Below are 144,179 nucleotides of genomic sequence, written 5' to 3'. Positions count from 1 at the left end.
AATTTAGTTGAATAACAATTTTTAACTATTTAAATTTAAAATCCATTTTTGAATACATAAATAAACTTAAAACTTAAACATTAAAATTATGCAAAAACCACCATTTAAATTTACAATTTGAATAAATTTTAAAATCTTAAAATAAAACTAATAAAAAACAATACTGAAAAGAAAAAACACACCCTAATCAAACAACACACTCTAATCAAACTACCTTCTTTCCTCTTGTGACGGATTGGTTGACAGGGCTCTACCTTGCAGCTGCTATATGCAGGATGATGATCAAGTAGATTTCCATGTAGAAACCCACACCAAAGGGGCACAACCCCATTTCATAACCAGTCGATGATCACCCACCATTTCTACTTCATAACATCCCTTGCCCACACTCTGCAGCGTATATTTTGCATACAACATATTCTCCTTGCTTATACTACCTGCGCCGTAACCACACTCGAGAGGTAGGTCAAGAACGTTGGATTGTCTGTTATCAGGTGGGCCACACGCACTGCTACTCACAATTCTCTTTGCCATGGCGGGTCCAAAGAAGAAGCGTTCCACCATCGCTCTTGCAAGTCCATGCTGTGGGAGTCCAGCTTCAAGCGAGTCGAAAATGGCGCACAGATCCTCTAGACAACGACAAAAGCTCTCCAAGAAGTTGGCCCTCTTTCTCTCCGCGCCGTGTGGGCCTGTAGCGAGCGTAACGGCCTTGGGATTCAAGTGGCGTGCACCGACGAGGAATTCCAATAACTGCGATTTATTTCGCAGATTGAACATGTGAGGCAATTGCCATATGCAATTCACTATTACAATCTCTCCCTCATGCGATGGCAGGACCTGTTTCAGACCTTTCAAATCCGTTTCCTGGAACGAAAATGGGATCCCCGCAGAGCTTGCGTACTCCGACAACCTTCTTCCGGTGTGCCCAGAATAAAGCGGGCATTCTTCATCCTCCTCTTCCCATTTGATTGCTGTGATTCTCAAGTGACCAACACCATTATTTCCATTATTCCTCAGGGTCTCCATTAATGGCGGCCATTGCATACCCTCCATTATATCAAAGTCAATAATATGGATTCCCACATTATTAGCACCGCCGGCGGCCGCTACTGCTTCCAGAATACATTGGTTAGCAGTGAAGTGAGGTATTTGTATGTAAGGATAAGCTACATGCAGCAGCTTTAAAGCTCCCAGAAAATGGTCCTTACTGTTCTTATAATTGCGGTCCAAATGAGCTAGGGAATTGACATTAGAGTGAAGTAGAGCATGGTAGAGATAGTAAGCCACTCTCTCCATGGTGGAGCCTGTGGGAGAAACCAGGCCTCGCAACCTGCAGAGTATGACCTCCACTACATCTTGTGCTCCCTGCGACATTGCCTCTGCGCATGCTGTCAAGAGATGTAGGAGCCTCAAACCATTGTATTCCATATCCTGAAGGGAGCCATGATCGATATCGAGAGAGGACGTGTCTCCCTTGTTTGTGACCACATGAGCAGAGCCAGAAAACAGTTGATCCTCAGCCGGATGCTCATTGTCTATTGGGATTTGCAAGACAATGGCATCACTGCGTGGACTCGATATTGGATCTTCCTCGATATTAATATTGTCATCTTGGAGATCAGTATACATTAAATACTTTTCAATTGCCTGCAAGTCTGTTGGCAACGATAGGTTATTAACGGAGCAGCCATTGTTGTCGGGGATGATTAAATCATCCCATGACGACCATTGGGCTCCATCCAAATCCATGTGCGACTGTCCTAATGCTGCGGAGTTGCTATCCGAATATGGCAACGATAGTTTATTAACGGAGCAGCCATTGTTGTCGGGGATAATTAAATCATCCCATGACGACCATTGGGCTCCATCCAAATCCATGTGCAACTGTCCTAATGCTGCGGAGTTGCTATCCCAATCTTCATGTGGCAGACTAGTGAATAGATGATCCAACTCTAGTTCAGAAAACCATGCTGTTCCAGTTCCAGCTTCCATGCTACTTACACTGGACATTCTGTAAAAATTGAACCTACTGAACTTGGTCAAATGCCAGAAGAAACACACACAAGAAAAAGCCTGCTGGCCTCAAGTTCTATGACGACCAACGATCAAGACGGAACTAGGGACTTTGTTTAGGATTATTAAATCACATAGACATGAAGTTTTGAAGTAGGTGTGTAGCTGGATTTTCGAGTGAAGAATTAGTTTGGGGACCATTGTTAGATATAGATATGAGTTTTTGTCGTTGGTGGGCAGCTGAACCATGATGTGATGGAGGCAGGTTGACTTTCAGATAGTAAGACATTGCAGCCGCATCCGAAGACATGGAAGATTTCGATACCATTATTTGTCGGTATTTTGGGCAAAAGTAGTAGACCGTGGCTCGGGTTGGAACTTGGATTTCTCAGTACAGGTAACATGAATTGACGTTTTGGTTTTTACAGTTTTATCAAGTTTAAAATTTTAATGTCTATTAAAAATTATCTTTCAATAATAAATTGATATTAATTTTCTTTACATATTTTGGGTAATAACAAAATTATCATAACATATTTCCGGCAATCAAGTCTACGTTCATTGCTCTTATTCTCAAGTCCGATGAGCCCTCATCCTTTAATGATTTCCGCCCTATCTCCTTGTGCAACTGCCTTTATAAAATTATGGCCAAAATCATTGCTAACAGACTCAAGCCCATCCTCTCGGCCCATATCTCCCCTGAGCAATTTGCTTTCCTCCAACATCGTCAAATTCATGAAGCCATTGGAACTGCACAAGAACTTCTTCACTCTGTGCACTTAAGGAACCTAAAAGGTATGATCCTTAAAGTTGACTTATCTAAGGCTTTTGATAGGGAAAATTGGCTATACATCTGTCTGCTGCTTACTCATCTAGGTTTTCCTTTTATGTATATCAAATGGATCATGAGCTGTATTACCAATGTCTCATATAGCGTTCTTCTAAATGGTGCCCCTACTTCATTTTTCTCACCTGAGGGGGGACTAAGGCAGGGATGCCCTTTCTCTCCACTGCTCTTCCTCCTCATTATGGAAGGCCTAAGCAGAATTATAAGCGCTGAGCACAGAAGGGGAAAAATAGTGGGAATCAAGATCATGGACACCTGCTTTTTAACCCACTCACTGTTTGTGGACAATGTCCTCATTTTCTTGAATGGAAGTATTGGAGACACAACTGCCCTACATAATGTTTTTGGTCTCTTTCATAAGGCAACAAGTATGGTCATCAATGTTCACAAATCCACTCTGACAGTAGCTAGCTGCTCTCAGACTGAAGTGCAATTTGCTCTGCGCTGGTTCCCATTTACCCTCCACTCTCTTGAGGATGGGCTGAAATATCTAGGCTTCAGGCTGAAACCCCAGGGATACAGAATAGCTGATTGGACCTGGCTCATCTCAAAGGTTGAGAAACGTTTGAACATATGGTACCATAGATACCTTTCTCGAGCGGGCAGGCTTGTCCTCATTAAAGCAGTCCTGGAAGTGACCCCTGTGTACTGGATGACTTTGGCATGGATCCCTAGAGGTATTCTTGCTAGATTACAAAATATTTGCAGTAGATTTTTGTGGAAAGGCAACAAACAGGGGAGCCTTTTTGCATGGGTAAAATGGGATACTATTGCAAGGCCCAAGAAATGGGGGGGTTGGGGCATAAAAAAATTGGACATCTTCGCCAAAGCACTGGCCGCAAAACTGGGTTGGCAGCTAATTACGTCTCAAAGTCTCTGGACAAAGGTCGCTCATGCAAGTATATCTCCCCTTTAAATATGATGGATTGGATCCGGCAGGACCATAGGAACAGCAACAACATCTCCATCATATGGAAGGCGGTGTTAAACTCTATCTCCCTCATTCGAGATGGTCTAACGTGGAGAATTCATGATGGTAATGCAGTTCGTATCAGTGTTGATCCCTGGATAGGTTGCGGTAATGCCCATAGGCTACCAGTTGAAGTGATTGGTCTTTTATCTGATCAAGGCTATACTCATCTCAGTCATATAGCTGATCCAATAAACACTTCTCTTTTTCAACAGGCCTGGAAATCGGCCCTAGACATTCATCTTCCGGCACAATGGCATCAGGCCTGGCATGATTTTACAGAGGCTCTTACTCAAGCACATGTTCGGATATCAGAGGGAGAGGATGAAATAGTGTGGGCTTTTGCAAAAAATGGGAGATATTCGCCTAAGGATGGGTATCTGAAGCTTATGGACTTTGCAAAACCAGATCATATTGAGCCTTGGTGGAAAGCTCTCTGGAAACTAAAAGCTGCTCCCAGATCGCGCTTGCTCATGTGGTCCATTCTTTTCAACAAAATCCTGACAGGTCTAAACTTGATGAAGCGATCCTTTCACGGACCTTTTTGGTGTCACCTTTGCAGAAGCAATGAGGAAAGTACTGAACACCTCTTCCTTGACTGCCCTATCATCACAGATCAATGGAACATCATCTCTGCTCATTACCCCTCACTTCAAGCCTGGCGAGGGAGAAACTTATCTGAGGCTTGGAACAACTGGCTCAGTGGACACAGGGGAAAGGACAGGAACATGCCGTTACTGATGTGCTGGGCTTTCTGGACAGCTAGGAACCGAGCCATTTTTTACCACAAGGAACCCCACTGGCTCTCTATTAGATCCAGGGTGATAGCAGATTTTGATCTATTACCTGATGAAGAATCTTACCCTCCCTCTAGGAACATTCAACCTGAGCATATTGATAAATCAATCCCTTGGGCTTATTTTGATGGATCAGCCCAAGAGGAGGGCTGTGGGGGGGGGGCATTCTATTCCTGAGCGAATCCCATTGCTACAAAATCCAAATGAATCTGGGAAGAGGCACAAACAACTATGTTGAGCTAGCCACTGCCAAACACCTCCTCCATTTTTCTCTTGAAAAACAATGCACTCATCTCCAACTGTTTGGGGATTCCAAACTAGTTTGCAATTGGTTAAATAGAACATCTCATTGCTCTGCATTCTCATTGAGGCACATTTTGGCTGAGGCTCACAGACTTATATCATCCTTTGATACTTTTGTCTGTCATCACATTTTCAGGGAGCGCAACACAGGGGCAGACTTCCTATCAAAGGAGGCAGCGCACCGGCAGGAAGAGGACTGGTTAATTCAAGAAGAAATTGATGGAACTTTCCATCAGTATTATCACAGACCTTTCATAGATCTTCATATGCCACAGGGGATATAAGCACACTGTTTATATTTTTTGTCTTTCTAGTATTATGTATGCTGTTTTAATTTGAACATATAGTCCTGCAAGTTCTCTCTCCATAGAGATAGTTTACTCTTTTGAAGGTTTACAGCTATAACTATTAAGTGACAATTCAATTTTGAGATTTTCAAATGTACTCCCTGCGTGGAGAATCTAGTTTTTTTGTTTTTGGTTAAATAGATGGTGAGGCTAACCAACCTCAATATGCATATGCTACGGCATCTACAGAATGTAATTTCTCATCATTAATAGAAATTATGACTTTTTCCAAGGAAAAAAAAAAAAAAAAACTTATTAAATTTTTAATCTTTGTTTGAAATTGTTTGGAGTACTCATAATAAAATCTCTTTAACGCGGAAATTAAATGTCATAGACTTGAACATGCCATAACATTTGTATATATGAGATATGACTAAAGAAATATGATGGGACATATAAAATCACTAATGAAAATAATTGATTTGTAAAGTGAAACACTAATAAGTTAATATAGAAGATTCCTGGTTTTCGATAGGGTTTTTATCATTTTTGTTTGGGGAGATATTCATTGTTGTTTGCATGTGTTTGTTAGTACAACAAGAATATTAGTATTACTCTCATCTATATCTTTATCTTTTTATTCACATTTTCTTTTTTCAATCATTGCTTACCCAGAATTTGACCAAAACAAAAATATGTCTTCCTCGAAAATAAAGAGAGAGGGGTTCATGTCAAGTAGTGGTCTATGTAGGACAGTCAAGCCCTAAGGAAAGGAGATTTAAAACTTAGTTAAGAGTGAGGGGAGGCAACCTAGGATTTGGTTAAGAATGATATATCTATCCAATGGAAAAGTCTTTCAAGGAGAAGATCACATAAAGTAAGGTCGATGGATTTTATTTTCTTTCTTCAATTAGGTTTCCATAATAAGTATGCTACCTTTTAATAGAACACAATACAACTTCTTTCACCACTTGAACTTGAGGACTCTAAATTAAGCCAAGTGTGAATCATAGGAAAAGTATCTTTCATGAGTGAATATTTTTTTTACCTTAATACAATCCAATGTCTTTAGAGAAACTATCACCTCCTCTCCTGTAGGATACCAAATATAAACAATAAAAAAACACCAATATCAAAGCCAAACAGAAAACTCAAATTCCACAAACACATACAAGCAAGAACAAGAATAGAGAAATAACCATTGACATAGCAAAAACATCAACAAAGAAAGAAGCATAGTAAGAAAAGGAAAGACAAATCAATTGTGTACAATGGAATTGAACTCAACTTAACAATCGACGACCCTTATGCCTTGCTCTGTAGCAACGTTTCTTTCTACTCTGGTAAGTTTGAATGGAGAAGGGATTAATGATATACAAAATGGAAGAAGAATAGAAAATGTAAATTTTCAAGAACGTATCTAAACATTACATATAATGAACAAAGGTAATCAATATATATACGTATGATGAACAAAGGGTATTTACATAAATGAAATCTAGTAGTCTCTTCTCAATAACTCAAATCATGTGTCCCCCATCACTTGAGGAACTGAGCCACTACATCCTCGTGCTCCGGCTACCACCACACTTATTCTATAAAATTTATTGAAAAACACTTGCCATTGTCTGCTCTAGATAAGAAGGTCGGTGACAATTCTTTGGCTTCTCTTCAAATGATTGTTCCTCTCTCTACGCTTCTCCCTTGAGCATATTCATTGTTTTTCATTCCCTTTTCACATTTGGTGGCACCCATAACGGTTAGAAGATTAAATGGTCAAATTATCCAACACCTTTTCAGTGTGAAGGGCTTGAATTTCCCTTGCACTGTGCATGCACCTTCAATTATTTGATGTGTCGAGGACTTATGTACATTGTCTATTCACCTGGTTTTGTAGAATATTGATGGCCTATTGTACTTCATGGTTAGGACCACCATGTTTGGTTCTACAAGGACAGTTGGGGAACTACCATCTCGTCCTCTATCTCCTAAAGGAAATGAAGTAGCATCGGCATGCTCCCATCTCCACACAACAAGTGAAGTGTCCCACAACATAGGGTTTATGAAAATTTCCATGGGCTTATAGTTCACATCTTGAAAAAAAAACTTCATCAACATTTTGTACCTTTGCATTCAGAAACTCCAGGATCTTCACTTTTGGCATCCATGGTGTGCATGGGTCTACACTCTCCTTCTAGGTTAAGCACCATTTCTTAGTCTGTTGTGCACCAATGAGCCCTTCTCTGGCTCAACCTGGTTTTGGTGGTTCGTAGGGGGACTACTTAGGTGGTAAATTCAAAATAAATAAAGAAATTTCAACCTTCATATATTAATCTCCTTGGCATATTTCTAATTTGCTCCTAATTGTATTTCAGTAATATGCATTTAGTTTTGGTGTGATGTTAATAACTTTGAATTAATGGTGTGGTAGATAGATCCATTTTAACTCAAGATCTACCAAGAGGCGAGAGGAATCAAATCTCTTTGAAGTGCAAATATTTCCTCAAGTTTTGCACTTGCATTTGAAAGACTTGAACGATCTAGGTGCTTATAAAAAATCCGGAGTTAAAATGGGTCTATGCTAGTTATAAACCAGTTTTGAACTATGAGTAAACTCTAAAAGAAAACATATATCTAGGATTGATTATTAGCAAAATTTGATAAAAATAAAAGATTAGATAATAAAATTAAATTATTTAAATAGTAAAGAAACTTTGAATTTTTATCTATAAAAGAAAATATATTTCACGAATTGATTATTAATAAAATTGAATAAAACACAAACTTTGAATTTTTTACTATAAATAAACTCTAAAATGTAAACTCCAAACAATATTATATGTTTCATCTTATTAGTAAAATTGATTAAATCCTAAGCATATGATATTCTAATTTTTTTCCAAAAATTAAGATAAACCTTATATTTAATAGTTCCATAGCTTAAGATAAGGTCTTAATAATGTTTTGGGAAAAAACAAATTGTCAAAATAACCTTTTATAAACTTTAACTCACATCACATGGTCATCTCATTTTTTAAACGTTAAATATGGGCAAAATGGTTTGACGCCCATCAAGTTCCACCCCTGCCAAGGCTACAAATTTCTTGGGGAAATAATGGAAATTCCAACATGATTTTTGTCAAAATCATGTAGAAATTTTAGAAAATTTGAGTTACAACTCTCAAGTTTCAAGATTTTGGGTGCTCGGGGTTTTTTATGGTATTGAATCCATTCCCACCATAAAAAATAAAATCAAACACTACTATTGTCAATTAAAAAAAAATCACGAAATTTTAAGAAAAAATAACTTTCCCAAAAAATTTGTAGCCTCGGGTCTTTTAGATTCAATAAATTCAATTGAATATGGTACAAAATAAAATAACACTATGTAAAGAAGATTTGGATTACATGGTAAAGTTTTAGGTTTAAATTTGGTTTATTGTATTATATTATTATGTTATTACAAGATTGTATGGTTAAAGTTTTAGGTTTAAATTTAGTTAGTTTTTATTATATTATTATAAGAGAGGGGTTAAGTTCAATTAGTACAAAAGTAATATAGATTATAAAAATAAAGTTTTAGATTTAAATTTGTTTGTTTATTATTATATGCATAATCTCAATCACTAAGAAATTATCGATGGTTATTATGGTTATTAAAAAGTTATGGTTTAGAGGGGACTTTTTTTTCTCATTATATTGCTAAGTATGTTTATTTCAAAATAGGAATTTTAATTCAATCGTCAATAATTATTAAGTTTATGGTATGGATTTAATCTCCAAGCAATATTTTTTGTAACATTTAGAGATACAAAGTTGAGATTTTGGTAATTATGTCCCAAATTATTTAAAAAATGTCATGTCCACATGTGTCAAAGTTGGTTTTCATTCAATTTCTAGTACATTCTTGAAATTATTTCAAGGACACAGCTAAGTGTTATAAAAATCATAAGTGATAGTTAATTAGTTAATGAATAGACATGTCTTATAAAAAATACACATTCATTAGTAGAAAAGCTCCCTGGCTAAGTATTTATAATAGGGGCCTCATTTTAATATTCATCAACTTATTAATCTTTTATTTATTCATATACATATAACTATATATTTTTGTGTATTCAATTTCTCGTGTATCATTTGGTACTAGAGCTAGATGTTGACATATATGAGTATACTAGAGCAAGATGTTGACATATAGGACTATTCCGCTACTGCCACCACAATATGTTGTCGGCTTTCCAATGTCAGTTGTTTAATGCCATTATATTAATGGTATGACACCCCCTCCCTATCCCACTCTGTTTTTTTAACTTCAAATCATGTACCTTATCAAATGATGTGGTCGCATCCAAATGTAGAGAAGGTGTGTTTTTTGTTAAGTTTTAGTTAGGATATATATATATATATATATATATATATATATATATATATATATATATATATATATATATAATAGAAATTTAATTAATTAACTAAATTATTAATTAGTTTCGAAGAAAAGAGCTTAGTCAAAATAGATCGAGAAACTCCACTATTCACTAGGACAATTACTATGAGTGAATTTAGTATGAGGTTAATCAAGTTAGATGAATGACATGATACAATTCAAAATGAGTTAAAAGAGAAGTATACATAGTTAGAAGCACATATCAATCGAAACCAAATTGTAATACAAAACGATCAAGTTGAGTTGAAGGCACTAGTTAGAAAAAATCATGTTGAGCTACAAAAAATTTGCCTGATTAGAATTTTTTTTTAATCAACTTTGGCCCATTAGAAAACACCATCAATCAAGAAAAAAATTCTTCATAAACATCGAATTCATCAAATCACCTACTATACCTTACCTCAGATTCTTCTTCATACTCCAAATCCATAGTTAAACATAACTACTCATAACATGATGATCCAGAATTGATACCCACCATATAGCCAACAAATCTTTGCATACTCTCCTAAAATGAAACTAAAATTATGAAAATTCGACATAAACATAAAACAAAGTGTGGCCTTGTTCAACAAAGCAAAAGAATATTTCAAGATCTACAATATGTATAATGACAATGAAAAGATCAGATATGCATCCATGCAACTAGAAGGAGATGTGCATAACTAGTATTTATTGTTGAAAAATTAGGGTATTTAATAAATTTGAATAAACTTAAAAATAAATTATTTAAAAAATTCTAAGGTATCATGGAAAAATATTTTTTCACAGAACTAACTTGGTTGCAGTAAAAAGGAAATGTGGATGAATTTACATGTGAATGGAAATAAATTGCTACAAGAGTACTTATATGATCGACAAGATATTTAGTGCAATCTTACATCATCATATTGGAACCACACATCTAGAATAAGCTAAATCTACATGACGTTGTAACTATGGAAGATGCAATACAAAAAGAAAAAGTTATAGAGAAGAATTTGAAAGAATGTCACAAACCAAATTCAAGAAAGTATATTCAAGATGAAGGATTCCCTAAACTACATAAATATAAAATCCAAAATACCTTCTACCACAATTAAGAGAAGGAAGTAAACCTAATTTGGAAGTCCTACACATAAGATAAGGCAAATGCAAAAATTGTGGCAAAAATTGGGACCCTAAACATAAATTCCTTATACGAAATAATGCTAAGAATTCATATATATCTGAAGCAAAATGGGATTCATATTGTGATGACTTGATAGAATAAGAAGTTGAATATCGTCAACATTTCTCTCAAGATTTAAATAATTAGAATGTACCATAATTATCATTATCAACCATGATAGGAACAACTCAACCTTAGACCTTAAACTTAAAAGGGCACATCAATAAGAGAAATATAACGGTCCTAATAGATACATGAAGCACTAAAAGTTTTATTGACACAAATATTGAATAAATATTGAACCTTTTTATATATCCAATGCCCAATATGAAATTTATGGTAGCAGATCGATAAGAACTTGAAGGCATAGAAAATTTCATAATGTCAAATTACAAATTCAGTGCTACAATTTAGAATCCCATTTTTACAATGTAGCTCTTGGAGGAGTGGATGTAGTCCTAGGTGTCCAATGGATACAAACATTAGGCATTTACTATGCCAATGATAAAAAACAATTTACTCTGATGGCAAGGAGAAAATATAAGTTGCATGGGTTTCAACCACATCAAAATCAAGTCATATCTTCCCATCATATGGTCAAGTTAATCCAAAATGGGCACCAACATACATATTATAATGTCATCAAATTGAAATATTGGCCTTGGGACTAGTTAATGTCAATCCTACAAAGATTCAAGAATTAATTTAAAACACAAAAAACTATTCAAAGATTTTCCCTTGGAGATGCCTCCTAAAAGAGATATTGAGCACATCATCAAAGTTAAAGAATGATACAACACTATCAACATTAAACCATATCAATATTCAAATCATCAAAAAACATAAATCGAGAGAATAGTGCAAGGTCTGCTCAGATGCAGTATTATCACAAAAGATAGAATCTCTTATACAGCTCATGTAGTCATTGTTCAAAAGAAGGATGTATCTTTCAAGCTATGTATATATTACAAATGTTTGAATAAGAGAACAATAAAAAATAGGATTCTTATTCCTTTCATAGATGAAATGTTGGATGAACTTCTTGGAGCTAAGCATGTTTCCAAAATATATTTGAGATTAGGTTACTACCAAAATAGAGTAATATTACAAGATTGTTCAAAAATCACTTTTTGAAATCCTGAAGGGCAGTATGAATTCAAACTTATTCCCTTTGGATTAGTCAACACTCCAACCACCTTCTAGGTAGCCATGAATGAAGTGGTTTGACCCGACATAAGGAAATTTGTGCAAGTCTTCTTTGACGACATTCTTATATATAGTAGAACATGAGATATGTATCTAAAGCACTTGAAGGAAGCTCTCGCTCTTCTTTTAACAGGAACAAATTTTATGCAAATATGTCAAAATGTACCTTCTAGAAAGAAGAAATCGATTATTTAAGATATGTGATATCGAAAGAAGGTGTGAAGGTAGATCCCAACAAAATTAAGGTGATCACACAATTTCCTAGGTCAACTAACACTTCCAAGTTAAGAGGATTTTTAGGTTTAGCAAGAAATTATGAAAGGTTTCTTCGACATTATGCTCACATAACTATCCCCCTAATAATTTTTTTGAAAAGGGACTAGTTTCAATGGAAAGATAAAGTAGAGTGATGTTTTGAAATATTAAAGGAGATGATCTCCACCACCCCTATACTAGCAACTCCATATTTTTCAAAACATTTTGTAATCAAGTGTGATGCTTTAGGTTTTGGAATAGGAGCAGTATGATGCAGGATGGCCACACAATAGAAGTTGAAAGCAAGAATATCAAAAGGAATATCTATAATCTACATATCACAAAGAAATTATAGTCATTATTCATGCTATAGCCAAATGGGGACAATATCTTTTGGGAAGCAAATTCCTCACATGAATAGATCATAATAATCTTCAACACATTCTCCAACAAAAAGATACTCCCTATAGAGCAACAAAAATGGGTCGAAATAATTTTCACTTTTGATAAGAAGATAGTACAAAAAAAGGAAAAAATGACATAGTAACATATGCTCTCTCACGAAAAGATGAAGAGTCACCCTCTCTTGTTATTTTAGTTGTAATTCCAGAATAGATCAATAAAATTCAAATCAAATATGCAAATAATTGAGAAAGATTCACCATAATCCATCATCCTATTCAATACTCCAAATTCAAATTGAAAAATTACATCCTTTGGTATAAAGAAAGAATTTACTTAACCCCAACTTCAAGATTTAAATATAAGGTTCTCAAGGAATCTTATGACTCACTAGCAACAAGACATCTCGGTTACTTTAAAATCCATTATAATGCATGCGAGTCATTTTTTTGGAAGGGGATGAGTAACAATATTTGAAATTTTGTAGTACAGTGTGACCAATGCCAAATAAATAAAAATGAAAATATTATGACTTTTGAATTGGTCCACCTCCTACATATTCCAAATCAAAGGTGGGAAGAAATATCAATGGAGTTTATTAAAGGGCTAATCGTGTTAGATGGGAAAGACAAAATCCACATAGTAGGACTCACAAAGTATGCACACTTCATTGGAGTAAAAAAATCTAACTTCACAAAACAAATCACTGCAATGTTTTGCAAAAAGTCTACAAATTGCATATATTTCTAAAAATCATTGTTAGTGATATAGATGCCAAATTTAAGGAGTACATTTGGAAGGAGTTTTTCGGATAAATTAGAGCGCACCTCAAAATGGGCTTGACTTATCATCCTCACACAAGTTGTTAATAAGAAATTTTCAATAAACATTTCGAAGCTTACATTTCTTGTTATGTAAGAAACAAACAAAATAGGTGGTTTCAATGGTTACACCTTATTGAATGGTGGTACGACTCTACTTATCATATTGTTGGAAGCTTTACAATACTGGTAGGAGGGGGTAAATAAATATTGTGCACTAAGGATCAATGTAATCACCTTTTTCCTTTCCTTTCACATTAACTGATTATAGAACGATAACATCATAATACAAAAATAGATCTAAGCACACATCATAATCATATAAACATGAGCAACATTATATATGAATTGATAAACCATGAATAAAAACACATCAAAGCATTAGCAAATAAACCATCATCACATGAGAACATAGTATTTAAGGTGGAAACCCATCCGAGAGAAAAACAACCATCTGCTTCTACTTTGCTCTTCTTCTTATTATTGAAAATATTATTTTACAACATTATCACTTGCCACCACCAGTGTGCAAGCCACAACTTTCGATCATTCGAGCAACTACTCACTCGAGGCCACTACGTGATGGAAGCCACCACTTCCTGAAATTTGTAGGGCTTCATCTGTTGGAAGCCACTACTCCCTCAACTATGCATGCCACTACTCGTTGCAACCACCACCTGCTAGATGCACGAACGTCGAATAGTTTTCCAACAACCACTACAGACAAGCCACTACTCCCAATTTCTCAGGTCACAATCGAAAGAATGCCACTACACATTGAATCAATAAGCCCTGACTTGTTAGCAAGCCACCACTCACCCACTAAAGGTCCCAACCTTCAAACTCTTATGGACCCCATTTCATAATGTCTAGTATTGGATCCACTTGCATCGACATAAACAACCACGAACCTCGTTTCATTACATTTTCACACTAGACACACTATGACTCTATGCTCAATATAACTGAATACAATCACCACTCTCACAATTAATGCGTTCTCAACACTTAGTCATATTCACATTCTCACTATACAATATACAACTGCAAACTCGCATAACCAATACACAACAACTCAATTTAATTATTTAATTATTACATATTATCAATTTTAAAATTTAAATATTATTTTATTTTTCAAATTATCAAAGTAATAAACATATTAAAAAATTATCAATATTCATTGAGCCTAGAGGCTCTTCTACAGGGCAGTATGATGTGCAGTATGATGTGTAACTCTGTATGTCCATCATCAAAGTTGAAATTGTGCTCATATCCTCAAAAAAAAAAAAAAATTAATAATGATACAAAACATTTAACAATATTGACTCATAAAAACATTTGCACGTGAATAAATTAGATCTTTCTAAACTCATATTAAATCGGTATTTAAAATAAATCTACATTAATTATATAAATTCTATTCTCATAAATAAATAAATCTATCTAATCATACTAATAATAAAAATAATAAAAATGATTAAACAATAGGAATTATAAAACTAATAAAAACCCATTCAATCACGATTCCCACCCGGCTACACATTGCATTCATATTAAAATAACAGGATTTTCACCCAATTTTTTTTATAAACTATTATATTGTATGAATTAAATATCTTTTTATATATTATTTTAATTTTAATTAAAGTTTTGATTTTTCCGTGTAAAGTACTAAAATGAAAATATATACTGTTGTAGAAACAATGAGGTATCACCTTTAGTGATGTTTCCTTTGCGTTAAGGAAAACAAAAATTACTTCTTTAAACTAACGTTGTTTTTATAATTATTCAGTTGCTACTCTCATGGCAACATTGAGTTTCTATATTCCCTTTGGATAATTTTATACGGGAAATTTGTGGGCAAATTGACAATCTTATATCATTTATTTTTTATTTTTATTTTATTTAAGGTAGAAGTATTTTTTTTTGAATCATTTTATATGCGCAAATTGAAAATTTTATATCATTTATATTTTAAAGATTATGTTAAAGTATTTGTATGAATTTATGAAACACAACTAATATGATTATTGGTTGGATTTGATATGATATTTTGTAATTGGTAAAGTAGATTAATTACACATAATTATCTATAACGAATCCAAGAGAACCACAATACATTATTTAATGTGATGAATTTTTTATTATAAATCTTATGTGAAAAAAAAGAACCTGCTCCATCTCTTATGCTTATTTTGCAATCCCACACAATAAATTTGAAGTATGAGATGGAAGAAAGAACTAGTGCCTAAGGGTTATAAATTGATATTCCCGTGCATAGACTATTGTTTCTAAAATGGGTCATTGGGCATGCGGGAAAAGCCCATAACATCTAAAATGCTATAGACTAGAAACAAAATAAAGAAATAAAATAAAAACTCAAAAATACTATCCAAATTCCACTTACAACCATCCAAATTTATTTTCCAAGTGAAAAAGTTGAGACTAATTACAATTGCATTAGTCTTCACATGCACATTCATCATGAATTCTAGATTTTACTAATCAATTCAATTGCACAATTATTAGATTTACAAATTGATTTGTTACTTGAAAATATACAAAAGAAAAACATTTTATTTTACCATTTATACAAATTTTAACAAATTAATAATGTTACATTAAATGAAATTTCATAATAATTTTATTTTATATTTCTATTCAAAACAAAATTTATTTTAATTGTTCTGATATACATAACAAAAATTAATAATAATATTTTAATAATTGACAAAATAAAAATTCAAAAAATAATTTAAAAACAAAAATTATAAGAATTTACTTAATAGGTGGAATGTGTAAATCAAACTTATACAATACATATCTATTCATTAATAAAAGAATCTACTTTTGCAGGTAGAACAATCACCATCAAACATATATATATATATATATATATAGATATATATATATATATATATATATATATATATAATTACTTACTTGATAGGTAAAAAGGTAAAATGAATACATCAAATTCATACAACAGACCTATCTATTCATGAATAAAAGAAAGTACTTGGACATCTAGAGCAATCACCAACATTCATATATATATAAAAGAAAGAAAGAAAGTAACTTTGCATTTAGAATAATAATAAACAAAAAAAAAGTACGTACTTTTGCAGCGATCACCAACATTCATATATATATATAAGAAAGAAAGAAAGTAACTTTGCATTTAGAATAATTATCAACAAAAAGAAAGTACGTACTTTATATATATTTACACCATATATATAAAAAATTACTTGATAGGTAAAATGAATACATCAAATTCATACAACACACCTATCTAATCATAAACAAAAGAAAGTATTTGGACATCTAGAACAATCACCAACATTCATATATATAAAAAAGAAAGAAAAAAAAGTAACTTTACATTTAGAATAAATTAGCCTTTTATAACTAGTAATACAGATAATTGAAGTTGTCTATAACTAATAGAACAAATAATTAAAATAGTCTCTCATCAGCATAACATAAATGGATTCTATCACTTAACAATATAACCACTAACCTATAGACACACCATGCTTTCACCTAATTTAGATACTAATCACATAACACAATATCTTATATAACAAATGGAGTTGTTTTTAGTGAGACTTTTTGGAAGCTTTTTCGGTGGGGTAGCAATTTATTGAAATCGCAAGTTTGATAGCTAATTTCTGCACAATCAAAGCGTCCTAGGGGTTTTTCTCTGCACAATTAAAGCATCCTAGGGGTTTTTCAGGGTGCTGAATCCAAATTTGCAGCTAAAAAATCATTTTAAATAATACAAATCAAGATTTAACCTCAATTTTTTCTGCCCGAATCAATCGCACTAAAAACAACATACTAACCAAATAAACTAAATCTAAAAAATTGAACAAATTAAAATTATCACCATGCCACCCCTGCATCAACATATCTACCTTATCTGCCTTACGTATCATTTTTATCTTCCGAGTTTTTAGAATGATATTTTTTAAAACTTAATCTGCGCAATTGGCTTTTTTCTTTTAATTGTTTTCTTCGTCAGTACTGTATTAGCCAGCGAAACATACAGAGAAAGAGCTTTAAGTATTTTAAAATGATATTTATTGAAATTTAATGTGTAATGGCTTTCATTTATTTTCTTCGTCAGCAACTCAGTACTGTGTAAGCAAGCAAAATGTAAGGAGAAGATAGAGCTTTAATATTTTTTTTAAAAATCAAACTTCAACGACTACAGAAAAAGACTTGTTTAGGGACACTTTGATTTCATTGGATTTTCTTATCTGAGCGGGTACCCAAGTTGGAAAACAAACGGGATGTACAGAAAATGACTTTTTTAAGGGACACTTTCATTGATTTTATTGGATTTTCTTATTTCAGCGGGTACCAAGTTAGAAAACAAAGGGGACGTGCAATAAAGTATATGACATGCCAAAAAGTCTGAAGTGTACCTGGAGAGGGCAGTTCGGATTCAATACCATTAAATTTGAAGAAAGAAGATGGTTCAGATTCCTTAGAATTCAACGTGAAAAACGATCAAGCCCCATTGCCCTTACAATGAACATGGCATCACTGAGAAATATATGTTCTTATGTCTCCACTGTGGCTGTGTCGGTTTTGAATCATTACTATATAGGAAAAGGAGTTTGTTATAGAATCAGCATAGATTTATTTTATGTACGGATTTAATATTGTTCAAAAGCAGAGAAGTTAAAATAAAAATTCACCCAAAACACAAAACATGATAATTACAATGAATTTGGTGAAGGGTATTTAACTTTTTCGACTAGCGATTCACCTAAACTATCTTGACATGCAACCACACACTAAAAGTTGTCTATCACTTAACTCGACTTGACTCAACACTCAGTGAACTGACTCTCTGACTTTAGCCAACTCCTCATGCGGGAGTAATTAGCTTATTTTAACACCCCCCCTTAATTACGACCGCTAAACTAAAACATGACTCATGACAACTCAAACATCTCTGTTGGTCTATGTCTCAGCTAGCCTTACAACAGCCAAGTTTCTTCTATGAAACTCAAACACATCTTGTGCTAATGACTTAGTAAATATCTCAACCAATTGATCACTAGATTTACAAGACTTCAAGTGAACTTTTCCATTGCTCACAAGTTCTCTAATAATGTGATATCTAGTATCAATATGCTTGCTCTTTTGATGAAATACACTATTCTTGGATAGTGCAATCACTGAGGTGTTGTCACAGTGTATTGTTGTTGATCTTTGTTGTTTCTGCTTGAGTCCATCAAATACTCTTCTTAACCAGACTGCTTGACATGCTGCTGATGTCGCTGCTACATATTCTGCTTCTGCTGAGGAAAGTGTCACAATGGGTTGCTTCTTACATGCCCATGAAATCACACCTAAACCAGGATGGAACGCAAAACTAGAAGTGTTCTTCCTATCATCCAAACATCCTGAAAAATCACTATCTGTGTATCCAATCAAATCCTTCTTTTCATTTCTTGCATACATTATGCCACAATCTCTAGTTCCTGCTATGTATCTCAAAATTCTTTTTCCCGCACTCTAATGTGTGTTTTTCAGAATCTCCATAAATATAGAAAAAATTCACTCCTTGCATGGTATCTGGTCTTATAGCTGTGAGATACATGAGGCTGCTAACCAATCTTTTGAATAGAGTTGGATTGATATTTGATCCTTCATCATCCTTGCTTAAATTTGTATCTGTTGCAACTGGTGTAGGGACAGGTTTGCAATTTTCCATCCTGAATCATTTCAACAAATCTTTGGAATATTTATTTTGACAAATAAAAATCCTTTTTTCAGATTGCTCAACTTCTATGCCAAGAAAATATTTTATGAGACCAAGATCTGTCATCTCAAATTCTTTCATCGTGGCAGCTTTAAATTCATCTAACTCAAAGTCATCTGTAAAAATCATGTCATTAACGTATAAGAAAACAATCAAACTCTGTTCATGTTCATTTACCGTTGTGTACAAAGTAGGCTCAATGTTGCTTCTGCAAAATCCATTCTTAATCATGTAGTTGTCGATTCTGTTATACCAAGATCTAGGCGCTTGCTTCAGTCCATAGAGTGCTTTCTTCAACATGTAAACTTTATCTTCATTAACTTCAACTTCATAACTTGGAGGCTGCTACACATAAATTTCTTCTTCTAAAATTCCATTCAAGAAGGTTGATTTCACATGCATCTCCTATACTTTCCACTTGTTCTGAGCTGTTGTGGCTAGAACTTCTCTTACAGTATCCAATTTGGCTACCGGAGAAAATGCTTCTCCAAAGTCTATTCCTGGTTGTTGCGAGAATCCTTTTGCTACATGTTTTGCTTTAAATCTACCAAGTTCACCTTTCTCATTCAACTTTGTCTTGTACACCCACTTCACACCAATGATATTTTTGTCCTTTGGTAAATCAATCAAATATCATGTATCATTCTTTTCAATAGCTTCAATTTTTTCATCCATGGCTTGCACCCAATTTTCATCTTTGATTGCTTCTTCAAATGAAGAAGGTTGGAATGACAACAATGCAAAATTTGAAATAACATCCAAATCATCATAAATATCTTTCAGACTTATCATCTTTCTCTTACCATTGCTTGATTCATCACGTGATTGATTGTTAGGAGAAGCTTGATCTGTTGATCTTCTTGAAGATCTGTGTTGCTCAGAAAATCTTGGAGTCCTTGTTGGTGTGTCTTTGTTTGGTGTCTTCACATGTGATTCTTGTTGCTCCTTTTTTGCTACATCATCTTCTTCTATTAGTGGCACTTGTGCATCAACTATTTTGTCTATAGTTCCATTTCACGACGCTTGTTCTTTAAACACAACATCTCTGCTACTTATGGTCTTCTTGGTGACAGGTTTATACAATTTGTAAACTTTTGATTGCTCACTATAACCAATGAATATGCATTTTTCACTTTTATCATCCAATTTGCCTCTTCGCTCTTTAAGCACATGTGCATAAGCTACACATCCAAATACTCTGAGATGAGATACACTGCAAGACATACCTGACCATGCTTGTTCGGGTACTCTGTTCATTACACTCTTTGTACGAGATCTGTTGATCACATAAATAACACATGCAACTGCTTCCGCATAATACTCATTAGACAAGTTTCTTCCTGTATGGATTCATTATTTAACAAGTTTCTTCCTTTCAACATGCTTCTTACCATGTTCATAATTTTCTTGTTCTTTTTCTCTGCTACACCATTCTATTGCGGTGTGTACCTAGTTGTAAACTATCTTCTAATTCCATGTTGTTTGCAGTAATCATGGAATGCCTCTGAATCATATTCTCCACCACGATCTGACCTCAATACCTTGATTTGTCGATCTATTTGGTTCTCTGCTAAGGCTTTGAATTCCTTGAACTTTGCAAAAGTTTCAGACTTCTGCTTCAAGAAGTAATCCCAAGTCTTTCTACTATAATCATCAATGAATGTGAGGAAGTAACAACTTCCACCAATCGATTGTGTCCTCATAGGTCCACACAAGCCTGTATGCACTAGCTCAAGAGGTTGCTTTGCTCTGTATGCAACACCCTTTGGAAAACTTTCACAGTGTTTCTTTCCAAAGTTGCAATACTCAAGTACTAGCAGTTTCTTTAATGGGAGGTAATCCTCTGACCATCTATTTATGCTGCAACAATCTTAAACCAGAAAAGTGAAAGTGTCCAAATCAAAAGTGCCATAACCAATAATCATTAGAACATGCAACTGTAAAAGAACTGACATGATCACTGTAATTCATAATTAGAGGAAAGAGTTTGTTCCTTGTCATCTGCACCTTTGCTATTAGTTTCTTTCTTGGGGGCTTGTCATATATAATACATTTGTCCTTGAAAGATAACTTTGTATCCTTTCTGTGTCAATGGACCAATACTTAATAATTATGTTTGAGACCATGAACATAATATACCTCTGAGATTGTCCTCGACTGCCCCTGCTTGGTCAGAATGTTGACCACTCCTTTGCCATCTACATCCACAGTCTTGTCAGTCCCCAACTTTACCTCTATTTTCACAGATTGATCCAAATTTGCAACCAAATTCTTGTTGCTTGTCATGTGGTTATTGCAACCACTGTCTAATAGCCACACACTATCAGAAGGTTCATGCATGGTATGGCAAGCTAGGAACATGGAGTTAGTACTCTCTGTAGTGACATTAGCTCTCTGGTTCCCTTGATCAACTATCTTCTTCCTACAATCACAAGCATAGTGACCAAATTTATTGCAATAATAACATCTCACCTTTGATTTGTCAAATCTTTGATTATTGCCAAAGTTTTTGTAGTTGCTTCCACTTTCATGTTCATGGTCTTCTCGGCCATCTCTCTGACCACCATATCTTTCGCCTCATCCTCTGCCTCTCAATCTACTTCTGCCTCGACCTCTATCTCTTGAAATAGAAACCTCACTTTTGAAGGCGGTCTCTATAGTGGAATCTTTATTTCTGTCTATCCCTGCCTCATGCGATAGAAGTGATCCCATCAACTCATCAACTGTCAATGATGTCAAATCCTTGGCTTCTTTTATGGCTGCTACCACAACATCAAATTTGGTAGACAACAATCGGAGGACTCGCCTAAAATATCTTGACATGCAACCACACACAAAAAGTCGTCTATCACTTAACTCAACTTGACTCAACACTCATTTAAATCACTTAACTCGACTTGACTCAACAACTCATCTTTAGCCAAATCCTCATGCCGGAGTAATTAGCTTAGTTTAGCAAATATGAGCTTAGAGGGATCAAATTTCTTCACATACAAATTTATTTAGAATGTAAAATACAACGTGTTATTTTTCATTATTTAAATTATATTTTTGAATGCTATATTGAATATATATGACCAAATACACATTTTAACAATACAAACATAATTTTTTCATATATACATAAATTTTTTTAAATGATATATAACATATACATAATTGGCATTAAAATATTTTACATAACATTCATATAAACATATTTGTATGTTAATATTAATTCATATTAAAATATTTTATTGATAACTCACATTTAATATTTTTTTATATACAACATTAAAATATTTTTTTTTAACAATATATATATATATATTATATATATATATATATATATATCGACATAAATTAGTTAACATAGATCTTAAAATAGTTTATCTAAATGCAATGTTGAAATGGTTTTGAAAAGTATAAAATTTAAGTATTTTATTAACATATTTTTTTATTCTAAGTTTATTTTTTATTATTATAGTCAATATTATTTTTCTATTTAAAATATAATTTTTATTTTTATTTTAAAAAATAAAAATGACAAACTTACACATCCCTCCTACTCGATTGTAAAATAAAACTCTGAGCTCAATAATATTTTTATTTAATATTTCGGTGAAAAAAACCTAGGTTAATTGTATAGCCCAATATTTGATCGCTAGCTTGTACACAAGAAATCACAGTATCTTTATGCTCTTTGTTCACAAACTCGAGCATGCAGCCCCACTAGTACTTTTTGAAACCCACAACGCTTCGCCCACCAACTTTTTAAAACTAGCAACGATTGGCAAGGGTCAAAGTAGGTATAAAAGGATTAAAATTTTATTGCAGTGTAGAGCTTATTGAAAATGTTTGATTTTTGTTTATTTAATAGGGATCAAATTTGCCTATGAGGTTTTGGATTGACCGTGAATAGGTGTATTGTTAAGGCACTCTTTGTGATAGGTCACTGGTTCAAATCTCTGTAAGTGCTTACCTACAAAAAAAAAATAAAAATCAAATTTAAGTGATATAAAATTCTACGTATTCTGGTCTCTGAAGTTTTTTATTAAATTGGGTTTATGGATGATAAGATTTATCGAGGACACCAAGTCATTGCTCGTTTCAACCTCTTTTTATTAAATTGGGTTTGTGGATGATAAGATTTATCGAGGACACCAAGTCATTGCTCGTTTCAACCTCTAGTCCAATGGATTTGCCTTGTTCGTTCAATCTTTAGATCTGTATGCTGATTTGGGAACAAATTCATGGCTACTATTGCACATCTAATTGATTTTGACCATTTTTATACCCAATGGTTTGTATTGCACTGTTCCTTGATCAAATGGGTAAGAATAATAGAGAATCATTTATTAATGTAATTTGCAGGTTTAGGATGGGGTAAAAGTTTTACACACAGTAGGTAAATTGAATTAATTTGCATGGTTAGCATCTGCTAAAAGTTAAATTAGACGAAATACTGATTCATACTGGGAATTTAGAATATTAGGAATTTAGAATATTACTTTATAATATTTGGTTTAAAACATTATAGTTTATAATATTTAGCTTATAATTTTGGTTTATAATATTTGTTTTGTTTTTTTTTGTTTTTCACATGTGGTTCATGGATACTCATGGTTACTGGGTAGCTGCTACATCCCTGGGACAACACTAGAGTGGATCACATGCCAAGGGGATCACACCTTTCGGTCTATTTACTAACCTGACCCCAAGAGCTTTTGGGAATTGACCCTGTGACCTCCCGATTGGCGAGGTACTGATTTGACCGATTGTTTATAATATTTGTTTATTTAGTTTATATTTGAATTTCTAATATTTTAGTTTAAAATACAATTTTTTAATATTGATGTATATAATATTTGATTTATAATATTAGTTTATAAATTTGGCTTATAACATTGTGGTTTACAATATTTAGTTTATAATATTGGTTTTTTATTATCTGGGTTTATATATTTGATTTATAACATTGTATTTATAATATTGGGTTTATAATATTTATTTTATAACATTGGGTTTATAAAATTGGTTTATAACTTTTGATTTATAGCATTCATTTATAATATTTGGTTTATAACATTTATAATATTTGTTTATAACATTAGAGTTTATAATATTTAAGTTTTATATTTTGATTTTTAATCTTTTGTGTTTAATATTGGTTTTTTTAATATTGAGATTTAAAATTTTGGATTTAATATTATGATTTATACAATTGAGTTTTTTATATACAAAATTTAATATATAGAGATTTTGATATAAAATTTATTACATTATTTTTTTTTTATATATATTTAATAATAATGGTGATTAAAATTTGTCTAAAAGGCCAAGTAATCTCAATAGGGATCAGTAGTTGTTGGATCCCTACCCTATCTTTCTAGTCATCTCTGCCCCTTTCTATTAATGACTTGAATTAATTTTTCCCCAATGAAACTTCTAACTAATCTATCTACTTTCTCCTTATTTCTTAAATAAAAAAAATTTGGTCCTCTTTGAAAATCTCCCTCTTTTCCTTTTCCTTTTCTTTATAAGATTGCCCTTGTCATAGGTAACTGAATATGTTAATATTACCCATTACAAGATTATTATTTAGATTTAGGTAGTAAGTTTAAGCTCTATGGCTTAACTAATAAATTTATATTAAGAAGTTTCCCAAAACCATTAATGATAAAAATATTACTATTATTATAATATTATAATAATAATTTGATAATAATATTTAGTTTATAATATTGGTTTATACTATTTGAGTTTATATATTTGATTTATAACATTGTATTTATAATATTGGGTTTATAATATTAACTTTATAACATTGGGTTTATAAAATTGGTTTATAACTTTTGATTTATAACATTTATTTATAATATTTGGTTTATAGCATTTATGATATTTGTTTATAACATTGGAGTTTATAATATTTAATTTTATATTTTGATTTTTAATCTTTTGTGTTTAATATTGGTTTTTTTAATATTGAGATTTAAAATTTTAGATTTAATATTATGATTTATAATATTGAGTTTTTTACATAAAAAAATTAATATATAGAGATTTTGATATTAAATTTATTACATTAATTTTATTTATATATATATATATATTTAATAATAATGGTAATTAATTCATGATATATATAAATATTAATATATTAATAATATATACTAATACAGATACATTAATATTAATTATTTATTAAGATAAATATTTATTTTAGTTTATAATTAGAATAATTATATTATATTTTAGTTATTTATATATATCTATATATATATATATATATATATTAATTAGAGTATGGATAATTATATTAATAAATATATACTGTTTAGATCTTCTGGAGAAATTACATAGATAACAAAGGGTTGACGCGTTTTGAACGTAGATCTAGGATTAGGTTCATCATCAGGACCAGGATCTTGCTTCTCATCCTGGTCCTCATGATGAACCTAGATCTAGGTTTGAAAAGCATCAACCCTTTGTTATCTATGTGAACCTAGATCTAGGTTCGAAACGCGTCGACTCTTCGTTATCTATGTGATTTCTTCGGAAGATCTCAACAGTTTATCATGAATCATAGAAGCATACAATCTGAGGTTAATAAATATATATTAATAGACTATAATATAAGTTAAATAACAATTATTAATAATAACTATATGCTATTATTATATTATATGTTAATTAGGTTATAGTTTGATGTATTAATATATTAATTTAATAATAACATAATATTATATTAAAATATAATATAATATTAATATAATAGGTATATAAATGTTAGATCTGAGACTTTTGTGATCCATAATGTAGAAAAATGTCTTTCGGATTAATCACATTTTCAGGATTGGGTCGACGTTTTGAACCAATTAATGTGGTTCATCCTCAAGACAAGGTTGACCACATTAGGATGAACCACATTAGGACAAGGTCGACCACCTTGTCCTGAGGATGAACCACATTAGTTGGTTCGAAACGTCGACCCAATCCTGAAAATGTGATTAATCTGAAAGACATTTTTCTAGGTATATAAATATATAATAATATGGTTTTTATTATTGTTTCATTATTAACAATGATAAATAAATGTGGTTTGATCATGTGTAAAGGTGACTTTGAGGTTAAATCTTTCCCATACACGTAATAATTATTAATATGGTTTCATTTACTAATGTGGTTGTACATGTGCATGATATAAGCATATCGAACTATATCAACTGCACTAAAAAAATTGGTTGTGCTACTATATATGTTGTATGAAAACAATTTTGATGTTTTTTTCTTTTTATTTAACTTGTAAAACATGTAATTGAGGTGGTCTCATATCAACATGACATAGATTGATTCCATAGACTACCACTATAACCATTATCCCAAATACACACCATGCTTACCTTTAAAATAGACACTAGTTACATAACACAATATCTTATATAACAAGTTCACATGCTTTACCAAATCAATTATATAGAAAAAAAATAAAAAAATTGAAATTATCACCATGTGACTCCTTGCATCAACATATCTACCTTATTTATCATTTTTTTCTTCTTCTTTTAGAATGATATTTTTTGAAATTTAATCTGGGTAAGTTTCTTTCTTTTATTTTCTTCGTCAGTGATTCAATACTGTCTTGACAGCAGGCCCCTTTGGTGGCTTGCTATGTAACCCAAGCCACATCTCCTATTCTGCAGCGACTGTGTTTCTCCCCTTTACCTCACGCCTTTGTAATCCTTTAATTTCCCTTCATATTCTCATGACCATATTCATAGGCCCCTAACTTATGCACATTAATTTCCAATCTCATTTGAAAGACCTTTGTTCTTTCCTCCATGTAGTTCCATGTGTTGATATATTTCCTTGCTCGCTGGAGGATAATTTATTAGGCCGCCTATTTTCTCGTGTTGATGACCTCTCTTCAGGCATTGAGAATTAATCAAAGTTATGCAACTGGTAGCCCAGACTTGGTTTTTAGTGTAATGCCATCTGCTGGTTGTTCCAATTCATCGCAGATTGAGTTGAGTCTAAATCTAGGTTGGAAGTCAGAGCTCTCAGCAAAATTCAAGTGAGGCTCGACATCTAAAGCTCGACTTCCAACTAGTCGACTAACTGTTTGGCCCACAACATGAGGTCGGGAGGTTGGGTCTCTTTTCACCTTGTATCTCTTCTTGCAACCCGACTTCACTTCAAGCCCAACTATGACATTTGTTCAACATTCCCTTCGCAAATATTTATGTATTCCCATGACTGTTCTCGCTCCCAACCAGCCAACTGGTCCCACTAAAAATATGGAGTCAAGATTTGTCTCGTTCCTCTACTCGTTTAAGACTAAATAGACTTACCTCCTTATGGACTAGCCCGATTCTCCTTGAATTCATTCAGTTCACTTGCATCAATTTATGGAAAAATCAACCTTTGTGCAGGCTCTCTTAAGCTTCCATCTATCCCAACAAAGAAATAATAGGTGGACACAGGCCTATGAAATTGAGTTAGACGTTACAATGATAATCACTCTACCATTCAGAGTGGAGTGCACTTCCCCAAACAATGAAAATGTAAGAACCGTAAGAAATGAGATAACACATACTAAAGTGAAACAAATTTTCTCCTCCACTGATCACAGAGTGTATCTCCACATGCACTAAAATGGGTTACTTGTTGAATTCATATTCCTCTTTAAGGTGTTGTCCTTTGTACGCCTTCAAGCCATCTTAGTCAATTTCCACGGTTGAGACAGAGTCATGCTCTATACTTGTCAGAAATTAAACAAGTCGTCACATAATCACATCAATTCCATTAAACATAAAGAGAATATTTACAGAGGAAAAATGCCTAGGCTCACTTCTCCATTTCTCCTTCTCTTTTCGAGCTTCTTCTTTCTGCCCTCTACTATTCTCTCCCTAAAAAACTCTACCCTAACACATACATTTTTTTGACCATAAAATATCTACACAAGTACAAAAATTGGACATTTGTCCCAAAAGATACCCAACAATTAAGCTAGACACTTGTCCATATTTACAAAGGCATCTCAAAATATCCTAAGAGACCAAATTCCTCTAGAATTAGGATAGTTGGCTCTACCATAAATTCCCTTTAATTCTAATTTGTACAAGTAAATTGGAGAAAATAGGGCCTACACTTAAAGTTTGCATGTCCCTTTTTTAGGGCCAAAAGAAAAAAAATGGTACAATTGGCATTGATGCTCTTGCATCAAACACCCCAAGTAGAAACATTTGACCTCCTGTTCAATATGCCAAGTCCTAAAGGGTCTTAAACAAAGTGTTTTTGTTGTTTATATGCACAACTTCCTTGTATTTTTGACCCTCGTTTATGTCTGTCAAGATCCCACACATAATTATGCAATTTGCTACTTACTTTGCTGGGAAAATATTGCACAATTAGCTGATTGTCGTTGCTAGCTATTTTCCTCCTTTGCTCGTACACTCCCATGTATTATTTTTGCATCAATATCTTCATTTTTCTGATTTCATTTGTCAATTTGGTCCTACTGCCATCCTCTTGCAGCTCAAGTTTTTCATGCTAGATTTCAATCGTTTGATTCATCAACTTCTTGTCCAAAACTTTTGGCTCTATCAGTAACTTTAAAATATACTCATCACTCTTCATGAACATCTCACTTAAATACTACTCTTCATCTTCATCAGCTTCCTCCTGAAGGTATTTCCTAGCCAATTCAGTCTTATTCAATTCAACAACGAGATATTCACTTATATACTTGTCCTCATTTATGTCCACCACAGTCTCTCCCTGTATTGTAGGAGAGAAATTTATCACTCCTAGTCTCTGCTTCCCAACTAGTTTTCCCTTGAGAAACTCAATACCTACATTCACACACCCATTGTCAATTTCAAAAAAATAAGACTTCTTGGACTCTTCAGTTACTTCCTTCAAAACTTCTCCTTCATGTGCAAGGGTCTTCTTCTGGTGCTCCTTATGAGTCAATAGTGCATCCTTCTTCATTTTGACAGAAATATAATTTTTTCCCCTTTGAGTGATTTAAAAAACAAAGCCTTCATCAACAATCCTTATGGAAGCTTCAAGTGGTTGTCCATTTTCTACAAAAATTATTGTTGCTTCATCCACTCCTCCTTTAACCTGTTGGTCACAGTTTTCACCTACTTTTTTGTTATTTCCTCCTATGATCTTCTCATATTATATGACAACTTGTGATGGTTTTCTCTCCTTCTGACCTACACATAAAAATAAATGATAATTGCTAAAAGAGTGAGGCTCTTGGACCTCCATTGATGCTCCTGACATTTGCTGCAGATTTGGACTTGTCCTGTGGTCCATGAGATCTTTAGTTAGTTTCATCTCTTCAACCTCACTATTATCTCTACTCCATTCTATGAGATATTTTAAGGACTGTTCCTCCACTTCAATATCCTGGTTCCCACCTACTACTAGGGCTATCATTGGAAAATTCTTGTAGTAATCCTTCTCTTCCTGCTCTTGATTTTGAGAGGAAATCCATGTGCCTTCTCTTTTTTGTTGGACATTCTATCTCTGCTTTTGGTATGAATTTACATAAAGTTCACCCACCTTAAAGACAAATTTCCATCTAACCTCCTACTAGCTCTTCTTACTTACTTTTCATAAGACCTTATTCACATTCCTTGAGACATTTTACTAGTGTCTTATTAGGAAAGTGAATTCTTCCTTGAACCCTTCCACAATATCCTACAAATTCTTGGATGATATTCTTGTCATTGTTCAACAAAACCATGGCTTGCTCTGCATAAGCCTCTTCGTCCATGTCTAGACATGCTTCTCCTTGAGGCATTTCTTTGTATCTTGCTTCATAACTATCTTCACAACCTAGCCTTCTTCTCTCCTTGATCTCATGAGACAGTGGTGTCTCCTCCTATTTATCACTAAGCTTTGGGTTATCTTCCTGTCCTTGGATCCCTTTAACCTCCTTTGGATGAGCTGAATTGTATTATGTTGAGGGTTTCTCACTATCTCTCCCTCCATCTTCTGATGTTGCTAACATCCTTTCCTTGTGCTAGATTAAGCACATCATCATTTCATCCTCCACATCATCCTCTCCTAGGATATGTCCTTATTTTGGTTCACAAAAGTGAACTTACACTCCTCCATACTCAATAAATATGATTTTTTCCTCCACTAATGAAGCATTCATGTTGTGCTTCAACCTCAATTGCAATAGATACAACTTCATTTTCTTCTTCCTTTTTAGTATCCAGCCACCCCTTTGGGCTTCTTGGAGAAAGCTTACCTTCCTTCCCTCCTTTTTGACAATCTGTCCATGTCTTCAATCTGTAAGAGCCTTCAATGGTTTATCATCTTCCTTATTTACAAAACCTCTATCCACACATAATTTGTTAGATTTAAAAACATAAGGCTCTTTAGCCTCCTCTTCTATCAACAACACCTCCTTCTATTTTGGACCCTTTCCATAGCCCATGAGAATTTCCACCAGTCTCCTCTCCTTGTCTTTAAGAAGTGGTTTGTAGAAATAGATTATTCCTTCCACAGGCTCAACTGCTCTGACCTCTTCTTCTTCCATCTAGGATTTCATCAATGGCCTCATCCTCTGCTTCCCTATCTCTCTATATTTTGGGAATTTCTTCTTAAAAATATTATGTATGACACATAAATTGAACCTCCTAATCATGTTCCATCTCCGCCTTTATTCCCTAGATTGTAGGCATTGCATTAGTTCATCAACTTGTGCTTTCAACTCAACCATATCCCTTCAAAATTCCTCCTAGCTAAGCTTCTTATACCATTCTTCTTGGCATCCTTCTCCTCTTTGTTGTGGCGTTTACTTAACCCTTCTTCATGACCAACAATGGTCACTTTCTTCTTCTTCTTTCTCTGCATATGCTCCTCTATGTTCACTGTGAGTTACAACCTAGCCTTGTAACAAGTCTCACCTTACTTGTTACTTGGACACCTCAGCTCCTCTTGGCTATTGGTGTGCTTCTTAGTTCCCTCCTCTTGGAACCTCTTTGAGCACTCCTTGCTCCTCTCTGGTTGTTTCTCCTCTACTCACCTCCTAAGAAATTCTCTTTTTCTCTTCTCCTTGAGGAATTCCTCTGTCCCCCTCTTCCTTATAACCTCAGTTGGAATGCTTCTCTCTATATGCGGCGTCTCTGGTGCAAAGGTTTTCTTCTAGCATGGTCTCTGAGAAAACAACTAATTCTCTCCTTACCCTAGATCATCTCCCTTTTATGAGAAAATCTTCTCATGCTAACCTTTCTTTACATAACGCCTCTAGTTGTATATGCTACTACTCACACTCACAAATTCCTTATCCAAACATATAATATAAAACCAACTATACTTTTTTGGTTCTCATCCTATGAGATTTCAATATCTCTGTTCTCTCAGCTTTGCCTCTAGATGGAATTCTTCTCTCTATTTTTAGATCCGGTGGAAATTGTTCCTTTTATTTTTGCAATCCTCTATCAAATTTTCTTCTTAGTATCTCTTCCTTAACTAGATTCTCTTACACTCCTTCCAACTCTACTCACTGCTAGAACTCCCTTCCTCTATACCTCTTCTCTTCTAAATAATTTATCTTAATTTTTGCTCCCAGACTCATTTCTTTTAGAATCTGGTATTGTGTCTGTCCTTTTGGAAACTTCCTTTTCTTGTCTCCTGCCTCTCTATCTATCTTCTATATCATGTCTTCTTAATCTTGTCTTTACAAAATCATCAAACTGTTAGTCACCATTAAAATAAAGAGAGAAATTTTACCTGTTTGATCTCGTGCATTCTCCTAATGGTTGCAACATATGTTGGTTGTAATCTTCGCATAATAATACGCTCTGATACCACAATGACAGCAAGCCCCTCTGGTGGCCTGCTATGTAACCTAGGAATCTTCTTTTATTCTGCACCGATTGTGTTTCTTCCCTATACCTCGCGCCTTTGTAATCCTTTAATTTCCCTTCATAAAATCGTGAACATATTCATAGGACCCTGACTTATGCACATTAATTTCCAATTTAATTTGAAATATCTTTGTCCTTTCCTCCATGTAATTCCACACGTTGATATATTTCCCTTGTCGGCTAGCAGACAATTTATTGGGTTGCCTATTTTCTTGTGCTGACGACCTCTCTTCAAGCCTTGTGAATTAATCAAAGTTATGCAACTGGAAGCCCAAAATTGGTTCCGAGTGTAATTCCACCCGCCGACTGTTCCAATTTAATGCAAATTGAGTTGGGTTTGACTCTAAGTTGGAATTCGGGGCTCTCACCAAAACTTGAGTGAGGCTTGACTTCCAAAGCCTGACCTCCGACTAGTTGACCAACTACTAGGCCCATAGTTTGAGGTCGAGAAGTTGGGTCTTTGTTCACCTTGTATCTCTTCTTGCGACTTGACTTTGCTTCAAGCCTGACTATGAGGTTCGTTCAATGCTTCCTTCACAGATCTTTATGTACGCTCCTTATTGTTTTCATGCCCGAACAGCCAACTGGTTTCACTAAGAGGATGGATTCAAGAGTTGTCTTGTTCCTCTACTCGTTTAAGACAAAAAATACTCGCCTCCTTGTGGCCCAACCTAATTATCCTTGACTTCATTCAGTTCGATTGAATCAATGTATGGAAAAATCAACCTTTGTGCGGGATCTCTAAAGCTTCCCTCTATCCAAACATAGAAATAATAAGTGGAATTGATCCTATGAAATTGAGTTATATGTTACAGTGACAATCACTCTATCAGTCACAGTGGAGCACACTTTCCCAAACAATGAAAACTTAAGCACAGTAAAAAATGAGATAACACATATCAAAGCCAAACAATTTTCCCCTTCACCAATCACAAAGGGTATCTCCATAGGCACTAAAAAGGGTTACATGTTGAATCCAAATTCCTCTTTAAGGCATTGTCATTTGTACGCCTTCAAGCCATCTCAGTCAGTTTCCACGATCAAGACAGAGTCATGCTATATCCTTGTTAGAAATTAAACATGCAATAGGAAAGGATATTGTGGACACATAATCACATCAATTCCATTAAACATGAAGAGAACATTTAAAAAGGAGAATTCCCAGGCTCACATCTTGATCTCTCATTCTCTTTTCGAGCTTCTACTTTCCGCCCTTTACTATTTGTAAAAATTCTATGCAGATTTAAAACTACTCATGTAATTTACTAAAACATAAGAGTCAAATCTACTCTACTCATATGCGGAAAGCACTTCATGATCGAGAAAGAAAATCATAAACATGCATCAAGATTAAACTCACATACACCAAGATTTATATAGGGGAAAGAAACTTCTCAAAACTCCTTCCTATCTATATTTCATTAAGAAAATAATAGAGAAGAAATACAATGCTTACTCAAGCCTGAGCAACCTCTACAAGTGTATAAGCTATCTCTTTTTTTGACTGACCAACTTTGGACAACACTTAGCCAATTTTTTAGCCTTCCAAGCTCCTACTTCCTTGTGTTGTTCAATGATAAATTAGGCCCCTATTTTATAGCAATTTTCCTCCAACGAATTGCACAATTCATTAATGATCTTCCTCTGACTGCATGCACCACTTGTACACCTCAAAATAGTCTACAACTGATAGTACACTGCCCTTGAACTCCAATCTCAACTGGGTAACTCATATTATCTGCATGCATGAGATAATTTAGGTTGATTGATCAATTAACTGGTTGATCACTGAGTTGTGACTGATTACACACCCCAATACTAGACCCTCCACTAGTTCCTCCAACAGTTGGAACTAGTTTTACTGACCATAACTCAATTTAACTGATTTAAATTGTTATAACTAAAATTAACTCAACCTAGGCTCCTAAATTTTAGGAATCACTGCACACAACTAAATTTAATGCCCCTAACTTGAATTAAGTAAGCTAACTGAGTGATAACAACCATGTCACCTCAGTTAATTCATTCAAGCTGTCTGTTGATGTGGAATTTCAATTTTTCTCTCTAGTTTGACCAAGGCAAGTCAAACTGAGGATTTCTTGCTACATTTTCAACACACCCTCTCAGAAATAAAGGGATTCACATCTACCCTGATCCAACACCTTTGGAATGTATTGAATGAAACACATCTCTCTGTTGTTGCTGCTATTGCAACATCTGCAACGAAGAAGCATCCATAAAAAATAAAAATAAAAAATAATCATTGAATCAATCTACAACTATATTCTGGGAAAATTGTGGCACTGCTGACTCTACTACTAAGCCTCCTCTCTGCTATCAACATTGATCTTCACTCCTCAGTATCTGACTAACACTGATCCACCTACTACAAAATACTATGGGCCCTTGTAGCAAGGGTAATGATCCATGAGACAAAAACAACTCAATGGACCTTGCCCAAGTTTCTGAAACTATTGGACTAGGGCTTCACATCACCCCAACTCACACCTGGAGGTATGACTACATGTGCTCCCTTTGCTCACTTGGCTCGAAATACCCCCCTACTGGAGGTCTCTGCTTTAGTGGATGTCTCCACTCTACCTCCTTTCTGCTTCTCCATTTGTGGTTGCTCCATAACTTCTTGACACTCCTTTTGAGGCTCCATTTTGAGAGGTAAATCATCCTCCCTCTCACCCACCATGTCTCTAACCCTTTCCTTGCTCCTCAAGGATTTGCATGCATCTTCTACCTCAACTGCATACATGTTCTTGACTCGAGCACCGATCTTCTTCACTTGACCCATGGTTATGTGTCTCCGGAATAGTTTCCTTTTACTGAAGATCGCATCGTAACTACGGTCTTTCAAAACTGCAACAGAGATTAGATACTTCTTTAGACCTGGAACAATCAACACATCCTTGAGCTTGAGAAGGGATTCTAACTCCCTCCGAAAAGGTTACTATACCGATCCTAGTAGCACTATACCTTCTATCATCTCCAAACTCAATGTTCCTATGGAGATCTTTCTCCCCCAAGTCACTAACAAACTCTCTATTCGTCGTCATGTGGAACGAGGCACCAATGTCCAAGTACCACATGTTCCCCATCACTATTCTCACCATGCATGTGATAGTGGTGAAATCAAGCTCAAACTGTGAAGCCAAAGATTTACCGGCTATTGCTACTGCAGGCTCCTTCTTGCTCTCCTTCTTGTGTAAAAATTTCGTGGCATAGTGCCCAAATTCATGACAGTTGAAACACTTGATTTTGGACAAGTCTTTCTTCTTTCCCTCTTGGTTGGAATCAGCCTCACCTTGGGACTTCTTTCCCTTGGCCTTCATTCCTTTGCTGGCTAATGAAAATTCCTCTTCCTCTTCTTTGGATGAGGTCCCATCTCTAGTATTCTGCCTTATCTCCTCCTGTACCAAATTGGACCAAAGGAGTTCCCAATTTGGTAGCTTCTCCCTCCCATTTACCAAATCCTCGTAGTTGTTCCAGCTCTTGGGAAGGCCTAGAAGGACTAGGCATATGAGATCATCCTCTACAATGTAGGTTTTAACCCTATACGGAAATTAACTGCATATGAATTCTAGAAACAGAAAATAAATAATAGCGAGAGCATAACACATTGTTGGCTTATTGGGGCCTGACCCGAGTGCAGAAGTGATTTAGCCAAACAAATCACAAACTATCGGCCCTTTCAGCAACAGTTTGTGGAGCGCGGACTGAGGTCTCACTCGAGGTAGTATGGGAGGGTGCTGGAACCAGGTTTCCGCACCCTAGGGATGTCTTGATGAGGTCTAGGAAGTTCGTGACCCGATCCTGTGCGCTCGAGCTGCCCCATGCAGTTTCGCATTGTTTTGGTACAGAGAGCGAAGAGGGGTTGTCTAGATCCTTTACCCTTACTGTGTTATTATTATAGATTTGACTTAATTTTGTGGGTCCAGTAGTCTTAACAATCATTCACATTCATAACAAGTGTGCACAATCATAGAATGTAAAGAGATGCATAAAAATATAACAGAAGCATAAACATACAGATCTACGAACAGATGCACAATATTTTAGAATCAACTTAGCTTTTATTAAACTTCTGTTCTGTTACAATCCCAACTCCGCCCTGCGCACTCAGCTACAGGGGTTTGCACACACAGCTGTGGACTCTACCAGGCCTCTGTGCACTTAGCTGCAGAGCCTCTCTCTACTACTATGACCCAAGACTCGGACTTATAGACTCAGAGCGAATATCGCACTCAAAAACCCATATCACTTAAGATCAATACTAAAAATCCCTTCTACACTTAGAGCCTCGCTCTATTTATACATTCCCATGGTCCGCGGACCATGGGTAGGCCGACACATTCTATATTAAATTACAATATTTTAGGGCGGACAACCCTAGACTCTCACGCTCCACGCCCACATTTTGCGGGGTCTTTACATTACATTGACCCAAAACTGGGCTTTAAGCCCCAAAAATCCACTATGGGGGGATCCACTACCCAACAGGCCCCCAACACAATCATCGTGACTTGTCCCGAGTCACTCGGCTGGTGCGGTGATCTTCGTGCGAAGTTCATCCAGCAACCTCTACGCTTCGCTTACGTCCGCGACACATTCTTTCACTGTCCGTTGTACCCGTTGTGTGCATATCTTCGATGCTTCATTGTCAGGTGCAATTCCTTGCCTGAGTGCATATATGCCCTGCATCTGTGCCAACTTTCCCTCGATCTTAGCTGTGACTGTGAATGCTTCCTTGAGCCAAGGCTGGATGTGTTCTTTAAGCACTGCTTCTTTCTGACGCGTGACGTCCACCTGTTCCTTGAGAGCCTGGGCCTCCCTCATCTTGGCTAGTCGCTGAGTAAGGGCGACCATCTGCGTAGTCCCCCAGACATTGTCGTAGGCCTGTTGTAATTCCCGCGCTTTTGTCTCTAACTGTTGTAGTGTTGGGTCTTCCTGTAGTGAAGTGAGGGTGAAGAGTGACTGATCTAACAAGCCTGTGCAATCCTGTATGGCGCGCTCTATTGCTTCCAACCCTGATTGAATGTCACGGTTCTGCTGCTCTCTGACTTCCAGCGGTGTAGAGGGTTGCGCTTTCAGCCTCAGCTCCGCGATCTGCAGGTTGAGGTCCATCTGGATCCTTGTTGCTTCCTCCTTTTCCTGACGGAATCCACTGGCCAGTTTGTGGATCTGGATACCTACTGGTAAGTCTGCTGCAATCTCTAGCTCGGGGACGCAGTGACATGCTTCCTCAACGATTTGCTCCAACTGCTGAGTCTGTGCTACCGCTTCATCGCGTTGGAGGCTCAGCTGCTCGATGTTGATTCACTATTCACTAAGCATCTGTACTGCGCGTCCTTCCCTAGCACGGAGCTCTGTTGTCACTCCATCCTGCAACTAGTATAATATCTCTCGCGGAAGGGCAGCCAAGTTTAGGCCAAGTCCCTTGAGTCGGCCTACCGCGGCTCTATCCTCCGTGTTGTTCGCTGTCAATGCTCCTTCCAGCAGCGTGACGGTATTTTCCATTTTTGCCTGTAGCAATTGCTGAGTTGCTGAAGTACCCGTAGGTGGCTACCGTTCCCTGCTATGGGGGCCACACCTGAAGTTCTTGAAGTTGCACCCTGAGCACCCCCAACACATTCTACTGCTCTGTCATTGCTTCCTGGAGCGCCTCCCTGGTGACTTCACAAACTGTGTCGCCGATGTCGTATAGGTCACCCTCGGTCAATGTAATAGGCTCCCCATCCAACTTGGAAGCCTTGGTCTTCTTCCGTGGCCCTGTTCGTTCCATCCCGCGTGGCCATTTTAATTGTGTAGAGGTGGTGCTTGGGTCCGCACCTTCCATCGTATCATCTGTCCCATGCCCTGTGGTCAAGTTTGGGCCTCTTTCTTCCTATGTCGTAGTGGTCCCTCCTACTGCTACCTTTTCCGCAGTGGCCTTCACTGCCTCCCGGGACGCCCGTACTTCTTCAGCTAGCTATTCATTCCGCTTTTGTTGTGCTAGCAGCTTGGCGGCAACTTTTTGTCTTTGAATCTCCGTCTCATCGCGCACCACCAAATCTAGTGTGCACCATTCCAGTGGCCATGTGTTGAGCACCGTGAAAACAACGTCATCTATTGTGATGAAGGGGAGTGTGGTCCACTTCTGTTGTGGATCCTTCCACACCCTAATATATACATTGTGCATATCTACTTTAAAGTTTGCAAATTTCTTCAGATTGTCGTATACCAAGGTGGATAGGCGTGGCCATTTGTTGATTCATAGTCATATGCTCGCCTCCATCAGTACCCAGAAGATCTTGGTTTCTCGGATTTGCGTGGCATCCTTCGTCGCCCATAGCGACGTGTATTTTGCTGCCTTTGGCCAGTCCTGGTCAAGGGGAGGAAACTGACTATCCTCAGGTAATTCACCTGTAACCAATAGGATGGATAAGAGCAACCACGCGTAGTGGAAGGTCTTACCCTACTCTTGGGCCTCCCTGCAGTTCGTTAGGAACTCGTCGCAGAGGAACTGCGCCCAGTTGAACTGTACCCCTTCTGTGCATTGCTCGGCCAGCGCGATGACTGTTGCTGGTACCTCATTGCCCCGACATTTTCTCATCACTTTTCCTGCCAACAACTGGGTAGCAACGCGGACCCCTTTGTTCTAAATACTAGTAATAACATAACCCCTCTACTTTTTCTCCAACTTATATTTCTTTTTCATGGCCTCCGCAATCGCCAAGTCTCCACTTGTGCCAGCTATTTCCGCAGGGTCCCTTCCCGTACAAGGAAGCTGAGAAATCCTATGAATGAGCTCTGCCATGATGGGAATGGGCTCCTCCAGCCACAAGTACCCATCGTGCACCAGGAAAAGCAGTTGCCTGATGACAAATATCATGATTGGGGCCCGATGAAAGTGTGGAATTGATAGGAGGTGGAGTAGCCCGGCCTCCTCCACCCCACACAACCATGTCCGTGGCTGCAGTGTTGTAACTGCCCCCTCCGTGCTTTGTTCCATCAGCTGGCTAGTTTCCAAATGAGGGAACTTCTCACTATCCGCGAGGTCCCAGTCTTCAAACTTCATAGTGGGTATGCAACCCACAGTCAAACCTTCAAACAGAACTCCCGCGGGGAGGAACGAGGTGTTGAGTGTGCTCTTAATGACATCCAAATCTTTAGGTACCTTTACCCTCCCTTTCCGTGGAGGGACATACTTGGGCAGCTTTGCTGTGGCACGTACTGGCTGGATGTCTTCTTCCATCTCTTCCTCTAGTTCTATCTCTTCTACAAAGGTCTGAGGCTCCTCCTCCTCATCATCGCTCTCAATATTAATTGTTTTTCCCTTTTCTTCCATCGACAGTTTTCCAAACCGCGGATTTCGCAGAGACATACGGACTGGTCCTACTCCCTGTGGATCCTTTTTGGGCCTCGACGTCCAGGGCGATTTTGGAATTTTTGGCTCGTCCCCCACCGGTGACATAGGGCTCAGTGCGGCTTCCTTGGCAGTCGACATTGCTCTGGTCAGCAGGTCCTGCGTCTCTTTCGGTAATGCTTCAAATACTGAACTTGTTATCAAAGCCTCTAAAGCTGTAAAGTCCATGCACAATAACTGAATTCTCAAGATGCCAAGGGTTGTTTGGTGGATAATCATCTGGGATTTATAGGCCTACCAGAATTCAAATTCGACCGTTCCCCCCTTTTCTAGCTCATTAATGCTATATTGGCGGCAGATCATTCCAAATCTAGTTCTGACTCCGTGTCTTAATTGCCCACCATCCGCTCCTTGTTGCCTTAAATTGGACATCTTGTCATGAACAGTGACACCAACGGTCACTTTCCACCCTATTCGCGTGGCAACGCAGTCCCCTGTGCGCGAACGCGATCTGTGTGTCATACTGATCCCATGCGCAACTTTGGGGTCACGCAGCTCCCATACAGACTCTTTTATAGTCCTGTGCTCTCTTTCAACTGCTTGGAGCACTGAGACTGTGCTTCCTATGGATAGTCAGGTGGTCGCACTACTGGTGCGAGGCTTCAAGTCATCTTTCAGCCCAGTCCGCGGGCCTACCTTAGTTACCCTTGCGCTAATCATCGCTTCGCGTTCTTCCTTATGCAGTGCACCTCCTAGGTTGTTTTGCCTGATAAGGTGCAGTTGCAGCCATGGTAGTATGGCCAAAAACCCCTGGCGACAATCTTCGGTGGTAGGGTTGCCCATATGTGGCCCCGTCCTACGGTCGACGTGTAATGCTTGTGAGATTTTGGTTTCCAGTTCTCTGATCTCCTCGTCCATTAATATGCTTTTCTGCTTCAGTCGTACCCGATCTTCTTCGAGTTCGCGAAGCTCAATATTCCCTCGCTGAATGGCCTCTTGAATCTGCATATGTTTGTCCTTGCGCAGCTACATAATCTCTTCGCTTTGGTCCTCGCGTGCTATCGTAATTATGGGGGTGATTGCGGGAGGACTCTTTCCCACAACCCTGGCCTTGACTCTACTGATTGTCTTTAGAACCATTTCCGCACCCAGGTTCCTACACATGGCCCAATAGGGCCATTGGATCGCTGGCACGCACAGGTCCTAATTAGTTCGTCCCATCTGGTAAACTCTGTTCATGACTCCACATAGCTTTGTGAAGGCTTCGATGTGGAATTTTTGTAGCATGCGTCGCGTTCCCTGCATCGGGTTCTGATTTTCGATCCTTAGTCTGGGGTATGCTTGCAAACTGCTTCGTCGATACAGGTGAGCGCACAAACTGCTTCGTCCTTGCTGCCCATCTCATGTACGACGTTGGGGACTTCCACATCGTAAGCACATCCGTCTTCTACATTCGCGCCAGTTCCCCATAGTCTTCTGAGGTGTATGCCCCCATCGTGCAGGTGTTGCGTGCAACACCCATTCTAGTGCACCGTACTGCTACTGTTCCGGTACTGTACTTTCAAATTTGTCTAAGGATTCATCCACTCTTGTTACCCCATCATCTGTTGGCAGTTCCCTTGCTTCAGTCGTCACGCGCCGTAGTGATCTAATCATCATGTTGCAATTCAGCATTGTTACTTTGTGCAACCGGTTCTACCAGTGTTCTATTTCTTCATCTGAATCCGAAGTACAGGAACTGTCGCGCTCCCATGAGATTCTCCCATCTGCTGTTGGGTTTACCTGATCTTGGTCTTGTGCCGTTATCTGGTAAATGTAATCCAACTCATCGTCACTATCATCATCGCGCACCGGTTCAGTGTAGTGTGCTCCTTTGGCTGGATCTAGCGGAACTACTACACGTAGAGAATTTTTCTCGAATATCATCTTCCGCTTCTTCAGGTTGATGACTCCATTCATATTAGTGGCCCAGTCTATTCCTAGCAATGCAGGGTAAGGGTTGCTGTCATCCACAATCTCTATTACCTCAAAGTCCATTTGTGTGCTCGCGCCTTCAATATCCACTATTACCCCTTGAAACCTTCCCATGGGCAAGATCTTTTGTTGGTTCGCCATCCGTAATTGAATCGGGGACCACTATAATGCGGGCCTGCCCATGCGTTCCCATGTCTGCTTTGGTAACACATTCACATCCAAACCCAGGTCTAGGATTACCTGATCCATTTCATATTCGCCAATCTATGCTGTTAATCTCATTTCCCTCCCAGTGCGTAATGCATGCTTTCCCAGTTTCCGGACTACGCGCGGTTCACCCGACACTGCGCACTTAGTGATCTCCGCTTGTAGTCCTTTAACTGCCTTATTGTCATGTAGCAGCTTCATGCATGTCTCTAAAAATGTAGTAAGCACAGAAAGATCCATTCCCAGCTCTGGTTGATCGTTACTACTTAAAGTAGAGGCCTCCATGAAGCTCTTCTTAGCTTCCATAAACGTCTCTTTTGCGCGTTCCAAGTTAAACTCAGGTTCCTTTGGAGGAGCCTTGCGAACCCATGTATTTTCCTCGGGTTGCTTCCCCTTGTCTTCGCCTGTGGTCGCGCCACTTATGAGAACCATATTCACGTTTGGGTCTTCTTTGCATGGTTTAGACCTCATCATTTGGATATTCTGAGTCAGAGTAGGCTGTAGTATTCCTTTCTCGTGCATCTGTGTGATCAGCGTAGGAAAATCTACTGCTTCATGATCAAATTGAGCATAGTATGAACAAGATAGTCTTGTCAAATTGGTACAATCACGAGCGTAGTGCCTTGGTCGTTTGTAGTTGTAACAGATTAGCTGTTCGTAGCCCCTTCCTGGCCCCATTCCTCCTCGTCCTCGACCTCGCCCTTGAAATCCACCATGCGCCATCCCCATGGCTGGGTCAAGGCCTCACATTTCCGTCTCCATTCTATATGCTGTGGTCTTCTCCATCATTAACTCGTAGCTACGACAAGTATGCTTTTCGTGGCCCACTGATCTAAAAAAATTGCAAAACAGTTGTTGGGGAGTCTATGTATACTTCTGTAGCAAATGAAAGTTGTCCGTCATGTGCTTTCCTCCCACTTGATAGATCGCACACCAGAGCGCGGGTGCCGCACTTGGCCTTGCCTATGCCTCTGGTCTCAACAACATTGGTCCCCCTCCTGTCAACTAGTTCACGAATAATGGATAGTGATCCTTGTCGTGGCCCTGGCCTTTACATTTTATGCACCACACTTCTTCGCGCACCTCTGGCCGGGGTGCCCTATCCTGCTTCAAGCTCTGCATTTCCAAGCATAGATTCTGTAGTTTCATGTGGATCTGTTGGACTCCCAATCCTAGATCCTGTATCGGTGTTTCATGCAACCTCATCGCCATTTCCAGTGCTTCGGCCTGGGTTGAAAGCTTCTGCTGTGACAGCGCCGTCCTCAGGTGTGGTGTCAAAGACGCCACAAACCATGCGTAGTGTTGTGCATCCGTTAGTGTCATATTAGCCTCACGGATCGTACTCTTCAGTCTTTAATCTAGATCCCAAGGGGTCTTGCCTGGAAGCATCGTGATCTCTTTAAATCCGATGATTGACTGTGTTTCTGATTTCGGCCGGCTAAATTCTCTATTCAGTGCATTTTGGATCTCCGTTATTCCTACATTTGGGTGATCATTCGAGTGCTTGATATACCATGTCAGCGCACGATCCTGCAGCACACTCACCAATGTGGCCTTCTTAATGTTGTCATCCATGACTCCTTATGCTTCCCACACTGCTCTTACCACGAACCAGAACTGGTCCAAATCCTCATTCCCTACTCCTCTGAATACGGGTAGCTTGATCGCGCTCGCCATGCTGAACTGAGGGGGTGGTGGAGGTGGGGTGGGTGAAGATGGAGGTGAAATAGGTGAAACGGGTGAAGGCGTAAGTGGAGGTGATAACTGTGGAATGCGCTGCCTTATCAAACTGACTACACTTCTCGGGGAAACCTGAGCGCGCTCTTCCTCGCTCGCTCGCGGAGGTGAAATTAAAGGACTATTCCCTAATCCTTCAATCCCTTTGTATATCTTTCTGCTCCACGTTGTTCCAATCATTAATGTATTCGCATAACCCGCTTTTCACATAACAACATCTTAATCCAGGTATTCAAGGATTTGATGTACCTACCTCACGGTCCCTTGAGAAAATGTCGTTCTACTTTGCTATAGCTCACAGTCATGTCTATCTCAAAATCAGTGATAAACCCCTCTTTTATCCGATCGAGCCAATGGTCCACGGCCTGCATGATCTTATCTTCTGATGCCTCTAGTCTGCTCACTAATTCCGGAGTCCACACTATCGGTTGATCAAGCTTGCACCTTCCCTGGCTGTCGGCTAACCTCGCGATCCAATCATACAGCTCTGAAGAGAAGGATGCGAAGAAGATCTCGTGGATTTCCGTATATACATAGTGATCCAACCACCTCTTCTCGGATATCTGCAGAGTTCTGTTTTCCTGTGTCACGAACTCGTGAAGCTTCTGATCCAACCAATCTTCAATTTCCTTCTTCGTAGGGTTCCAGTGTTCCGACATTAGACATCCCTTAGGCAGATCTTGGTCCCGGCAACGAAACCATTTGTTGGATTATTGGGGCCTGACCTAGGTGTGGAAGCGATTTAGCCAAACAAATCTCGAACTATTGGCCCTTTCAACAACAGTCCGCAGAGTGCGGACTGAGGTCTCACTCGAGGTAGTATGGGAGGGTGCTGAAACCAGGTTTCCGCACCCTAGGGATGTCTTGATGAGGTCTGGGAAGTTTGTGACCCGATCCTATGCGCTCGTGCTGCCCCGCGCAGTTTCGCGTAGTTTTGGTACAATGCGCAAAGAGGGGATGTCTAGATCCTTTACCCTTACTATGTTATTATTATAGATCTGACTTAATTTTTTGGGTCCAGTAGTCTTAACAATCATTCACATTCATAACAAGTGCGCGTAATCATAGAATGTAAAGAGATGCATAAAATTATAACAGAAGCATAAAAATACAGATCTATGAACAGATGCACAATATTTCAGAATCAACTTAGCTTTTATTAAACTTCTGTTCTATTACAATCCCAACTCCACCCTACGCACTCAGCTGCAAGGGTCCGCGCACATAGCTGCGGACTCTACTAGGCCTCTGTGTACTCAACTACAGAGCCTCTCTCTACTACTATGACCCAAGACTCGGACTTACAGACTCAGAGTGAATATCATACTCAAAAACCCATATCACTTAAGATCAATACTAAAACTCCCTTCTACACTTAGAGCCTCGCTCTATTTATACATTCCCATGGTCCGCGGACCAAGGTGTTATAAACATATTTGGGCACTGCAACCCCAAACTCATATGTCCATAAACTAAGGATTCCTTAAGTCCCTAAAAGTGTTGCTTCATACCCTAAAGGATCATGGTCAGCTGATTACATCATTTCCCAGAAGTTCCACCTGAAAAACTACTCAGAACTGGTCAAAACTGGACCATACAGACTGCTCCATGGACAAGGTGCGATGCATACTGACTGCCTAACTGGCCAGGTGCGATGCATACTGAAATGGCCTTCTGTGGGGTGCAATGAGCGAGAATAGACAAATGGTAGAGATAGTTTTCAAGGTGGATGATCATGGAATCTTCCAGAAACTTCTCCTGTGACACTTGCTTCTCTGAATTCGCCCAGGGATGAGTAAGAGATCACGAAATCTCCAAGTGGAACCAAGAACTATCAGTGGAATGACACTAATCAAAAACCCAGAGTTGACTCACACCATTGCAAGACATCTATATATGGATCACTCATATGAGAGATCCAGAGGCTGGAATTTTGTATTTTGTAAGGAAGTGTTGTTGGTTTGGTGAGAAGAGACATTGCATTGTTGGGTGATTTGCTTGTTCATGAGGTGAAGAGGGCTTCTAAAACTGGGAGGATGATGCTGGATCAGACAGCTGGGTTGTAATCCTCTATTACATTACTATTAATAAATTTCTTTGAGTTTTCCTCCATATGATCTTGTATTTGTGAATCTTGTTGTTTATGAATGCAATTGTATGGTCAATGTGTTTCTGATTCTGCATTGTTTATGATGTTATAGATAGAGATGCTTTGATAGTTCGCTATTACTTTGACTCTATAGGTACTCTTTGAAGTAGGAAAAGTAGGAGAGGAGTGGCAAACACTATCAGGGAAAGGAGAAATCAAGCTAGGATCAAAGCGAAAGATCCAGGTTGGTCCTCTGTTCTTCTCTTCCATCTATCACACTTAAAGGAACTCTTGAAAAGCTTTCATTGTTTGTTTCTAAGATAGCTACTCGTCTTAGTGGGACTAGCAGTTCGAATCGACACTAGTTTTCTCTGTAAAAAAATGGAGACTCCTCTGGGGAGTGAATAGTTTGTTTTGTTTGTTTATTGTATGCTTTATAAACTACAGACGGAGCCTGAAGTTAGCCAACTAGCCTTCGAAACGCCTTTGCTATGCAATTGTGAAGTAGATAAACGCTGCTTCAGTCAATCTCTGGGTTGGTTTATGAACTAAACATCTGACTTACAAAGCATCCTAAGTGCCCTTGTGGTAGCTCAAAACCTCATCAGATCCTACCCTTATGCTTTTTGTTTACTGTACATCATTACTCAGCCTAAGTCACTGAACTTAGTTGCAAGTTTTGAGCAAAAACCTAGCTCAGTTTCACTCCCTGGCCCATCGCACTGTCTGAACTGTGAAACCTGGATGCATCACACCTCCCGTGTGTTGTAAGTGAGATGCATCCCTGTTTCCCTGTGTTGCAGGTGCGATGATGGAGTAAACTGTGTTTTCTTCTCTGAAATTTGGTTTTTTCTCTCTGTTTTCAGCTTTATTTAGTAGTTTTGTTGTTCATGATTAGTACCTTCTTGCTGTAACCATCTTCCTTCACATTATTTCAGCCTCCATCAATTAGGAATTGTAAATGTTTTTGTGTATTTGTCGATCATTTGCAATCCTCCTTTGTCGAAAGTAGCCTAATCGAATTGTCGTCTTTGATGCAAGTGTCGTAATTGTCATTCTGAATCAAAAGAAGAGTGTCATAAAGTCTTCATCTTCTAGATAGTTGATTGTACTTGATTTTGAAATATTTAGTATTTCAAGTGTCGAAAACAGTTTTAAATTTTAAATCGAAAAGTGTCATCTTAGTCTTCCTTTCGTTTCGAAAAGAGAAAATTGTTAGTACTATCACTTTGAAAGAAAATAGTTCAGATCTGTACTTAGCATTATTTTTTTCATTCACACATTAAGAAAGTGGAAAACAAATACATGCATGTGCATCTGCATTTTGACTGCTTGTTTTTATTTAGGAAAGTGCATTTAGTGTGTGCTCTATGCTCTCCGCTGAAAGAAAATCGTTATCTTCTTTCCTTTGTAGCTAGGATTTTCATTGCTAAAAGAACATAAACGACTGTTTATCATTTTAGATTTCATATTTAGGAATTTCACATCTATATCACGGAGTGAACCTTGAAAGACAAACTTCTAAGCAAGATCAACCATAAAATAAACCTCAATGAACATAAAAACGCTCTGGAATCTAACGCAACACATCTAGAAGTCTAGGCTAGAGACGTGTTCTAGCGTTGTAAAACTTGGTAACTATCATTTTCATCGAAGGTTGGGTGACTCCTCCTATTTGATACGACAAGTGCCAGTACGGACTTGTGCTCCCCATACCATCGTGTATATATTGGGAGACCACAATACACTATCATCCTTTATCCTTAGGACTGCCATACATAAGTCCTTGGTAATTTCTCTATCATTTATCACAAAGGTGTATTTTGTAGTTTTACGATCGATTTGGTAAACCCTCTAGCTAGACTTCCAAAGCAGTCACTTTCGTTCCTTTTCGACTCCTTAAAAGAAAAGGTCCATCTGAGCACTTGTCACTTCGGGCTCATTAAAAATCGAAGGCGACTAGAGTCACCTTTAGCTTTTTCTCGACTCTTAAAAATTGAAAAAGCAAGTTGCATCCAAGTGTCTTTAAAATTTATTTTAAATAGAATAACATCCTTGTTCCTACGTTGATCTGAGGTTGAGATAATGGAGTCTACCAATCAAGGAATCCCCCTTGGTGGGAATCCTAGTCCTTTCTCCTCTTGGGGAGATATTGGTTCTCCATATATGGCTACATTGTCCCTTCCAGGAATCACAATCGGCCTGTCGGTATGGATTTTCTCGACCTCTGTCATTCAAAACACAACAATTCCTCAACAATCTAATCAACGACCAGATGATACTGAAGTTACCCCTTCCCCTTCTACTTCGTTTGTTTCTCCTTCCTCATCTTCCTCTTCGCTTGGTGAAACTAGTGATTCTAAAAACCAAGTAGCTGAGAAGAAAAATAAAGGGAAGGAGAAGAAGAAGAAGCCAACTAAACAAGGGAACACCAAAGCATCGTTTGGCGAAAATCCGCACACTAAAGTTTCCAAACCAAAAACTCCATGTGCAATTTGCAAGGAGAACCATTACCATCGAGATTGCCCTTGCATCCCACGGATCTTGAGAGAATGGTCTCCCCGGTTGCACCATTCGGTGTCATCAACCCCTGACAGTTAGGTTGAAAACACACCATCAACTAGTGAAAACGAAGTCAATCAACAGAAAGGAAAATCTAGAGTTCCATGTAGGTTATGTGAGGGTGATCACACTCTTTACCGTTGTCCTTTTCTAGATGAAGCCAAAAGCATTTTGGATAACCATCTTGCTTCACCACAGCAGCTTCCACCTGGATACAAGAAACTCTTGCCAAGTCCTTCACTAGTTGAAAACCCGATTGACATAACTCAATTGTCGATCGAATCATCTATCATTGAAAGTGAACCTTCTGAGTCCATACCGGATCAAATTCAACTAGTCGAGATGGTAGTCGACCCAATCTTGCCTTCAGAAAATCCACCTTCAGATGATATAGTTTCCAAAGAGGATGAGAACGACACCGTTCAAATTCTTTTTGTAGATATAGAGTCTAATGAACTTGGGGGCAATCCACCCATTCCTTTACAACAGGAAGAGACCCCCCTAGTTCATGAAACTTATGAACTTGGGGGAAATCCACCCATTCCTTCAGAACAGGAAGAGACCCCCCCAGTTCATGAAACTTATCTGGACATTTATCCGGTACCTCCTCCGAGCAGTTTGGTTGTTTTCTTTGATTGGAATCAACTAGCGAAACCTCGCCTTCCATCTAATGTACCATTCTGAATCATAGTACAGGTGTAAAAAATGATCATGTCTGGCACAATCATAGATGAAGGGGCTTCGGTGAGTATCCTTTCCTCAACTGCTTGGAAAGTGCTTGGTTCGCCATTGCTTTTTCCTGAAAAACAAAATTTGTCGGGCTTCAACAAAGGAACCAGTTGACCATTAGGGATCCTTCCAAAGTTGCCTATAACTTTGAGAAAGAAAACCGTTCATTTGAATGTGATGGTAGTCCAAGGTCCACTAGATTACAATCTACTCCTTGGACGTGATTATATATATAGCATGGAAGCCATTGTCTCCACATTCTTTCGAGTGATGTGTTTTCCACATGAAGGCAGACTGGTACAGCTTGTCGACCAGCTTTCATTTCTCGGTTCAAACACAACTATAAATCAACCATCATCCCTAAATGGTCTCTTTGCATCAACAATGTCTCTTCCGTCTTCATCCCATCCACCTAATTACCGCGGGTATTTCGGTGAGTGTGATAAAGATTAGGGGGAATGCACCCTAGTCTACTTTGGTAGGCGAACCCAGAGGAAAAGAGAGATTTTCTTGAAAGGGCATAATACTTGGACCAAATAACATTCCCGTATAGGTTATGTAATCAGTCTGACGTGATTATTTCCTTTGTACGATTGTGAATGGAAGCTCACAACATTCACCTTCGTACGTTATGTGATTGGAAGCTCATAGCAATCACCTTTGTCTATTTCGATGGACATCGCAAAGGAAGAGTTTTTGTCTCCCAATAGAAATGATCCTGCCTAACCGCAGGACTTTCATTTGATAACCTGGAAAATTCTCCTTTTACTAAAAGACCTGGGGGCATGCAAACCTTTGCATGCAAGTGAAAAGTGACCCTTGATTTTCTTAGTTTGTAGGTTCTTAACCCTTTAACCTCGTAGCTCGGTCATTTCTAGCTTACATAAAAAGGTCATGAGCACATGTTATAGTAGTGATCAAGCTCATTAAAAAATAAATCTACCAAGAGACATTATCAAAAGACTGGTAAGAGCAATGTTCTCGTAAGGTTCAATCTCATTAAAAAATCAACCTACACTGAGCACATGTTGGCACAAGGTTCAAGCTCATTAAAAAATAAACCCGCCTTTGGTAAATAACCTTTGTGATCACTTTGCTATCTGCCCTTTGTGAACTTTGGTTGTGTTCCTTCTGTCACCTCCATTTCATTCGGCCGACCATATGCTTCCACTTGATTGTTTACCCTTTTGAGGAACATCTGCAACGAGTGATTCTGATTGCCACCCTCTTCACACTACCATGTTTTGAGAAGTTCCAAACTTACCTGGAACCAGCTGCTACCCAGAAATATCACTCATTCCTAAAAAACGAGCCTCTTTTAAACTCTTTTTAGACTCGTTAAATATAAAAATATTGTTGAGCTATTAGCCTTCCTAGCTCGTTAAAGTAAGGGAAACGCTATCTGTCTCATATATTTTAATATTTTTGGACTTGAGGGATTATTAAACAAAAATATCGAGTGCTTGTCTTTGTCGGCTCGTTAAAACTATCGAAAAGTCATCCCTTTCATATTATTTTACACTTTTTTGGAATTAAGGGATTATGCCACGAAAAAGGACTGTTGGAGTCTCCTTTTCATCCGTTTTCACTCTCTAAACAAGAAAAGGACCGAGTTATCTTTGTCTTTAAAATTGTTAAAACAATAACGAAAAACTTGTCCACGCAGACAAGAATGAGTCTCACTGACGCTAGGCTCGCTAAACACAAAGCGACAGGTTTGCCCGAAGGGCAAATTATAGACCAAGCATATGTTATCCTCCTCAAGCTTGTAAAAAATAAAGAGGTACTGGTCAGCAATGACTGGGGAAAAATGGGAAGAAAACTTGAAGAACTCTATTGGTAGCAAGTCGCTCTTGAACATGACACTTTCACTCCATCACCGTGATTGAGTTGGGTTGGGTTTCCGTTCACTATCACCATTGGTCTGCCATGCCATCCATGGGGTTAACGCTACCAGTCCATATCAGTGTCGCCAATATGTTCAAGAGAAGTCATTTAGAGAATTCACCATCCAACAAACACCTCATCCACTGCAATACATCCACTCTTCATTTTTCATGACTGCCATTCTTGAACCTCATATCATCAGATCATTTTCACCTCCACAAAAATCATTTGCTCTGTTTCGCATCATAGATGTGGGATACATCAAGGCCCTCCTACGACAGGTCACTTCTTGTTGACATCAACTCATTATCCAAGAAGTTGACTTAGAAACAACCCTTTCAGTACTTTGAAGCTTGCATGCCTCAATGGCAAGTTTCTCACTTCCGGCGACAGGTTTACATCAATGACCTTCGACCAAAAGACTTTGTGTGGTGTTCGACATCGGTTCATATATTCACACCACGTGAATTGTACTGTAGTACCTTGAGGGTCATCATCATTATCGGTGATTCCTCTCGCGTCTGTTAACAGCTTACATCATTGGCTGGTAATCAGGCGATGTCTTTCCATGTTTGACTTCAGAACATATTTTCACATGGATCGACTTGTACATCAGGCGAAGATTGTACGAGTTTTGAAGACCCCGGATCTAGTTTCATCCATCTGGGCTGCGATATATTCAGGAAAATAAAGACATCAATTGTACATAGAAGCTGCACAGATAGTCATCTAAGCCAGGGAAGATGACTCTTCATGCGAAGAATCACCAGTCTGCAACAACAGACGATTGTCTGTCCTATGTACATGAAAATGAATTTATAAAGCTGAGCATGGGAATGCCCGCCTCAGCTAGATCATGAAAATAATATGATGATGATGTATTGTATTGTATCTTATACAGGTCACCTTCCAGTTCGAATACCTCGGATCCTCATGAATAAAGCATTTCACCCGACATCAGAAGATTTACGACCTCATGCTTTAGGGGGCATCTGTTATAGACATATTTGGGCACTGCAACCCCAAACTCATATGTCCATAAACTAAGGACTCCTTAAGTCCCTAAAAGTGTTGCTTCATACCCTAAAGGATCATGGTCAGTTGATTACATCATTTCCCAAAAGTTCCACTTGAAAAACTACTCAGAACTGGTCAAAATTGGACCATACAGACTGCTCCATGGACAAGGTGCGATGCATACTGACTGCCTAACTGGCCAGGTGCAATGCATACTAAAATGGCCTTCTGTGGGGTGTGATGAGCGAGAATAGACAAATGGCAGAGATAGTTTGCAAGGTGGATGATCATGGAATCTTCCAGAAACTTCTCTTGTGACACTTGCTTCTTTGAATTCGCCTAGGGATGAGTAAGAGATCATGAAATCTCCAAGTGGAACCAAGAACTATCAGTGGAATGACACTAATCAAAAACCCAGAGCTGACTCACACCCTTGCAAGACATCTATATATGGATCACTCATTTGAGAGATCTAGAGGCTGGAATTTTGTATTTTGTAAGGAAGTGCTGTTGGTTTAGTGAGAAGAGACATTGTATTGTTGGGTGATTTGCTTGTTCATGAGGTGAAGAGGGCTTCTACAACTGGGAGGATGATGTTGGATTAGACAGCTGGGTTGTAATCCTCTCTTACATTACTATTAATAAAGCTCTTTGAGTTTTCCTCCATATGATCTTGTATTTGTGAATCTTGTTGTTTATGAATGCAATTATATGGTCAATGTGTTTATGATTCTGCATTGTTTATGATTTTGTAGATAGAGATGCTTTGATAGTTTGCTGTTACTTTGACTCTACAGGTACTCTTTGAAGCGGGACAAGTAGGAGAGGAGTGGCAAACACTATCAGGGAAAGGAGAAATCAAGCTAGGATCAAAGTGAGAGATCCAGGTTGGTCCTCTATTCTTCTCTTCCATCTATCACACTTAAAGGAACTCCTGAAAAGCTTTCATTGTTTGTTTCTAAGATAGCTACCTGCCTTAGTGGGACTAGCAGTTCGAATCGACACTAGTTTTCCCTGTAACACAAGGGTAGGATGACACATTCTATATTAAATTACAATATTTCAGCGTGGACAACCCTAGACTCTCGTGCTCCACGCCCGCATTTTGCAGGGTCTTTACATAACATTGACCGAAAACTGGGCTTTAAGCCCCAAAAATCCGCTATAGGGGGATCTGCTTCCCAACACACATAAACAAATACACACAGAGATTTTCCCCTGGATCCCAAAATCGGGACTACTAGATTGATTTTTCATTATGTTCCTTTCAATGTTACAATACATATATATACATGCCAAAGCATCCAATCACATGGATCGAAAACCATCATGCCCAAAACCATGTGCGAAAACCTTGCACAAAACCATGCAAAAAACCATGGGAAAAACCATGGGATAGTCGTGGAAAGAATATAACACAACCCAACATTCTCCCACTTGTTGTTTTCTTTCCACAGGGGGCATAGGGGAGCTTAGTCATTTATCCAGCCCTGCAATGCCCATTGTTTCTCTACACCAAGAGAACTTCTTAGATCTCACATATTTTGTCAATGCATCTACAATATTCTTCAAAGTGTCCACCTTGACCAGCAACACATTTTTGTCTTCTATCATATCGCTCACAAAGTGATACTGAACATCAATGTGCTTTGTCTTTGAATGATAAGCAGGGTTCTTTGCCAAGGAAATTGCACTTTGGCTATCACAATCTATCCTTATATCTCCCTGTACTAACCCCATACTTGAACACAATCTCTGCAACCAAACTTCTTCCTTGCTTGCATGAGTGGTTGCCATGTATTCTGCCTCTGTAGTTGATAGTGCCACTACAGATTGTTTCTTACTCATCCAACTGACTGCACCTCCAAATATGTTAAACACATACCCACTTGTAGATCTTCTCTGATCGAGATCTACAGCCCAGTTTGCATCAACAAAGCCATAGATATTAAAAACTCTGTCCAATCTTCATCTTTCTTGTTAGCACAAACCATAATCACTAGTGCCGCGCAAATACCTGAAAACCTGCTTCACTGCTATCCAATGCTCCTTCCCTGGTTTTGACATAAACCTTCTCAATACTCCCATTGCACGTGCTATGTCTGGTCTAGTACAAACCATCGCATACATCATGCTACTGACTTCAGTTGCATATGGAACACGTGAAATGTCCTCTTCCTCTTCTTGTGTCTTGGGACACTGTTCAACAGATAACTTTACATCTACAGGAATAGGAACCTTCACTGGTTTACTATCCTGCATATAAAACCTATGCAATATTGTCTCGACATACTTCCTTTGGTTTAACCAGAGATTCCTCTTTGACCAATCTCTTTTAATCTCCATGCACAAAATATAGTTTGCAGCACCAAGATCTTTCATGCTGAATTTGGAGGACAATTGGGTCTTCAAATCTTGGATAATTTCTTTGTCATTTCCAACCAGCAACATATCATACACATACAAGACCAGATAAATAACACAGTCACCAATTAATTTAAAATAGTCACAGTGATCTGCTTTGCTTCTGGTGAAGCCAAGTCCCCGTATAAATGTATCAAATTTCTGATACCACATCCTTGGTGATTGTTTTAACCCATACAAAGACTTTTTCAACTTGCATACTAGTTCTTTCTTACCCTTCACTGGAAAGCCTTCAGGTTGCTTCATGTAGATCTCTTCTTCCAGATCCCCGTGAAGAAATGTTGTCTTCACATCCATCTGTTCTACCTTAAAATCAAAAGAAGCAAAAACAGATAAAAGTAATCTAATAGAAGCTACCTTGGCAACAGGAGAAAAAATATCACCAAAAGCAATTCCCGACACTTGGGATTAACCTTTTTCTACCAATCAAGCTTTGTATTTCTCCACCTTTCCTTTTGCATTTTTCTTCTTCTTGAACACCCATTTGCTGCCAATGGGTTTCTTTCCATCCAGCAACTCCACCAGATTCCAAGCCTCATTTTTGTGCAAATATGCCATTTCATCAACCATGGCATCTTTACAGAGTTTGCCATCCTTTGAATCTACTACTTCCTTCACAGTTCTGGGATCATCATCACTAATAGATAAAGAAAAATTTGAATAGAAATCATATGGACTATACCTTTCTGGTTGCCTTCTTTCTCGAACTGATCTTCTCACAACCGGAGTTTGTGGCTCTTCATCTTTTGATTCCTCTTCTGTTGTAGAGTCTGATTCTTCCTCCTTAAGCTCAAACTATATCTTCTCAGGTTCCTTTGGTTGGAATTCATGTTTAATAACATATTTAACCTCTTTGAACACAACATCTCGGCTGTACACAACCTTCCTTGTTACTGGGTTCCAAAGCTTATAACCCTTTAAACCATCCTTATACCCAATAAAGATGCACTTTTCATATTTACTATCCAACTTTGTTCTTTTATCCTTTGGAACATGTACATATGCATCACATCCAAATACCCTCAGATGTGAAAGAGAGGGTTTCTTACCAATCCATACCACTTGTGGAGTCTTATCCTCCAACACTGATGAGGGTGATTAGTTGACTAGGTAACATGCAGTCTCCACCGCCTCTGCCCAAAATTCGTGTCCTGACTGGGCACCACTGAGCATGCTTCTTGCCCTTTCCATCAACGTCTTGTTCATTCTTTCTGCAACTCAATTTTGCTGAGGTGTGTATGGAGTAGTCTTAGGCCGTGCTATACCACACTTCTTACAGAATTCTTCAAATTCCTTCTTGCAAAACTCTCCACCGTTATCTGTTCTCAACATCTTTATCTTCTTCTCTGTTTAGTTTTCCACCAGAGCCTTAAATTCTTTAAACCTATTAAAGACTTGAGATTTCTTCTTGAGGAAATATATCCATGTATTCTTTGATAAGTCATCTATAAATGATACATAGTACACAGACTTACCCAGTGATTGAGCCTTCACGGGTCCAAACACATCACTGTGAACAAGCTCTAATACCTGTTTCGCTCTCTTACCACCAGAGGGGAAACCCACCCGATTCTGCTTCCCATATACACAATATTCACAGAAATCAAAATCTAGAGAGCTATTAGTCATACCTTCTACCATACCTTTACCATGAAGTATTCTAAGGCCCTTCTCTCCAATATGTCCAAGCCTTTGATGCCATAGCATGGTCTTTTCTCCAAAGACCACTATATTTTCTACTCCACTTTTAGGAACCACAAAACAGTTGCACCCATCAACAAGAGTGATACCTTGCAGCTTGTATAGAGTTCCAATCTGAACTCCTCGCATCAATACCAGTGCTCCCTGAACCACCTTGTAGATATCCTTCTCAAACACTATTTTTACACCTACATCATCCAGCTTGCTTATAGAAATTAGATTTCTGGCCAATGCAGGAATATGCAGAACACCTGAAAGTGTTCTAACCCTTCCACCTTGGAACTTCAACTTTTCTTTTCTGCGACCAATGATTCTAGCCTTCCTATCATCACCACCATCATATTCCTCATACTCGCAAAACCAATCTCTATGGGGAGTGAAGTGAAAGGATGTACCTGAGTCAATCAACCATGCCTCATGATCTACATGTGTACTTGAAGAAGAATCCAAGTAGATATCCCCACCTTCATCTGAGGTGGCTTTCACCTCTGTAGAAGGAGCATCATCAGATCCCTTTCCTTTCTCGAAAGCTTTAGATTTATAGTCCCTTTTGTAGTGCCCTTCCTTTCTGCATTTCCAGCACACCTTTACAAGTTTTCCTGGAGATTTAGATCTCCCTCTAGATTTAGATCTCCCACTCGATGACTTATTTTTGTTTCTGTTATGGGACCGTCCTCGTATAGACAAGGCATCACCATTCTGGCTCTCCAGATTTTTCCGTCTCGTTTCCTCTGTTAGCAAGGATGAGACTATTTCATCAAACTACAAGGGAGTTGCATTGCTACCTATTACAATAACCAGACTATCCCATGAATATGATAGAGAACTCAACAAACTAATGCACTTATCTTCATCTGAAATTTTAATATCGATAGATAATAATTGGCTTACCACAGTATTAAATGCGTTCATATGCTCTGTCACTGAGTCTCCATCTTTCATCCTCAGGTTATACAACTTTTTTTGTAGGAACAGTTTATTCACCAGAGACTTAGATTGGTACAAAGTCCCTAACCTGTCCCACAAAGCCTTCATTGTAGCTTCCCCTAATACATTTGACAACACTGAGTTTGAGACACACAATCGTATTATGCTTTTTGCCTTCTGATCCAACTTCTTCCATTCTTCATCAGACACTCCCGTTGGTTTAGTACCCGGATCTACTGCAATACATTGATCTTTGTCCACCAACAGATCCTCCATCTTGAGTTTCCACAACTCAAAAATCTGACCATTCAATTTCTCGATCTTTATATTTCCACTGCTTGCCATCTTCTTTCACCACCAGAATCGATCTCACAGATCTCCCACTGAATAGGGTCTACCATAAGCACGAGCGAAACCCCTCAGCAACAAAGGCATCCCCTTGAAGCCAAAACAACTCTGATACCAAATGTAGGTTTTAACCCCATACATAAATTAACTGCATATGAATTCTAGAAACAGAAAATAAACAATAGCGAGAGCATAACACATAAAACAAATATACATAAAGATTTTCCCCTGGATCCCAAAACCAGGACTACCAGATTGATTTTTCATTATGTTCCTTTCAATGTTACAATACATATATATACATGTCGAAGCATCCAATACCATGAACTGAAAACCATCGCGCCCAAAACCATGTGCGAAAACCATGGGAAACACCATGGGTCGAAAAAAAAAAAAATCCCCGGGGCACAGCCCTAGGCCCCACAGAGGGGGGCTAACGTCCCCCTCAAACCCCCCGTACAGGGGCTAGTCGTGGAAAGAATATAACACAACCCAACATACAACAATAACCCCAACTCCTCTAAGTTCATCACGAAATTGTGCGAACATGCTCAACTATTGCTGAATAGAATCAATCTTTTGCATCTTCATATTTCGAAGCTTATCTTTGAGTGCTAGCTTCCAGTGGTCATTGTTGTTCTGGAACAAATATGTCAGTGTCTTCCATATTAAATACGATGTTTCTTTCCTATGGATATTGGAGACAATGTGATTCTTCACGCCTTCCAATGTGATTATCCTCACCTTGACTACACACTTCCTCCATTCTGCTAGATCCTTGATGTCATATGATCATGATTTTGGAATGTCATGCTCAAAAAATTCTTTCAACCCATTGTCATCTAGTACCGCCTCCATGTGTTCCTTCCAAGAAACAAGGTTCAAGATATCCTCAAGGGCATACTCAAGCCTTATACCATAGAATGCCATCCTGCTAACTCTGAAAAATTGATCCTACAAATTCGATCCTCTTGCAATAACAACTTCGAATTCTCTTCTCTACTGTGAATCCTACTCTGATACCATGTAGAAATTCTATGTACATTCAAAATTTCTCATGTAATTTACTAAAACATAAGACTCAAATATACTCTACCCATCTATGGAAAGAAATTCATGATCGAGAAAGAAAATCATAAGCATGCATCAAGATTAAACTCACATACATAGATATTTATCTATGGGAAAGCAACTTTTCAAAACCCCTTCCATTTTGTATTGCATTAATCAAAGAATAGAGAAGAAATACAATGCTTTCTCAGGCATGAGAAACCTCTACAAGTGTATAAGCTATCTCTCTACGTGACTGACCAACTCTGGCCAACACTTAGCCAAACTTCTAGCCTTCCAAGGTCCTACTTCCTTGCATTGTTCAATGAGGAATTAGGCCCCTATTTCATAGGAATTTTCCTCCAAGGAATTGAATAGTTCATTAAGGCTCTTCCTTTGACTACATGCACCACCTATACACCTCAGACTAGTCTACAATTGATAGTACACTGCCCTTGAACTCCAATCTCAACTGGGTAACTCGTATTCTATTCATGCATGAGATAATTTAGGCTGATTGATCACTATTTTGTGACTGATTACACACCCCACTATTAGACCCTCCACTAGTTCCTCGAAGAGTTGGAACTAGTTTAATTGACCATAACTCAATTTAACTGATTTAAATTGTTACAACTGAAATTAACTCAACCTAGGATCCTAAAATTTAGGAATCCCTACACACAACTGAAGTTCATGCCCCTAACTCGAGTTAACTAAGCTAACTAAGTGATAACAACCATGTCACCTCAATTAACTCATCCAAGTTGTCTGTTGATGTGGAATTTCGAATTTTCTCTCTAGTTTGACCAAGGCAAGTCAAACTGATATTTTCTTGCTGCATTTTCAACACTATTCTCTCCCTATGGAAATCTACCCTAACACATACATTTCTCTGCACATAAAATATATACACAACTATAAAAATTGGACATCTATCCCAAAAACTACCCAACAACTAAGCTAGACACTTTTCCATATTTACAAATGCATCTCAAAATATCCTAATAGTCTAGATTCCTTTAGAATCAAGACACTTGGCTCTACCATAAAATCCCTTTAATTCCAATTTATACAAGTAAATTGGATAAAATAGGGCCTACACCTAAAGTTTACATGTCCCCTTTTTGGGGCAAAGAAAGAAACGAAAAAAATGGTGCAACTAACACTGGCGATCTTGGATAATGTCTCAACAAGTGAAACATACAAAGAAGATAGAGCTTTGATTTTTTTTAAAAAACAAACTTCAACATTACATAAAATGACTTGTTTAGGGACACTTTGGTTTGGTTGGATTTTCTTATTTCAGTGAGTACCCATGTGGGAAAACGAAGGGGGTGTGTAATAAAGTATATGATGTGCCAAAATGTCTAAGTGCACTTGCAAAGAAGAGTTCAGATTCATTACCATTAAATATGAAGAACGAAGAGAGTTTGGATTCCTTAGAATTAAACGTTAAAAATGATCAAGCCCTTGTGCCCTTACGTTGAACATGGAACTACTGAGAAATACTTGTTCATATGTTTGTACCATAGTTATGGCAACTTTGAGTCATTTGTATATAGTTCTAGGAAAAGGAATTTGTTATAGGATGATGTTTTTATTTGAATTTTCAGTTTGGACTCTGGAGGGCCCAGGTTAATTGTATGACCCAATATTTGATTGCTAACCACTAGTCATAAGCTCTTTCCTTTAGGTAAGCTACTAACATAGGTGATATTCTTATGTCAAGAAGAGTGCAGGGATTGGCTTTAACTGCATATTTGTGACTCTAGGGGAAAACTTAATGATTGAACCACAATCCCATTGCTTTCTGAAATTTCTTTTAGAGTTACATTTCATAGGCAACACCCTAATACAGAAGGGAAATGTGTGCAACACCATTGGATCTGGTTTCATTTATGTTTATCTTCCTTTTGAATTTACAAGGATATTATATTCCTCACATGGACGATTGTATTTTGGACGCAATAAGTGAGAAACAACCAATAATCAAGTGTTTAGGATAATATCAGAGGTAAGCTTTGATAATCCTATTTGTGTTTTGTTTCTTATTTTTCTGATGATTAGATTCATGGAAAAAATTAAAATAAACAACCAATTCCAACAAGGTGTTGGTCTCACAATCGTCTTTTATTTTATTTTTTTACTTTTATGGCTTTGTTCTTCCCAAATATGAGTATTCAATGACAAAACCCGGGTCATTTTTTGTAAGGGGTGATTCTACACATTTTCTTCCTCAATTTTATGATGGTATTACTATTTATTTTAACCTATAACTTGACTTTATTTGAGTAATCTAATATTGTCTACTTTTTTTTCATTCGAGGACTTAACTCCTTTCTTGGTGTTGGTGCCCAACCTTTTATGCTTTTTCGTCTTTTATGAACTTCTTCTTTACCTTCTATTAGTGTTAAATGCCAAAATCTTAGTAATTCTTGTAAGTGTAATTCTTGTTGCTACCTTTTTAATTTCAAGGCGGATATTGTTGTTTAACTTGCCAATCCTGCTTAGTTCACTATGTCCTTTTTAATGGGTTTCATTCAATTTTTTCCACAAGAATAATAGAGTTATACTGTACACATATGAAATATTTTCGTGGTAGCACATATTCATATAGAGCACCATGATAGGCTTATTCCATTCAAATTGGCTTTTCGCACACTCTCATGTTGGCTATGGTTCTGGACACTCCACTCCTATATTCACCAGGCTCTGATACCAGTTGTTAGGATCTCAAAAATGAGACAAGTGGTGGTGTCTAAAGACACCATTTCTTGGGATCTCAATGGCCACAGGTAAATATTTTCTTGAATTCTTTCTTCTTTTAAATAGGCTATATTCCACATAAATTTTTATGTAACCAGATCACAAAGAAGATAGATCAACGACTTCAAAATTAGCCTCTTCGAGAGAGCAACCTCCTTTACATCACATAAATGAACAATTCTTGAATGATACAAATGATAATACCTCCTTGGTATATATAGGAGTATAAGGGGTCACAATATAATCAAAGCTTACATAACAATAATAATGTAAGGGCACAACAATAAAAATAGTGGGCTTCTATGGGGCACAATAATAACAACGTGGGCACCACAATAACAATAGGGGGCTACAATAACAATAACCATAAGGGGGATACATTAGTATTATAGGGACCTAACATGCCCCTCTCCTTCAAAAAAGTGTTGTCCTCAATGCTTGGTTCCAGATACTTCTGTATAAAATTCTCATCCTCCCATGTGGAATCTTCAGTTGGTAAGTTCTTCCACTTAATGAGATACTCTGAAATTAAACGATTCCATAGTTTTCAGGTTCTTGTTTCCATGACTACTTCAGGCTCAACTATGATTTTTCCTTCTTCGACAAGTTTTGGAAACACTATTTGAACTACTAGCTTGTCACCGATAACATTCTGTAAGCATGAAACATGGTGTTGAAGGAAAGTGTAACTAGGTTTAGTCTTCATAAATGTACTTTTGATATTTGTACTTATTCAAGAAAAGAAACATTATTTTATAATATATGTCAATGAGTTTCTTGCTCATTGAAGTAGGTCTAGCACATGTCAAAGTGCTATAGGTGAGTCAAATAGTCAAAATAAAATGTTGAAGGTCTTAAGGGCATGTTACACCATGTACAAATATATATTAAAGTTAAAGGGAAAAACCTCCAAGAAAAGTCAAGTCCACTCCTATGTTATGGAACCATCAAGAAGCTCCTTCAAGCATGCTACACCAACATGGAAACTATCCGAAGTCTGCTCAACAAATCAGCCACCAAACTGCCCTCAAAGTCGACCTACAATTAAGAGGACAAGTCAGCCTACAAACAATTAATCAAGTCAGCCTACAAGTTGGCCTAAATGGAGGGACAATCCTCTATTTATAGAGGTTGTCCACTCCAAATTCAAAGTACTACTCAAGCTCTGAAATCCGCAAGAAAAGGAGAGGATAAGAAGAACAAAGGAAGCCGAGGAAAAAGGGTCTACTAGGGAAACAAATTAAGGATAAAGGACAACGAAGGTAAAGGATTGTTTTCTAGGGTATACATAGTCACACGTGCGAGGAAATGAAGGACAGTCTGTGGCTATGACAACAGTGAGATCACAGTTATATATTCTTCCTTGTTTGGGCTAGTAACTAGGCCTACAAGGCCTCCTACTCTAGCGTGGAAGAAAGACACTCAAACGAAGAAGAGAAGGGCAGATAACACCCAGTAATCCTCCCACATGTGCGAGAAACTAGGGCAACAGAACAATCATACACTCAAGAAGGATTTCGGTTGGTCAAAGTTTAAGTATACTTGAGTAAGGGATAGAAGAATAACATCTTATCTAGAAGACTCACCCAAAGAAGGTCTATCTCTATACAAGATTCATAGTAAGAGAAATAAGTGTCAGAAGAAGGAGGACGAAGTGCCGAAGAACAAAGTGCCAGAAGAATTGTTGGGGAATAAGGTACAGAAAGAAGGAAGGACTTGACTTGTGCTTGGAGGATCTCTTTGTCAAGGGTCTAGGGTTTTGCATTGATCAATTGAAGCTTCAATAAGAGAAATTCACTAAAGGGTTTTCCTCTCAAGAGAAGAGAGGTTTTGGCCCTCATAGAGAGCTAATATCTTGTGTTCTTGTTTTTGTGTTTTGGTAGCAGTTTGATGAAGTACACACATATGCACTAATAATAAGAAGAAGAATAATAATCTAACAAGAAAAATAAAAAGACTCCACAAATTGTTATGAAGTAATGAAGAATCACACTACACTACTTTGCCCTAGATTCTTCAACATGGTATTAGAGCGTAACACGACACATCAAGGAAAGGGAAACTCAAGAACACTCATCAAGGATAAGCATCTACAAAGTTGAAGCATCAAGCCTAGAATTCTCAATAAATTCAAGGTCAAGAAGGATATACAATCCATCATTCATCAAGAAGGTCTACAAAGCTAGAAGAAGAGCCTTACATAAAGGCACCTAAAAAGAAGATCAGATTGAAGTAGGACATACATCAAGCTACAAGTCTTCAAGCAAATCTCATCATCAAGAAAGTCCACTTGAAGAACATCAAAGGTCATAGGAAGGAAAGCCATCAAGTCTTCAAGGAGGAAGTAAATCCATCACATCTCAAAATCTATCAAGTAAGTACATGTCCCCTTCTGAATATACGCCAATGTCTTTTTGCAAGGAAAGCAATAAATTGGTAGGTACTAATAACTTTCTTTCGTGGAAGAAGAGGATTGATATACTACTCAAGGAGAATGAACTCCTAGAGCCTGTCAAAGGTAATATCACTATCCTTGCTAAGGAACAAAGTCAAGCCTTAGCCAAGTATAATAAGGATGAGACAAGAGCTCAAAGGATTATGATAGAATCAATCAAAGACTTTCTCATTCCTTATGTCTCCAAGTTTGGGACACCAAAAGAAATTTATGATAAGCTAGTAGAGATATTCTCGGTATCCACAACCGCAGAAGTAATATCTTTGGGGAATGAATTATACAAGATGAAGATAACAAAGGAAGGAATAGCTCCCTACTTCATTAAAATATATGAAATGAGAGATCAACTTCAATAGCTTGGGGAAGTCATGTCTGACAGAGAGATGACAACTCTAGTACTCAATGCTCTACCTGAGGAGTCGAGAAACTTCACATCAAGCATATATGCCAAGAAGGAAGCAACCACTCTCAGTGAAATGTGGTCTCTATGTAGAACAAAGGAAACCATACTTAAGGCAAAGGAAGATTTGCAATTAAAGGAGCAAGCATTTGCTACCATGGCCAAAAGAAAGGGTAAATTTGGAAAGTTTGGTCCATGAAGAACAAACAACAAAGACATGCCCAAAGTCCAATGTTTTGGATGACAATAATATGGAAATTACAAAAGGAATTTTCCTAAGCTTAAGAAGGACAACAACAACAAAATGAAGACATAAGAAGCTCATACAACTCAAGAAATTAAAGAAGAAGGAAAGAAGAAAAAGAAGGAAGATCCTCTGGATCTATACTATGACTAGGTCAAACTCTTTACTTCAAGTCTTTTTTCAAATTTTTGAGTAGTATAGGAGCATGTAGGAATAAAATTAATATTGCATGGCTAGAAACATCCTCTAGAATCTCACAACATGATGTACATAGAATTCTAGATACTCATGAAGATGTAGCATTTATGATAAGAACAAAAATTCATGAGTAGAAATATCTTATAGAATATAGGAGCATGGTAGATATAGCTCAAGATATTCATGAAGAAGAAGCATACCTAGTATAGGACCTCATCCACGATGAAAGAAAAATTGATCATGATTAAGAATCTTAGAAGACCTCCATCATCAAAGGAAAATAAACATTTGCAAGGCAAGGATTTTTAAGATCCTATGATGGAATATTCAAAATAAGTTTCATGAACCAAGGCAGATGTCTCATTGGGAATCCCATTCATGGGATTCAAGAAAAGGATGATATGCAGGAAAGCTAAGATGAAGCAAGGAAGGCCACACCAAAGGATAATCAAAGGAGAATCAAGATGAGGTATGTACGCATTAAAGTTTAGTCATGTTATCATTTGTATATTATTGAGTCATGTGATAGTTCTATAACATGATCAAGCATGAAAGAATCTCTTTCACCAAGAACATGCTTGAAGGCATGTACCACAATGCAATGAAGGTCAACAAAAGAATATGCTCACATAAGGAGTATAAGATTTCCGACTAAGAAGCAAGAAGAAATCATGACAAGTCCAGAAAGAAAGAAATGAAGGAATTCTCTCACAAGAAGCATTGGATGGTTGACCTATATATCTAATAAGAAGAAAATGAAGAAAGAGATCAAGCATGTGGAAGAACACCATGATCACCGAGAATCACTATCTGACAAGATACTTTGAAGATATCTCTTGAAAGGAGGAAAGACAACTCTGATAAAGGAAGACAGGACCCTTGACACCTATGAAGGACTTGGAGATATAAAAGATGCATATAATTGATTCTAATCTATGAAGATGTCATGACGAAGAAACCATCCAGCAAAAGGAAATGTTGAAGCAATATCAGGAAGAAGTCATGATGGGATACTAGGTTGAAGCATGTAAACAATCAAGTACAACGAAGCATCCATGAGAAGAATATTCCGAAGCATGGACAAGATGACAAAGGAGTAGAAAATATGACAAGAAAACCTAATGTATGAAATGAAATCCACTTTCCTTGAAGGAAGCAATGACATGACAAACTAGGGAGGAAAGTGATCGATGGATGGTGCCCTACCTAGAAGAAGTTCGAACAAAGACTTCATGACATCAAGAAAGGAAGCAGATCAAGCAACTGAAGGACCCACGAAGAAGAAGTTGCTGATGAAGGAAAGAGTCCCCAGTTAAGAGGGAGCTTTGACAGGTACATGATCAAGAGGGAGTTTTGGATCACCCCTGATTAAAAAGGAGTGACAATTGTGTTTTCCATTTCATGGGTCATGCACTAGACAAGGGCTAACAACTGTAAGTCTAGATGAAGGCCATGAATGGAAATGTAGACACAAGATAGACACAACATTCTTGTCTTCACTTGGGAAGAAATAATGGGAGGATTGGGTAATCATTTGGCATATGATACTCTTTGAGGATGTGTAAGGCATCCAAGACAAGAGTAGGTAAGAGGACCGATATTCCTTGAGGGTTTGGAACCCAAGATAAGAATAGTCCTAGAAGGTCATACTCGGAGAACACTTGGGTGGGTATGTACCTTGAGAGACAATAATGAAGGTGTCTATAAATCATTGGTCTCACCAACATTGTAACTCATGGTCTCGTAAAGAGGTGGAGCTGTTAGTCAAGGCCTTGCATTATGACAATGATGATGGATATGATGCTATAAAAGATGGATTACCAATCTGGTTTCTCTTATGTGGATTCTTCAAGATTGATAATAGCCAAACACCTTGTAATGTTGTATGAATACCTCCCTAGTTAATAGGAAGTGTTGAAGGAAAGTGTAACTAGGTTCGGTCTTCGTAAATGTACTTTTGATATTTGTACTTATTCAAGAAAAGAAATATTATTTTATAATATATGTCAATGAGTTTCTTTCTCATTGAAGTAGGTCTAGCACATGTCAAAGTGCTATAGGTGAGTCAAATAGTCAAAAGGAAATGTTGAAGGCCTTAAGGGAATGTTACACCATGTACAAATATAGATTAAAGTTAAAGGGGAAAACCTCCAAGCAAAGTCAAGTCCACTCCTATGTTATGGCACCCTCAATAAGCTCCTTCAAGCATGCTACACCACCATGGAAACTATTTGAAGTCTTCTCAACAAATCAGCCACCAAACTTCCCTCAAAGTCGGCCTACAAATAGTCAATCAAGTTGGCCTAAATGGAGGGACATTCCTCTATTTATAGAGGTTTTCCACTCCAAATTCAAAGTACTACTCAAGCTCTAAAATCCACAAGAAAAGGAGAGGATAAGAAGAACGAAGGAAGTTGAGGAGAAAGGGTCTACTAGGGCAGCGAAGTAAGGAGAAAGGACAACGAAGGTAAAGGATTGTTTTCTAGGGTATACACACTCACACGTGTGAGGAAATGAAGGAAATTTTGCGTCTATAATAGTAGTGAGATCACAGTTATATATTCTTCCTTGTTTGGGCTAGTAACTAGGGCTACAAGGCCTCCTACTCCACTATGGAAGAAAGACAATCAAGCAAAGAAGAGAAGGTCATATAACACCCAGTAATCCTCCCACACGTGTGAGAAACTAGGGCAGTAGAACATGAGAACAATCAGACACTCAAGAAGGATTTCGGTTGGTCAAAGTTGAAGTATACTTGAGCAAGGGATAGAAGAAGAACATCTTATCTAGAAGACTCACTCAAAGAAGGTCTATCTCTAGACAAGATTCATAGTAAGAGAAAGAAGTGTCGGAAGAAGGAGGACGAAGTGTCGAAGAACAAAGTGTCGGAAGAAGTGTCGGGGAATAAGGTGCAGAAAGAAGGAAGGACTTGACTTGTGCTTGGAGGATCTCTTTTTTAGGGGTCTAGGGTTTGGCATTTATCAATAGAATATCCAATAAGATAAATTCACTAAATGATTTTCCTCTCAAGAGAAGAGAGGTTTTGGCCCTCGTAGAGAGCCAACATCTTGTGTTCTTGTTTTTTTTGTTTTGCTAGTAGTTTGATGAAGTACACACATATGCACTAATAATAATAAGAAGAAGAATAAGATAACAAGAAAAATAAAAATACTCCACAAATTTTTATCAAGTAATGAAGAATCACACTACACTACTTTGCCCTAGATTCTTCAACACATGGAAAAGTCGGTGTACTTGGGAAGATGTAAGCAGCTCCAATTTGTATGCCATAGTACTAATCTTTTGCAACACCTTGTAAGGACCATAGTACTTGGGTGATAATTTATTATCTTTCTTGAGGGACATTTTTTTGTATGTTTGTAGCCGTAAAAATACTGAGTCACATACATCAAAAATTATTTCACTGTGATGTTGGTCTTCCTATTGTTTCATTCGATTCTGCACCAGAGTGAGGTTATCCTTTAAGATTTGGAGAACTTGTTGTTGATGCTCAATGTGATCTTCCACTACTTGAACCTTATAATTTTCTCTTAAATATGATGTGATGGATGGTGGATGATATCCATAAAGTGCCAAAAGTGGGGTCATTCTTGCTGCAGTATGGAAGGAAGTGTTATACCACCATTTAGCTAGAGGTACACACTTGACCCAGTGTGTTTTTTTATCAAATACAAAAAGAAATGAATATATCCTTGCAAACATTTGTTGACTATCTCAGTTTTCCCGTCAGATTAAGGATGATAAGATGGGCTATGAGCTAATTGAGTACCAAGGCAAAAAAATAATTCCGTCCAAAAATTTCTAGTAAAAATGGGATCTTTGTCACTTCTAATAATCATTGGGTTTCCATTTAGCTTTTGAATTGTTTCCATAAATGCAGTATCAATTGTACTAGCTTTAAAAGGATGAGATACTGCACAAAAGTGTGCATACTTAGTAAGTCTATCAACTACCACCATGATGACACTCTTTCCTTCATACTTGGGTAAACCTATGATAAAATCCATTGAGACCTCCTCCCAAGGCTGACTTGGAATGACTAAAGGTTGTAGAAGACTTGGGGTCTTAATTGTCTTAACTTTATTTTGTTGGCAAATCAAACATTCTACCACAAACTTATGAATATTAGATTTTAGGCCATCCCAAAAAAATTCCTTCTTCACCCTTTGGTAAGTTTTTAAAAATCTTGAGTGCCATCCTAAGGGGGAGGTGTGCAATTCCAAAATAATCTTTTTCTTGAGTTCGGAATTCTTACAATGACATAAGAAATCTTTTTACCATAATGAATCATTTTTCTAGCTAAATGCATCAGATGTTTTCAGGCCAGGAGTAACTCCGAATGAATTTGTTGTCATTACATTAAGATAGAACATAGATATAAACATGGAGACGATGACTATTGGGTTTCATATCCCAATGTCTCTTCGTATTCCAATTCTGTTTATTTATCTATTTACAATATTTACATAGGATTCCTAATCTCAAATATTAGGTGTTCAACATTTCCCCCCTTAATCTGAAGGGATGTTGGTGAGTCGAAGCAACATTCTAAATCTTTCAAACTTTTCCCTTCCAAGAAATTTGGTGGATATGTCTACAATAGGCTCATTTGTAGAACAATGTCGTATATGAATTGTTTTGGCCTCAACATGATGTCGAACCAAATGGTATTTTGTATTGATATGCTTCGTTTAATCATGGAACTTTGGGTTCTTGGCCAACTTTATTGCAAAAGTGTTGTCAATAAAAAGAGGAGTTGAATGTACTTGATTCTCCTCCAAATCTTCCAGAATTTTCCTGAGCCACACAATTTCCTTCGTTGCTTCAGATGCTACCACATATTTTTCCTCAGTTGTGGAATCTGTTGGAACTGATTAGTTGCATGACCTCTAGGAGACAACTCCTTATCCAAGACTCATAACATAACCTGAAGTAGATACTCCAGTTTATTTATCTCCATTGAAATCTAAATCAGAGTATCCAATCAAGATGAGGTCACCCACCTGTATATACTTGACTCCAAAGTCTTGAGTTCCCTTCAAGTAATTTAGAACTCTTTTTGTAGCATACCAATGACCCTCACAAGGCTTTTGCATAAACCTGGAGAGGATTCAAACAACAAACAAAATGTATGGTTTGGTAGTATTCAGGTAGTTGAGACTTCCTATGAGTTGTCTATACTTCGTTGCATCCTCAAATTATTTTCCTTCAGTGGTTGTGAGATTTAATTTATGTTCCATTGGAGTGGTCAAAGGATTGCACTCAACCATGCCAAACTTGTTCAACAGATCTCCAATGTACTTCTTCTGAGAGAGGAATATAAAATTCAGATGTTGGGTTACTTAAATACCAAGATAGTAGTGAACATAGCCCAAATATGACATTTCAAAACATTTCCCCAGTTCTTTCTTTATGGATGCAAGGTAGCTCTAATCGTTCCCTGTCATAAAAATATCATCTACATACACCACAAGATATACAACTATTTTGCAAAGTTTATTGACAAACAAATTTGCATCATTAAGATCATAATGTTTGAAATTGAGCTTCAGAAGATGCTCAATCAACTTCTCATACCAGGCTCGTGGTGCTTACTTGAGGCCATACAAGGATTTTACAAGCTTGCAAACTTTATGTTCCTGACCCTTGACAAAAAATCCTTTTGGTTGGGACATAAAAACATTCTCTTTCAGATTTCCATTGAAGAAAGCAATTTTTACATCCATTTGATGGACTTTCCAACTGTTCTGAGCTACCAAGGCAAAGATTGTCTGGATGGTAGCCCATTTTTTTGTCAGGGAAAAGTTATCTTCATAATCGACCCCTTCCTTTTGTGCAAAACATTTTTCCACAAGCCTGCCTTTGTGCTTGTGAAGTGAGCCATCTTCTTTATACTTGTTCTTGAAAACCCACTTGCAGCCAATTGGTTTGGTTCCCAATGGAGGATCAACCAACTTCCAGGTCTCATTTGTTATCAAGGAAACATATTCTTTCTACATTGGTTCTTTCCATTCATCATGGGAAGAAGATTGTTTGAAGGAATTGGGTTCAAAATCTGTAGATAAATTCAGTTCACAATCATAAGAAACATCCATATTAACCGATGAATCAGGATTGTCTACATCACATCCATTCTGTTTGGTTTAGATTCTTGTTCCTATCTTTCAAACCTCATCATGATGAACACTTTCAAGTGTCTTTGTTAGCCATTTTGGAGGACCTTTCTGAGATGGAATAGGCTTCTCAGTTGACTGAGTTAGGGTTGAATCAATATTTAGTCTCCCAATTCTGTCAATCACATCAGTCAAAGTATCATTAGTGGCTGGAGCTTCATGCGGGGGAGAGAGTGCTTCAAAAGAAAATTCCACATATTGATCCAGTATAGGAATCCCCCCTTCAAGATGTGGAATCTCATTATCAAACTCTTGAAAATACTTTGCATGTTTGAATCTATCCAAGTGATCAAGTTGTTTCTCAATAACATTATCAGTCTTGGAAGATTCAAGCAAGATCACATCTCTAGATATTATAAACTTCTTATTTGGAGGTGTTATAATACCCCAATAAGATACATTTGCGACTCCTTGCACTGAGTTTGTTTCTTTGCTCCTTAGGTATCGATGCATAGCAGGTGGAACCAAAAACCCTGAGATACCTCACTGAAGGAATGTGGCCATACCACATTTCATAGGGAGTCTTGTTTTTTATAGCATTATATGGACACATATTATTTATATACACAGTACATAGAACCACATCAGCCCAAAACATCAGCTTAACATTCTTGTAAAACATCATGGAACATACCATATTTAAGATTGTTATGTTCATTCTTTCAGCTACTCCATTATGTTGGGGATTATAAGCCACGATTGTTTGATGTTTGATCCCATGTCGGTGAAGATAATTTTCAAATTCGTTTGATGTATATTCTTTTCCATTATCAATACGAATAGATCCAATATGATATTGTGCATCATTTTCAATCCATGCATGAAAATTATTGAATGTTTCAAAAGCTTCAGATTTGTTCTTCAATAAATAAAACCAACACATTCTGGTGTAGTCATCAATAAATGTCATGATATATATATTACCATTTGCAAAAGGAATAAGCATTGGGAAACATAAATAAAAATGAATGAGTTCAAGTTTTGTATGTGCTTTGGAATGAGAATCATGAAAAGGCTGTTTGTTGTGCTTTCCTATTATACAAGCATCACATTGCTTAAGTTTCCTAGGAATAGTAGGTAAACTAGTAACACTATTTTTCTTTAACAAATGGAGGTTGTCATAGTTCAAGTTTCCAAATATAGCATGCCATAAATCACTTGATGGAAATGTACCTCCGTCATAATGAGAAATGTATGAAAATTTGTGTGCATGAATAGAGGTTCCTTGCAGCTTTAGAATTCTTTCTTCTTCTATCCTAGTCATGATAAGTGAGTGATCTAATGCTTTTCTGACCTCAACATTGCCATCAAATATGTGAATGGAGTGTCCTTGCTAGTGGATGTGGACCAAATAAAACAAGTTTATCCTCAGCTATGGGAGGTATAAAACATCATGTAGAAGAAAGTCTAGAAGACTAGGAAGTTTGAGCCTGATGGTTCCAAGCCTTGATGGCTTGAGTTTTGACTTGTCTGCAAAGTATATTACTCCATCAACATTACAAGTGAATTATTCAAAGACATCCCTTCTGAAAGTAATGTGGAAAATTTCTCTTGAATCAAGAAACCAAACATCATTCCATGAATCAAGTGAAGCATTGAATAAGTCTTCAATTACTCCAATGTTACAATGTGCCACAACATAATGAGAGAACTCGAGTGCTTTTCCTTTCCCTTTGTCAGGTGTTTTACCTTTTCCTTCATTTCTTTCCTGCTCAATTCTTTCCCAAGGTAGTTTACAAGTGGAATCATCATGTCCATCTCTGTTACAGGAATAAGTGCCCTAGGGCTTTGGGTTAGAACCCCAACAGAGAAAGAGTAATCTACAACAAGAAACACGGATAAAATTCAGGCAACATGCTTAAATAAACAAACTATGTAAGGATGAACATACCCGGATGTCCTTCGCTTGGGTAGTCCAAGCAGGGTTCAAACCCTCTGCAACTCTTGATGATCTTCAAATCTGCAAATCAACCAATCCGAACATACATAGCAGCATATAGATAAAGCATTTTAATGAAATCGAATTTATATCATATAAGAAAATGGTTAGTTATACATCAAAATAATCATTCATACATGAATTACAACAACATCTAATGCATAAATAAGGTCAATCTCAGGAACAAGACAACATTTCTTTTTATTGTAGAAAACTATAACAAACACTGAAAGAGTTCACCTAAGTCTCCTTCTTCCAGTTCCAAGCGGAACCATCCTCCAGGTCCATCCAATCCTAGTCTTCAACAACCTCCTTCCATAACCAATACCATGATATCTCAAGTAAGTGGGAGAATATCAACACTCAAGGAAATAAGGGTTTCCTGAACTTGGGGAAGTGATTAAAGCACAGGGATACTTCAGACTTGATCAGGGGATAATCTTAGTATGGTAATTCTATCTCTTCTCTCCTCCTTAAGGCCTTCCTGTTGATGTCTATTTATACTTCTCCCAATTAGTTTTTTAGTTGGGAAATAGTTGGGCCACGGGCACTAGGAGGTAATCAACAAGTAAAACCCATGAACTCTGCCCATAGTTAAGGAAATTTAATTTTTTTAAGTGTTTTAACACATATACGCAGGTTGGGTATTGATTAACCCATGTGTACATGCTTTTATCACAGGGAAAAGTAGCGTACAGGAAGTAAAACACTATTTTTAAAATATTTGGACCAAGTCTGGAAGGAGGGGTTGCCCTAGGCCATAAACCAAGCATCACAAATACCAAGGGTGATATTTGGAGCTATAATAGATGCCCCTCAATATATGAGGTCAGAAGGGGTACATGATGGTCAAAATGTATTAAGTATATGGAAAGAAAACCTGTTGAAAACTAAGAAGGACTTCACCAGATTTTAGCCTGCCAAGCCATCAAAAAGAGATCAGAAAGAAACAACTATCTGAGGCGGGCATACCCATGCTCAGAGAAAGTAAATCATGTCTGCATATCAAGTACAAGCGGATCCACTATGTATACAAGTATAAAGAACTGAAAGTACACAATGGATCATCTGATCGTGATTGAACAAGTACATGTCTGAATATCACATATAAGAAGATGATCAATGAAGCTAAAAGATGAAGCTGATCACTGATGTCAAAAACTGATCCCAATAGTACCAAATGAACATGATGGAATAAGATGATACTACATCGCAACTCGGATGCCAGCATATAAGATGTCGCTGTGAAGGAATGCAACATATAATGTGGAATGGTCTCGATTAGCAGCAACAAGAGCAACTGACAATGTTGATGCAACCCGAGGTCTTCATCGACCGCCGTGGTACATTTCTATGCAATGGGAATAAATGATCTGAAGTCGACCATGTGAGAAATTGTTTGATTACCGGTCACTGATGTATACCATTAAAAAACGCAAGACTACTCATCGATAATGATAATGAGAGTCGAGGTACCCAATACAATCTAACAAGTGCGAATAAATGAGCTGAAGTCGAACACCTAGAAGAATCTATCAATCAGGGGACAATGATATTTTCCTACTGTCGATAGTGAAGGAGTCTGCCACAGATGACTGCAAACCCCAAGGCACTGCCAAATGGACTGTAGATCTTTGCCCCAGAGCAATGAGTCGTAGTCGATAGGAAAAGATACGCTAGAAGGAAGGCATTAAGGCATCCTTCATCAATCTAGTGCAAGTGTAACCCATAGGCAAATAACGTGGAAGGAATCGGATGAAAAAATATGTAGTAACCCAACCGAAGCACGTTTCCAGCATAGACAATATGTAGCTAGCACATGATAGAAACCCTCTTAACCAACCAATAATGAAAGATGACACAGAGGCGAGGAATCCACCAATAGGGTCAAATGGAAACCAAGGCACTGCATGAATCCTAATGTGTGATAATGAAAGCTGATGTCGAGCACAAGGGAAACCACTCCGTCAAAGACCCATGCTATTGATCAATGCTGAGCACAAGGTGATATATCAATAATGAAAATAGGGCTAGGGTGCAGCTCTAGGCCTGCCCTCAGAGCAATATGTCGTCATCGATAAGGACAAAACCCGCCAGCAAGAAGTCAATCGAGACCTTCTCAAACCGACACGAGCAAAGGACCAATATAACTGATGTGATGACAAACAAGACACTGATAACCAGGGATGGACGACTGAAAAATAGGTTAAGGGACACCGCAGAGAGGCTGACTCAGGCTTACTTCCCTTGAACAAAAGCACAACTCAATGATGACTATGTGGCAACATATGATAACTCTGTATAAGTTCGTCATGTAGGAGGCACGAACGAACTCTCCATATGATTGGAAGAGATAACCAATCGGAGGAGAACTGACTCAATAACAAGTTTAAGGCGTACCTAAGTCAAATTAAATCCTGCCCAAAATGGAGGAGAGACTTTCTTTTGAGTGCTTTATTCAAGGGCGACACAACTGACTCTAGCTGCCAACAATATATGGAAATATTGTCCCGTTCCCACTCTTTTTGGAATATATATATATATATTTTTTGTCTTTTTCTTTAAGCTGGAAAAAGAATAAAAGAATGCTATAGTACAGTGGAAAGAATGAGTGTCAGTGAAACAGATGATCTAGTTCCTGGATGGGAAGAATCCTATGCTCAATGCAGGGAGGCAAAACTAGTCAAGGACTCTCAAAGGGATGTTCCTTCCATAGATCAAAGGATGTGTCAAGTTGCAGAAGCTAAGTGATTGAAGGTTTTGAGTTTGCAAAAGACATGGTCAAATAAGTGGCCTAAACACGAGTCCAAGTGAAGCCGGATCAAGGCCAAAAGGTGCAAATAGTCAAAATGTAATGCAGTAGTACAACTCAACAGAAAGGAGCCTCTAGGGTATAAGGCCAGAATGAAGTGAAGAAGCAAAGAGGAATGAGTTTTCAATGCACAAGTCATGGCGGGACTAAAGAGGATTCCTGAGCCTACTCAATATAACAGCATGGGCAACCAATGTCAGTGAGGTGCTAACTTACGATGCCCATGTAAAGGATGGCTCTACCATCATGTTGTGATTTAAAAATCGGCGAGTGAACATGGTTTACTAACCATAACTCGATGGGATCGACCGTATGGCAAGTGTATCAACAAGTGGAGGCTAGTATGCAAGATGCAATAGAAAAAATGGTTTCCCTAACCTATATGCCAGTGAGTAAATGATACCTGCCATGATGGGTCAACGGTCATGGAATTGATATGAAATCTTGAAGAAGCGTCCAAAATACCCTGAAAAAACAACCTATTCCTGATAATCCAAGTTCACAAGTTAAAAGATTCATGAGACAACAAAAATCAAGTTTTAAAAAAATTTGAAAATTTCAAAGCTATAAAATGACCTTTTGACTCACCATTTGTATCATTTGTGTTGAGAGCAAAAGCTGTGGAGAAACAAGAGAAAACTTGCGCCCCAAAGAATTGTACTGTTCAAATTGGATCAAAATCGTCAGGTAACCCTCAATTCAAGCTTGCATTACTTTGTGATTGTTTTTAGAAATTTTTATTAAGGTTTGACCGTAATAATTTATGTTAAAAATTTCAACTCAGTGTATACACTAGTTGGATGTTATCAACCAACGTATACGACTGCCCTACACGCGACTGTGTGTAAAGGAAACCCACATATACGCAGTTTGAAATTTAAATACAAAAATCTAATGGTTGAAACTTGATTTTTTTCAGGATGACAATCACATGGAGAGAGAGGGAACATACCACAATTGATAATGAAGTTATGAATGATCAAGAAGCGTTAGATGCATTTAGGGGATGTGGCTTGTTGAAATTTTTCAAAATGCCCAACATGAAAGGCAACACTCATCTGCTTGAAATGATAATCCACTATTGAAGTGTCAAGGACGATGCATTTATGATTGATCAGATGCCTTTGAGGATAGAGGTGGAGGATATTTACTTTATCACTGGTCTCTCTCGGAAAGGAGAAGTTGTGCATTTGATGGGCTGGACACGAGGTAGTCTTTCAGTGGAAGACTACGTACACATATACTGTCTTGGGCATCCGGAAAAAATTGGAAGTTAGATTCCAATAAAACATGTGGAGAGCTTATCCCTGAGGATTCTACTGTTCACCATAGCCAGGATAAACAGATCAGCCTCATTGCACCAAGCATCATGAGTATCCATGAGCTTGGTCGTGGAGTGCCTCACCACTATTTTTGATTGGTGTACACCTCTTCTTACCAATATGAAGAGCCAGTTGTCCTCTGTTTAGAAAGGGCAGACCAAAATTTTTAGATATGGGACTATTTTATGCTCCTTCTTCAAGAAGGTGCCTGGGCTACATTCCAAGGTATCAGTCTCTATCAGCAGCCCCCGAGATCCTCGGATGGGTAGGTGGGCCGATTTGATGAAATGCCTTGGAGGCGGGGACATGCTGATGACTACTTTTGATGATGAGTTCTTTGCCTGGTGGGAACTGTTATCACTGAAAATTCTGTTGCCAAAAATTGCTCAGACTAGCTTAAGGACAAAGTGTTTTCGCAGCGCATAAATCCTTTAGCAGTTTCGCAGCGCAACCTGTTTTAGTGATTTCGTAGCGTGCTACGAAATTGGGGATTTGTTCGAATCCATTGCAACTGTCATGCAAAATAGTTCTGGGGTGGATGCATTTTACAGGTGGCATGTTCTCAAGCTCCTACATGTATGCTTGTCATCAGTTCTGAATCTGAAGGGAAATATTACAGGTGAAGGAGTGTTTTGAGTGGGATGGTGACTTTTATGCTTTGCATCCACCACTGTTGCCAAGCAGAGACAAGGGAAAAGTCTGAAGTGTTGCAGCCGCAAAACAACCTAATCCCCAAAGGTGCAGATATAACAAGATACAGGGACTACTTTAAGGACCTTGGTAAGAATGAAAGGGTTGAAGTGATTGCACTGCCGAGTTCCTTAGTGCAGCGTTCTGTTTTTCAAGATGCACCAGATTTGTTGGTTTCTTTAGATGCTCTGAAGGCACCATCTCATCATAGGGGAAAGTATGAACCAACATTATATGGCAATTTGCTTGGGAGTCTTCCCCTTTCTTTGGAGGCATCAATGCTTGTCATTAAGTCTGGTCAGTGTGGGTTTCTTAGAGAGGGTGCAATAATTGGTTCATTGATGGATGCACGACCAATGCCTATCATACAGCCATTTGGGCAGCAATCTTTGTTCAATAAATATGTGGACAGCTATTACAATGATGCTAATGGATCTGTTGGTTCTTCATATCATACAAAGACACTTATGGCAAATTTTTGTACAATTCTGTTTTGGCAACGGATTTTGAAGGACAAGCATCGATTGCAACGACTCATTCAAGTGGCTGGCAATGAGATCTTCACAACTCAGACACATGATTTTGCTTCAATTGCTCCTAGGCTTGAGCAGGAGTGGTCTTCTTTCCACCATTTGGTGCCCTCATCACTTCATGCTATTGCTGAGACATGCCCAAGTTTCTCTGCATTTTGGAAGGTCCACCATTGTATTACAATGATTATGATTTCAAGCACACATGCTTTCTCTCTCCAGGACAACTTGAAGCAAACTTGAGTTTTGCCGTTGGCACTGAACTAGCAGATGATATTGTTACAGATGTTTGTATTCAGGCTTCATATGTTGACTCAGGGTCCTTGAATACTTCAAGTATAAGAAATGGGAGCACCCAAAAGAAGCTGATGAAGTTTTGGTTAAATATGAGGCTAGACTGGAGGACGGAACTGCTGTATCAAAATCAGAGGAGGGTGTGGAGTTTTATGTGAAGGATGGATATTTCTGTCTAGCTTTTGCCATAGCTGTCAAAACAATGAAGAAGGGAGAAAAAGTATTGTTGACAGTGAAGCCTCAGTATGGTTTTGGACATCAAGGACGTGAAGCAATTGGAAATGATGTAACCGCGCCACCAAATGCAACATTGTTTGTGGATCTTGAGCTTGTGTCTTGGAAGGTTGTCGATGAAATTACTGATGATAAGAAAGTGCTGAAGAAAATCCTAAAGCAAGGAGAAGGTTATGAACGACCTAATGATGGGGCAGTGGTCAAAGTGAAATACACGGGGAAGTTAGAGGATGGCACCATATTTGAGGAAAAGGGATCTGATGAAGAACCATTCGAGTTTATGGCTGGAGAAGAAGCAGTCGAAGCCCTTGAAGGTCACTTGTAATCTCAACAATGCAGCTTGTAAACTCAAATTGAAAGACTATATACAAGCAGAAAAATTATGTACAAAGGTTTTGGAGATTGAATCGCAAAACGTTAAGGCTTTATATAGAAGAGCACAAGCATATATTCAGACAGCAGATTTGGAGCTCGCAGAGCTGGACATAAAGAAAGCACTCGAGATTGACCCCAACAACAGGGATGTGAAGCTCGAGTACATGGCTCTTATAGAGAAACTCTGGAGTACAATAGCAAGTAAATAAAAAAAAAAACATTATTCCTGTGCTCGATTTTCTGATAACAAAAGGTATCAAGGACTGTGATTCAAATGCCTCCGGTGAAATTAGTGGTGCTTTCGAAACCTACTTTTCAGTAGCTAAGCGAATAGGTTTATACCTGGCATGCATATGTCACAAAGAATGAGCTTTCACAAAGAATGCTTGAGGATCACATGGAATGAGTGAAGAGGCCAAATGATGGTAAGGATCTGATTGCCACAAGGCCGCCGTTATTGGTGACACCGGGGACCCATTAAAATATACATCGGGGCCACCTCTAAACATTCTTTGGTGATTAAAGGTCTTATTGAAGATCTCAAGGCGATGATGTCAGCTCCACCGTTGTCTGAGGTTCTTCAGGCTCTTTATGATGATAAGAGCGTTTCTCAGGATTAAAATGCTTGTATGAGTGTGAATTCCTCTCATGAAGTAGAAGCTATGACAAACAGTGGTTTTGATCAGCCTAGTCTACCAGCAGTCCCTTCCAGTGGTAATGTAACGCATCTTAGTGTGGTTGGGAGAGGTGTGTAACGTACAACACCGGTTCCAGTTGATGTCTCAAAACCAGAACCACCCGCCTACGCCTAAAGGATTATTTCCTTTGTTTTCAAGGGAGAATACGCTTATTGTTTCAAATGCACAGCTTGTAAAAAGACCAACAAGACCTACTAATTTAGGATTAAACTCACTGCTTCATCCCTCTTTAATGGATTTTACAGTTTCTGAGCCAGAGTTTTTAAAAGATTCGTCAGAATATCAGAAGTTAGAGGTTTGTCAGTTACCAACTCTCTATTTCAATGAAACTGCAGTAGTTGAATGTTCTCAAAGTTTTTCTACGACTGATGATGGTTCCCCTTCAGAAAGCACAATAATAACAAATGAGTATCTTGTAAAAAGATGGAGTTTCCTATATCAAATGTTGGAGATGCATCAAAGCCTGAGATGTCCTCTATTTCTGACAATTTAAGGAGCACTCTAAAGGTTTGACATCCATGAGATTTTCTCAATCTTAATAGGTAAAGTGTTCTGAGATGATGCACAATAAGCTGCAAAACTTCTTGGAGAATTTGAAACAAGATTTTAGGTCTGAACTGAAGGAGAGGGAAATAAAAAATAATGGTGACTGCAAATTCCACTGGTAATATTCAGTTGATAAAGATTTTGGGTTGAAGCTATGTTTTTTAAATTACACAGCAGTTTCGTAGCGCGCTACGAAACTGCTGTAGGTGGTGATTTTAAACGCAGAGCAGCTATTGTGATACTGTGAGCGGGAGTTTTGAAAGAGAGACACCTGTCCATCAATACAACCTACAGCACATCAGAAACATGGCAGCGTTCCATACCTGGGGTTATTAAAGAGCTGGGAACATGCTGCTACATTTTCGAAGAGTGGTGGAAGACAAGGACCGGGAAAACAGGGGTTCTATCCTAATATTATTGAATCATCAACGCATCCAGCATCCAATGCTAACCTGGAACATTGAATCCTCATCTCATGCTATCACAGCCGCTTCCAGAAAGAGAGCAGATGTCAAAGAATGAAGTTCATTGTAATTAAAGCCATCAAAGCTACCGCTGTAGTAATCCACTTGGCAGAGAACGAGTCTTAATTGTAATAAATGCTATGTCCAGCATGATGTAGAATTAGGATCTTATTTGCTTTAGGATTCCAGCACTGTCAATTAGTGGTCAGCTGTAATTATTAGTTAGTTAAAAGTTAGTAGGTGTCATCATAGGTAATTATTGAGCTTCCCTCACGCTGGAGGAGGGAGCTCGAATCAGGTAGAGTAAGCATTCTATATAGAGCTGAAAGATGAATGTAAAGGGGGTTGGATGTTTTGATAAAGACAAGACTATTTTGGTTTATGTATAGCAGATTTCAGTAATGCAAATGACTGTTGTTTCTTCTCAGGATTCACAATAGATCTAATGGTTCAAATGTATGATGGTTTATTCTCTTTAGTGTTCTTTTACAGTTTTGTTACTGCATAATCACTCAGAACTCATGTGTCATGCTCTGACTTCCTGTATGCCTTGGCAAACTGTGTTTTATGTAAGTTATGTTTGAACATTAGATGTAAAGTGCCCTGATTTCTATGAAAGGATAGTGTTTTTTGTTTGCTGAGATGTGTGAGACTCCATAAGCCCAATGGGAATCACTTTGATATTTGTCCAGCCAGCTTATTTTTCATGTGTTTTTTAAGAGTTAGCCATCTTTCCTTGTCATTAGTCAATATTCATAGTCTGTGAGAGAGCCCTCTCTGACTAAGGAGGCTAAGCCTTAGTCTAAAGCCTGGTTTGAAATAGTTACACAGAATCTTGCTGATTGGCAGCCTTCAGTGCTTGATTTTGTGATAACAGGAACAACAAATCATCACTGTGGACGACTATCCTTATGCTGGTGTGGATTTCCGGGGAGATCCAGATTTGGTGCTACCACTAAATGAAGCATGGGGAGAGATAGGTAACAATTTTTTAAGTTTTTTTTTTTTTTTTTACGTTTTTTGTTTTTTGTTTTTTGTTTTTGTTTTTGTTTTTGTTTTTTGTTTTTTTATATTTAAAAAAAATGAAAATGAACTTAGAAATATTTTTGATGGGATTAAAATAATGACATAAAGATCATGTTCCATATGTGGGCCTGGTAAGACCCGATGGATTCCCGTGGCACAGGCGTTGTGGAAGAGGTGCCGAAGAGGTGGCTGCTGAGACAGAGAGGGTCTTATATGCAGTCCAAAGAAACCTAGTGAGATTGACTCACCAGGTACCGATGGTGGCCATAGAAGACCTACCTGAGGAGATGCAGTGCTACGTGGTAGGAGTACCACGAGACTGGGTTCGCATACTTCGGCGTGTGGCCAATGCAGTAGTCACCTTCTTAGCCGCTCATCCTGAGCCGGGTCAATAGATAGACTGGACATGATTATGGGCATTTAGTCCCGATTTTGTATATTATTTTTGAACACTTTATGTACACACAGGCAATTTTATGATATATATATATATATACATTTCCAAATTTTTGATGTTTGTTTTTATCTTGATGAATGATTGATATGCCAATCTAATGCTTGATTAGCGATAGAATCTACTAATGAATTTTCAGATCATGGAATGTGAAAATAAGTAATATAAACAAATGATCTTTGCAATACCTTCACTCTCAAAAATTGGCAATATAAATAAGGATTCCAAACCCGATAAATGTTATTTAATTGTGACACTACCAGCTGTGAGTCAAGATACACTACCAATGAATCAATTCCATAAGAAATAGCTTCGGATAGTAAATTAATAAGGACAATATATTCGACAATATTATTTGAAGAAGAACTAATACATGTTAGGTAAACTTGACTCGGGATAGAATCAAAGTTGACCAGGTTAAACAGTGATGGTTTTGGGGCACATGGTATTGTGCACCCATAGTATTCTGCCCATGGTATTATATGTAATGGAGCTTATAAAAGGCTGGAAGGACTTCATTGTAATGTAAGGCCTGGAGGTGAGCGGTGAAGGCTCACTTGGTCAGATTGGCCAGGGTTTTGGCCAATGCTAATGAAATATCATTAGGTTGGGTTTTTCCCCGGATTTGGGGTTTTCCTAGATAAACATGTGTGTTTATGTGTTTATGGTTGTTGCTGGTTATTTTTATATTTGTTCCTCTCAGTAATTCTCTGTAATTAATTTGTGTTCTTGGGTAAATGTCTTAACAATTGGTATCAGAGCCATGGTTAAGGGTTTGGAATTCGGATGTACGCCTATGCAGCGAAGGATTTATTTTTGGCTTCAAAACCTAATCTAAATGTAGCCAGAACAAGGTTCTAGAAACGCTCAGATGGGCCACTATGCCAACGCTGGAGAATGAATGAGCGAGCTAGAGTGAAGCTATGCGGCCGTTCTGCTTCCCGGTGCCCGGCCTGGAGATTGAGCGTGGAGAGCAGCAACCTTAAAGATTGGAATATCGTGCCATTAAAATGTGTGGTTTGCTTGTCTCCTTGACAAGTGAGGAGTAGAGTTATTCGAAACCAGATTCTTGAGCCGCATGTTGGTATTTTTCTACAGAAAAGACAAAGGAGAACTGTAGCAAATTGCTTGTACATATTTGCAGTAAAATCTCGCATGACAGCTCCATAGATTAACTATCTCTCGCAGTATGGTTCCAGAAGTGAAGGAAGGTGCTGACATGGCTTTGTCTGAGGGTTATAGTTCAGAAAGCCGGAGTGAGACGGTACAGAAACCGTACTTGTCTTCAGGAGCGAACGGCTGCACCGTGGCAAAGCAGATGGAAGAGATTCTGCACATCTCTGAAAGTCCATCGCCGGCTGACGCTGAGAGTATAAAGGAAAAAGAATCGTTATAAGCCGAGGAACAATCGGTGCAGCCCCAGAATGGCCAAGGTTCTACAGACAAGTGTCAACAGAAATCTCGCAACAATAGAAGTTTTTGAGCAAAGCAGAAATGAGAGAGGATGGGTTAGAAGAGCAACAATGAAAAAATAAAAATAAAAATTAATGAAGTCAAAATTATTGCATGTAAATGGGCATACTACTGTAAGACCTGGTAAGGCATGTGTACCCCTGGGTAATCACTAGTAAAGTCTGGTTAGACCTAGGTGATAGGGGGGATGTCGGGTTAACAATACCCTGGGTAAAAACTCTGAGGGGGGTAAGGGCTAGAGTGAGCAGGATTGTCTCTCTTAGCAGGTTTGGTTGGAGTTAGTCGAGGAACCCCAAGTCAAGTTTAAGGGGGGAATTGTTAGGTAAACTTGACTTGGGATAGAGTCAAAGTTGACCAGGTTAAACAGTTATGGTTTTGGGGCACATGGTATTGTGCACCCATGGTATTCTGCCTGTGGTATTATATGTAATGGAGCTTATAAAAGGTTGGAAGGACTTCATTGTAATGTAAGGTCTGGAGGTGAGCGGTGAAGGCTCACTTGGTCGGATTGGCCAGGGTTTTGGCCAATGCTAATGAAATATCATTAGGTTGGGTTTTTCCTCGGATTTGGGGTTTTCCCGATAAACATGTGCGTTTATGTGTTTATGGTTGCTGCTGGTTATTTTTATATTTGTTCCTCTCAGTAATTCTTCGTAATTATTTGTGTTCTCGGGTAAATGGCTTAACAATACATACTCCCCTTGACACCATCAACTGACCAGATGGATAATAAATCACCCAAGTTGTGGAAGCGAGATTTCGAGTGTACTGACTAGCACCATCAGCGAATCCGAAATAGATCGAATCATCCACCAATACCTGCCAAAGCAGATAAAAAAAGTGTCGATATCACAAAAATTCCCGATAAAATATGTACAAAAATACAAAATATACAAAGAAACCATCGCTCGATCGTAACCTAAGCAAAGTACTTCTTGAGGTAGAGCCCATTTTGGGGCTCTGCCAACTTGTTCCCTTCAAAATCGACTAATTCATAAGCCCCTTTTCCTAAAACTCATTTCACTATAAAGGGACCATACCACATAGACTTGAATTTGCCTACCCCCAAGGCATCTTTATCTTGGTCATAGACCAAGACAAGGTCGCCTTCAAAAAAGACTTGAGGATGGACAACATTATCATACTGAGTTTTAACCCTTTTCTTATGAGCCTCATTTATTATGGTGGCATATCGACGCTACTCATCGAGATGTTCTAAATGAACGAGATGCTCTTTGAGACTAGAGGTCTCTGGAAGAAGCTCAACAGCTAGCTTAAGGGATGGAATTTCGCATTCAATAGGAAAAATAGATTCCAGCCTGTAAACTAACTGAAAAGGTGTAAAACCAGTGGTAGTCTTTACCGAGGTTCGGTATGCCCAGAGAGCTGGATACAACATGATGTGCCAATTGGAGCGATTTTTGTCAATTGTCCTTTGCAAGATCATCTTGAGGGACTTATTCACGGCTTCAACTTGCCCATTGGCCTGAGGATAATACGGAGACGAATGCTCCTGCCGGAAGCCCAACTTAAGAGCCAATTCGGTCATCAGTTGGTTCTGGAAATGACTACCATGATCAGTGACAATCTCTCTCGGGATACCAAAATGTGAAATAATTTGATTGAAGAAGAACAATACTGCTGTATCGCTATCATTTTTATAAGTAAGCATGGCCTCAGCCCACTTCGTAAAGTAGTCTACGACCACTATAATGTACTTGTGATTCGTTGCTGAAGGTGGATCACAAGTGGTAAAGTTAATACCCCACTTTGTAAAAGGATCGACAGTGATAACAGGGAAAAGAAGAGTTGTATGCGCGTGAATCTTCTGAGTATAGACTTGACAAGGGTGGCAACGTTTGACCGCTTCAATACAATCTTTGAAAATCGAAGGCCAAAAGTAGCCGACACTCAAGATTTTCTGGGCTATTGCAAGCCCAGATAGATGACCACCACAAGCTCCACTGTGGCAATCATTGAGCACAGACTCTGCTTCCTCTAAAGTTAAACAATGCCTAAGGATTGAATCAACCCCTCAGCGATATAATGTATCACCAATGATGACATAGTTCTTAGCAAGGTGACGTAATTTTTGACGTTCATCCTTGGAGGAAGTAGGAGGGAACTTTGAAGTCTGGAGATAGATGATGATATCTCCATACCAGGGATCTTGTGAAGATATGAGGAATAGATGTTCGTCTGGGAAACATTCCTCATAAACAATATCTTCTTCACAAGGCAGCTCAGAAATTAATTCTGCAAAAACCAATGACTTTTTAGACTTGGCTGACAAGAACTTGAGATCGAATTCTTGTAGAATAACAATCCATTGATTGTATTTGCCCCCAATCACTCACCTACTTAGGACAAATTGGAAAGGATTGACCGCTGCTAAGACGAACGTTTTGTGTAGCAGAATATAATGATGAAGCCGCTAGACAACATGGACAACTTCCAAGGCCAATTTCTCAACCGGAAAATAGTGTAGTTCAGGGCTTACCAAGCCTCAACTCAAGTAGTAAATCATGTGCTCCATGAGAGCATCATCTTCCTAAACTAGAACCATACCTATGGTTGATTTTGTTGCTGAAAGATATAAAAGGAAATCTCTACCATAATCTGGTGGACTCAAAAGTGGGGCAGAGATTGACGACTGCTTCAAGGCATCAAAAGATCATTGTGCAAAGTCATCCCATAAAAATGGAACTCCTTTCTTCAGCAAACGCATAAATCCTTTAGTTATCTCAACATAATTTGCTATAAACCGTCTCAAGAAATTTTCCTTCCCTTGAAGACTTTGAAGTTGTCGGATAGAAGATGGTGGAGGGAACTGAATTATTGCCTCAACCTTGAAGGGATCAACTCGAATCCCTTCAGTTGATACAATGAACCCTAACAACCGACTAGATGTAACTACGAAAATGCACTTATTTGGATTCAATTGGATCTTGTAAAATTGACATCTCTCAAAAACTAACCGAAGGTGATTGGGATGATCGATTCTCTTTCAAGAACAAGCAGATAAATCATCCAAGTATGCTTCGATGACATGCTTGATGTCATGGAAAGTGTAAGACATGGCCCTTTGAAACATAGCTCCAGTATTTTTAAGACCAAAAGGCATCTTTTTGTATGCAAAGGTACCCCAGGAAAAAATGAAAGCTATCTTATGCTGGTCTCCTGGACGGATAGCTATTTGATTATAACCAGAGAATCCATCCATGAATGAGAAAATCTCATTACCCACACATTCATCAACTATCTGATCGATAAACGGTGTGGGGCAATTGTCTTTCGGACAAGCTTTGTTCAAATCCCTAAAGTCAATGCACACGTGGATCGTTCCTTGTTTTTTATCAACTGGGATTGGATTAGAAACCCAATCCGTTAGAGGAACGGGGCATATGAAACCCACCTTGAGCAGCTTTTCTACTTTAACTTTAATAGTTGCTGCTTTCCTAGGATTGACTAGCCGAAGCTTCTTACGAATCGACTTAATGTTTTCATATGTCTTGGTCTCACGCTGAACGATGGATGGATCAATACTAGGAATTTCTTCATAAGACCAAGCGAATACATCCTAAAACTCAAAGAGGTCGGTGTAAATTTGAATCTCTTTAGGGGAACACTCGGCTCCGATGAAGACATTTCCTATCACATTAGGGTTCCTAGAGATGTTTATTGGTACGGTTTTTGAAATAACTGGCATATTACCTTCGGCACATATGTGTGTTGGAGCCAAAGGGTTTGAAACCACACAAACATCGCTAGTAAGTAGATTGGAGAACTTGGATTCGACTTCCTACAATGCGGGAAGAAAATATGAACGATGGTGTAAATCTTCCCACGGTCGATCTACACCCGTCATTGCTTCTAAAATTGCTTCCTTAGATGGTAAAATTGTATCTAAGAAATCCACAGCAGAAGTGGAGTCAAGCGTCCAAGCTGGAGTCACATCACCATCTAACTCCTCCTCTAAAAAAGGAGTAGGATGGTCATTTGCAGAGTTAATGATAGATTGATATCTAATCTCTACTGCAGACATAGGGAATGCCATTCCACCAACTTTCCCTTCATCTAATGTGGTTGTAGGCGAAGGAAAGGCCCAAGGGTCTGAAAAATAACGAGTCCGCAAGAACTCTTCCTGTGAAGACTCTTTGGAGGACAAAATGGCATTGAATATAGGAGTGGGAAGATCAAATGTACCCATCAATGAAGAGTACATCCTAACTCCTAAATTCTCAATAGGTTGACGGGGGTTATCCACCAATGGAACGGTAGAATCCAAAGTTGCACGAGGGTCAACTGGAGAATAATCCAATTGATCAATTTTAACAATTCTCCCCTCATGAGGAAAACAAAGGACGCAAAATAGAGTTGAAACTATGGCATCCATTTCATAAATCCAATTCCTTCCTAAGAGGAGATTGTAATCTAGGTTGGCATCAATGATTTCTACTTCTATATTAACAACTTTTCCTCCAACACATATAGGAAAGGCTGGGATAATCCTGTGTGGCCTATGAGAATGTCCGTCAAATGCTGTCAAGAGAGTGGGTGAAGGAACAACCGAAGGTGATCCAATGGCCTTCCAACATGACATAGACATTACACATGTGGAGGCTCCCTCATCTATAACTATTCGAAAAATATTAGTTTTCTGGTAAGTTGACTTTACTTGAAAAGCCATATGATGAGGGAGCCTCTTTTTGACATTAAGCATATCAAAAGTAAGCACTAAATAGTTGTTTGGATCAACTGCCCCGATCGCTAAAAGCAAAGCACTTCATTGAGCAGGACACAACTGGAGTACCTCTAAAGCAGACATAGCGCAAGGACTTTGAGCCAGATCTTCTACAATGGAGTAGTTCTGGGCTACCCTAGCATTAGGGTTAATAGTTGCGTGCTTAGCGAAACCTTTCGGTATCCGAGGTATAGACTCGACAGAGGGTCGCTCAATATGAAGTGAATCCATAGTTCCAGTAACAAATTTATCGTTAGATGTTTCTGCTTCACCATAATCACGTGACTGCATAGCCACATTGACATTAAAACTCATCATGAAAACATTTGAGGAATTGTCCCCTTCTTGGTTTCCCCTTGTAGAGGTACTAGGGTTTGAGTTCATGCTAGCGAGTAACTACTGCCATTGGAGGAAAGGGTTAGTTAAGATAGCTTAGGAGCTAGAAGACCCTTGTTGCACTAACAAGTGCTGAGCATCTTGAATTTTCGGGCAGAGATGAGTCAAATGATCTCCACTGCATAACTTGCATGGAAATTTAACCTTTTTCTTAGACTCTTTTCCACCCTCACCAGCACCATTGCTGGGCTTGTTCGCATTACCCTTCCAATCCTGATTCTTCTTTTTACCTCATCCCTTCTTCTTCCCATCGTGTTATCACCCTAAAATTTTTGTTTCTAACCTTTGGAAAGTTTGCCTTGTTTCTAGTCATAGTCTTATAGGTTTTGAGTCATCTCATCTCAACAAGTGTCATTCTCTTTTCCAAAAAGTTTCATAGCCTCATTCCATGTCCTAAAAGCCTCACCATGTGTTTTGACATCAGTTTGATTCCAAAGGATTCATGTTAGTCTTGGTCTAGTCTTTCCATGGTTGTTTTTGTGTCTAAGATCTATAAAAGAGTCTTGTTGGTATGGTCAAATAGGGTCAACACTCCGTTCTTGCCCATCACTGGTCCCACATCACCTAAAATTCCATGTGTCAAACTTGTGTCAAGGTTTTCATAGTGAAAAACTCACTCTAGGTGTTTTTGTAGCGCAGACAGTGTAAAAAACCAGTTTTGCGCTATGAAATCACTGAACTAGGAGTTTTCGTAGCGCGCTACAAAACCCCTGAAGCAGCCTGTTTCAGCAGAAAAAACTGTTTTTACTAGTTAACTTCCAGAAGGTTTCCTGAGCAGTTGAGAACTCAATTTTGAAAACTGAAAGAGGCTTTTATTCCTAACATGCTGAAATAAAAAAATCTCTTTCAGTTTCTTCAAATTCATTCTGAAGTGGGAGTAATTTATGGTTAAACTTGCGCTACAAAACTGCTGAAAGTCAAGCTTGGTCTTTTGGTTTTAGCAGTCTTTTTAAAGATCAGTTTCTGGTCACATGAAAAGGTATTTTGGAATATGAAGGAGGTTTCTCTTCATCAACTCTCCAGATAAAATAACCTATCTCACTTTCTTCATAAGTGTTTTCAGTTGGGAGACAATAAGCTTTCTTTGAAACCCAAAATTCAGAGAACGGATTTTTCATGTTTGACACGTGTATTTCAAGGATAGATTCGGGACAGCTGGAGAAGTATTTTAAAAAACAAAGAGAGATTTTTGTTCTAGACATCATGGAATACAAAAACCTCCTTCAGTTTCAAAAAATGTGTCATGTATGAGGAGATAAATGCTCTGTCCCACGTGCCATTTTCAGGGATCCTAAACCTAAAAACAAGGAAACATGTTCCCTAATTTCTAGGGTTTGTCTTTAGCATTCAGATGGCCACGTGGGAGGCTTCATCAAATTCAACTTCTTGAGGTTTAAAGTTGTCAAATAATGCTTTAAATTCTTAGATAAGGTTTTTGTAATCATGATAAGGAGTTACACTCCTAGTTGTATTAGGTCACTAACACTCCTAGTTAACAACTAGTTCTAATTAATGGTTTGTTTTATGGTTAGAATAGGTGTCACTAATGGCAAATTCGAATTCTCTTGATGAGGGATGATGGAATCCTAATTGTAAATTCTTTATATAGAGCAAGAGGTCGAATTAGCAAAGGGTTGGAGACTTTTTGGCTCAGCTGCTGCTCTATGTGCAGACTGTGTATATTTTTAACCTAATGCAGATTTCTACTTAGACAACTCAAGATTCATGAAGAGTTCTTGTATGTTATTGTTATGATGGAATCTTCCAATACTTACATTGCAGTGGTGTTTAGTTATGATACTCAGAACTCATCAATGATGCTTTGACTTCCTTCATAGATAAACTAACTATGTTTCACTGTTTTGTATTTTCATTTCTGCACTTGAACTCTATAATGCCTTGACTTCCATGCTAGGTAGAATGCTTTGGCTTCACTATTCAGGATTCAAAGAGAGTTTTTAATGTCATATTGTCTCATGGATTTCCTCTTTCACTTACTTGCAGTGGTATGAATACATGTTACTTAGAACTCATCAATCATGCTCTAACTTCCTTCATGTATTTATAAACTGTGTTTCCTTGCATTGTATCTTTGTTTTGTTGATGCATAAAAACTCTCTATGCCCTGACTTCATGTTAAGTTGATATCGATGTGGTACTGAAACATACTTTGACTCCATAGACCAATGGTAGCTAGCCTTCATCTTTCAACCTATAAACATATACAATTACAAACCATAGAGTTAGCCATCTATTCATATCTTTAATCTAAATCATTAACCCTTTGAGAGAACCCTCTTAGGCCGAGGAGGCTAAGCCTTAGCTAAAAGATTGGTTTGAAATAGTTACACCGAGATAGTCTTATCAGCAGCCTATCAGGGTCCTATTTTGGTGATAACACATCGGATTGTTGATTTCCTTTGGGGTTAGAGGCCTAAAACATGTTTATGGAAGAAGGTTGGGAAGGCGAAGGAGTAGATGGTGCAGCCTAATTAGAAGAAGCAGTTTTTAGAGACAACTATTGCAATTGTTTCAAAAGGTTCACTGTGTTTGCATCAACTGATCCAACTATACCATCAATGTGAGGGCTTGGCTTCGGTTTGGCTACATCAACTGTGGATCTAGGAGAATCAGGCAAGATTTTCTAAGGAGTTCCAAACTGAGAATATATCAATTCTAACTGCTGGGCATGAAAGATAGCCTGCTCTTCCAAATAAATGCTAGACATAGAAACATCCTTGGAGATCTTGGGTTGTAATGATTTTAAAAACCATTCAAGAGAGAATTTTGGTGGAATTTCGGCTTTGATAAGCCTTTTTCTTCGTCTCCATTCCTGGATATGATCCAAAATGTGAGTAGCCGTGTCCTGATGAAAATTGGCCAAAAGCTCAGTTCCGGCTTTGTAACGGACAGGCAACTGAAAATGGTTTAAGAAAATGTTAGCCAAATCAGCGAAAGAAGTAAAGGTGCCCCCTGGAAACTCTATATACCACTTAGCCGCATTCCCGGTTAAGGTGCGCTGAAATAATCTCAACCTAATCGAATCATCGATCAAGGAGTTAGATGAGCACCATAAATGGAACGTGGTTACATGGTCGCCTGGGTCTTCACCACTCTTCCCTTCGAATTTTGGAATATCCGATGGAAGTTTGGTTGGGACCGGAGGCCAAGCCGGATTGTATCTAATTGGATCGTTTGTCAACTTAGTCAAGTCTGGCAGATTAAGTGTGGCCAGAAAAGGAAGTCATGGAGGACCTTGGGGATTCCACCTAGATGGGGTGGGGTTCCCAAAAGTCTGAAAAGAATGACCTGGATTTTGAAAGGCACCAGGTTGCCCGAAGTAACTGGTAGAACCTACTGAACCAAAAGGTGACCCTTGTGGTCCAACAAAATTCGGAGTTTGACCAACTCCAGCCGAAAATCCTCCGTAACCGGTAAAGTTCCCCCCTAACGAAGTATTGTAAGGGCTGGTAGCCCCTGGTAAGGGTTCCAAGTGTTAGCTAAGGGTGGAAAACTTTGAAATGAATTAACCGAAGAATACAAAACATTCCCTTGTTGGCCGAAAAACTGATTCCCAGTTCCTATCCCACTAACCGCAGGGTTTGTCCAACTCTGAAAGGGATTACTACCTTGACTTGTAAAAGGAAAAGGCATAGACCCTACTGTCAGATTGGAATGTGGTATATGACCACTTCCAAATGGGAAACCCTGAAAAGAAGCCAATCCACTCATCATGGACGTGGAGGCGGTTGATGGTATATTCAATGAAACTGAAGGAATACCTTGAGAGGGAATTTCAAAAGGGAAGAATCCAAAACTGGATGCATTGGCTTGAGAACTTCCACTCGTCAACGGAATGGAAGTAGACCCAAATAAGGATGTGTTGGGAGTGTTAGAAGGGATGGAAATAGTTCCTCCCCTTGCACAGATATGGGAGTCTGCATGCTTGCAACACTCGTGGTGGATGCCATGCTTCCAACAGTGGTCATCGAAGGGATAGATGTGTGTGGACCTAGGCTCAAAGGCCTGTGAGTTGGAGTTCCAACATATAACAATATGTCTGGATGATCAGGAGGGAGAGGAGAATTCGGAGCCGCAACTGATTCTGAAAGCTCTTCTACTTCAATAATATCTTCTAACTAGAAGAGTATTCGAGAAAGAATTGGTGTTCCTCTCTAACTCTGTAGTAGTACCAGGTCTATCTTGTAAACTAATGCCCCCAAGTGGAGGATCAATCTCTGATGCGCCTGCTGCCATTGGTTGAAAACCACTGGTAGAATCGCTCCTATGCCTTCTAGGAGAAGGCTCTAGACTCGCAGGTGAAAGCCCACGAAGTCTACGGGACCATCGAGGTGGTCGGTCAACCACTTTGAATTATTTTTATAAGATCTACTTAAATACTCAAGAAAATTGAAAGCTAGGCTGACTAGGAGCACAAAACACACACTAAAAATTTCCCTAAAGAGATCAACAATCAAAAAAATTCCAAGTATTTTCGCTCCGAGTGATTAGGACTAAACACAAAAATACAAGAAATTTAATAATAAGGGCCTTCCGAAAATAGACTAGGGTAATTACGCCCCAGGTCTACTAGCGAAGGTATCAGAGGTAGTTACGCTGACCTCCAGATAATAGTCTTTTCTAATGCAAGCCCCCAAGCTTCACAAGGGTGCCCTCCAGAAGTACTGCTAAACGTGATGCAACGTCAACATCAGGTGCCACGGGATTCCCCTCCACAGCCACTTGTGTAGATCCCTAGGATAGGCAACTAAAGACACCAACTCATATCAGAAGCCGAGTGGAACAGTTGTGAGGTAGGATCTGATAAGTAAGAGAGGGGGTATCTCTCGTCCTTATCTTCACGAACCCTCGTGCTTAACTCCCAGTCACAGAGCTTTCCCGGTCTCCCTAACACTATTGGATTTCACTCTTTAATCAGACTTCTATGTTTTACAATTTAGAGTGGCCTTGGAGAGTTTACTCTCCTCTTGCCTAATCCAAGGCCCTAAATAAACCTAAAACTTGTTGGTGTATTTTGATTGACAATAAAAAATGTTCTAGTTTATTTTATTAAGCGCTTGATTTTAAGTGGCTGTTATTTTAAGTCAAAGGGACAATATGGAAATGAAACCGATGGTGTTTGTATGACGCAAAAGAAATTAATGAAAAACTAACTTATATGAAATGCATTTGTTTGTTCTTCGATGAAAAGCAATTTCTACTTGGGTTCTAAGAAACTTCTATAAAGCAAAAAACTTTTTCCTTTTCTTTTCTTTTCTTATAGTAGACTTCACACTCACAAAAACTAAAAATACTATTGATGCTTTAATAATGCAAAACTACCCTAATGCAAGGTGTACATGATAATGAAAAATTCTAGATTACTCTAAAAAGAAATGAAAGCAATTGTTTAAAACTTTTTAATAAGCCAACTTAAGTGTTCGAAGAGAATGCAAGTTTCAAATACAATTTTTCCTCCAAATAAGTAAGGAAAATCTCGAAAAATCACAATTCACTTTCACAAAACCAAAGAAACCAAAAACAATGTTTTTTAAGAACTTTTGTTTTTAAAGAAGCAATGAAAACAACTTTTCAAAAGCACTCAAAATGCCACCAAAGACTCAAAGACCGAAAACAAAGCACAAGGAAACTTTGTAAGTTACCAATTCAACACGAATGAAAACTTGAACAAAAAGGGTTTCAACTTGCACTAAACGATCCAAAAGTAGCAAAAGAGATTTGAGAAACTAACCAAGAATGCAGGAAAGAAACACTTTCAAATTCATCAAAAAGAAACTTTCGAAAAGCAAGAAAAGGTGTATGGCCACAAAAATGATGGGAAGCAAAGCAAGTAGAATAATAATCAAGCTTGACACAAAGACTGAAAACAATCTTTTGTCCCGGAAGACCAGAACAATCAAGAACCTGTATAAGAAGTCTTGTGTGTTCAAACATAAATCATAAAACTCACTCAAAAGCAAACCTAGGCCAAAACTTTTCAAAGCAGAAGAGAATTCAAAACAATAAGCTCACTAAATAATTAAATTCTAAAGACAGAAACTGACCACTCAGAAACCACACAGACCAAGAAACAAACCTTTCTGGGCAAAAAGATTTGAAAACAGCATGCAAAAATTGGTATACGCGACTGTATTCCAGCACAGGTGCATGTACACGTGTTTCTGACAAAAGAAACTCGTGTATACGTGGTTTCACTTCACAGAAACAATCATGTGCACGCTTTTGTAAACAAACAAAGGCGCGTATACTTAGTTTTGCTAAAAAAAATTAAAAACAAGGCCTGATGAAAAAGATCAGACTTGAAGTCTGAGTTCCTACAAGAGCAGGCAATAATGTAACAACAAGCAAACCAAGAACTGACCCCTGATTGACACTGAACAACCCAAACTAGGAATAACAAGATTGTTATCCCCAGTGGAGTTTCCATTTCTGTTACAAGAATGAGTATGCTATGGCTTTGGGTCAGAACCCCAACAGAGCAAGAGTAATCTACAACAAGAAACACACACACAACTCAGGCAACATGCTTAAATAAACAAACTATGTAAGGATGAACATACCCGGATGTCCTTCATTTGGGTAGTCCCAGTAGGGTTCAAACCCTCTACAACTCCTGATGATCTTCGAATCTGCAAATCAACCAATCCGAACATACATAGCAGCATATAGATAAAGCATTTTAATGAAATCAACTTTATATCATATAAGCAAATGGTTAGTTATACATCAAAATAATCATTCATACATGAATTACAACAACATCTGATGCATAAACAAGGTCAATCTCAGGAACAAGACAATGTTTCTTTTTATTGTAGAAAACTATAATAAACACGGAAAGAGTTCACCTGAGTCTCCTTCTTTTGGCTCCAAGCGGAACTGTCCTCCAGGTCCATCTAGTCCCAGTCTTCAACAGCCTCCTTCCATAACCAATACCATGATATCTCAAGCAAGTGGGAGAATATCAACACTCAAGGAAACAAGGGTTTCCTGAACTTGGGGAAGTGCTTGAAGCACAGGGATACTTCAGACTTGATCAGGGGATAATCTCAGTATAGTAATTCTATCTCTTCTCTCCTCCTTAAGGCCTTCCCATTGAAGTCTATTTATACTTCTCCCAATTAGTTTTTTAGTTGGGAAACAGTTGGGCCATGGGCACTAGGAGGTAATCAATAGGTAAAACCCGTGAACTCCGCCCATAGTTAAGGAAATTTAATTTTTTTAAGTGTTTTAACACATATATGCGGGTTGGGTATTGACTAACCCACGTGTACATGCTTTTATCACAGGGAAAAGTAGCGTACAGGAAGTAAAACACTGTTTTTAAAATATTTGGACCAAGTCTGGAAGGAGGAGTTTCCCTAGGCCATAAACTAGGCATCACAAATACTAAGGGTGATATTTGGAGCTATAACAATCTCTATTGCATCGTATGCAATGAAAAATCTTGTGCATGATTCTTCTCTTTTTGTACAAGGCACACAATTTTTCAGTAGACTGACGAGTTTTCTTTTTCCCAAAATCTTTCTCTCTCTCAGCAAACTTCTTCTCAACAAAGTCAAAGGTAATATCCTTAAGGTTTCCAGTTGCTTGCAATGACTCAAGATAATGTGAATAGGTGGGATATAATGCCTTAACATAGGCTATGAGAGGAATATCTATTTAAACACCGGTGGCTTTTATGTCATGCATAATTGATCTTACTTCAGATGCTAAGGCAAGAGGGTCATCATTTTTCAACTCAATATTGAATAACTTAATCATCAATTTAACAACTTCAAGTTCAGAGTGTGAGTCATACAATTCCTTCAACTTCTTTAAGGCTTCAAAAGCATTTGAAAATGGAGAAATGTGGCGATTGACCTCTTCATTTATGGGTGATGCAATCAAGGCATAGGCCTTGCTATTATTGTTTTCCCAAATGGAAAGCTCCTTGTCTGAAGTGGGCTTTTAAGGTGCATTATCTATTTCTCCTTCACAAACCCCTTTCCACATCTCATTAAAGATCAAGGTGTGTTTTATCTTCCGAGACCAGTCATGATAGTTCTCTTTTCCAGAGAGAATTACTCCCACATTGGAAATGAGTGAATGCATCATATAATCTAATATATTCCCAAGATAGTTACAATAATTACAACAAAAACTTGATGTCTTTGCAATAAACCTCACTCATTAAGTCTTCAAAAATATCAATTAAAAATATAGGCTCTCAAATATACCTCCATATACTTTCATTACCATAAAATTTCATTACCATATAAAAAGGGAACGAATTCCACATCCCATACTACAAGCACTTCGTAAACATTATGGGTCCTTATTATAAATATTTATGAATAAAGGGTCATCATAATTAACTCAACTTACTTCCCATAACACCATACACACTTCATATTAACATGTCAATTTATGCCATATATACTTTATATGATCCAACGTTATAAAAACTTCAACGAAAGTATTCTAAAGGCATCAAAAAATTCGACCACCATAATATATGTCATCATGTAAACAAACTCCCATATATAAAACAACAACTCAACACAACATACTGCCTTCAAAGACTTGTCAACAACATTCATGGTGTTTTAAAAAACATTCAAGGCACAACACATATACCTGGACCTTCGCATATGAATAGTTGAAACCATTGTGTCATGGTAATATTGAGGCAGTGCTGAAATTGGCCACACCAACCACATTATCTCTCAGAAAATCCCACACTGTTTCATTCCTTTCAAACCAGAGGCAAATTACAAGTGTGCATTCTAAGATCACTGCATTCCAGGTCATGGACCTGCATGTGGATGGGTTACAAATGCTAATGACTACAAATGACTGCAAACCTTGGGAAGGGTATTATGAGTCGAAAACATCTCCAACTTCAATGTACAATGTTCAACTCTTATACTGCAGCAGTTTGTCATGCCTCGACCCAGTCTCCACACCGTTATTCACACACGACATCGCAGAAAACACATAACCGATGATCATATGCACCAAGGAGTGAGAATCACTCCAAGGCTAAGGATGACAGGAATTTGTCAGACTACAAAAATGGAAAGAGGGAGTTACTAGGGCAGAAAAGCTATTTTGGGAGCTGGCTCTGATACCATGTCAGGCCATGAGTAACTTCAAATGAATTTTCTTCCATTTCATTAAGATTGAACATAGATATATACATGGAGAGGGAGCCTATTGGTTTTATCTCCCAATGTCTCTTCTCCTTCCAATTCCGTTTAATTAGCTATTTACAATATTTACATAGGATTAATAATCCCAAATATTAGGTGTTCAACATATGTACTGGGATCTTGCTGCAACTTTTGAATGAGTGTCCATGCCTCCTTTTTATTCTTCCATTCATACCTTGCTTTGGTTATCCAATCAAGTTGGATTATATAAATGGCACAAAGCAATGCTTCCACATCCTCATCCTTTCTTGTGAGTGTATCTATAACAACATTTTTCTTCCCTTTTTTGTAGATGATTTCAAAGTCATAACCCAACATCTTTGTGACCCATTTTTGTTCCCCTTCTGAAGATAATATTTGTTCCAAAAAGTATTTAAGAATATCATGATATGTTTTGACCTTGAAGTTTCATCCCATTAGGTAATGTCGCCATTGCTTTAGTGCATGTAGTATTGCCAACATTTTCTTCTCATAAATAGGTTTGTGTAAATACTCTCCTTTGATTGGACGACTTTAAAAACAATGGGTCTTCTATCTTGCATTAAAAAGCACCAATTCGATTCCCCAAGGCATCACATTCCATAATAAAGGTTTTTGTGAAGTCTGGCGTAGCTAAGACTGGTGATTGACACATTGCCTCTTTAAGATGTTCAAAGGCCTTAGTTGCTTCTGGAGTCTAAGAAAAATTTTCTTTCTTTAGTAATGTTGTTATAGGTGTTGCCATTCTCCCATAATTCTTAACAAACTTGTGATAATACCCTGTCAACCAGAGAAATTTTTGAAGATACTTTATGGTTGTTGGGATTTTGCATTCCTTAATAGCTTTAATTTTGTTAGGGTCTACCTTAACACCCTCATGAGATACAATATGACCAAAATATTCCACCTCTTGTACTCCAAAGAAACATTTGGAGGTTTTTTCATATAATTATTTCTCCTCCAATAGTTTGAGCACCCTGTCAACATGTTGAACGTGATCCTTCCAAAACTTGTTGTAGATTAGTATATCATCAAAAAATACTAACACAATTTTTCTAAGGAAGGATTTGAAAATGGAATTCATTAAACCTTTAAATGTGGAAGGTGTTAGCACCTAAATCTACCTTAGGCTGAAGGAAGGCAAAAATTAGGGTAACCACAAACCACGCTCAGTCTGGTAGCTAGCCCTACCAGAGCAGGAGAGGGCTCTCTTCGAGTCACGCTCAGTGAATATATAATCGAAAACAGTCTGAGATGACTTACAATGAAATATTTACCTTAGGCTAGTAAGTGGAAAGGGATTTTGGAAAATATTTTATGAAGTGACCGAGCTTCTGGGATGTATATGGGACTGACGCTCAGTAAAGAACAGAGAATTGAAAATGAAGGCACAGATTATTCCATGAGGCAAGGTAGGCGGAAAGAGCAGCAATTTTGGTTTAAGGTAACGTGGAATGGAAAGATTGCTGAAGAAAGTGAAAAGGGCATAGTCGCATGAATCCTTTTCAACAGAAGAATGACACTGCACATGAAATTTTCCCACAGGCATAGCAATATAAATTGAATTCTACCTAATCTCACTTGGAAAATTTCACTGAAATGAAACGTGAATGAAATTATGAAACATAACAAGATACATATGGAACATAAGAACACATTTGCTACACTCACAACCACAAGAATCTCATGAAATAGAGCCACTGCCTTTCATTAATTCTCTGTAAAAAATACACAGTGAAGAAACAAAGTTTCTCTCCCACAGTCTCTCAGAAGTTACAAGCCAACCAACCCTCTGCAAATAACTTGCATACAATATATAGAATGTGTGAGGAAGAGATAGAGCGCCCAAGGGTTGGTAAGTTACTCAAATCATCACGAAAAGGAGATGGAGAGCCAACCATCAGCTACAGGTGCAGTGCTCTCAAGCATGAAATTTGGCTGGGGTGGCCCTTTGCATTCTTTTGCCACTTGGATAGATGCCCATCTGGAGAGAAAAATCTTTAAATGCCGCCTTTGGTGCCAAAAAACCGAAGTGTAGATGAACGGGCCCACTTGGAGAAGTCACGACCCGAAATTTCGTGAAATGAGAGCAAATTGGCAGTTTTTTCCCCTGTGCGCCGCGCCAAATTCTCTGTGCATCGCGCCACTTTGGAGCCTATTTTGGGGCACTTGCAGGTGTCCAAAATGTGCCCAAGTGGGCTTGTTGGAAAGCCTGTCCTGTCTACTTTCTAACCCCACTATAATTTCCCAATTTGGTGCTCATTTTCCCCTCCAAATATTCATTCTCCCAAGACTTCTTTCCATGTGTCAAAAAAGTGGTAGAGAGGCCATTTTTGGGTGTTTTTTGACCTTTAGGAGACCCAAAACTTGTCAAAATTTCTTTCCCGGACACCAGTAGACGTAATTTTCGATGCTGAATCCAAATATGAAAGCCGTTCCTCAATTAGAGCCCTAGAATTTTAGCGTCGCGCCAGTGGCACGGCGCACAGGGAGGAATTTCCTGTTTTGTGTCCAAAAAATTTTCCTGTGACCAAAATTTGCCCAAATTTTTTGAAATTTGGGCTGGAGGTTCCCTATGAAGTGCTATGCTGTGCCAAGGAAGCCTCAGCCAAGATTCGAAGCCGATCTTGCTCCTTTGCCTCCTTTGCCTCTTTTGTCGCTTTGCTCAATTTTGCCTTTAGGTTCCTGATTCTTGCTTTGGAGCTCATGTTTCAGGCCTGGTAGTGATGAGTCATGCACCTCAGCATGTATTTCTCCCTGTTTTCATTATCTAATTGCTGCTCCAAGTGAATGTTCACTTTCTCTAGAACATACTCCCGGTCCTCATCTCTTTGCTCCATAGGTCTGCCTTGTGCTGCCAGGATGTGTCGCCGGTTTTCCTTGATCATTTGCAACTCTATCTCAGCTAGCCGATCCTCAAGTTGCTTGTTCCTCTGCTCCAGATACTGCACGTTCCACTTGGCCCTTTCCAAGTCTAGGGATAAGTTCTCAATCACTGATTTCTGCTCCTGAATGATCTCTCCCAGCTCAGCATTCATAGGTTCTGCATCTGTCTCATCATCCTGGAGGAGAACAAACTCAGTCTCTTGCTCACTTGATGGCCCTTCCTCCTATACCAGCTCCTTGCCCTTACCCTGCTCCTATGGCGCTGATGTCGGAAGTGAGGCCCCTTCCACCCCGGGTGGAGATAACACTCGCTTTGCTGCTGCAAACAATGGTCTACTGCCCTTCTGGTATGTGATGTATACTGGCATGGTGGCAGTCTCATGGTGCTCAAACTGATGTGAAGGACTTCCCGTCTCATGCTCAAACTAATGTGAAGGACCTCCCACCTCATGTTCTGCCTCTGATATCACCGGTGGAGCGCTGAAGAAATCACAGGAGATGAAGTCCTCCCAAGCAATACCCTGTAATCCCAACTGATGGTCCACCAAAATCCGGATGAGAGCAAAATGATAGACACTGTTTAGCTGTTGTCGTGGGGTCTTGCGCTGCATGAAGTTTTTCATCTTCTCAATGTTGTTGCAGATGAAAAATGGGAGGCTCATCATCCGCACCCTGGTGAAGTGCATGAGCAAGCGGATGTGATAGGCATAAAGGCGAGAAAACCTCCCCTCGCAACTAAAATACTTCATGATCAATCTCATGAGTGGGGCATACTCATCCCTCAAAAATCTGAATGGAAAAACTCTGGTGAGCTGGCTCAAGCAGCTGTTCTTGATGTAAGGCTCATAGTGATGCCTCTCCACCTTCTTCTTCTTATGCCACTGTTCTCCAATGTTCGGTATTCCTGTTGCCACTGATATGGTTTCCGGTGTCAATGTGAAAGTGACCCCAGCCAGGACAGATTGGCCTCCCTGTAGATGAAGTGCAAAAAGGCGGGCCAACTCATGATGGACTCTGACATTTGCCACCCTTTGAAAAAATTCATAACATGCCAAGTGCTGAAAACAAGACATGGCAAGTGGGCATGCCTGCAGCTCAGTGAGGGTGCTTGGCTCATCTCTAAGATGTCTGCCACTCCGGTGATGTCTCCTATGGGTCCTCTCTCCCGAAGATGTGTCACTGTGGGTCCCTTCCTCATACTCTGATGAATTTTCTGATGCCATTACTGCTGCTTGTACCCTGAGTTTTATGCTGCCCTCTGAATCCAATGAAACTGATAGATGCTCTGAAAATCTGTCACCAAGGGGACAATAAAACAGGGGAGTGTTAGGAGGGGAATGATGAAAAGGGGAATAGGGGTTTAAAAGGATAAATTTATCAGGGATTTGGGAGCGTTTGGGGTATGGTTTTGATGGGGTAGGGTTTTGATATCTTGAGCTATAGAAATAAAGGGAACGAATGGATATGATTACAGTGTAGCTAGGGTAACTATTAGGGGAAACTGCTACAGGGGAATTAGCTGATAGAGGTAGGGTAGGAGCATATTTTAGCAATAATGTCACTGTAGCAAAACCCTAGCTTTCTTGACCTTCTTTATATCATCTTTGTTTTACCTTTAAAAAAAATTTGCATTTGATTTCATGGTCGTCATAATAACATTTCCCTTCAAGTTAAATGCCAATGGTGTAGGTAGTTGGGCTACCTCTCCACATTTGAGGGTCATTCACAAAAATTTTGGGCGATTTAATACATTTTTGGGCTTATAAGTCTGTGCACCGTGCGCTCTGCCCAATGCGCCGCGCCAGTGGCAATTTTGCACTGTGGTCGGGCTCCCAGTGTGCTGCGCACTGTAAACTCACGCAATTTTTGCTTGAAAAACAGGGGAGGGGGTTTTAATGGCGGTTTTAGGGTGATTTCCTTAGGAACATGACAGAATGGAGGCGGGAACGATGAGGAGTGAGGGGACAAGGGGAGGGGAGCAGAACCTTGGTGTTTATCATCACATTTTGCAACCCCATTTCTCGTTTTTCTTGATGATTTTTTCATGGTCGATCTTGTGCTTTTGGGGTACCATTTAAATATCTTATGCACACCAATCATTGAAAAATTTGAGAGAGGAGAGGTATCAACATGGCCTACCTCTTGACTTGCTAGCCTTCACCGAGATTTGGAATGATTTGCACTTGTTCTTATGCCCTAGCTGTATGCCACGCGCCAAGCCCAGTGCGCCTCGCGCTGGGTGTGCGTCACGCCCTTGCAAAAACTATATGGCAGGTAGGCTGCGTGTGCGCCGCGCTCCATAGTGTATGCATTGCGCCTTCCAACAGCACCTCTCACTCACTCAAACTCTTCACTATTTCGCTCTCTCACCTTTGGAATTTGTCTCCAAGCTTGCAAGAGCACAAATGGTTTTGCTTTGGGCCACAACATGTATATATAGGCTTGAGAGAAATTGGTTTGATTTTTTCTTCCTTGAAAACCCACTTTCTAATGTTTGTGTTTTGCACTTTTTTCATTGACTTTAAAACACCCTGATTTTCATTTTTTCTTTGAAATTTTGGCTCAAATAATGAATTTTTCGGCATTTCTTTGCGGGGACTGGGTGACTGGGCGTTTGGCCATGGAAACCATGACTACATCTGAAAAAGTCAACTGGCATTTTTTTGGAAAATTTTGTCATAGTTGACCTTGTTTGACTTTTCTTCAAAACAGAGTTTTGAAGAAGAGTCGATGTCTCTTCAGGTGATGATGAAGCTTTCGGAACCATAGCTGTATAAGGTCTCCCTCTGCCCTGCATGGCTTGTTCTGGACATGTTTGCAAAGATCAAATTGATGATTTCCTAGACCCAAACGATAAAAATGACTTTGTCCTGTAATATGATCAGACCTTGACCATCATGAATTTCAGTGATTATGGACGAAAACCGGAACCAGCAGGGGCCAAACATGAGGGAAAATGACTAGCATGACTTTCTCCGTCAGATCATGGCATGTACCTAGCGAAATGTAGCTGAGTGAATGGAGCGGGACACCTAAAATTGAAATGCACAAAGAGTGTTGATCTCTGACGGAGGGCTGACCAGACCGACTCTAACATTGGCTCCAATGGGGGATGGTAGCTCCTTGGAGGTGCCAAGAACAACAGATCTCTGGAGGAGCTAGACAGTGCCTTTTGTCCATTGGGCTATGGAGTCATCATTTTGATAAGCAACACAGGACTCTGACTTATTTATACAACTGGAATAACCAAGAAATTGACTCAAACTTGACAATTGGAATAACTCAAAAACTGACTTTACATACTGAAACCAAACTGAAATAAAAATGGTATTTACAATGACAGTGGAAGCAGCGTTAATAGATCAACAATGATACCGCTTGAGCAGCCGACCATTGATCGGCCCTCCAGGACAGTCTTCCCCGTTCATCTCCTTCAGAAGAAAGGCATTCTGCCCCCTATATGCTGCGATCTTGAAAGGACCTTTCCACAGATTTTCGAACTTTCCGTGCTTGCCTTTCTCTTCATTCCTTGCATCCCACTTCAGCACCACATCATCCAACTGAAATTTATCCGCTTTTGCTTTTCTGTCATAGATTTTATTTATCTTCTCCTGTAACTTGGATGTGTTTTTGAAAACTTCTTCTCTTGTTTGCTGCAAGTGGATCATTTGATTCAGCCTTCTATGCATGGGATCTTCCTCACTGCCGGCCTCCTGAAGAATTTTGACCACCGGGGCAGCAAGAGAAGCGGGAAATACTGTGTCTACTCCATAAACCAGCTCAAACGGGGACATACCAATAGACTTTTTCTGACTGATTCGATCTGCCCAAAGTGCATGGACCAACCTCTTGTTCCAGCTCTTCTTATTTATTTCCAGCAGCTTCTTGATGATGTTGACCAAAGATTTATTCGAAGATTCTGCCAATCCATTGCCTTGCGGATGATAGGCAGTTGAATGACCCAAAATTATTTGATATTTGTGACAAAACTCTACCATCCTTTTCGATTTGAAAGCTGTTGCGTTATCAGTGATTATTTTGTTTGGACAACCAAAGCGAGACAAGATGTTATTTTCGAGAAATGAGATGATTACCACGTCCGTCGCTTGTCTGGTAGGGTTGCCTCAATCCATTTTGTGAAATAGTCCGTCGCTGTAAGGATCCACCTATGCTGTCCGGAAGAGGCGTATGAATTTCCCCAATGAAATCCAACCCCCACTGCTGGAAGGGAGCACTCACTTCAACAGGCTTAAGTGGAAAAGGCTGTAATTTCTGTTTTCCTTCGAAAATCTGACATTTATGACAGCGCTTGACCATCTTATGCACATCAGCAAAAAAAGTAGGCCAGTAGTACCCTGCTCTCTAAATTTCGTTCGCTGTTGACTTCCAAAAAAGATGGCCTCCACACTCTCCTCTGTGGAAATCCTCCATGACCTTCTTTGCCTCCTCTTCCACCAGACAACTTAACAAAATGCCACCAGGGTCTTTCCAATACAGTGCGGAATTCAAAATACAAAACTTGGCAGCCTTCAATTTGAGTGTTCTCGCTTTGTTTCTTGTCATGCCAGGCGGTGATGATAGATTTTTCAGTACATATATTATATCAGAATACCATGGGGACAAAGCAAACATTTCGAATACCTGATTTGAAGTTCCTTCCTCATTCTCCTCGGACATGGCAGCGATCAAATTTATGTCCAATGCATGCAAGTTTGATTCAACCATTAGCTTCGCCAACCCCTGTCCTTTGACCAGCTTTGTAGGATTTATCTCCACATCATATTCTAGCAAGGCTGCGATCCATTTGCCTCTTCTCCCTTCCATATCGGTCTGCACTAATACATCTTTCACAGCAGTATTAGGAACATAGGCCAGAATGTGAGAATGTAGAATATATACCCGGAATTCCTTCAATGCCTTCACCAACACCAGGGCTTGCTTCTAAATGATGTTGTACTTCAAAGTTGCATCCCTTATAGCCCTGCTGAAGAATGCAATGGGTCTTTCATGATCATCCCTCTTTTGTAATAGTACCGCTGCCATAGTGTGTTCAGAAGCAAATGAAAACAATATGAAATCTTGAGTGTAGTCCAGGCTGACTAGAAGTGGACCTGAAGAAAGGGCCAATTTGACCAAGTTGAAAGATTTTACCGCCTCATCCGTCCATTTCACCTGGCTATCCTTCTTAAGCATGTTGGTCATTTCTTTCAAGTGTTCCGCAAGATTAGGCACAAAGCGATGCAGAAAATTCATCTTACCATTGAATGAATGTATCTCCTTTTTTTTCCTCGGCAGATCGATTTGCTGAATTTCTTGCACACGTGCTGGGTCTATGCGGATGCCATCCTTTGAAATGATATGCCCAAGTAATTTGCCTTCCTCCATGGTGAACAAGCTCTTCTTAGGATTCAGCGATAGACCATATTTCCTGCACTTTTGAAAGACGATTTTTAGGTGATGCATGTGCTCTTCATCAGATTTTGAAAACACCGTCAAGTCATCCAAGTACACCACCAAAAACACATCCTTCTCATTTGCAAACGCCAAGTCCATTGCCTGCTGAAATGTGGCACCTGCATTCTTCAAACTGAAGGGCATTTTGGCATAGTGAAAGGTTCCCCATGGAGTGGTGAATGCTGTCTTGTCTCTATCATCTTCATGGACTGAAATTTGGTTATATCCAGAATAACCATCAAGCAGCGACATATGAGATGCCCCCACTACTCTCTGAAGTATATGGTCCATCTTGGGCAGCGGATAGTTGTCCTTCAATGAGACCTTGTTTAGATTTCTGAAATCAATGCATAGGCGGATCTCCCCGGTCTTCTTGCATATAGGTACTAAGTTAGATATCCAATCTGAAAATCTGATAGGCACAATGATACCTGACTTGTACAACCTATTTACCTCCTTTTCGATAGATGGCAGCAACTTTGGATTGATCCTTCTCAGCTTTTGTCTAAATGGTTTCTGATTGGGCTTGATAGGTATTGTGTGCTAAATAATATTCGTATCATAGGTCTTTAAATTAGAATAATCCCAAGCAAATACATCTGCAAATGAAGCCATCAAACTGATATATTTGTCCTTGATCTTTGGTGGTAATGCTTTGGACAATTTTACCAACTTTGGATTTGCAGCTGTACCGATGTTGACCTCTTTTACACCCTTCTCTGTCGGCTACAATGTTGGCTTGCGGGCTACATCATCCTGATCAAAAAGTTCCTCTAGGGATATCAAGCCTTTAGGAATGATTTTATTCTTCAGCTGTAATACGTCCATTTGATTTATCTGCACTTCGTCTGTACCATTCCCTTTGTCCTCATCAATTTCCACATCGATTAAGGTTTCTTTGAACTTGCCTTTGTTGAGCAGGAAATCCTTAATTTCCTCATCATCTTGGAACACTTTCCAATGTCGCTGATTGTCTGGAATGGTTGGATGATGCTTGACATGGATTTCAAATTTATTGCTGGAGTTCATGGGAATCTTCAAGCTGCTCGCTGCCTTGGCAAGAGCATCAACAATACTATTTTGTATTCATGGCACACATGTCAAGGTATATTCAAAAAATATCTTCAAAATGTTCAAAACTGCATTATGATAGGCCCGCATCCTAGGATGTTTTGCTTGATACTCACCTCTGACCTGTTTTATCACCAACTCGGAGTCGCCATATACCGAAATCTTCTTTGCATTCAACTTTCTAAGAATCTTCAGGCCAGCAATTAGGGCTTCATATTCAGCTTCATTATTGGAACATTCAAAGGCCAGCTTGTAAGAGCAAACTCTCACGCTGCTAGGCACTTTGTTTGGGGTGGAGAAAGGACTGCGTACCCAAATACCAATACCAGCGCCATCATTCCCTACTGCTCCATCAAAATCCATGGTCCACAAGCCTTCTTCCTCCTCTTGTAAGTGCTGGAAATCTGTTTGCCATGCCTTGTCTGCTTGTTGTCCATCATTTTCAGCTGATTGCCCAATCTTTTGCTGCTTTTCTTGTCCTTCTTTCTTCAAGATTTCTCTGAAATTTTCTGTTATCTCCGAAATGTCATCTGCTTCTACTATCTGACTATCTATCTCATTTAAACTATCTGAAAACAAAACAAAAGACTCTAAATCTGTATGTACATAGTTAATAGGATGATTTATCGGTTTCTCCTTGCTTGTGATCATATATTTCATCTTTTGTTCCCGATATAATTTCCTCATTTGTCCAAACACCGGGATTGTTGCATAGGAGAAATCGAGCTGTAGTGTCCCTTTCAATTTTGCTACCCAAGACCTGGAAAGAAGCATGCCAAACCTTGGAGGAATATCTGCTACCACTACATCCATCAGAACATTTTTCATAGGGAGCTGATCCAAACTCACAACTAAGTCTTTGATGAGCCCTATGCACCTTACTCTGCTAGAATCGAATGAATAGAGATCATGATATTGCCGGGTGATGTCCAGACCAAGCTTATCCATGATAGCCTTGGGCATGAGATTGTGAGAAGCTTCGGAATCGAACATGGGGCATTGTGTAGCACAAATTCATGCAATCGTAAACTGATATAGAAGGGTGGTAACTCCAATTTGTATGCCATAGTACCAATTTTTTGCAACACTTTGTACGGACCATAATACTTTGGTGATAATTTATTATCCTTCTTAGCTTGCTTGAGGGACATTTTCTTATATGGTTGTAGCCATAGGAATACCCAATCACCTACATCAAAACTTCTTTCGCTGCGATGTTGATCTGCCTGTTGTTTCATTCTATTCTATGCCAACACGAGGTTATCCTTTAAGAGTTGGAGGACTTGTTTTTGATGTTCGATGTGATGTTCCACTGCCTGAACCTTAGAATTTTCTCTTAAATATGATGTGATGGATGGTGGTTGATACCCATAAAGTGCCATAAATGGGGTCATTTTTGTTGTTGTATGGAAGGAAGTGTTATACCACCATTCAGCCAAAGGCAACCATTTGACCCATTGTGTCTGTTTGTCAGATACAAAGCAACGAAGATATCCTTCCAAACATTTGTTTACTATCTCAGTTTGCCCATCAGATTGAGGATGATAAGATGAGCTATGAGCTAACTGAGTACCAAGACAAGAAAATAATTCTGTCCAAAAATTTCCAGTGAAAATGGGATCTCTGTCACTTACAATAATCTTTGGGTTTCCATGTAGCTTTTGAATTGTTTCCATAAATGCAGTAGAAACTGTACTGGCTTTAAATGGATGCGATAATGCACAAAAGTGTGCATACCTGGTAAGTCTGTCAACTACCACCATGATGACACTCTTTCCCTCAGACTTGGGTAAACCTGTGATAAAATCCATTGAAACCTCCTCCCAACGTTGGCTTGGAATGGATAAAGGTTGTAATAGACCCGATGTCTTAATTGTTTCAAGTTTATTTTGTTGGCAAACCAAACATTATGCCACAAAATTTTGAATATTTGATTTAAGGCCATCCCAAAAAAATTCCTTCTTAACCCTGTGGTAAGTTTTTAAAAATCCTGAGTGCCCTCCTAAGGGAGAAGTGTGCAATTCCATAAGAATCTTTTGTTTTAGCTGGGAATTATTACAGAGGTATAAGCGATCTTTGTACCATAACGAATCATTTTTCCAGCTAAATGTATCAGATGTACTGGAATCTTGTTGTAACTTTCGAATAAGTGCCCACACTTCTTCGCCATTCTTCATAACATTTGGTATCAGAGCTTTGGATTCTAGGGTTTCGCTGCTCCAAACAGGCCTTCATGGAATTTTCGCTATAAATTTTTTTCTGCGACATTTCAGAAGTTGCAAACAAAACCCATTTGAGAAGAAATCGCTCTAAACCTCGGCTCCGAATTTCAGAGCTTTTCGCACTATATTTACGGAGATATGATCTGAGGAAGTTGGTCTTTTTAAAGACTCCTGAATTACATTCCAAACAGGTGACCTGGGGAAACTTGTCATAACTTTCTCTCTGGGGATCGGATTGAAATTCCGTAAGAAAGTACAGAAAGAGGACAGACTGCAGTTTCTTTTATGCATTTTTCAGATCCAAAGGTCGAAACAGTGACTCGTGGCACGTCGTACAAGTTCGCTCTACTGAACTAGTATATAATCGAGTCACTGTGGGAGATTTCGCATAACTCTTCATTGGAGAATCCAATTTGGGTCAGACTTGTGGAATTGGAAAGAGGACACAAAGGGCTACTGCAAGTGAAAAATTCAGAACTAGATGATTGGAAAGTACAGAGATACATCAGAGGCAATATCGAGCTCCTACAAAGTGAAAAAAAGGTGTGTAGTTTTTAAAATTTTTTGCATAAGATTGGTTTGAAAAATTAGTTTGAAGGAATTCAAAGGGCATAGTAAAGCATTATTATTGGTAATTGATGCCTCGAGGAAAGAAAATTCAAACACCTAGTAGGCAACCTGAAAGCTCTAGCATGACCCATGAAGAAGAGGAAGAAATGCAACATGATATATCAAAATTACGAGACCAAGTGCAACAATTGTCACTTGCACAAAAAGGAACAGAATATAAGATGGATGGTTTAAAGAAAGATGTAGAAGCTAAGATGGATGGTTTAAAGAAAGGCGTAGAAGCTAAGATGGACGATTTGAAGATAAATATGAATAAGTTGCTACGAGAAATGGTCACTAAGGGTGAAAGGGTACTAAAGGAAACTCATGATGAGAACAAAAGAAATGTTAATCATGATTCCATAGACTCTAATGTTGGATCGAAGACTCACCATATTCCAAAAATCGATATGAGAAAGTTTGATGGCAAGGATCCCGCCACATGGATATTACAAATGGAGCAATTCTTCGATCTCAATAATGTGCAAAACACACAAAAGGTACGTATGACAACTTTATATTTGGAACCAAATCAGTTTGTATGGTATCAATGGCTTTGCTCTCGTAAACAATTTATCACTTGGGCAATTTTTACGGAAGAATTGATAGCACATTATGAGGATACAAAAAGCAACACTTTTTTTAGCCAATTGATAAGTCTCAAACAAAAGGGTTCAATAATGGAGCACATTGAGGAGTTCCAAAAATTGAACATAAGGGTAAAAGATATTCCAGAGGAGCATAGGATTGATGTGTTCATAGGGTCTTTAAAGGATAATATCCAACATGATGTTCGCCTTTGGGAACCTGATTCATTAGAGAAGGCATTCAGGTTAGCAAGAAAAATGGAAAGCAAAATTATGGCAACCAGGAAGCATACCACTCACAACTATAAAGACGGAAGTGTTGTTGCCCCTAGTCTTCCACAACCTATAAGGTTGACACCACAACAATTGGAAGAAAAAAGAGCAAAAGGGCTTTGTTACAGTTATGATAGAAAATACATTAAAGTTCATAAGTGTGCTGAGAAGAAATTATTCTACATAGATTGTGAAGAGGAAGAAGAAAAGGAGCAAGAAAGGTCAAAAGAAGAGGATATACTCCAGGAACAAAGCCTAGATGAAGAACAAATAAATCCGACCATATCTTGTAATGCATTGGCGGGAATTACCACTTCTAAAACCATCAAGATAGAAGGACAAATCAAGAAGAAAAAGGTAATAGTGTTGATTGATTCAGGAAGCACCCACAATTTTATTCATTGTAAGGTAGCAAAAGAATTGAATTGCTTCCTATATCCAACACCAAAGTGTCAAGTGATGATTGCAAATGGAGGAATAATAAATTGCTCTGGAAAGTGCCATAATATCAAGCTATCCATGGGAGAATATGTATTGACTAGCCCAATGCTTTCCATTCCAATGGGAGGTGCTGATGTTGTACTAGGAGTCCAATGGCTACAATCCTTGGGTACAATAGCTTTTAATTTTCAAGAACTTTTCATAAAATTTTCTACGGAAGGAAAGGAAGTTGAATTAAGGGGTATTGCAGGGAAACCAAGAAAGATAATTAGCTCTGATACCAAATTTTATGAAACGAGCTCAAGAAAAGATAGAAAAGATAGATCAACGCCTTAGAATTCAGCCTCTTCGAGGGGGCAACCTCCTTTACATTACATAAATGAACAATTCTTGGATGATTCAAATGACAAAACCTCCTTTCTATATATAGGAGTCTAAGGAGTCACAATATAATCCAACCGACCTAACAATAATAATATAAAGCCACAAAAATAACAATAGAGGGATTCTAAGGGGCACAATAATAGCAATATGGGGGAAATAGGGGCACAACAATATTAATAAGGGGTATAACTATAATAGTAATGGGGTAATCACTAGTATTATAGGGACCCAACACGCCTTCTTTCCCTTTCTTTGTGTAGCTTATGGATCATTCTTTGTTGTTTCACCCTCCTTCTTTTTCTGAATTGGTTTGGCCGGTACATCTCTGTTTCTAAGGGAATATTGCTGCTGTTGTGTGGAAAAAGCATTCATATACCCCCTTTGATGTTCTTCTAATTCTTCCTCCAACACGGTGTCGTTAGCTAGAATAAAATCAGTGTCTTGGTGTGTAGCTGAATGTACTGCACATTCTTCCTCTTCAGTGATGTAAGTAGGCAACTCATCTGGAGTAAAGAGATGCTTTTCCTCGCCTATTACATTCCTATCCTCATCTGACTCCGGTCCATGCACAAAATTCTGCTACAAAGGTGTTTGTACCGGCTGTTGTGCTGTCTGCTCTTGAGTTTGCTGATCTCTTTGTCTTATCCTATATTGTGGTTGCTGTTGGCCACGAAAGTTAGGATTCCTAACTTGTGGCTCTGGCTTGTCAAGTTTTACCCTCTCAAGCAATCTGTTCTACCGTTTTGAGCAGCTGATCCATTGAAGAAGATTCTTCTTTCACCGTGGTTTTCTTCTCTGCTTTCGCTCTTGCTCTTTTGGACAACATATTTGCCTCAACGCTGACCACAATTTTCTGCATGTCTTCCATTGTAGCCGGTTCTCTCTCTCTTAATTGGTATTCCATGTCAGCATCAAAACCATCCGGAAACTTCATCATCGCTAGTCCCACAGGTGGCTTTAGATGGTCTGGGATTTCGTTGTAGACTGCATTAAATCTAACACAATAATCTTGGACCGACTCACCGGCATTCTGCTTGATTTGTTCATACTCGGCCAGAATTTGAAGGGGATTCTTTTTCACTTCCCACCGGTTCAAGAACTGTCTTTGTAGTTCCGCCAAGGTAGTGATACTTGCAGCCGTCAAACCTCTGAACCATTTCCTCACATCACCTGCAAATGTTTGTACAAAGAGCCTCATTACCACGTTCTCCACATCGATCTCATGAAGTTCATAGAAATCTGCCATTTTATCCACATGTTGCTGAGCTGTAATACTGTTAGGAGTGCCATCAAAAAATGGGATTTTACTTTGATAGTCATTTGGCATGTCATCTAGGACTTGGGGCAGAACAAGGGGTGCGAAACGGGCAGCCATCATTCTCGGTGGATTTAGCCTTGGAGGTGTTGGAGGAGTGTGCACAGTTTGCAAGGGGCTTGCACTTGGAGTTTGGGGTTGTGTGGCAATGTAATTATCAATTAATCTATTAGCTCTTTCTGTCTCAAGGTCTACAAGAAATTGCGGATTGGGGATGGTGTAATCAACAGCCCTTTCGGATTTAGACTCAAACAAAGATATTTCAAATCGTTCGTCAAACTCAAGCTCTTCAAGATACTCAAAAATGTCGGGACATGAATGGGATTTGAACACGGGAGCTATGGTGCTTTCTTGACGGAGGAGTCTTGGGATCAAATTGGGATTTTCGTAAATGTGAGGAGGGTCCGGGTCTGGATTCGCTCTGGTATATCGTCTCGAAGCCAGCATGCTATTGAGAGAAATTACAGGACACAACCAACTTACTCAGCCTTTCCAATCCTAAGCTCATCATCCGGAAGCCTAGAATTCTCATGAAACAAGGGGATTTGATTTTAACTTGTTCCCCAGTGGAGTCGCCACTATGTTAGCACCTAAATCTGCCTTAGGCTGAAGGAAGGAAAAAATTAGGGTAACCAAAAACCATGCTCAGTTTGGTAGCTAGCCCTACTAGAGCAGGAGAGGGCTCTCTCCGAGTCACGCTCAGTGAATATATAATCGAAAATGGTCTGAGATGACTTACAATGAAATATTTACCTTAGGCTAGTAAGTGGAAAGGGATTTTGGAAAAGATTCTATGAAGTGACTGAGCTTCTGGGATGTATATGGGACTGGCGCTCAGTAAAGAATAGAGAATTGAAAATGAAGGCACAGATTATTCCGTGAGGCAAGGTAGGTGGAAAGAGAAAAAATTTTGGTTTAAGGTAACGCGGAATGGAAAGATTGATGAAGAAAGTGAAAAGGGAATAGTCGCATGAATCATTTTCAATAGAAGAATGACACTGCACATGAAATTTTCCCACAGGCAGAGCAATATAAATTGAATTCTACCTAATCTCACTTAGAAAATTTCACTGAAATGAAACGTGAATGAAATTTTGAAACATAACAAGGTACATATGGAACATAAGAACACATTTGCTACACTCACAACCACAAGAATCTCATGAAACAGAGCTGCTGCCTTTCATTAATTCTCTGTCAAAAATACACAGTGAAGAAACAAAGTTTCTCTCCCACAGTCTCCCAGAAGTTACAAGCCAGCCAAACCTTTGCAAATAACTTGCATATAATATATAGACTGTGTGAGGAAGAGATAGAATGCCCAAGGGTTGGTAAGTTACTCAAATCATCACGAAAAGGAGATGGAGAGCCAACCATCAGCTACAGGTGCAGTGCTCTCAAGCATGACATTTGGCTGGGGTGACCCTTTGCATTCTTTTGCCACTTGGATAGATGCCCATCTAGAGAGAAAAATCTTTAAATGCCGCCTTTGGTGCCAAAAAACCGAAGTGTAGATGACCAGGCCCACTTGGAGAAGTCTTGACCCGAAATTTTGCGAAACGGGAGCAAATTGGCAGTTTTTTCCCCTGTGCGTCGCGCCAAATTCTTTGTGCGCTGCGCCACTTTGGAGCCTATTTTAGGGCACTTGAAGGTGTCCAAAATGTGCCCAAGTAGGCTTGTTGGAAATCCCGTCCTGTCTAATTTCTAACCCCACTGGAATTTCCCAATTTGGTGCTCATTTGGCCCTCCAAATATTCATTCTCCCAAGACTGCTTTCTGTGTGTCAAAAAAGTGGCAGAGAGGCCATTTTTGGGTGTTTTTTGACCTTTAGGAGACCCAAAACTTGTCAAAAGTTCTTTCCCGGACACCAGTAGACGTAATTTTCGATGCTAAATCCAAATATGCAAGTCGTTCCTCGATTAGAGCCCTAGAATTTTAGCGTCACGCCAGTGGTGCGGCGCACAGGGAGGAATTTCCTGTTTTGTGTCCAAAACATTTGCCCAAATTTTTTGAAATTTGGGCTGGAGGTTCCCTATGAAGTGCTATGCTGTGCCAAGGAAGCCTCAGCCAAGATTCAAAGCCGATCTTGCTCCTTTGCCTCCTTTGCCTCCTTTGCTGCTTTGCTCAATTTTGCCTTTAGGTTCCTGATTCTTGCTTTGGAGCTCATGTTTCGGGCCTGGTAGTGATGAGTCATGCACCTCATCATGTCTTTCTCCCTGTTTTCTTTATCCAACCGCTGCTCCAAGTGAACGTTCAATTTCTCTAGCAAACACTCCGGTCCTCATCTCTTTGCTCCATAGGTCTACCTTGTGCTGCCAGGATGTGTCGCCAGTTTTCCTTGATCATTTGCAACTCTATCTCAGCTAGCCGATCCTCAAGTTGCTTGTTCCTCTGCTCCAGGTACTGCAAGTTTCACTTGGCCCTTTCCAAGTCCAGGGATAAGCTCTCAATCACTGATTGCTGCTCCTGAATGATCTCTCCCAGCTCAGCACTTGTAGGTTCTGCATCTGTCTCATCATCCCGGAGGAGAACAAACTCAGTCTCTTTCTCACCTGATGGCCCTTCCTCCTATACTGGCTCCTTGCCCTTACCATGCTCCTATGGCGCTGATGTCGGAAGCGAGGCCCCTTCCACCTCGGGTGGAGATAACACTCGCTTTGCTACTGCAAACAACGGTCTACTGCCCTTCTGGTATGTGATGTATACTGGCATGGTGGCAGTCTCATGGTGCTCAAACTGATGTGAAGGACTTCCCGTCTCATGCTCAAACTGATGTGAAGGACCTCCCACCTCATGTTCTGCCTCTGATATCACCGGTGGAGCGCTGAAGAAATCACGGGAGATGAAGTCCTCCCAAGCAATACCCTGTAATCCCAACTGATGGTCCACCAAAATCCGGATGAGAGCAAAATGATAGACACTGTTTAGCTGCTGTCGTGGGGTCTTGCGCTGCATGAAGTTTTTCATCTTCTCAATGTTGTTGCAGATGAAAAATGGGAGGCTCATCATCCGCACCCTGGTGAAGTGCATGAGCAAGCAGATGTGATAGGCATAAAGGCGAGAAAACCTCCCCTCGCAACTGAAATACTTCATGATCAATCTCATGAGTGGGGCATACTCATCCCTCAAAAATCTGAATGGAAAAACTCTAGTGAGCTGGCTCAAGCAGCTATTCTTGATGTAAGGCTCATAGTGATGCCTCTCCACCTTCTTCTTCTTATGCCACTGTTCTCCAATGTTCGGTATTCATGTTGCCACTGATATGGTTTCCAGTGTCAATGTGAAAGTGACCCCAGCCAGGACAGATTGGCCTCCCTGTAGATGAAGTGCAAAAAGGCAGGCCAACTCATGATGGACTCTGACATTTGCCACCCTTTGACAAAATTCATAACATGCCAAGTGCTGAAAACAAGACATGGCAAGTGGGCATGCCTGCAGCTCAGTGAGGGTGCTTGGCTCATCTCTAAGATGTCTGCCACTCCGGTGATGTCTCCTATGGGTCCTCTCTCCCAAAGATGTGTCACTGTGGGTCCCTTCCTCATACTCTGATGAATTTTCTGATGCCATTACTGCTGCTTGTACCCTGAGTTTTATGCTGCCCTCTGAATCCAATGAAACTGATAGATGCTCTGAAAATATGTCACCAAGGGGACAATAAAACAGGGGAGTGTTAGGAGGGGAATGATGAAAAGGGGAATAGGGGTTTAAAAGGATAAATTTATCAGGGATTTGGGAACGTTTGGGGTATGGTTTTGATGGGGTAGGGTGTTGATATCTTGAGCTAGAGAAATAAAGGGAACGAATGTAGATGATTACAGTGTAGCTAGGGTAACTATTAGGGGAAACCACTACAGGGAAATTAGCTGATAGAGGTAGGGTAGGAGCACATTTTAGCAATAATGTCACTGTAGCAAAACCCTAGCTTTTCTTGACCTTCTTTATATCATCTTTGTTTTACCTTTAAAAATATTTTGCATTTGATTTCATGGTTGTCATAATAACATTTCCCTTCAAGTTAAATGCCAATGGTGTAGGTAGTTGGGCTACCTCTCCACATTTGAGGGTCATTCATAAAAATTTTGGGTGATTAATACATTTTTGGGCTTATAAGTCTACGCGTCATGCGCTCTGCCCAGTGCGCCGCGCGCTGGGTATGCGCCGCGCCAGTGGCAATTTTGCACTGTGGTCGAGCTCCCAGTGCGCCGCGCCAGTGGCACTTTTGCACTGTGGTCGCGCTCCCAGTGCGCCGAGTGCCCTGAGTGCACCGCGCCATCTCGTGTGTGTGCCGCGCACTGTAAACTCACGTAATTTTTGCTTGAAAAACAGGGGAGGGGGTTTTAGTGGCGGTTTTAGGGTGATTTCCTTAGGAAACATGATGGAATGGAGGCGAGAACGATGAGGAGTGAGGGGACAAGGGGAGGGGAGCAGAACCTTGGTGTTTATCATCACATTTTGCAACCCCATTTCTCATTTTTCTTGATGATTTTTTCATGGTCGATCTTGTGCTTTTGGGGTACCATTTAAATATCTTATGCACACCAAATCATTGACAAATTTGAGAGAGGAGAGGTATCAACAGGGCCTACCTCTTGATTTGCTAGCCTTCACCGAGATTTGGAATGATTTGCACTTGTTTTTATGCCCTGGCTGTGTGCGTCACGCACCAAGCCCAGTGCACCACGCGCTGGGTGTGCGTCGCGCCCTTGCAAAAACTATATGGCGGGCAAGCTGCGTGCGCGCCGTGCCCTCTGTGTGCGCCGTGCTCCCTGGTGTATGCGCCGTGCCTTCCAACACCACCTCTCACTCACTCAAACTCTTCACTATTTCACTCTCTCACCTTCGGAATTTCTCTCCAAGCTTGCAAGAGCACAAATGGTTTTGCTTTGGGACACAACATGTATATATAGGCTTGAGAGAAATTGGTTTGATTTTTTCTTCCTGGAAAACCCACTTTCTAATGTTTGTGTTTTGCACTTTTTTCATTGACTTTAAAACACCCTGATTTTCATTTTTTCTTTGAAATTTTGGCTCAAATAATGAAATTTTCGGCATTTCTTTGCGGGGACTAGGTGACTGGGCGTTTGGCCATGGAAACCATGACTGCATCTGAAAAAGTCAACTGGCGATTTTTTGGAAAATTTTGTCAAAGTTGACCTTGTTTGACTTTTCTTCAAAATAGAGTTTTGAAGAAGAGTCGATGTCTCTTCAGGTGATGATGAAGCTTTCGTAACCATAGCTGTATAAGGTCTCCCTCTACCCTGCATGGCTTGTTCTGGACATGTTTTCAAAGATCAAATTGATGATTTCCTAGACCCAAACAATAAAAATGACTTTGTCCTGTAATATGATCAGACCTTGACCATCATGAATTTCAGTGATTATGGACCAAAACCTGAACCAGCAGGGGCCATACATGAGGGAAAATGACTAGCATGACTTTCTCCGTTAGATCATGGCATCTCCCAGCGAAATGCAGCTGAGTGAATGGAGCGGGACACCTAAAATTGAAATGCACAAAGAGTGTTGATCTCTGACGGAGGGCTGACCAGACCGACTCTAACAGAAGGTGCATTAGTATGTCCAAAATTCATGACAAAAATTCATAATGACCCTCATGAGTTTTGAATGATGTTTTTAAAATGTCTTCAATCTTCATTCTAATTTGATGATATGCTGAACGAAGATCCAACTTGTTGAAGTAAATTTCTCCATGTAATTCATCCAATAATTCATCAATGGTGGAAATGGGAAATTTATATTTAATAGTGAGATTGTTGAGCTCCCTATAATTCGGACGCATACACCATGATCCATCCTTCTTGTGCACCAATACTACTGGAGTAGAGAAACAACTTTGACTAGATTGAATTATACCAACCTCTAATGTTTCTACAACCATATGTTCAATTTCACTCTTTTGGGCATAGGGATATATGTAAGGTTTGATGTTTGGAGGAACACTTCCTCGAATCAAATGAATAACATGATCATGATCAAGAATAGGTGGGAGGCCATTGGGAGTCTCAAATACCTTGGAATGATTGTCCAACACTTTTTGGATATTTGGAGAAATAGATGATTTCGATGCTTGAAACTCTAGTGAGAATAATTGTGAAATTACGCCTTGTTGTTCTTTCTTCACAATATTTTTCATTCCATTAGAGCTAATTATCTTTCTTGGTTGCCATGTGATACCCCTTAATTCAACTTCCTTTCCTTCCCCAAAAAATTTCAAGAAAAGTTCTTGAAAATTAAAAGCTATTATCGCCAAATATTGTAACCATTGGACTCCTAGTACAACATTAGCACCACCCATTGGAATGGAAATAATTGGACTATTTAATACATATTCCCCCATGGTTATCTTGATATTATGAAACTTTCCAGAGAAATTTATAGTTCCTCCATTTACAACCATCACTTGACACTCTGGTGCTGGATATAGGAAGAAATTCAATTCCTTTACTATCTTACAATGAATAAAATTATGGGTATTTCCCAAATCAATCAAAATTATTATCTTTTTATTCTTGATATATCCTTCTATCTTGAGAGTTTTAGGAGTGGTATTTCCTTCCAATGCATTACAATATATGGTCAGATTCATTTCTTCTTTCTCTGGAGTTGGTTCCTGGCATATATCCTCCTCTTTTGATGCTTCTTTTTCCTTTTCTTCCCCCTCTTCACAATCTATGTAAAATAATTTCTTGTCAACGCACTTATGACCTTTAATGTAGTTGCTATCACAACTATAACAAAGCCATTTTTCTCCTTTTTCCTCCAATTGTTTTGGTGTCAACCTTGTAGGTTGTGGAAGGCTAGGAGAAGCAACACTTCCATCTTTATAGTTGTGAGTGGTAGACTTCCTTGTTGCCATAATTTTTCTTTCAACTTTTCTTGCCACCCTGAATGCCTTCTCCAAAGAATCAAGTTCCCAAAGGTGAACCTTGTTATCCTTTAAAGTCCCTATGAAGACACCAATCCTATGCTACTTTGGAATATAATTTACCCTGATATTCAATTTTTAGAAGTCCTCAATGTGCTTCACCATTGAACCCTTTTGTTTCGTATTTATCAATTAGCTAAAAAAGGTGTTTCTCTTCGTATCCTCATAATGTTCTATCATTTCCTCCATAAAAATTGACCAAGTGACAAGTGGTTTATGAGAACAAATCCATTAATACCATACAAATTGATTGGGTTCTAAATATAAAGATGTAATGCGTACCTTTTGCATGCGTTGCACATCATGGAAATCAAAATGTTTCTCCATCTGTAGTACCCATGTTACCAGATCCTTTCCATCAAATTTTTTCATATCGGTCTTTGGAATGTGGTGGGTCTTAAAACCATCATTGGAGTCTCTACAATCATAATTCATATTCCTTTTTTCCTCATCATGATTTTCATGGATTGTGTTGTCACCACTGGGAATCCTTTCTTGCAGTAACTTTGTCAACCCTTCCATCTTGACATTCATCATTACTTCCACGTCTGCTTTTAAACCATCCTTCAAACCTTCCATGTCCCTTTTTATTTTTACTTCTAAACCATCCATCTTAACATTCATCATTTCTTCCAATTCATTTTTGGTTACTCTTTGCGAGAGTGAAATTTGTTGCACATGGTCTCGTAATTTTGATATATCATGTTGCATTGCTTCCTTTTCTTCATGCGTCATAGTGGATCTTTCTATTTTTTTATTAGGTGTGTCCATTTTTTTTCTTTAAGGAATTTTGGAATAAAAAAATTATATCTATGCTTCACTATTCCCGTTAATTCACTTCAAACTCATTTTTCAACCAAAAGTTATGCAAAATTTAAAAACAATACACACTTTTTTCTTGCTTTTTAAGAGCTCAATATTGAAACTATTTTATCTTTGTAATTTTGGCTCTTCAAGGTATGAAATGTTGTCTTGTAGTAGCCCTCTGAGTCTTCTTTCCAAATCCACAAGTCAGATCAAAATTGGATTCTTAAAGATAAAGTTACGCCAAATCTCCTACGATGACCTAATTATGGACTGGTTCAATAGATCGAAGTTGTACAGAATTCCACGTGTCACTGTTTTAGCTTTCAACCCTGAAATTTATACATCAGAAACTAAAGTCTGTGAAATTTCTGTAACTTTTTATGAAATTCAAATCCAATGCTTGAAGATAATGTTATGAGGATTTTCACTTGTTTAAGATTGAATTCTGGAGCATGCCAGAACCCTACCTTCTTCGGCCCATATCTCATAACATATAGAAAACCAAGATCTTAAATTACTACAAGAAGTTCACCAACATTTCATCTCCACGTGGTTGTAATTTTAGCTTTGGAAGCTTCGTAGAAACAAAGTTATAGTTAAAATTCCAAGATGACCTGTTTGAAGCAACGAAATTGTAGAATCCAAAGCTCTGATACCAAATGTTATGTAACCAAATCACAAAGAAGATAGATCAACGACTTCAAAATTATCCTCTTTGAGGGGGAAACCTCCTTTACATCACATAAATGAACAATTATTGAATGATACAAATTATAAGACCTCATTGGTATATATAGGAGTCTAAGGGGTCACAATATAATTAGAGCCTACATAACAATAATAATGTAAGGGCACAAAAATAACAATAGTTGGCTTCTATGGGGCACAACAATAACAACAAGGGAACCACAATAACAATAAGAGGCTACACTAAAAATAACCATAAGGGGGATACACTAGTATTATAGGGATGTAGCATAAATATTGTGGATCTATACCATAGGTTCTCATAAATATGGAGTTAGAAAACCACTCATAATTTGACCAAGTTAAATTTACACAAACCACCCTAAAGTCAAATTTACCCAAACCACCCTAACACAAATTCAATTTTTTTTCAAAATTTTAAACAATTTTCCCTTAATATATGTAACTCAAAGACGTTGCAGTATTAACTATGTATTTTTCAATGAGGGGAAACCGGTCCTTTACATTCAAGAATTTTCCTTCAATATGCCTAACACAAGGAGAGATTGAGTAGTGACATTGTCTGCGTTCATGTGTGGAGCTGAGGAAACCTATCTGCAACTATTAAGACATAGGCAAAGGTCAGCATTATGTTTGAAATAAATTAGATGAAAACTAGCATATGAATTCAAAAGTGTCAAATTCAAATGCCATTGGCTAGAAGATTCTTTCACGAATCCAGTATGTTAAACTCTGCCACTTAAGGAAAAAATTTGGCCTAAGTTCGCTAGGCTACAAAATGGTGTAGTCGAGAAATTTTTAGAATGGGAGAGAAAACTCTATTTTTTAGGCTCTCAACAGCTCGATTGAGTGCTTAAAATGCTTGATCAAGTGTTTAAGGTAAAAATTCAAATATCTTGATTGAGGGTTTAAGAAACCCTTAATCGAGCCCTTAACTTGGTTAAACAATGGCTTGATCGTGCTTTAAAGCTTGATCAAGCCACCCTTTTTATTTTTGTTCCCATGATGTATTGGTAGGAAATTTCAAAAAAATGGCTCGATCAAGCCCCTAACCTCAAGTTACATAAGATCTCAATCAAACATTTATTTGCATGCTCGATTGAGAAATCTTTAAGCCCTCAAATAGCTCAATCGAGGGCTTAAAAAGGCTTGACCGGGTTGCATTTTTTCATCTACAACGAGCCCTCTCTTGCCAAAAAATGTAACCCAGCTCCATGCATAGACCCAAGCCATAAATTTTACTTTATAAAATTTTGTGCTCATAAGCACAACTCATATTCGGTGCCCCTTTTTTGAAAATAAATTTGAATATAATCTTTTAAAAATTATATTAGAAAAGGAACTTTTATAATATCATGGGGAAACAAGCTTGGAAGTAAAGAAATCTTCAACTTTCATGTGAAGGAAACGAATGATGAACGGAAATTAAACCTCAAGCATGCCTCAAGCCTTTGAATTTTAGTGTGTTGTGTGTGGTTTCTTGGATAACACTTCGTGGTGACTTTCATGTGGCACTTGCAGTGTTGGCTTGTGGTTTCTTGGATAATTCTGCGTGGCGACTTTCATGTGGTGTTTGCTGTGTTGACTTGTCGTCACACCTTTCAACACAAAGGCATGCGATTTCACCATGAAAATTTTAGTTTAGAAAGTTTGCATCTCTCATCGCATCTTATCTCTCTATAGGGGTGTGATTCATCTCATTGTCTTCTTCTTTGAGATTGTGATGGTATCCTATGCAATTTTGTTTTTAAATTATAGTTGGCTTCTTCTTGCAGTGTGACTGCTCTTTCTACTGGGCTACCACTTCGCTCTTGTCCTCAAGCTCCTCTTGACCTCTGCTATTTCTCTTGGGTATAGAAAAATTTCAAATGCTTCTCTCCTTAGATTCTTATGCAACATCGTGCCTTGATACCATGTTAAAGATTGCAGAGGAGGAAAGAAGAGAAGAGAATACTGTCAAAATAGGAAATGGAGTAGACTCCCTATTATCATTATTCAGTCAATAAGGTTAGATAGGAGACATCAACATTAAATCACTGAAGTCAAACTCAACTGAAACTCAACTAACCAAAACTAAACTAGAACTAATTATGACACATGGATTGATAGTTATGGCACCTAGTACATAGGAAAAGGTTGTTGGAATTATTTTCTCCAACACTCCCTATTTAACATAAAATAATTTTTCGTCTTTCAGTGGCATTATAGCCTTGGGAATTTTATGGATTTTCATCTAGGTTTTTTCATAATTTGGGTGGTCTCTTTACATGGGGTTGGAAGGCCTTTAGTTGTACAAACTCATGAATTGTTCTATGACAATTACCCCGAGTACATCAATAGGTTATCGGTGGATTTGGGAATAATTTCTTCCAAATTTTGTGGAGGTTCATATTGCTAACAGGTATGGTATCTTACTAGAATTAGTAGTCCAAGTTTGTGTAGACCTTGATTTGATCATGTCAAAAGCCTATATTTATTCAAATGACCAATGGTTTATTGATGCTAAGTTTTATATCTCATTTGTCATGGACACTAAGTCATCGCCCCTTTCAACCTTTAGTCTCATGAATTTTCCTTCTCCATTGAATCTATGGATCTACATTCCAATAGGGGAACAAATTGATGGATACAATTGCAGATATCATTAATTTTGATTATTTTCAAACTCAATGGTTTGTACTGTAGTGTCCCTTGATCAACTGGGTAATAATCGTCGATTACACATGACAGGTAAATTTAAGTAATATCCATGTTTAAATACGAGATAATCAAATGACTAAAGGTATTTCAGTAATTTAATAAGGGATTTTGTATTTTGTTTTCTAGGGGAAGTTCCAAAACCAAAGTGAAGACTTGCTTGGGGTGTACTATAGTGGTTCAATCTATAAGAGAGCACACATCCATCAAATTAATTGGCATAGATTTTCTATAAGAGAGCACATAACCATTGAATTGATTAGCACATATTGTCCCTGGTTGCTTTTAGAGATTTCATTAGTGCTTACCAACCTCATGTAATATACCAAGGCAAAATAATTATGATGCAACACCACAATATTAAAAAATTCTTTGACCATTTTCTTCAAACACTCTGTGTACAAATAATTCTCATTGAATATTTTAACAAATAGATAATGACCAACGCTTTCTTTAAACATTTTGTTGACAAAGTAGAAGAAACATCCAACATGAGTATAAATGGGCAAAACCATGAATGTCATTAATTTCAACCTGAAGGATTTACAAGGAAAACCAATTGAAAGCCCTAAGACTTAGTTCCAATAACTATTGAAATAAATTGGACCTAAATAGATAGAATTTTCTTCTAGAATTAACTTTGATAAACATATATCAATCATAGGACCTGAAGATTTGCTCATAAATTACCTGCAATGAAGTACAAATGAGAAATCTGAGTGATTTCTCCACAAGCCAATTAGGGTGACACTCGAATTCCATCAAAATCGACTGAGTACTATCTATGGTGGCAATGGATGTCCACCGAAACTAGTTTAAGAGCTTCACCTTAAACCCTCGAGGGAAACTTGCTTGACCTCTCGATCAATCAACAATAAATAATCATAAACCAAAATGAATAAGAGTTGGTATTTAATTATTTTAATGTTAGTATAAGAGTTGGTATTTCTATTTAATAATAATAATACCAAAATAGAGTTTTGAAAAACTTCTTTGTCCCCTTTGTAATTTTCCCCTATTACTAGCTTAAAGGAGACAATTAGGCAACATGAACAATATCTCCATGTTTAAATAATTGGGGATATTACATTCCTCCCTCCCCAAAATTGTTTTTCCTCAAGCAATGTCATTACACATTGCCACCTCATAAACTAATACCATGGTCCCAAATGTGCCATTGAACCACCGTCGACCATTGTTTTCTCCTGACATGAATCAATCCTATGATATTAAGTTTCCAAAGTGTCCTAATCAATGTGAAGCATCCCTGACTCCACTCCCTATCCAACCTGGCATAGACACCAAAAACCCTCTACATAATACCAATGAGTAGAGCATCTTGAAAACTAATCCCATGTACTCTAAAAGTGGAATTGCGAAGATTCAATACAATCCATGTGGAGAAGAATCCTCATTCACATGAACTAGCCATGATCACCTGCTGTTGATCACACTTCCATTCTAATGAGGTGCCCCATATCATCAGTGAAACACTAAGGGGTGAAACGTTCTCCGTAAAGCCCAATGGAATATCTAAGTGATCCCCCCTATAAAAACCATCTCATCCCTAATGGTAGTTGAACTACCAAGCCCTTTAATGTTAGGGTCCCATGCGAATCTAAAAAATAAAAATCCATGCTAACATGATGTCACTTTGGTCATAATTGATTACCCATCGTGCTCACAATGAATCCTCCTCACTTGGAGCCACATGCCAAAATATTTATAAGGTTTTAACTCATACCCATGAAGCACATCCTACCAAGCCATCTCAACAAGGTCAGAGTCTATCGACCTAGAATTGATCTTGAGCAAAAACAGGGGAAGCTTGCCTTCCCATACGGTGAAGGTCTCAATGATAAGCCATATGTCAACCCCAAAATCAACTAGATCACTCATAGTCATAAACCCGTTCATCAAAAGGTGAAGTGATCCATAGCCAAAAAAGAAGCTCACAACTCCCAATCCCTACTGATTGTTGTGGTCAAATACTCGAAACTGCTCGAACCCATATATGGTTCATCTTTGATCCTTGTATGCAACCAATATACTAACACCATGTATTGATACGTAGCGTAGTGCATATTAAACCACCCTGCTCTTGTCAGATTGCACAGATGAATCTGCTATAATGTCTCTTGATGATGCACCCCAATACTACCTGGAGTCTAAACACCTTCATGTAAGAAAGGTATACCATACACTTTATCTCATGTTCATATAGTTCCTCTAAATGTCCCATCGAAAGTTAAGTTGCATTAAAATGAATACGAGAGTAGATACAGATACATGGTTTGAATTGAATAAGACAAATTTTAAAAAATTCCAGATAGGGTATGGAAAATAAATGGCATATATATGTGTGTGTGTGTGTGTGTGTGTGTGTGTGAAAACATACAAATTTCATATTACCATTTATCTTTTAAAATCTAGATTCTATGTTTAAAAATACATAACCATCATCATGAATTCAACATAAATAAATCATCATCACCAATTTAGCATCAACATTGTCATCATCATCAATAATTATTAAAACATTCAACATATCATCAAGATTTTGTTTCAAATTTCAATCATCAACATCATAACCAAAAGTAATAATGCATACTATATAGTACAAATTACAAAATGAACTATGACTCACAATCTACTATCATATGGCATATTGTGATATTCAATGTTCATTGTTCAAAAATTCAAAACATCATCATAAATTACATTCACATATCAATAAATATGTCTTCATCCATGTAATTAAGGTCCACATCAACATTTGGATCCTCTTAAAGAGCGGGAACATTGTTTCCATGTCCACATGAAGATGCAATTATTGGTGCCTCCTCATAAAACAAAGTCATATTAGACATGACATTGAATGTCATATCCAATTCAGGAAACTCTGGTTCCACATCCCATATTTTGGTGGGATGAAATTTGTATTCGTCACTCCATTGTGATGGAAGGCAAAGGATTGAATGAGCATACACTAGTTCCTCAGCCTTCATGGAGCCCAATCAGTTTCGCTTCATCGAATGGATGAAGCCATATGTACTCCAGTTGCTCTTTATTGAAGAGGAACTAGCAACATGTGACAAGATCTCGACGACCAATTGGATATGTGAAAGTTCCCCATTAGAGGAAATTTCAGCCTAAAAGTGGCCTCCTAAAGAAAAATACTAAAATACTAGTTAAAATAATACAATAAGAGTTATGAATTTTGGAGGGAAAAGAAGAAAATTAGTTTTTAATTGTATTTTTGGCTTATCTCCTTATAGGTTTACACAAATTTCAAGTGTATACACTCGTTGGATGTAGAATTAAATTCCACATCCAACAAGTACCCATTATGCATACTTTTGAGAAGTCCTACATTGATAAAAATTGAAGATACATTAAAAAACTGTGTTGAGTTTTTAATGAATACGTTTTTTAATGTATCTTCATTTTTTTATCAATGTAGATCTTCTCAAAAGTATGCATAATGGGTACTCATTTGATGTGGAATTTAATTTTGCATCCAATGAGTGTCTACACTTGAAATTTGAGTAAACCTATAAGGATATATGCCAAAAATACAATTTTAAAAAGTGTTTTCTTCTTTTCCCTCTAAAATATTTACATGTACCTCCTTTTAAATTTAAATAACTTTGATTGGTTTACATATTATCACATGGAAATTTCATGGGAACTTTTAGGTTGAAATTTTCTCTAATGACTAGATCTCAACCGACTGAACTGATCTAAAACTGACTATAACAATGAGTAGATAAAGATGAGACGGGGAGATTAATGCTCTCAACATGAACTGCTCCTTTGACAATATAGCCTCTACTGATGACCATTTTGACCAAATCCTTCATAGGATTAACTGTGCTGACCAAAATATCAACAACATATCACTAAGATGGCTCTCTATTTCTATCATAGTTGTAGGGGGAAATGAGGTTTGCATGCAGTTCAATATAAGATTCTCCTCATAGTGGGGCTTCACCCAAGTTACCTCATGAAACTCAGTTAACCTAGACCTTAGACCTGGGAACTATTATACTAACAAAGGATACTCCAATCAATGGGAGGGGATATTCCAACAAACCACAAAGTGGGAATTGGATATTATTGTACTACCCATAGCTAGGTTAGCCTAGATATAAGTTCACAAAAACATACAATCCGTACATTCCATCGACCCTACTACCATAATACAAGTAAGAACTAGCAAGTTGTTGGAGTTGTAGCGGGTGCTATACATCTTGGGAGATCCCATTCAGCTATCTGGAGGGTGTGTGTGAAGTGTTTCCGGTGACACCATGGATTTGATCCAGGTTAAAACAATTTTCATTTCTATAGAGGAATTTAAGGATTGAACCAGTCATGATTGAAAGAAGCATAGCTCATGTCACCTCATATCGGTCATACCACTTGTAGTTCCAAATGCATACCTTCTCGTGTAAGCCAAATTTTAGTTTATTATTCTTTTGCCTAGTATGTTGGGACAAATTCACCAGTACATGTCGTATGTAGCAGCACAGAAAATCTTGGTTTGTCCTGCCCCACTACATGGATGCCTAACTGAAAGCAACCCGGTAGTTTGAGTTTATCACAACCTCAAACATACCAAAAAATGTGGATGGCAGAATATTTTGACATGAACCAAGTCAAACTATTGTGGTTAGATTTTCAAAATAGTTTGAAGTTTGCAATGAACAAACTAAATATGATTGTGTGTGTGTGTGTGTGTGTGTGTATATATATATATATATATATATATATATATATATATATATGTATGTATGCATATATGTATGTATATATATGTATATATTAAATTCTAATATATTCACCAAATATAGTAATAATAAGTAAAAATTATTTTAGATTTATAAATTAACATTTAAATATATTGTTATTTAATAATAAATATGTTGTTATAATGTTAAGGGAATGACTTTTCTGAATTAATCACAACAATATTTTTGGGTCAACGTTTCAAATCCTCCACTGAGGTTCATCACCAAGACATATATGGAGGACCTATCTAACAATGAATAGATAATATGGAGATACTTCAAAAAATTCAATGAAAAATAAAAAATAAATGCCGGAAAGTTAACCTCAATTAATCAAAAAACTAATAAAATAATTATATATTAAAACATATAAAAATAATCAAAATATGAAAACATATTTATAAAAATGAAATATACCATTAAAATAAAAAAATATTATATTAATAGAAACATTTTCTTAAAGGGAAAAATATAAGGTAAGGAATAGTCTTATAAATAAGGTTGAATTCTCAGGTAACTATAAAACAATAAACCAATTAATATTTTATTAAATCCAAGAATAGATATATAAAGCAATAAAATTTAAAATAAAAATAAAGAAAAAAAAATTATTATTATTATTTTTTAAATAAAAATAAATAATTGAATACATATGCAAAACAAACTCACCATCACTATTTAAATGAATAATAAATAAATAAAATTTAATCATAATATTGTTTTTTATTCTTTATATTTATCTTTTTAGATTTATTATTTATTTAAATAATAATGATGAATTATATATATATATATATATAGATATATATATATTATTTTTCCTTTCTTTATTTTTAATTTTGATTTTACTAACTTAAATATCTATTCCTCTATTTAATCAAATATTAATTGGTTGATTGTTTTACGATGACCTTCTATCATTTATCATTTTAACTATTTTTATTATTTTTTTAATTCATATTATTGGTTTATTTTTATTTTTTAATTTAATATTTTTTATTTCCATTTTAGTTATATAGTTTTTTTTGGAATTCCTTATCTTATTTTTATAAATATTTATTTATATTTTGATTATTTTTATATGTTTAAATATATTATTATTTTATTAGTTTTTTTTATTAATTGAGGTTGACTTTCTAAAATTTAAGTTTGATTTTTTTGTTATTCTCTGAAGCATTTCCACATTATTTATTCCTTGTTAAATCAGGTCTTCCATCTATGTCTTGATGATGTGCCACAGTGGAAGGTTCTAAATGTTCACCCCAAAAATATTTGTTGTCATTAATCCGGAAGAGTCATTCTCTTAACATTATGAATCACAGAATCCTAAGTTCACAAATGTTATAATTTAAAGCTTTGACTAAATTATCAAAAACTAAAATTCCAAACTAAAATGAGTATCATTGCATTAAATGTATGCCCAACATCGTCAATTTCTAGCAAATACATGGGTGATCACATCGTCAATTTCCCGTACTATTTCATGGACAATTTAACCAAAAAAAAACCAATACATACTATAAGCTTACAATTTAACCAAAAAAAACCCAATACATACTATAAGCTTATATCAGGTTGTTGACCTATTACAACTTTGGAACTGAAATATATACAGAAGAGCAGAAACTAACTCAAAAATATTACATAATTTTAAAGAGTCCAAAAAACACGAGAAGAAAGAATTATGCATGTTCGTTAGTCACCTTTGGATGTTAGCTTGTTGAGGCCGTTTTCATGCTTTCAAGGGACTTCCAAGAGGTGATCTTGTTCTGGAGGAGAAATTTTCTTGATTGACAGGTTTGTTACAATAACCCTGAGAGAATCCTCCTCATCTTCCAATCCTGAAATTCTCCTTGGACACTCAAAATTTGGTTAGCAGGTTCGATTGCATGTTCGCTTTGTGCATGGTACATTTGGCAAAATTTGACCTGCATATCATACTCATCTTTTTACAGAGCTTCATGTGTAGTGAGGTAATGGAAATAGGGCTAGCAACAGAAGAAGAGTTAGATTTTGAGTCTATGTTCATATTGGTACATTGACTAGGAGGATTCATGCACCAAGATTCACAACGGAGGAAGTCTAGCGACCCAGGAAAAACAAGAAGATTCCCAGACCACAAGGGATGAGACTGAATTTCATAAACCTAATGTAAAATGCCCCAATTATGCAGATAAACTTGCGAGTCAGAATAACCTTCTCTCGAGTCCTCAACTCGACAGGAATATGTTTGATAACCATAAGATTCTAAATTAACATGTTTATTACGAGCCCAAAATGTCCAAAAACTTCTTGCAAGGGGAAAGATATAACCAACTGCCCCCAGATATTCTTCTAAAGTGATAAAACTAGAATTATGATTCAGAATGTCAGGAGTAAAGCCAATTTTGTAGGGGTTTCCAATCATGCCCTTCCATCTATAGGTTACCAAATAAAACCGTGGAAGCCAAGTGTTATCTTCATGAGGTGAAGCCCTTAGTCGGTTGTAGCTGAGGATTCTGGGCATTTCCAATGTTTCTTAGGATCTAGTGAGACCTCTACACCAAACTTCCCATGAACTTGAGTGTAGATTCCACAAATTTGTTGACCTAAGAATGAGAGATTGATACCGGAACTAGAGCTCCTTGTAGAGCTTCCCACAGAAAGAATGTCTAGACACCATAATGAAACTCCAAGGTAGAGCTTTTGCTAAAGATGTGAGCCACAAAGGAGGTGGAGTGATACACATAACTTCTTTAGGAGAGAATGAGATTAGTTCCCGACTATAGGAAAATTTAACATCCATATGATTGTCCATCCACATGATTCTAATCATATTGCCATTAATTTCACCTATGCTGCTACCAGAGAGGTTCATCATGGTTCTAAGCAGAAGAGGGTTTCGAGGTCTTGGTAGAAGAGTTTCATAAATATAAGCATGTGAAGAGGGGCAGAGTTCTATTGGATGTTGGCGAGATGAATGATGTGACACGTGAGGGAGTTCGCTTACACCAGAAAATAGACATGTTGTATTAATGTCAGGATATTTATGGAGAACTATGACATATTGAAGGGGAGAAGCGAAGATAAGGGATATGGGGAACGAAGGGTGGGATTAGAACATGGGAACAAAAAATCCAACAAGGGGACCTATAGTGAATCCATAAAAATAAAATCATGTCGATTAGGGAATTGGGAAGAAACAATTTAAATTATTGATTTCAAGTTTTGATTCCTCTATGGAGCAAGCTTTGTTTGCTTGAGAGGCTTCTTTCATATTGTGATTTTTGAGTATATGGAATATCTCTTGAGAATGGAATATCATATTTCTTATTCTGTGAAGAATCTGGGTTAGGGAGTTATCTTTAGGGGTACCATCCTTGATGAGATATTGGATTGTGAATAGTGAGTTACCTAATACAATAATGTCTTGAATGTCATTGTCAATTGCAATGCCGAGTCCTTGAAGAAGACCATACATCTCAACCTGATTATTAGTTTTCCTTCCTAGGCCCCAAATGTATTTAGTTTCAATTGATCCATAGAAATTCAGTAAAATCCCTTCCCCTCCTACCACCACTAAAATTCCAAACTATTAACCATTTAATAATAATAATAATATAAATTATAATTTAAAAATTAAATATATTAAAAACATAAATTAAATATATTAAAAATTTTAAATTATTAACCTTTTAATACCATAAATTCTATTTATATAAATTAAAAATTAAATATATTATTCTAATTTATTTTTTTGACTTTTGTCAATTGTATATTTTTTTACCTCACTAAATGTTTTTTCTTTTGACTTTCAATTTTATCCAACTTCTTTTAATTATTTTTCCTTACCTTTTTCACTGTTAATAATATTATTCTTAATTTAATTAAAAAAATTATCATAGTGATCTAGTCTAATTTCTATACCTTTAACTTTTTAATAATAATATTATAAAGAATAATTGAAGAATTAAATATATTAAGAATTAAATATATTAAGAATTATAAATTTAAAATTCAAAATTATTATAAATTCTAAAATTTTTAACCTTTTAATAAGATTGATTTTTTTGTTTAATTCTATTTTACTTTTTCACTTCTTTCTCAATTGTTTTTTACCTTGTTAAATGTTTTCTTTTGACCATTTATTTTAACCACTTTCTTTTATTATTTTTCTCATTTTTTGACCGCTCATAATCTTAATCTTATTTTAATAATTCTTATCGTAGTGACTGTTATTTCAGTCTCTATCCTTTCAATAGTTAAGTTTGATCAGCTCTCACTCTTACCATTTATATGATTTTTGGTCCTTGATAATGAGTGGAGTGTTGAGGTGAAACGTCGAAAAAAAAAACTCTACATATTTGAAAAATTCAAACAAAATTAAAAAATTCAATTAATTTGAATGTTTTTGTGTCAACAATTCTTATGTATTATCAAAATATTTTGTAGGTTTATATTAAATTCTCGAAACATCTTAAGGTTCTTGTTATCTTGGCATTTTTTATAGAGTTCTCGCGATATATGCATCTCTCAATTAGTTATTTTTTATTTTGCACTCTTCTTAGTGGTTTTTTTCATAACAGAGTATAGAGATGATATTTGGAACCTTTTGAAATGTTGGATTTAAAACTTGACTATGAGAATACATGGTTATTATGTTTAATTTATGATTGGACCAAACTACATTCAATACGTTTAGAATGTTTGGACTACCTTATAACCTAACCTAGTACCCTTGTATGTTTATGTATATGTTATAATGTTTCAATGTTTTGGATACCCCACCACATAATGCCTCTCAGAAGTTTCTCGACATTGCAGTTGTTGTGCATCAGAGAGACCTTGTGGTTGATTTGACTGTTTCTAGGTGGCATAGCTATCCAATGTCGATCCTTAGGGTTACGATCAGATGGCTCCTACTATTCGTTGGGAGGTTAGGGTAACGAACTCCCTTGCCCTCGCCGCATTGTGGGATCATTTGCAACTTGCTATACTTCGATGAGGGTTTTGCTACTTTGTTACAAACCCTAATCAAAATAGTTCTGGAATTAACCCTGCGACTACTCAATCCCTATCTTGGTGAGTACTTTCTTCTTGTGCTAGGGTAATTCACTATTGGCTTCCAGATTTGGTCTAATTTATTGCAGGTTCTTACAATTTGCGTTTTATTACTTGGTTTCATTCTCGGCTCACAAATGTCTTACCATTTCTACTTTATTCCTTTGTTGTGTTCTCAGCTCACAGATGGGTTATAGTATACTAGAGGATCTCTTGCCCTCGTCGTCCAATATGCAAGGTATTTTCAGTCAGTCTCTCACTTTGTTTTCTTGAGGATTCCTTTCAGAGTTACTGTAAGTATTTTCTTGCTGCTAATGTTCATAATTTTGTCCAGGGTGGAGTCTACCAACAAATTAAGAAAACCCTAAGGTATTTGTTCTTTTTTGTAATTCTTACGCTTATTACAAATTTTGCGTATGAAAACTTTGTAATAACATTTAATTCGGTCTTGTTCTCATTGTTCATAGATGAGAAACTTGGTAACATTCTTATGAGGAAATGAGGTTAATTCTTTCGGTTGGATTTCACAACCCAATAGGTTTTCACCCCTTACTCTTCTTTTACAGGTTCTTTTGTCAGCTTTCCCCATGGCTAGGTTGTAGGGTTAGTTTGAAGGGTTTACATGATGTTAATTTGTATGGATTTCGTATTTTTTTTTTAGAAAATAAGGGAACAAGGGTTTCATTAAAATTGAATACAATACTGATATAATGTTATGCAATTTTTCCTTTTAAGGATATGAGAACTATTACTCTATTCTTAGGGTTTATATCTAGTTAGGGTTATCACATGTTTATATATATATATATATATATATATATATATATATATATATATATATATATATATATATATATATATATATATATATATATATATATATATATATATATATAAGTTTATGAAATTGTTTCTCTCATGGTTCTTAAATTAACTCTTTCCAGTTTTTTTTTTAAATTGTGTTCTGATGTTTCTTAAGTATATTAAAATTTCAATAGCAAAGTGAGCACAATTATAAAAACTATACTCGAATCTTTCTCCCTTTTTTTTGTTCCAATACTGGTTATCCTATAAATTAACCCCTCTCTGTAGGGTTTTCATTTGGTACACAAATGGTTGGATATTTAGAATTGGTTATGCATTGAGATTTTGAATGGCCTACATAGGCCTGTTGTAGATTTTAAATTAATATGTCGGCTTCAGAATTTTTCCAGGTTGTTGGTTCTCAATGGATGATCAAGGACTAAACTCGTTCATATAATTTTTTGGTCTAAAGACGGCTTATTCAACACTACACTTGTCGATTTATTTGAATAGTGAATTTTGCTGTAGATTTTTCATTGTTAAATTATTCACAAATGGTACTAGAACTGCTATGAGTTTCCCTTTACTATTTTCACTTAGAGGATACTGTGGTAAAATTTCTTGTTTTGATATAAATGTATTTTACAGTTTCTGTTTTTTTTTAATTACAATTTCCTTCCAAAGGGGAAATTTACAATTTCCAATATCCAATTGTGTTCATAATTTACTTTTTTTATTTATCTACAATTATGTTCAATACCCTGTAATATTATTACCAATCCCGGGTTTTGGCAGGACCTGGTTCTGTTGGGACCCGCCATGACCCACTATATGTAGTTATATATAAAATACATAACAAGGACTATTCTGGATGGTAACCTACTCGTTGTCAGCTGGAACTAACCTTAGTTCACCTCAATTATATATTTACATTATTTCTAGGGATATATCATTCTTTCTTCCAACTACAATTTTCATTCTTAGAAAAGAAACTCATAGTGACATTCAAAAAACACACAACAACAACCATAACATATTTTACATAACCATCTTACTACTTTAGCACAAGAAAATCACCATTCAAAAACAATAAAACTACTAGATTTCATCCATCCCACATAATTTAAGTAGCAATACAAGTTATGGAATTTGAGGAGTACTTATTTGTTAGTTCAAATGACCAGGGAATTTACAGAGGAGAAAAACCACTCCTCCCAACCAATGAGATTGGTAACCACTACCAATTCTCCCCCTGAGCCTTTTCACTTCTAGAACAGTAGCTTGACAGTGACCTAGCAAGGCATGTCCACAAGCATCAAGAATCTACAAGTCTATCCTAGGAACTCACAGATTCACAATTCTGTCTTAGGGTTTCCATTGGCCAAGAACCAGCTCAATAACACCCTAACTGGAAGTGTCTTTCCTCACCTTAAAAACATCCTGTTCAAGGTACTCATTTTCTCTTCTTCATTCTTAAATGCCTCAGTTCTTCTCTCATACCTTCCATGGCTTCTTTTCCCATTGAGTTGTTTTATCTATAGGGAAGGGAAGTAATTGTCTTCTAACTGTTTGGTAAGTGAAAATTTTCATTTAGAGTCTTCTCCCGTAAATTCCATGACTTCCTTAACCATATTTTAAAATTAAAATTAAAACAAACTTTAAACATTTTAAGTTTTCCATTAGGCTTCCACTTAGCCCATAGTTTATCAAGTTACTACAATAAAAATTAAATAAAAAAATATTTACAACAAGGGGCATTACATCTCCCCCCGCTCTTGAGTGAAACATTGTCCTCGGTGTTTAATCTTGCCCTTGGAACATGATAGGATATGCTTCTCGCATAAACCTTTTATCTTCCCAAGTGGCCTCTTCCAGGCAAAAGTTCCTCCACTACACTTTAACTGGGTGATAGCTCGCCTCCATAACATTAATTCTCTCTGATCGAGAATATACAGAGGCTCTATCTGAAATTTTCCACCCAGTTCGACTTGTTCGACAGTCATAAGAGTTGTCATTAGCTTATATTAATCATCAAACAAAGACATATACATATCAAAACATTTAATCTTCAATCTTACTTACACATGTTGTGGGTTAATGATATGTATAGGATCATATACATACTTATTTATAAATGAGACATGGAACACATTATGGACTCGTATGTGACTAGGTAGTGCCAACTGGTATGCTACAGGTCCAATTCTTTCCAGTATTTGGAAAGGGCTACAAAATTGAGGAGCTAGTTTTGCATAACCACCCCATCTCAAGCTGTTTTTCTTGGGTTTAACTCGTACACATACATGATCTCCAACTCAGAATTCTCTAGAAGTCCTCTTCCTATATGCATAAGCCTTATGTTTGCCTCGATCAACTTTTAAATTTTGTTTAACTTTTCTTACAATTTGTTCCATCTCCGCTAATATATCATGTCCTAATATAAACTTATCCTCCGGACTACTCCGATTGATAGGTGCCATGGAGTTCCTTCCATACAATACTTAAAATGGACTCATCTTTAACAAGGCATGCTAAGTATTATTATATGCATATTATACCAGGTGGAGATAGTCTTCCCAGTTGGTTGGTCATTGCATAACATACATCCTTAACATATATTCAAGTACCAACTTTACTCATTTAGTTTTCCCATCTATCTGCGGATGGTATGCAGTACTCAATTGGACTTGGGTGCCTAATCTACCAAAAAGAGCATTCAAAAATGAATAAGTGAAGTTCACTTCTCTATCAGAAAATTTAGGTATACCGTGTAACCAGAAAATTTCTTTCATGAATATGTTAGCAATTTGGACTATTTTATAAGTAGATTGTACAGGTATAAAATGTGCAAATTTACTTAGTTTTTCCACCACAACCATAATCGAATCATTTTGCTTCTTTGATCTAGGTAAACTTGTGATGAAGTCTAATGTAATATTGTCTCATTTCCACTCAGGAATGGGTAATGGGTGGAGTAGACCAGTTGGGTGCTGGTGTTCAACTTTAACTTGTTGACACTCTAGATACTTGGCTAAATATTCTGCAATGTATTTTCTCATACTAGGCCAAAATTAATTTTTCTTTATTGTAGAAAATATTTTTCGATGTCAAATATGGGAAACATATGGACTTTTGTGAAATTCATCTAAAATTAATTGTCTAACAATATGTTGATTAGGAACATATATTCTTTTCCTATAGGTCAATAAATTATCTTCATTAATACCATATCCAAGTTGTTTTTAGAGCTACTTTCTTATTTAGGTTGCTGCCACAGAAATTCATATTCTGCATCTTTTACAGTGGCCTATTTAATATGATATGAAAAGTTAAATTCTATTTGACTATAGGAAATTTCATATACACAGTGTAGTTTCCTACTTAATGTATCAGCCACTCGGTTTTCTTTCCCATTTAGATGTCCAATGTCAAAATCGAACTTGCTAAGAAAAAAATTCCACATGGATTGATGTGCATTAAGGTTGGGCCACTTGAAGAAACTAATTAATCTTCTATGGTTAGTTATTAGGATGAACATTTTACCCAACAAATAATTTCTCCATACTTTTAGGGGATGAACTAAAACAATCGAATCTAATTCATAATCAAAATATCTCTACTCATGATCTTTTAGTTTTAGATATTCATAAGCTATTACTCTGCCCTCCTGCATTAGTACCCCTCCTACTCCTTCTTGGCATGCATCTGTGCAGACTACAAATTCTTTTTTTGGGTCTGCAATTATTAGTAATGGGGTTGTAGTTAATAAATGTTTCAATTGTTCAAAACTATGTTGACATTTCGTTGTTTACTTAAAATATTTTCCTTTCCTCTGCAAGGAAGTTTTAGGATAAGAAATTCTAGAAAACCCTTCAATAAAACGACGGTAATAACAAGCTAGACCTATAAAAGATCAAATGTCTACAACATTTTTAGGGAAAAACTACTCAATAATAGTTTTAATTTTCTGAGAGTCCATAACTATTCCTTCCGATGAGATTATGTGTCCCAAATATTATATCTGATCCTTATAAAAATCACATTTACTATACTTAGCATATAGTTGATTCTCTCACAGGATTTGTAATACTATGTACAAATGTTTTTTGTATTATTCCAAACTCCTTCAATAAATTAGGATGTCATCAATAAAGATTAGGACAAATTTAACAAGATAAAGATGGAAAATACCATTCATAAGACTCATAAACATTGCTAGAGCATTAGTAAGCCCAACTGGTAGGACAAGAAACTCATAATGACCATAACGAGCCCTAAATGTTGTTTTACATATGTCCTCCTCCCTAATTCGTATATGATGATATCCCGACCACAAATCAATATTAGAAAATATTGTAACACTGTTCACCTGATCAAACAGATCATCAATCCTAGGAAACAAATATTTGTTTTTAAGAGTTAACTTTTTTAGTTGTCGGTAGTCAATACAAAGTCTCAGGGTTCCATTGTTCTTTTTAGCAAACAACACAGGGGCTCCCTAAGGTGATGCACTTGGGAAAATATATGCCTTATCAAGAAGCTCATGTAGCTACATATTTAATTTAGTTAATTCAAGTGTGCTCATGCGATAAGGGGCCTTTCTAACTGGGGTAGCTCATCGGACAAATTCTATAGTGAAATCAATCTCTCGCTTAGGAGGTAGCCTCAAAATTTCCTTTAGAAACACATCAGTAAAGTCTTGAAAAACTGGTAAATTTTCTAAAGTGGTTGTCTTGTCTTTGGAATTGGTGTATCCTACTTGGGAAACATAGATCTGAAAGCCTTTTCTAATGTATTTTCCTAATTGTGAAACTATAATGGGGCACAATTTTATAGGCCTATTTACTCCCTGAATTTCCTGCCTAACACCCTCTTCAGTGAGGAAGCTAATAGTTTTCTCCTTACAATTCACCAAGGGCCAATTTCCTTTTAATGAGTCTATTCCAAATAGGATGTCATAGGACCCTTAAGGACACATATTTAGATTTACCTTAATTGGTTGACCTGTTACTTCAATAGGGCATTTTTCTACCTTAGCAATTATCCTTCTCTTAATGTTGGGCGCAACCCAACTTGCCCTAGATTTTGGCAAAGACTCCACATTTTGTGGGGTAGAGCACATAATGGAGCATGTAGCAGAGTGAATTTTGAGGAATTAAATATATGGCGTGGTGTCGTAAGGGCTTCGGGGTGGGTTGAAGCCCCTACGTTTTGTAAAAGCACATGATTTTGTAAGGGATCAATGGTTTTGGGGCCATAGTTGCTTGTTTTAAGGAGTCCATGGTATTTGGACCATGGTATTTTGATGATGTAACCTTATAATGTAATAGGATATATAGGGTAAAATAATAAGAAGAGAATCATCAGTTTTGATCTAGTTTGGTAGTAAAGGAGAGGCTCTGTTGCTGAGTGCGTAGACGCCTGAAGGAGGGTCTGCATCTAAGTTCACAGATGGTCTGTAGCTTAGTTTGCAGGCCAAGAACTAGTTGTTGTTCAAAGATTCATTATATTAAGCAACAGTTCTTGTGGACGTAGACCTACACTTGGGTGAACCATGTTAATTTGGTGTTTTGGTGTGTATATTTGCTTATTATCTATTATAGAGTAGCAGTTATTATAGTTGCATTTTACTTCATCACAGTGATGGTTTATGGTTTTATATGGCATGTTTAAGTGATTAATATAATGCGGAAAAGTGATTTATAAATACTAATAATAAGATAACATAATAATACCACATCTTCTAGTCCTTCAAGGTTGCATAAACTTGGTTCTACATCCTCCCGTAGTCACTTTGGATGAGACTACGATTTGCTTGTAGGTCATTGCTGAAAGGGCTAGTGATCAAGGGTTTTGTTGGTGCGTAGTATATATTGAACCTGGGTCGGCCCAAATCTAGCCAACAAATGGTTTCGTTTCTAGGACCGAAATCTATTTGAGGGATATGTGGATGTGGTACCTAATGAGCCCCATAAATGGGTAATTATATGGGCTCATTTGGCCTCTTAACTCAGCTTAATCCACCGTTATCATTAGTTTATTGCATGCTTTTGATTATATTTATGCTAATAGAGTGAATTGGGTTAGTCATTATGCCATGAAGTCTAATGTGTGCTTTATGTAGATTTTTGGCCAATTTTGAGACAAAGTCAAAGGTTTAATCAGCATTTGGCAGCCAATATTCAAGGAAAACAAGGGAGAGTGTTTGTAGGAGGGTGTCCCCCTCATTTATGACCCCTTACCTCGAATCCTCCTTCAAAATCTCGGAGCACAAGCAGCCACATCAATGCATTAAAGGGATAGCCGAGCAAGTGAAGAAGAACTGTTGTCTATCTCTAGTCTTGGGAGCCAAGCCTCCTTGATTTTAAGAGAGCTGTTGGAGGCTCCAATTGTATAAATAGAAGGGCTTAGGTGCTCAGTAGTTTAGTTGGATGTTAGTCAAATTTTCGCACTTTTGTTGCAGTTCTTGCTCAGCTCATTTCAAGCTTACTTCGGTGAACAGTTTTATGTAATGTGACTATTATTTTGATAATGGAGATGAAATATTTTCTGAGCCATGACTGATTTCTTTCATAGGGTTGAAGCTCTTGGGTTTGGGCCCAACCCAAGCTGCCCAACACCTCTTGCTTTGTACTCATATGTCTTTTCTTGAGCTCATAAATTAATTTCTGTTAGACAGATTCATTTTTCCTTAGTAGAATAGGTTGCTTTCGGTGGTTTACATAGTTGTTTCCATTTCAGTTGCTGAAGTAGGTTAAATAGTGGTAAGAGAAAGATACAAAAAGGCCATCAATAGAGCTTGACCTCCTTTCCTCCCTTGGGGACCATGAATTGAGGTCAAGATCTGCTTGCTACCATAAAAACACAGTTTTGCTTTCCCCATGCAATTTCTAGTGTTTTAGTTTGATTTAGAGGTTAATGCTTTGCTTCAGATCTAGTTTGTCATACTCATCTATGATACTACAATAAATCTCTTTACATTCTTTCCTTTCCATATAGCACTGTTCAGCATTTTATGTTCCTAGGTCAGAATTTAGGTTAACATGAGACAATTCTGTTTTTGGTACAGCTAGCTCTTTTCTTGATCAGTTTCAGTGTTTTGACTTGCAGCTCTATTACAGTACATATTTGCTCATAATAAATCCATACATTAGCCTTCACCATCTCTTTTGCTACATGTTTCACAGGTCATCCATAGCCCTTCACAAATCTGCCCTAATTTTTGCATTTTCCTCATAAGCTTTCCTCTTGCCTCTTGAACAAATCCAACCATCATCTTCTTTCCTAATCACCCTTGATAAGCTTCAGACACCTTAAACACATCCCTCTAGTCCTCAGCTCCCTTTTCCCACCGTTTTTCCACCTTTAAACCCTCTAAAACAGCTCTCGGCATCCTCCTGTAGATCCTCTTGTAGAACCTCCTGTAGATCCCCTGCAGCCTCCTGTAGAATTTCCTGAAAGTGACTTTTTGAAGTCTGATTGCAGAGGAAGTCTCCAGAAGGTTACCAGAGGCTTCTTAGGACCCCTCCACACCTTCCTACACCTTTGCAAACTCTAAGGTCGCCTTCCATCGCCACCTAATCGCTACCACATCCACAAACAGTTAAATTACATGCATAACAAAATACACAAAAATCCAAAAGAGATGTTTTTTCCTTATTTCCTTCTAGAAACAACTTGAATAGGTGTAGTTTATTTCCTCAGTAGGTAATGGCACTCTTTTCCTAGATTTTCACCTCTCTTCTTGCAAAAGTAGGGTTAGTGGGTAAATTAGGGTTTGCTAGGGTTTGCTTTATACTCCAATCTTCTTTCTCTTTCTGCAAGTAGGATAGCCTCTGTAGAGTTAGCTTTCTTTCATCATAGTTAAAAGCTTCTTCTGGAAACTCATAGAAGTTGGCTTGAGCTCCTAGTGATCTTGCGCCAGCTGACCAAGTGACAGCCTGCAGTAAGAGCTAGTACTTGTGCATACAACACTGTCGCTTCCAAGTTTGTTACAAACTACCGGGTTGATAAAAGTAAAGTAGGAAGCCCCAAGAGTTGCAACATTCTTGCTGCAATACTAGTGCTCACCTCTCCCTTGTTTTCCTCGAATATTGGCTACCAAATGCTCATTAAACCTTTGACTTTGTCTCAAAATTGGCCAAAAATCTAAATAAAGCACTCATTAGACTTCATGGCATAATGACTAACCCAATTCACTCTATTAGCATAAATATAATAAAAAACATGCAATAAACTAATGATAATGGTGGATTAAGCTGAGTTAGGAGGCCAAATGAGCCCATATAATTACCCATTTATGGGGCTCATCATCACCCCCTACTGAATGTGTTGCTCATCCTCTGAGCAACTAGTCCATCTCTTCATCTTTGATGGCCCTGATGGCCCCCCTGACATCCCATGCCTCTGATGTGAGATCCTCTTCCCTATCATGGAATCCAGCCTTTCTGTCCACCTCCTCCCACTGTTGTCTTTCTTCTTCCTCCTTTGTTCCCTCTAGCAGTCCTAGCAGTAGTGGGGGACTCAACTTGAGGCCAATCCAATGGGCCTTCAAACTTTGCATAGAGTGCTTGTACAGTGGCACTCTCCTCAATGCTTCCTTCATCCTGTTTGGGGAGTGATACTCCCTGATCTGTAGGCTGTGTGGCAGTGTGTTCCACCTTCTTATACAAGCATGAATGCAGTCATCTCCCAACAATCTCTCCATGTCCTCAAAGTGTACGATTGCCTGAGCTTGATCATTAGCATATTTAGGGGCACTTTTAGGATCAGTTGCAAGTTTCTGGTGTGTGCTAATGAGAGCCATAGGGTCTGATGGCTCTACTCTAATCATCAGGGGCTCATTTTGTTCTTTTTCCATCAACTTCTTCATTTCTGTGTCCCTTTTCTCCTCATGACTCATCCAAGATGCCATGGCCATCAACTACAAGTCCCCTAACCCAACATTGGAGTCCCATAGGTTCATATCAGTAAGGGCCAAGTTATGCAAATAAAACTCTGCCAACTTTGCCTTGTCCTCTGCTGAACTGTGATCACATAGATCCATGAACTGTCTATAATCCTGAAAAGGCATGCTACCCCTTTGTGCCAGGGTCTTGATTTGAAACTACAGCCACTGGTCTTTGAGGTATACTCCATATGGTTTGGCTGGTTGCCTGCAATGATGTGCCTCCATAGACCAGTTGGTCATGCATGCCAATTGTGTGTCCTTCTCTTGCAACTGTTTCTTTAACATTTCATTTTCTGCCTCCAAGTGAGATCTTCTGCTTGCTTCTGCATGTCTTACAGTGCTCAACTCCTTACCCATTTCTCTCAACTTGTTTTCCATGTGGCCAATGTCCTCCACCCCTTTGGACTTGTGATCTGCATCCCTTGATGGCTCCTTATCCTTTCTTTTTCCAGTTCAAAGAAAAGTGGCACTGCAAATTTCTGTGGAATAATTTTTCCTCTATCAAGAAGGTTGTAATAAGAGCCTAAACTAGGCTAGGGTTAGGTTCTGGTATCTCTGCTACCTCATCCTTCTTCTG

The sequence above is a fragment of the Pinus tabuliformis genome, chromosome 7 (assembly GCF_031772625.1).
Source record: "Pinus tabuliformis cultivar Carrire ecotype Pingquan chromosome 7, CPIR1, whole genome shotgun sequence".
Lineage (NCBI taxonomy): Eukaryota > Viridiplantae > Streptophyta > Pinopsida > Pinales > Pinaceae > Pinus > Pinus tabuliformis.
The sequence above is the reverse complement of the archived record's forward strand: the minus strand, read 5'-3'. Positions refer to the sequence as shown.